Genomic DNA, 140,789 nt, shown 5'->3' on the forward strand with positions numbered 1-140,789 from the left:
AAAGGCACCTTTATAGCTACACTACCATTTTAAAGTGAGACGGTGTCAAATTTATGGTATAATAAGTCAGCGTGTACACTTGTTAGAGTTGCTATCTAGCTAAATAACCTAGCTAGCTTAGCTACGTATGCACGAGCTGAGGCTGAGTTAATAGCCCTGCTGGACGACAGCAGCTTCTAGGGGCTCAAGTCTGAACGGGAGACGTCGAGTGACTGACCGGTGTGTAAATGACGGGATCGCAGAAACTAGCCAGTTAGCTAACGCTAGCTAGCTACGGCCTGTGATGTGTGGGGCTGTTAGCTTGGTGGCCAGCAGGTTAACGGGCTCACACACCACAGAGCATGTTCGATGCTTCTCTCACAGGAGTTTAGAGGTTAAACACAGAAATCTGAGGCAGAGATGTCGAGTGGCTGGTACAGTTCAAGCATCAGTTTAATAAGGTCAACTGAGCTGCGATTTGGCAACTACCTGCAAAGTGATTTTACAGGCTAACAATCCTACATGACACTAAAGTTTGTGAAATCTTCCTAACTTGTCAGTCCACCTTGTAGATGAAAAGTTAGAGATGATAGCTCATCTGCTGCTGCACAGTTTGTGTTGGTCATCCTCTAGACCTGCATCAGTGGACTGTTTTCAGTCCAGCAGTGACACTGAGGTGACTAAAACATTGCTGTATGATCAGGTACAATTTGCAAAATTGAACTACAAATTCCATTTAATTCAACTCTATTGTCATTATAGAACACAGGGTAGTACAGTATAATGGAACACTATCCGGCTATTTTTCCAGTGCAGTAATAAGAGATAAATAGCAAACAGTGCAAGGACAAAAGACAGTAAAAGACCAGACAAAATGTGCAAAGTCAGTAAGTACAAGTATGGAACGTATGTGCATGGTGGATTGCAGTACAGTACAGTAAACGCAGAAGTATTAGTGGTGCAAAAAGATGTGAACAATGATCTGTATATAATATAAGTACACATACAAATATTAAATAGACCTGATTCAATAGGAAAGTGAGTAAATCCAAGGCAGCATTACCTAAAAAAGTGGCCAATAACTATATACATATAATCAAGCACAGTGATGTAATTCAATTTGTATTTTTTTGTGAACACTGTTGTAGCTGTTTCCTGCTGTTCCACTCAGTATGTCTGAATTCTGTATAAATTTTGCTTAGGCGGTTAATGTATCGTAATCGTTTCTAAATGATTTCTGGTGTCATCAATTCTTGTATGCTTACCTGTGAACCCTGGATGAGATTTAAGAATTGTTACCTTTTCAAGACATGGTACAGTGTGTAATGTCTTTATATATGATAATGCATGTATTACATTCTTAGAACAGTGGCAGATTACTGATTAATCAGCTGTGTTCACCTGTGTTGTACTTCTTCTCCTCTGCTTGAGACCAGTTGTACTTAGTTTGTGTTGACAGATATCAGTCAGTAAAACTAGTAATTTACAGAACTTGACCGAACAGATAAAGCTGAGAAAATTGGTATTAGATTTTTTCGTTGTACAAACTCATTTTTTTACAGTGTAGGTGCACAAGGTGGCTGCCGGGTTATTATGCTTCCTAAGGTGAACTATGTGGTGGCTGAGATGTATTAGGTGGTTTCTAAGGTGTTTGTTGGCAGTTGCTAGGGTGTTTTTAGGTTGTTGCTAAGACAAACTAGTTGGTTTCCAGTGACAGGTGGTTGTTAGGGTGTAGTTGTTTGTTGCTAAGAAATCTGACTGACTGGAGGCATCTGCGCGTTTAGGTTGCTAGTCGACAGAGGTGAAACAAATGCAAAAACAAAAATCTCAGCATTGAAATGTGACCTTTTTTAACCTTTCACTCCCAAACTCTCAATTGTAAAAGTGACCGGTAACACTGTATTCCAGAATTCTGATTCAGAAGGCCTCCGTGCTCAAGCACTGCATCAGTCTAACTTTTGCTTTGTTTCTGTTTTCTGGCTACAGAGAGGGTCGTGCCGGTCCCTAGTGAACACCTGATGGTCAACATGTGAGTTCTAATGCAAAACTGGTGTCCGTGCACACTTTAAGCTATAGTAATCATCCGACATCATGTCTGTGTGAGACTCTGTCCCATGATGAGTGCCATCTTCGGTGAAGTCTCGACTCTATGTTTACATGCAAAGATTTTACAGATTCAGACTGAGGTGTTTATACGCTCACTCTACTCAACGATCTGATGAAAATCTTCCTTTACATGCCCAGTACAAGATGACGCGCATGCGTGAAGTAGCACTTAGAGTAAACGTTACCATGACAGCGAACATCATGTTAGGTGAGATGAGTGAGATGAGATGAGTTTCCAGTTGGTGGGCTTGAGGTTTTAATTGCTTTAAACTGATGTCAGGCTCAGACAAACGTCCTTTACATGCACTTATAAAGGAAGACGTCGTGCTCTGAGACACATAAACTGGACGCCCGTCCCACCGCAGTCTTTTAAAGTTCAGAGTATAAACTTTGTCTCTTCTGCAGACCAGTTTCTGCTCCGCCACGTTGAACGGTATAAACCTTTCGCTATGACACGCCGTGCATGCGCAGAACGTTCTTACACGTTCCAATTGGAGTGTAATCGGATTCAGGCGTTTACACGGATATTATTCTTCTATTTATCTGATTATTCAGAGGTTTACCCACCTGGTTCAATCGGATAGAAATTGTATTCTGATTGGCCTGAATAGGATTAGTCTATTCTGATTGAGGTGTTTACATGGACTTATTCTATTCCGATTGAGCTATTAGTCTGATTATTAATGGATAATCAGGCTGCATGTAAACGTGGCTAGTGACTCATTACTCTTGATCAACCAGGGCAAATGGCCAATTCTTTTCATGATCTTTATTCATTCCACCCTGGATTATCCTTTATATATATGGATGCATGCTGTTTTTTTTCAGAATCTCAGCACTGCTTTGTTAATATCCTGGACATTTTATTGAATCATGCGAGAAAAGTTTCTTAAACTTAATCAAAATTGTCTGTACCTTGGATTGTAATGAGTGTTATTTGTTATTTCTTTTGTAATTCATCATTAGCAGTTTTGACTGTCAAATCTTTGCCAAGTGATTGTAATGCCTTTTGTGCTGTACTGTATTTTTTGCAATAAAATTCTGGCATCTACAGCTGCCGGTATTTTACTGAAAAGTTGAACTTTGCAATAATGTACTGTACTGTGTCATATGGTTCTCCTGTGTTTATCACTGATGGATTGTAATTGTGTTAACAGTATGTCTGTTCTTTATAAAATAATGTACTTATACAAATTTACAATATATGCTTTTTTTTTTAAACAGTAATTAACTGCAAACAACCAGTTTTCAACAGTGAAATTTATGGTTGCAAAAAAAGCATACTGAAATGTCTTATACCTTCCCACTGTATTTTTACTGTGCAGTTCTGGCAACCACAGCTGAAGTAAAGTGTATTAAATATAAACCAGTTTTCCGCAGATATTTAGAAAATATAAATACATTTAAGTATAAATTCATTTTATTCAGATGCTTGGTAAATATTATTAAAAGTTCCTTGTTAAATTCATTTGTATCTACTAAATATTTGTGGGCTACATTAACTCATAATGTGGCATACAATTACTAAGTATAGCACATTTTAAGTTTTTGCTCAAATTTAATTCATTTGTTTAATGCATTTTAATCAAAGTTTAGGTCATTAAATTACTCAATTTTATCATGTGTCACTTTGCCATAATTTTTTTGAGTAACAATTTTTTACATATTTTCTTTCTTGGTCACATTTTTTACAGTGTTGAGAGACATTTTACAGGAAACTATTCCAGTTTTTTTATTCCACTTTAGAAAGGTGAGCTCCCAATGAAAGCAGAGCAGAGTAAGACCACGATTTCATTTGTATTTTTAGCCTTTACAGCACATACTGACATATTTACAGCCAAGATGGTAAAATGGACAGATGTGGCTTTCAAGGTGGTTTCATCTTTGTGAAAAGACAAAATGGCTCTTAACATTTCCCAGATAACAAGCATATATTGGTCCACTGACTTTACAATGTCAGCACCTCACTCTTTGCCACCGCTGGTCCACCCTCGGACCACCTAGATCATTGTCCTGCAAGCTCTAACTAGTTTTTAATCTCCCCAAACAGATTTTAAATGCACATGTCATAATTGACACTGTGCTACATTGAAATGAACTAAGCCTACTTGCAAAGCATGACTAGTAAGGAGGAAAGAAATAAAAATAAGTGAATTAGACTGGAAGTGATGTTAAGTGATTAAATCTATTTGATAGAGTTTGATAAAGCACTCTTCTCGCTAATGGTACTCTAGTGGCCTACAGAGCCTAACAATAGCAGTTTGAGGAACACCAGCTTCATGTGAGTATAAACAGTAGCTGGTTAGCTGTATCAGTGATGTACCACAAAACACAATTCTTTTAGTTTTATTATTTACTATTTTTGATCCAGTACTTCAGATATCATCTACCTTTCACTGCTCACTTGAGAACATGACTTCTGGCTTGTATGTTAGTATCACGGTTATGCTGTGACATTTTCATTTCCATTTTCTGACATAGCTAGGTCAGTAGTTTGTGGTGATCTTAACCATCTTAACAGTAACCAAGCAGATGTAGGAGAAATTACATTGTTGACGCTTTCTTGCCTGTAACATTGGCTTTTTTATGACACAAAAATTGTAAATGTGATGCAGGAAGACGCTTAATGTTAGCAGAATAACAGTTTGGGATAACAGCCATTGTTAGCCATGGCTTCTAGCTAGCATAGCTACAGCTAAGTCTATACAAAGTCGATGCAGATTTTCTCAGCATAAACAATTGGTTTGAACTGACCCCAGAAATAAAAATCGATAATAAAATAAAAAACTAAAATAAAAGGATGTCCTGCCCCTTTTGGCTCTCCCTGTGCATACATTGTATATATAAATGTATATACATACACATAGTTATTGTTTTAGTTATTATTATATTGCTATAGTTATTACTATTATTACTATTATTATTTGTAACATTTGATTAACAAGAGAAACACTTTAACTGTAATAATAATTTTGAGGTAATTTTAATTTTCTGTCATGAACTTTCCGACTTTCCGTATTTCCAAACTAAAAATAAAGTCTGAGTTATTACGTTTTCCAAATAAATGCATTAAAATGTGCAGAAGTGTGTTCTCTGTTACAGGATTTTTTTTGTTTTTTTTATTGAGGGAATAAGTCAAGACATCAGGAAAACAAAGAAACAGGACAGATCCAATTAAGTAAAAGAATAGGCCTGAACAGTATTTGGTATTTGGTCACAGATATAAAAACACAAATAAATGAATGAATTAAAGGACCAATTTGATTATAATGTTATCATTTTTCCTAACTCTTCCCCTTCTTTTGCCTTTTTCTCTTCCCCCCTCCTACACACCCTTCCACTCCCTCTGTACCCTCCCTCCATTAAGTTTTCCCTTTCACCTTACCCTTACCCCTAGTGGCACCCACCTAATAACCCCAATCGCCAAAGTAAATTTTACATTACTAAACAAACAGCCCAATTAACCCAAAAAATGAATATGAGAGTACAGGATGTTTAAACTTATTTTCACCTAGAAAATTAACAAAATATGTCATTTGACCTTGATATTTGACGGTTATGTACTTAGGCAGGAATATTGTTGCCATTGTGACGTACGCGTTGGAAGGGCATTATGACGTCATCCACTTGACAGATTATAAAAGGTGAAGTCCGGCGGGAATTTCTTCATTTCTCGTTTTTCTGATCTGCGCGAAAGACGTGAAAATGGACTCGGAGCGCAAAACCCAAATGGTAAGTCAGAACTAACAGAACCCAAATCTTACAGGGAGGGACGGTGGAATCGACTCGTTCGAATTAGTGACGACAGTAACGAGCGTGACCTTTTCGAACGAATCGATTCATTTGTATCCTTGAACTCGAGCTTTCGAACGAGTTGTAAACGGACGTTATTGTATCACCACGTGTTGGATTCAGTTGTAAACTCATAGCTTTGATTATTTGTATTTGTACATGGATCCTATATTACACGTGGTCATATGAGAAGCCGGTGATTCGAATGTGATGATCGAAGCGATTCATTTAGTTTGTTAGAATGATTCGAAGGAGTCGGTATGAGCATCACTAGTTCGAACCACGAATCAATTGCTTTGATATGATGTTACGTCTCAAACCTCTGCTTTACACTATTGCTACTATTATAGACCTCGTGTCATACACTATTGCATATCATTGTTATGTTGTAAAAGAGCGGACATACTCTTTCCTTTACAGATTGTGATGACCATTTCATACATATGCGCTTCTTTATAGATGTTTAAAACTCATCTGTTCTACTAAGCTTATCATGTTCTTGCTGCTGTTTATCACAAGCAATATGTATATCATGGGGTTTGGGAATTTGATTAATTGCTACTACCATTGGAAAGGAATATATTTGGGGTGAATCCTCTAATATGCATGTGTTAACACTTTTGTGTTGGCTGTTTTCTGTCTAGGCTCTGGATTTGGCTGCTCAGGCTTCCAGCATTCTACCACCCATCAAAGGATGCTGGGAAGCACCAGCTCAGGCCATGAAAGGTGGCCTTCGTATTCTGGTCGCTCCTGTGCAGCAACATGTGGATGATCAGTGCGAACTGGAGAAGCTTTCTTTTGCCTCTGTCTCTGAGGCAGGTAGCACCCCTAGTCTGGATGAATTGCTGGACAACACCTTTCCAATTGGACAGTCCAAGTCATCAGCGGAGGTAGAGGATGGAAAAACATGTGAGGATTCCACTGACTCTCTGTTTCTTACTGTGCCTCCCATAGTCATCAAGGAGATGGCTGAGGGGGTGGCCAAAGAGCTGGAGTCTTCTTTTAATGTTGGAATCCCTGTGTATATCCTCTACAATCATCTAATTGATGATATGATTGAGGAGCTAGAGCTTTTGACTGGGATCAAAGTCACCTGCCAGGTACTTGGTGGGCGGCTTTTTCCTGATAAGAACAGTGTAGTTTCTCGCGTTGTTAGGGAAGCGTGTGAAAGCCTTTCAGGTGCTAGCTGGATGAACGGAACATCTAGTGTGGACTCGTGGACTATCTGGTGCATTGCCCACGCCATCTTGAGAGCTTTCGTTAACTGCGCTGAGGAACGTTTCCAGCCAAGAATTTCATCTCCAGACACTGACGCTGTGGAGAGAACATCACTGGGCTTGAGGCTGTCTGAGATTCAAGTGGACCTCTTAAGTATCTCTGAAGCAGACTCAGAAAGGCACTCCAGGACAGAAACAGAGATTGAGAACCCTGTTCCAAGAAACAGGAGTGCTCGGTCCTGCGACTTGGAGGATGCTGAAGTATTGGAGATTCCTGTCTGCCCAAATGGTGAGTCACTCTATTCCTGTTGAAATTTCCTGATGTTCTGTGTTTAATATTGTCCAGATTCTTCTAGTGCTGTGAACTGACTTCCTCCTCGTTCTCTTCGTGTAGGTACCACAACAGCTCAAAAGCCGAGGCTTCTTTCTCGCGTCTCGAAGTTCCTACGGAGAGTGCTCTGCTTTGGATGCATCCCAGTTCGGCGCGTGACACCACTCTGAGCTTCCAGAGTCTTTGGCGGACCCTTATTCATTTCATTCTAAAACAGCAATTCCATTAAAACCATGGGTCCTATTATTTTTTGCCTGTATCGTTTTTTTACCCTCAACATTGAAACTGATTTACTTTGCTCGCTTATTCGTCTCCATCTCATAATTTGTCCACTTATTTAGGCTGTAATTCTAACTAACTCTTACTTTGCAGCATTTGTCAAAGTTATTATGAGTCCTTGTTGTATTGCAAATGCTTGAAAGCAGGTTTCTTAGTCGCAGGACTGTGGATCACAAATAGGCTATGAAGCACCCTTTGGTGGCCCTTGGGCCGAAACGAAATGGGGGCTATTGGTACTTAATTCCTTAATTGCTGTTTGAAAAAACAAGTTTTCAATGAGTAAACAAAAAATTACAAGCCCTGCAACAATAGCGTGACGAAGGCAGCTTCGACAGTTATTTACAATCTAAAACTAAGTGCACTCCCCCCGACAGTTTCAGTCAGTCACTCACTGGTGTAAAAAAACTGTGTTTTAGAAACATTTGACTTCACTTGACTTATTGTTGATATTTTCATTGCATATTATGGGAGTAGACACTCCCATAAAAGCATAGTAGTGATTTTACAAAATTTCACAAAAACATTTTTATGTAAGTGGAACAGGTTGAGAACCCCTGCTTTAAGGCAATATTTAACCTTTTGATAGATAAGAAATGTATAGGTGCATATTATTCACGTTTTTCAGCAAGAACATCTTAATTCAATAATTGTACACAAAAAACGGAATAATATGTACAAAAAAATAACTAAACAAGCACATTTGAGGTGTTGACCATACTAAGGCCTTAGTACAAAATGGTCAGATATTTTATAGCAGAGTCTGCCTTTGGGATGTTTTTCCACCGTGTAATCACCAGTGACTTTACGTTTCAGGGGTTGCAGTCCTCCAACTTCAAAGGTAAGACCTTTTTAATTATTGCTAGTAAACAAACAGATTCTAAGTCGCTGTGGCAGTTGCCTATTCTTGTAAGTTACTGCAGCTACCAAACATCAAATTTAAGCTAGCACCTAGCGACTGCATTTTAGTGTGGATTAGCAGAGAAGCCTGGCCTGGACTTAAACTACAGAGTTTGCTGTTGAGATATGGACAGCAGCGAGGCTCCCTGATGTGTCGGCAGAAAACATAGGGCAAGATTACACCCGTATTGAGGAGAACAAATTACACCTATATTGAGAACAGATCACACCCGTATTGGGGAGAATAGATCACACCTGTATTGAGGTCTGAGGAGATAATTGCGCGCTTAGAACTGCTTCTGGAAAGTTCGAAGGGATTTACAACGCGTTTAGCGAATAAGTTACAGGTTTATTTGGCGTAGCAGCAGTTGTTTCAATCGGATATTTATTCAAACCTAATTCTGTAATTTGTGAATGCTGAACTCTTTATATGTCAAAACCAAAGTACGCATCACTTAAGTTAGCTTGCGAGGTTAACTAGCTCGCTAGCAAGTCACCTCTTTTAGTGACTGTTTCCTTTTACAAAATATGAGAAAGGCACCTTTATAGCTACACTACCATTTTAAAGTGAGACGGTGTCAAATTTATGGTATAATAAGTCAGCGTGTACACTTGTTAGAGTTGCTATCTAGCTAAATAACCTAGCTAGCTTAGCTACGTATGCACGAGCTGAGGCTGAGTTAATAGCCCTGCTGGACGACAGCAGCTTCTAGGGGCTCAAGTCTGAACGGGAGACGTCGAGTGACTGACCGGTGTGTAAATGACGGGATCGCAGAAACTAGCCAGTTAGCTAACGCTAGCTAGCTACGGCCTGTGATGTGTGGGGCTGTTAGCTTGGTGGCCAGCAGGTTAACGGGCTCACACACCACAGAGCATGTTCGATGCTTCTCTCACAGGAGTTTAGAGGTTAAACACAGAAATCTGAGGCAGAGATGTCGAGTGGCTGGTACAGTTCAAGCATCAGTTTAATAAGGTCAACTGAGCTGCGATTTGGCAACTACCTGCAAAGTGATTTTACAGGCTAACAATCCTACATGACACTAAAGTTTGTGAAATCTTCCTAACTTGTCAGTCCACCTTGTAGATGAAAAGTTAGAGATGATAGCTCATCTGCTGCTGCACAGTTTGTGTTGGTCATCCTCTAGACCTGCATCAGTGGACTGTTTTCAGTCCAGCAGTGACACTGAGGTGACTAAAACATTGCTGTATGATCAGGTACAATTTGCAAAATTGAACTACAAATTCCATTTAATTCAACTCTATTGTCATTATAGAACACAGGGTAGTACAGTATAATGGAACACTATCCGGCTATTTTTCCAGTGCAGTAATAAGAGATAAATAGCAAACAGTGCAAGGACAAAAGACAGTAAAAGACCAGACAAAATGTGCAAAGTCAGTAAGTACAAGTATGGAACGTATGTGCATGGTGGATTGCAGTACAGTACAGTAAACGCAGAAGTATTAGTGGTGCAAAAAGATGTGAACAATGATCTGTATATAATATAAGTACACATACAAATATTAAATAGACCTGATTCAATAGGAAAGTGAGTAAATCCAAGGCAGCATTACCTAAAAAAGTGGCCAATAACTATATACATATAATCAAGCACAGTGATGTAATTCAATTTGTATTTTTTTGTGAACACTGTTGTAGCTGTTTCCTGCTGTTCCACTCAGTATGTCTGAATTCTGTATAAATTTTGCTTAGGCGGTTAATGTATCGTAATCGTTTCTAAATGATTTCTGGTGTCATCAATTCTTGTATGCTTACCTGTGAACCCTGGATGAGATTTAAGAATTGTTACCTTTTCAAGACATGGTACAGTGTGTAATGTCTTTATATATGATAATGCATGTATTACATTCTTAGAACAGTGGCAGATTACTGATTAATCAGCTGTGTTCACCTGTGTTGTACTTCTTCTCCTCTGCTTGAGACCAGTTGTACTTAGTTTGTGTTGACAGATATCAGTCAGTAAAACTAGTAATTTACAGAACTTGACCGAACAGATAAAGCTGAGAAAATTGGTATTAGATTTTTTCCTTGTACAAACTCATTTTTTTACAGTGTAGGTGCACAAGGTGGCTGCCGGGTTATTATGCTTCCTAAGGTGAACTATGTGGTGGCTGAGATGTATTAGGTGGTTTCTAAGGTGTTTGTTGGCAGTTGCTAGGGTGTTTTTAGGTTGTTGCTAAGACAAACTAGTTGGTTTCCAGTGACAGGTGGTTGTTAGGGTGTAGTTGTTTGTTGCTAAGAAATCTGACTGACTGGAGGCATCTGCGCGTTTAGGTTGCTAGTCGACAGAGGTGAAACAAATGCAAAAACAAAAATCTCAGCATTGAAATGTGACCTTTTTTAACCTTTCACTCCCAAACTCTCAATTGTAAAAGTGACCGGTAACACTGTATTCCAGAATTCTGATTCAGAAGGCCTCCGTGCTCAAGCACTGCATCAGTCTAACATTTGCTTTGTTTCTGTTTTCTGGCTACAGAGAGGGTCGTGCCGGTCCGTAGTGAACACCTGATGGTCAGCATGTGAGTTCTAATGCAAAACTGGTGTCCGTGCACACTTTAAGCTATAGTAATCATCCGACATCATGTCTGTGTGAGACTCTGTCCCATGATGAGTGCCATCTTCGGTGAAGTCTCGACTCTATGTTTACATGCAAAGATTTTACAGATTCAGACTGAGGTGTTTATACGCTCACTCTACTCAACAATCTGATGAAAATCTTCCTTTACATGCCCAGTACAAGATGACGCGCATGCGTGAAGTAGCACTTAGAGTAAACGTTACCATGACAGCGAACATCATGTGAGGTCCAGTCGGTGTGAGATGAGTTTCCAGTTGGCGCTTGAGGTTTTAATTGCTTTAAACTGATGTCAGGCTCAGACAGACGTCCTTTACATGCACTTATAAAGGAAGACGTCGTGCTCTGAGACACATAAGCTGGACGCCCGTCCCACCGCAGTCTTTTAAAGTTCAGAGTATAAACTTTGTCTCTTCTGCAGACCAGTTTCTGCTCCGCCACGTTGAACGGTATAAACCTTTCGCTATGACACGCCGCGCATGCGCAGAACGTTCTTACACGTTCCGATTGGAGTGTAATCGGATTCAGGCGTTTACACGGATATTATTCTTCTATTTATCGGATTATACAGAGGTTTACCCACCTGGTTCAATCGGATAGAAATTGTATTCTGATTGGCCTCAATAGGATTAGTCTATTCTGATTGAGGTGTTTACATGGACTTATTCTATTCCGATTGAGCTATTAGTCTGATTATTAATGGATAAACAGGCTGCATGTAAACGTGGCTAGTGACTCATTACTCTTGATCAACCAGGGCAAATGGCCAATTCTTTTCATGATCTTTATTCATTCCACCCTGGATTATCCTTTATATATATGGATGCATGCTGTTTTTTTTTCAGAATCTCAGCACTGCTTTGTTAATATCCTGGACATTTTATTGAATCATGCGAGAAAAGTTTCTTAAACTTAATCAAAATTGTCTGTACCTTGGATTGTAATGAGTGTTATTTGTTATTTCTTTTGTAATTTATCATTAGCAGTTTTGACTGTCAAATCTTTGCCAAGTGATTGTAATGCCTTTTGTGCTGTACTGTATTTTTTGCAATAAAATTCTGGCATCTACAGCTGCCGGTATTTTACTGAAAAGTTGAACTTTGCAATAATGTACTGTACTGTGTCATATGGTTCTCCTGTGTTTATCACTGATGGATTGTAATTGTGTTAACAGTATGTCTGTTCTTTATAAAATAATGTACTTATACAAATTTACAATATATGCTTTTTTTTAAAACAATAATTAACTGCAAACAACCAGTTTTCAACAGTGAAATTTATGGTTGCAAAAAAAAGCATACTGAAATGTCTTATACCTTCCCACTGTATTTTTACAGTGCAGTTCTGGCAACCACAGCTGAAGTAAAGTGTATTAAATATAAACCAGTTTTCCGCAGATATTTAGAAAATGTAAATACATTTAAGTATAAATTCATTTTATTCAGATGCTTGGTAAATATTATTAAAAGTTCCTTGTTAAATTCATTTGTATCTACTAAATATTTGTGGGCTACATTAACTCATAATGTGGCATACAATTACTAAGTATAGCACATTTTAAGTTTTTGCTCAAATTTAATTCATTTGTTTAATGCATTTTAATCAAAGTTTAGGTCATTAAAATTACTCAATTTTATCATGTGTCACTTTGACATAATTTTTTTGAGTAACAATTTTTTACATATTTTCTTTCTTGGTCACATTTTTTACAGTGTTGAGAGACATTTTACAGGAAACTATTCCAGTTTTTTTATTCCACTTTAGAAAGGTGAGCTCCCAATGAAAGCAGAGCAGAGTAAGACCACGATTTCATTTGTATTTTTAGCCTTTACAGCACATACTGACATATTTACAGCCAAGATGGTAAAATGGACAGATGTGGCTTTCAAGGTGGTTTCATCTTTGTGAAAAGACAAAATGGCTCTTAACATTTCCCAGATAACAAGCATATATTGGTCCACTGACTTTACAATGTCAGCACCTCACTCTTTGCCACCGCTGGTCCACCCTCGGACCACCTAGATCATTGTCCTGCAAGCTCTAACTAGTTTTTAATCTCCCCAAACAGATTTTAAATGCACATGTCATAATTGACACTGTGCTACATTGAAATGAACTAAGCCTACTTGCAAAGCATGACTAGTAAGGAGGAAAGAAATAAAAATAAGTGAATTAGACTGGAAGTGATGTTAAGTGATTAAATCTATTTGATAGAGTTTGATTAAGCACTCTTCTCGCTAATGGTACTCTAGTGGCCTACAGAGCCTAACAATAGCAGTTTGAGGAACACCAGCTTCATGTGAGTATAAACAGTAGCTGGTTAGCTGTATCAGTGATGTACCACAAAACATAATTCTTTTAGTTTTATTATTTACTATTTTTGATCCAGTACTTCAGATATCATCTACCTTTCACTGCTCACTTGAGAACATGACTTCTGGCTTGTATGATAGTATCACGGTTATGCTGTGACATTTTCATTTCCATTTTCTGACATAGCTAGGTCAGTAGTTTGTGGTGATCTTAACCATCTTAACAGTAACCAAGCAGATGTAGGAGAAATTACATTGTTGACGCTTTCTTGCCTGTAACATTGGCTTTTTTATGACACAAAAATTGTAAATGTGATGCAGGAAGACGCTTAATGTTAGCAGAATAACAGTTTGGGATAACAGCCATTGTTAGCCATGGCTTCTAGCTAGCATAGCTACAGCTAAGTCTATACAAAGTCGATGCAGATTTTCTCAGCATAAACAACTGGTTTGAACTGACCCCAGAAATAAAAATCGATAATAAAATAAAAAACTAAAATAAAAGGATGTCCTGCCCCTTTTGGCTCTCCCTGTGCATACATTGTATATATAAATGTATATACATACACATAGTTATTGTTTTAGTTATTATTATATTGCTATAGTTATTACTATTATTACTATTATTATTTGTAACATTTGACTAACAAGAGAAACATTTTAACTGTAATAATAATTTTGAGGTAATTTTAATTTTCTGTCATGAATTTTCCGACTTTCCGTATTTCCAAACTAAAAATAAAGTCTGAGTTATTACGTTTTCCAAATAAATGCATTAAAATGTGCAGAAGTGTGTTCTCTGTTACAGGATGTTTTTTTGTTTTTTTTTTATTGAGGGAATAAGTCAAGACATCAGGAAAACAAAGTAACAGGACAAATCCAATGAAGGAAAAGAATAGGCCTGAACAGTATTTGGTATTTGGTCACAGATATAAAAACACAAATAAATGAATGAATTAAAGGACCAATTTGATTATAATGTTATCATTTTTCCTAACTCTTCCCCTTCTTTTGCCTTTTTCTCTTCCCCCCCTCCTACACACCCTTCCACTCCCTCTGTACCCTCCCTCCATTAAGTTTTCCCTTTCACCTTACCCTTACCCCTAGTGGCACCCACCTAATAACCCCAATCGCCAAAGTAAATTTTACATTACTAAACAAACAGCCCAATTAACCCAAAAAATGAATATGAGAGTACAGGATGTTTAAATTTATTTTCACCTAGAAAATTAACAAAATATGTCATTTGACCTGGATATTTGACGGTTATGTACTTAGTCAGGAATATTGTTGCCATTGTGACGTACGCGTTGGAAGGGCATTATGACGTCATCCACTTGACAGATTATAAAAGGTGAAGTCCGGCGGGAATTTCTTCATTTCTCGTTTTTCTGATCTGCGCGAAAGACGTGAAAATGGACTCGGAGCGCAAAACCCAAATGGTAAGTCAGAACTAACAGAACCCAAATCTTACAGGGAGGGACGGTGGAATCGACTCGTTCGAATTAGTGACGACAGTAACGAGCGTGACCTTTTCGAACGAATCGATTCATTTGTATCCTTGAACTCGAGCTTTCGAACGAGTTGTAAACGGACGTTATTGTATCACCACGTGTTGGATTCAGTTGTAAACTCATAGCTTTGATTATTTGTATTTGTACATGGATCCTATATTACACGTGGTCATATGAGAAGCCGGTGATTCGAATGTGATGATCGAAGCGATTCATTTAGTTTGTTAGAATGATTCGAAGGAGTCGGTATGAGCATCACTAGTTCGAACCACGAATCAATTGCTTTGATATGATGTTACGTCTCAAACCTCTGCTTTACACTATTGCTACTATTATAGACCTCGTGTCATACACTATTGCATATCATTGTTATGTTGTAAAAGAGCGGACATACTCTTTCCTTTACAGATTGTGATGACCATTTCATACATATGCGCTTCTTTATAGATGTTTAAAACTCATCTGTTCTACTAAGCTTATCATGTTCTTGCTGCTGTTTATCACAAGCAATATGTATATCATGGGGTTTGGGATTTTGATTAATTGCTACTACCATTGGAAAGGAATATATTTGGGGTGAATCCTCTAATATGCATGTGTTAACACTTTTGTGTTGGCTGTTTTCTGTCTAGGCTCTGGATTTGGCTGCTCAGGCTTCCAGCATTCTACCACCCATCAAAGGATGCTGGGAAGCACCAGCTCAGGCCATGAAAGGTGGCCTTCGTATTCTGGTCGCTCCTGTGCAGCAACATGTGGATGATCAGTGCGAACTGGAGAAGCTTTCTTTTGCCTCTGTCTCTGAGGCAGGTAGCACCCCTAGTCTGGATGAATTGCTGGACAACACCTTTCCAATTGGACAGTCCAAGTCATCAGCGGAGGTAGAGGATGGAAAAACATGTGAGGATTCCACTGACTCTCTGTTTCTTACTGTGCCTCCCATAGTCATCAAGGAGATGGCTGAGGGGGTGGCCAAAGAGCTGGAGTCTTCTTTTAATGTTGGAATCCCTGTGTATATCCTCTACAATCATCTAATTGATGATATGATTGAGGAGCTAGAGCTTTTGACTGGGATCAAAGTCACCTGCCAGGTACTTGGTGGGCGGCTTTTTCCTGAAAAGAACAGTGTAGTTTCTCGCGTTGTTAGGGAAGCGTGTGAAAGCCTTTCAGGTGCTAGCTGGATGAACGGAACATCTAGTGTGGACTCGTGGACTATCTGGTGCATTGCCCACGCCATCTTGAGAGCTTTCGTTAACTGCGCTGAGGAACGTTTCCAGCCAAGAATTTCATCTCCAGACACTGACGCTGTGGAGAGAACATCACTGGGCTTGAGGCTGTCTGAGATTCAAGTGGACCTCTTAAGTATCTCTGAAGCAGACTCAGAAAGGCACTCCAGGACAGAAACAGAGATTGAGAACCCTGTTCCAAGCAACAGGAGTGCTCGGTCCTGCGACTTGGAGGATGCTGAAGTATTGGAGATTCCTGTCTGCCCAAATGGTGAGTCACTCTATTCCTGTTGAGATTTCCTGATGTTCTGTGTTTAATATTGTCCAGATTCTTCTAGTGCTGTGAACTGACTTCCTCCTCGTTCTCTTCGTGTAGGTACCACAACAGCTCAAAAGCCGAGGCTTCTTTCTCGCGTCTCGAAGTTCCTACGGAGAGTGCTCTGCTTTGGATGCATCCCAGTTCGGCGCGTGACACCACTCTGAGCTTCCAGAGTCTTTGGCGGACCCTTATTCATTTCATTCTAAAACAGCAATTCCATTAAAACCATGGGTCCTATTATTTTTTGCCTGTATCGTTTTTTTACCCTCAACACTGAAACTGATTTACTTTGCTCGCTTATTCGTCTCCATCTCATAATTTGTCCACTTATTTAGGCTGTAATTCTAACTAACTCTTACTTTGCAGCATTTGTCAAAGTTATTATGAGTCCTTGTTGTATTGCAAATGCTTGAAAGCAGGTTTCTTAGTCGCAGGACTGTGGATCACAAATAGGCTATGAAGCACCCTTTGGTGGCCCTTGGGCCGAAACGAAATGGGGGCTATTGGTACTTAATTCCTTAATTGCTGTTTGAAAAAACAAGTTTTCAATGAGTAAACAAAAAATTACAAGCCCTGCAACAATAGCGTGACGAAGGCAGCTTCGACAGTTATTTACAATCTAAAACTAAGTGCACTCCCCCCGACAGTTTCAGTCAGTCACTCACTGGTGTAAAAAAACTGTGTTTTAGAAACATTTGACTTCACTTGACTTATTGTTGATATTTTCATTGCATATTATGGGAGTAGACACTCCCATAAAAGCATAGTAGTGATTTTACAAAATTTCACAAAAACATTTTTATGTAAGTGTAACAGGTTGAGAACCCCTGCTTTAAGGCAATATTTAACCTTTTGATAGATAAGAAATGTATAGGTGCATATTATTCACGTTTTTCAGCAAGAACATCTTAATTCAATAATTGTACACAAAAAACGGAATAATATGTACAAAAAAATAACTAAACAAGCACATTTGAGGTGTTGACCATACTAAGGCCTTAGTACAAAATGGTCAGATATTTTATAGCAGAGTCTGCCTTTGGGATGTTTTTCCACCGTGTAATCACCAGTGACTTTACGTTTCAGGGGTTGAAGTCCTCCAACTTCAAAGGTAAGACCTTTTTAATTATTGCTAGTAAACAAACAGATTCTAAGTCGCTGTGGCAGTTGCCTATTCTTGTAAGTTACTGCAGCTACCAAACATCAAATTTAAGCTAGCACCTAGCGACTGCATTTTAGTGTGGATTAGCAGAGAAGCCTGGCCTGGACTTAAACTACAGAGTTTGCTGTTGAGATATGGACAGCAGCGAGGCTCCCTGATGTGTCGGCAGAAAACATAGGGCAAGATTACACCCGTATTGAGGAGAACAAATTACACCTATATTGAGAACAGATCACACCCGTATTGGGGAGAATAGATCACACCTGTATTGAGGTCTGAGGAGATAATTGCGCGCTTAGAACTGCTTCTGGAAAGTTCGAAGGGATTTACAACGCGTTTAGCGAATAAGTTACAGGTTTATTTGGCGTAGCAGCAGTTGTTTCAATCGGATATTTATTCAAACCTAATTCTGTAATTTGTGAATGCTGAACTCTTTATATGTCAAAACCAAAGTACGCATCACTTAAGTTAGCTTGCGAGGTTAACTAGCTCGCTAGCAAGTCACCTCTTTTAGTGACTGTTTCCTTTTACAAAATATGAGAAAGGCACCTTTATAGCTACACTACCATTTTAAAGTGAGACGGTGTCAAATTTATGGTATAATAAGTCAGCGTGTACACTTGTTAGAGTTGCTATCTAGCTAAATAACCTAGCTAGCTTAGCTACGTATGCACGAGCTGAGGCTGAGTTAATAGCCCTGCTGGACGACAGCAGCTTCTAGGGGCTCAAGTCTGAACGGGAGACGTCGAGTGACTGACCGGTGTGTAAATGACGGGATCGCAGAAACTAGCCAGTTAGCTAACGCTAGCTAGCTACGGCCTGTGATGTGTGGGGCTGTTAGCTTGGTGGCCAGCAGGTTAACGGGCTCACACACCACAGAGCATGTTCGATGCTTCTCTCACAGGAGTTTAGAGGTTAAACACAGAAATCTGAGGCAGAGATGTCGAGTGGCTGGTACAGTTCAAGCATCAGTTTAATAAGGTCAACTGAGCTGCGATTTGGCAACTACCTGCAAAGTGATTTTACAGGCTAACAATCCTACATGACACTAAAGTTTGTGAAATCTTCCTAACTTGTCAGTCCACCTTGTAGATGAAAAGTTAGAGATGATAGCTCATCTGCTGCTGCACAGTTTGTGTTGGTCATCCTCTAGACCTGCATCAGTGGACTGTTTTCAGTCCAGCAGTGACACTGAGGTGACTAAAACATTGCTGTATGATCAGGTACAATTTGCAAAATTGAACTACAAATTCCATTTAATTCAACTCTATTGTCATTATAGAACACAGGGTAGTACAGTATAATGGAACACTATCCGGCTATTTTTCCAGTGCAGTAATAAGAGATAAATAGCAAACAGTGCAAGGACAAAAGACAGTAAAAGACCAGACAAAATGTGCAAAGTCAGTAAGTACAAGTATGGAACGTATGTGCATGGTGGATTGCAGTACAGTACAGTAAACGCAGAAGTATTAGTGGTGCAAAAAGATGTGAACAATGATCTGTATATAATATAAGTACACATACAAATATTAAATAGACCTGATTCAATAGGAAAGTGAGTAAATCCAAGGCAGCATTACCTAAAAAAGTGGCCAATAACTATATACATATAATCAAGCACAGTGATGTAATTCAATTTGTATTTTTTTGTGAACACCGTTGTAACTGTTTCCTGCTGTTCCACTCAGTATGTCTGAATTCTGTATAAATTTTGCTTAGGCGGTTAATGTATCGTAATCGTTTCTAAATGATTTCTGGTGTCATCAATTCTTGTATGCTTACCTGTGAACCCTGGATGAGATTTAAGAATTGTTACCTTTTCAAGACATGGTACAGTGTGTAATGTCTTTATATATGATAATGCATGTATTACATTCTTAGAACAGTGGCAGATTACTGATTAATCAGCTGTGTTCACCTGTGTTGTACTTCTTCTCCTCTGCTTGAGACCAGTTGTACTTAGTTTGTGTTGACAGATATCAGTCAGTAAAACTAGTAATTTACAGAACTTGACCGAACAGATAAAGCTGAGAAAATTGGTATTAGATTTTTTCCTTGTACAAACTCATTTTTTTACAGTGTAGGTGCACAAGGTGGCTGCCGGGTTATTATGCTTCCTAAGGTGAACTATGTGGTGGCTGAGATGTATTAGGTGGTTTCTAAGGTGTTTGTTGGCAGTTGCTAGGGTGTTTTTAGGTTGTTGCTAAGACAAACTAGTTGGTTTCCAGTGACAGGTGGTTGTTAGGGTGTAGTTGTTTGTTGCTAAGAAATCTGACTGACTGGAGGCATCTGCGCGTTTAGGTTGCTAGTCGACAGAGGTGAAACAAATGCAAAAACAAAAATCTCAGCATTGAAATGTGACCTTTTTTAACCTTTCACTCCCAAACTCTCAATTGTAAAAGTGACCGGTAACACTGTATTCCAGAATTCTGATTCAGAAGGCCTCCGTGCTCAAGCACTGCATCAGTCTAACTTTTGCTTTGTTTCTGTTTTCTGGCTACAGAGAGGGTCGTGCCGGTCCCTAGTGAACACCTGATGGTCAACATGTGAGTTCTAATGCAAAACTGGTGTCCGTGCACACTTTAAGCTATAGTAATCATCCGACATCATGTCTGTGTGAGACTCTGTCCCATGATGAGTGCCATCTTAGGTGAAGTCTCGACTCTATGTTTACATGCAAAGATTTTACAGATTCAGACTGAGGTGTTTATACGCTCACTCTACTCAACAATCTGATGAAAATCTTCCTTTACATGCCCAGTACAAGATGACGCGCATGCGTGAAGTAGCACTTAGAGTAAACGTTACCATGACAGCGAACATCATGTTAGGTGAGATGAGTGAGATGAGATGAGTTTCCAGTTGGCGCGCTTGAGGTTTTAATTGCTTTAAACTGATGTCAGGCTCAGACAAACGTCCTTTACATGCACTTATAAAGGAAGACGTCGTGCTCTGAGACACATAAACTGGACGCCCGTCCCACCGCAGTCTTTTAAAGTTCAGAGTATAAACTTTGTCTCTTCTGCAGACCAGTTTCTGCTCCGCCACGTTGAACGGTATAAACCTTTCGCTATGACACGCCGTGCATGCGCAGAACGTTCTTACACGTTCCAATTGGAGTGTAATCGGATTCAGGCGTTTACACGGATATTATTCTTCTATTTATCTGATTATTCAGAGGTTTACCCACCTGGTTCAATCGGATAGAAATTGTATTCTGATTGGCCTGAATAGGATTAGTCTATTCTGATTGAGGTGTTTACATGGACTTATTCTATTCCGATTGAGCTATTAGTCTGATTATTAATGGATAATCAGGCTGCATGTAAACGTGGCTAGTGACTCATTACTCTTGATCAACCAGGGCAAATGGCCAATTCTTTTCATGATCTTTATTCATTCCACCCTGGATTATCCTTTATATATATGGATGCATGCTGTTTTTTTTCAGAATCTCAGCACTGCTTTGTTAATATCCTGGACATTTTATTGAATCATGCGAGAAAAGTTTCTTAAACTTAATCAAAATTGTCTGTACCTTGGATTGTAATGAGTGTTATTTGTTATTTCTTTTGTAATTCATCATTAGCAGTTTTGACTGTCAAATCTTTGCCAAGTGATTGTAATGCCTTTTGTGCTGTACTGTATTTTTTGCAATAAAATTCTGGCATCTACAGCTGCCGGTATTTTACTGAAAAGTTGAACTTTGCAATAATGTACTGTACTGTGTCATATGGTTCTCCTGTGTTTATCACTGATGGATTGTAATTGTGTTAACAGTATGTCTGTTCTTTATAAAATAATGTACTTATACAAATTTACAATATATGCTTTTTTTTTAAACAGTAATTAACTGCAAACAACCAGTTTTCAACAGTGAAATTTATGGTTGCAAAAAAAGCATACTGAAATGTCTTATACCTTCCCACTGTATTTTTACAGTGCAGTTCTGGCAACCACAGCTGAAGTAAAGTGTATTAAATATAAACCAGTTTTCCGCAGATATTTAGAAAATATAAATACATTTAAGTATAAATTCATTTTATTCAGATGCTTGGTAAATATTATTAAAAGTTCCTTGTTAAATTCATTTGTATCTACTAAATATTTGTGGGCTACATTAACTCATAATGTGGCATACAATTACTAAGTATAGCACATTTTAAGTTTTTGCTCAAATTTAATTCATTTGTTTAATGCATTTTAATCAAAGTTTAGGTCATTAAATTACTCAATTTTATCATGTGTCACTTTGCCATAATTTTTTTGAGTAACAATTTTTTACATATTTTCTTTCTTGGTCACATTTTTTACAGTGTTGAGAGACATTTTACAGGAAACTATTCCAGTTTTTTTATTCCACTTTAGAAAGGTGAGCTCCCAATGAAAGCAGAGCAGAGTAAGACCACGATTTCATTTGTATTTTTAGCCTTTACAGCACATACTGACATATTTACAGCCAAGATGGTAAAATGGACAGAAAATGTGGCTTTTAAGGTGGTTTCATCTTTGTGAAAAGACAAAATGGCTCTTAACATTTCCCAGATAACAAGCATATATTGGTCCACTGACTTTACAATGTCAGCACCTCACTCTTTGCCACCGCTGGTCCACCCTCGGACACCTAGATCATTATCCTGCAAGCTCTAACTAGTTTTTAATCTCCCCAAACAGATTTTAAATGCACATGTCATAATTGACACTGTGATTACCGTCTGACTCCTGTAGACCTGGAGTTTCCCCGTTATCTGATTACCGTCTGACTCCTGTAGACCTGGAGTTTCCCCGTTATCTGATTACCGTCTGATACATTGAAATGAACTAAGCCTACTTGCAAAGCATGACTAGTAAGGAGGAAAGAAATAAAAATAAGTGAATTAGACTGGAAGTGATGTTAAGTGATTAAATCTATTTGATAGAGTTTGATTAAGCACTCTTCTCGCTAATGGTACTCTAGTGGCCTACAGAGCCTAACAATAGCAGTTTGAGGAACACCAGCTTCATGTGAGTATAAACAGTAGCTGGTTAGCTGTATCAGTGATGTACCACAAAACATAATTCTTTTAGTTTTATTATTTACTATTTTTGATCCAGTACTTCAGATATCATCTACCTTTCACTGCTCACTTGAGAACATGACTTCTGGCTTGTATGTTAGTATCACGGTTATGCTGTGACATTTTCATTTCCATTTTCTGACATAGCTAGGTCAGTAGTTTGTGGTGATCTTAACCATCTTAACAGTAACCAAGCAGATGTAGGAGAAATTACATTATTGACGCTTTCTTGCCTGTAACATTGGCTTTTTTATGACACAAAAATTGTAAATGTGATGCAGGAAGACGCTTAATGTTAGCAGAATAACAGTTTGGGATAACAGCCATTGTTAGCCATGGCTTCTAGCTAGCTTAGCTACAGCTAAGTCTATACAAAGTCGATGCAGATTTTCTCAGCATAAACAATTGGTTTGAACTGACCCCAGAAATAAAAATCGATAATAAAATAAAAAACTAAAATAAAAGGATGTCCTGCCCCTTTTGGCTCTCCCTGTGCATACATTGTTTATATAAATGTATATACATACACATAGTTATTGTTTTAGTTATTATTATATTGCTATAGTTATTACTATTATTACTATTATTATTTGTAACATTTGACTAACAAGAGAAACATTTTAACTGTAATAATAATTTTGAGGTAATTTTAATTTTCTGTCATGAACTTTCTGTATTTCCAAACTAAAAATAAAGTCTGAGTTATTACGTTTTCCAAATAAATGCATTAAAATGTGCAGAAGTGTGTTCTCTGTTACAGGATGTTTTTTTGTTTTTTTTTTATTGAGGGAATAAGTCAAGACATCAGGAAAACAAAGAAACAGGACAAATCCAATGAAGGAAAAGAATAGGCCTGAACAGTATTTGGTATTTGGTCACAGATATAAAAACACAAATAAATGAATGAATTAAAGGACCAATTTGATTATAATGTTATCATTTTTCCTAACTCTTCCCCTTCTTTTGCCTTTTCTCTTCCCCCCTCCTACACACCCTTCCACTCCCTCTGTACCCTCCCTCCATTAAGTTTTCCCTTTCACCTTACCCTTACCCCTAGTGGCACCCACCTAATAACCCCAATCGCCAAAGTAAATTTTACATTACTAAACAAACAGCCCAATTAACCCAAAAAATGAATATGAGAGTACAGGATGTTTAAATTTATTTTCACCTAGAAAATTAACAAAATATGTCATTTGACCTGGATATTTGACGGTTATGTACTTAGTCAGGAATATTGTTGCCATTGTGACGTACGCGTTCGAAGGGCATTATGACGTCATCCAATTGACAGATTATAAAAGGTGAAGTCCGGCGGGAATTTCTTCATTTCTCGTTTTTCTGATCTGCGCGAAAGACGTGAAAATGGACTCGGAGCGCAAAACCCAAATGGTAAGTCAGAACTAACAGAACCCAAATCTTACAGGGAGGGACGGTGGAATCGACTCGTTCGAATTAGTGACGACAGTAACGAGCGTGACCTTTTCGAACGAATCGATTCATTTGTATCCTTGAACTCGAGCTTTCGAACGAGTTGTAAACGGACGTTATTGTATCACCACGTGTTGGATTCAGTTGTAAACTCATAGCTTTGATTATTTGTATTTGTACATGGATCCTATATTACACGTGGTCATATGAGAAGCCGGTGATTCGAATGTGATGATCGAAGCGATTCATTTAGTTTGTTAGAATGATTCGAAGGAGTCGGTATGAGCATCACTAGTTCGAACCACGAATCAATTGCTTTGATATGATGTTACGTCTCAAACCTCTGCTTTACACTATTGCTACTATTATAGACCTCGTGTCATACACTATTGCATATCATTGTTATGTTGTAAAAGAGCGGACATACTCTTTCCTTTACAGATTGTGATGACCATTTCATACATATGCGCTTCTTTATAGATGTTTAAAACTCATCTGTTCTACTAAGCTTATCATGTTCTTGCTGCTGTTTATCACAAGCAATATGTATATCATGGGGTTTGGGATTTTGATTAATTGCTACTACCATTGGAAAGGAATATATTTGGGGTGAATCCTCTAATATGCATGTGTTAACACTTTTGTGTTGGCTGTTTTCTGTCTAGGCTCTGGATTTGGCTGCTCAGGCTTCCAGCATTCTACCACCCATCAAAGGATGCTGGGAAGCACCAGCTCAGGCCATGAAAGGTGGCCTTCGTATTCTGGTCGCTCCTGTGCAGCAACATGTGGATGATCAGTGCGAACTGGAGAAGCTTTCTTTTGCCTCTGTCTCTGAGGCAGGTAGCACCCCTAGTCTGGATGAATTGCTGGACAACACCTTTCCAATTGGACAGTCCAAGTCATCAGCGGAGGTAGAGGATGGAAAAACATGTGAGGATTCCACTGACTCTCTGTTTCTTACTGTGCCTCCCATAGTCATCAAGGAGATGGCTGAGGGGGTGGCCAAAGAGCTGGAGTCTTCTTTTAATGTTGGAATCCCTGTGTATATCCTCTACAATCATCTAATTGATGATATGATTGAGGAGCTAGAGCTTTTGACTGGGATCAAAGTCACCTGCCAGGTACTTGGTGGGCGGCTTTTTCCTGAAAAGAACAGTGTAGTTTCTCGCGTTGTTAGGGAAGCGTGTGAAAGCCTTTCAGGTGCTAGCTGGATGAACGGAACATCTAGTGTGGACTCGTGGACTATCTGGTGCATTGCCCACGCCATCTTGAGAGCTTTCGTTAACTGCGCTGAGGAACGTTTCCAGCCAAGAATTTCATCTCCAGACACTGACGCTGTGGAGAGAACATCACTGGGCTTGAGGCTGTCTGAGATTCAAGTGGACCTCTTAAGTATCTCTGAAGCAGACTCAGAAAGGCACTCCAGGACAGAAACAGAGATTGAGAACCCTGTTCCAAGCAACAGGAGTGCTCGGTCCTGCGACTTGGAGGATGCTGAAGTATTGGAGATTCCTGTCTGCCCAAATGGTGAGTCACTCTATTCCTGTTGAGATTTCCTGATGTTCTGTGTTTAATATTGTCCAGATTCTTCTAGTGCTGTGAACTGACTTCCTCCTCGTTCTCTTCGTGTAGGTACCACAACAGCTCAAAAGCCGAGGCTTCTTTCTCGCGTCTCGAAGTTCCTACGGAGAGTGCTCTGCTTTGGATGCATCCCAGTTCGGCGCGTGACACCACTCTGAGCTTCCAGAGTCTTTGGCGGACCCTTATTCATTTCATTCTAAAACAGCAATTCCATTAAAACCATGGGTCCTATTATTTTTTGCCTGTATCGTTTTTTTACCCTCAACACTGAAACTGATTTACTTTGCTCGCTTATTCGTCTCCATCTCATAATTTGTCCACTTATTTAGGCTGTAATTCTAACTAACTCTTACTTTGCAGCATTTGTCAAAGTTATTATGAGTCCTTGTTGTATTGCAAATGCTTGAAAGCAGGTTTCTTAGTCGCAGGACTGTGGATCACAAATAGGCTATGAAGCACCCTTTGGTGGCCCTTGGGCCGAAACGAAATGGGGGCTATTGGTACTTAATTCCTTAATTGCTGTTTGAAAAAACAAGTTTTCAATGAGTAAACAAAAAATTACAAGCCCTGCAACAATAGCGTGACGAAGGCAGCTTCGACAGTTATTTACAATCTAAAACTAAGTGCACTCCCCCCGACAGTTTCAGTCAGTCACTCACTGGTGTAAAAAAACTGTGTTTTAGAAACATTTGACTTCACTTGACTTATTGTTGATATTTTCATTGCATATTATGGGAGTAGACACTCCCATAAAAGCATAGTAGTGATTTTACAAAATTTCACAAAAACATTTTTATGTAAGTGTAACAGGTTGAGAACCCCTGCTTTAAGGCAATATTTAACCTTTTGATAGATAAGAAATGTATAGGTGCATATTATTCACGTTTTTCAGCAAGAACATCTTAATTCAATAATTGTACACAAAAAACGGAATAATATGTACAAAAAAATAACTAAACAAGCACATTTGAGGTGTTGACCATACTAAGGCCTTAGTACAAAATGGTCAGATATTTTATAGCAGAGTCTGCCTTTGGGATGTTTTTCCACCGTGTAATCACCAGTGACTTTACGTTTCAGGGGTTGAAGTCCTCCAACTTCAAAGGTAAGACCTTTTTAATTATTGCTAGTAAACAAACAGATTCTAAGTCGCTGTGGCAGTTGCCTATTCTTGTAAGTTACTGCAGCTACCAAACATCAAATTTAAGCTAGCACCTAGCGACTGCATTTTAGTGTGGATTAGCAGAGAAGCCTGGCCTGGACTTAAACTACAGAGTTTGCTGTTGAGATATGGACAGCAGCGAGGCTCCCTGATGTGTCGGCAGAAAACATAGGGCAAGATTACACCCGTATTGAGGAGAACAAATTACACCTATATTGAGAACAGATCACACCCGTATTGGGGAGAATAGATCACACCTGTATTGAGGTCTGAGGAGATAATTGCGCGCTTAGAACTGCTTCTGGAAAGTTCGAAGGGATTTACAACGCGTTTAGCGAATAAGTTACAGGTTTATTTGGCGTAGCAGCAGTTGTTTCAATCGGATATTTATTCAAACCTAATTCTGTAATTTGTGAATGCTGAACTCTTTATATGTCAAAACCAAAGTACGCATCACTTAAGTTAGCTTGCGAGGTTAACTAGCTCGCTAGCAAGTCACCTCTTTTAGTGACTGTTTCCTTTTACAAAATATGAGAAAGGCACCTTTATAGCTACACTACCATTTTAAAGTGAGACGGTGTCAAATTTATGGTATAATAAGTCAGCGTGTACACTTGTTAGAGTTGCTATCTAGCTAAATAACCTAGCTAGCTTAGCTACGTATGCACGAGCTGAGGCTGAGTTAATAGCCCTGCTGGACGACAGCAGCTTCTAGGGGCTCAAGTCTGAACGGGAGACGTCGAGTGACTGACCGTTGTGTAAATGACGGGATCGCAGAAACTAGCCAGTTAGCTAACGCTAGCTAGCTACGGCCTGTGATGTGTGGGGCTGTTAGCTTGGTGGCCAGCAGGTTAACGGGCTCACACACCACAGAGCATGTTCGATGCTTCTCTCACAGAAGTTTAGAGGTTAAACACAGAAATCTGAGGCAGAGATGTCGAGTGGCTGGTACAGTTCAAGCATCAGTTTAATAAGGTCAACTGAGCTGCGATTTGGCAACTACCTGCAAAGTGATTTTACAGGCTAACAATCCTACATGACACTAAAGTTTGTGAAATCTTCCTAACTTGTCAGTCCACCTTGTAGATGAAAAGTTAGAGATGATAGCTCATCTGCTGCTGCACAGTTTGTGTTGGTCATCCTCTAGACCTGCATCAGTGGACTGTTTTCAGTCCAGCAGTGACACTGAGGTGACTAAAACATTGCTGTATGATCAGGTACAATTTGCAAAATTGAACTACAAATTCCATTTAATTCAACTCTATTGTCATTATAGAACACAGGGTAGTACAGTATAATGGAACACTATCCGGCTATTTTTCCAGTGCAGTAATAAGAGATAAATAGCAAACAGTGCAAGGACAAAAGACAGTAAAAGACCAGACAAAATGTGCAAAGTCAGTAAGTACAAGTATGGAACGTATGTGCATGGTGGATTGCAGTACAGTACAGTAAACGCAGAAGTATTAGTGGTGCAAAAAGATGTGAACAATGATCTGTATATAATATAAGTACACATACAAATATTAAATAGACCTGATTCAATAGGAAAGTGAGTAAATCCAAGGCAGCATTACCTAAAAAAGTGGCCAATAACTATATACATATAATCAAGCACAGTGATGTAATTCAATTTGTATTTTTTTGTGAACACCGTTGTAACTGTTTCCTGCTGTTCCACTCAGTATGTCTGAATTCTGTATAAATTTTGCTTAGGCGGTTAATGTATCGTAATCGTTTCTAAATGATTTCTGGTGTCATCAATTCTTGTATGCTTACCTGTGAACCCTGGATGAGATTTAAGAATTGTTACCTTTTCAAGACATGGTACAGTGTGTAATGTCTTTATATATGATAATGCATGTATTACATTCTTAGAACAGTGGCAGATTACTGATTAATCAGCTGTGTTCACCTGTGTTGTACTTCTTCTCCTCTGCTTGAGACCAGTTGTACTTAGTTTGTGTTGACAGATATCAGTCAGTAAAACTAGTAATTTACAGAACTTGACCGAACAGATAAAGCTGAGAAAATTGGTATTAGATTTTTTCCTTGTACAAACTCATTTTTTTACAGTGTAGGTGCACAAGGTGGCTGCCGGGTTATTATGCTTCCTAAGGTGAACTATGTGGTGGCTGAGATGTATTAGGTGGTTTCTAAGGTGTTTGTTGGCAGTTGCTAGGGTGTTTTTAGGTTGTTGCTAAGACAAACTAGTTGGTTTCCAGTGACAGGTGGTTGTTAGGGTGTAGTTGTTTGTTGCTAAGAAATCTGACTGACTGGAGGCATCTGCGCGTTTAGGTTGCTAGTCGACAGAGGTGAAACAAATGCAAAAACAAAAATCTCAGCATTGAAATGTGACCTTTTTTAACCTTTCACTCCCAAACTCTCAATTGTAAAAGTGACCGGTAACACTGTATTCCAGAATTCTGATTCAGAAGGCCTCCGTGCTCAAGCACTGCATCAGTCTAACTTTTGCTTTGTTTCTGTTTTCTGGCTACAGAGAGGGTCGTGCCGGTCCCTAGTGAACACCTGATGGTCAACATGTGAGTTCTAATGCAAAACTGGTGTCCGTGCACACTTTAAGCTATAGTAATCATCCGACATCATGTCTGTGTGAGACTCTGTCCCATGATGAGTGCCATCTTCGGTGAAGTCTCGACTCTATGTTTACATGCAAAGATTTTACAGATTCAGACTGAGGTGTTTATACGCTCACTCTACTCAACGATCTGATGAAAATCTTCCTTTACATGCCCAGTACAAGATGACGCGCATGCGTGAAGTAGCACTTAGAGTAAACGTTACCATGACAGCGAACATCATGTTAGGTGAGATGAGTGAGATGAGATGAGTTTCCAGTTGGTGCGCTTGAGGTTTTAATTGCTTTAAACTGATGTCAGGCTCAGACAGACGTCCTTTACATGCACTTATAAAGGAAGACGTCGTGCTCTGAGACACATAAGCTGGACGCCCGTCCCACCGCAGTCTTTTAAAGTTCAGAGTATAAACTTTGTCTCTTCTGCAGACCAGTTTCTGCTCCGCCACGTTGAACGGTATAAACCTTTCGCTATGACACGCCGCGCATGCGCAGAACGTTCTTACACGTTCCGATTGGAGTGTAATCGGATTCAGGCGTTTACACGGATATTATTCTTCTATTTATCGGATTATACAGAGGTTTACCCACCTGGTTCAATCGGATAGAAATTGTATTCTGATTGGCCTCAATAGGATTAGTCTATTCTGATTGAGGTGTTTACATGGACTTATTCTATTCCGATTGAGCTATTAGTCTGATTATTAATGGATAATCAGGCTGCATGTAAACGTGGCTAGTGACTCATTACTCTTGATCAACCAGGGCAAATGGCCAATTCTTTTCATGATCTTTATTCATTCCACCCTGGATTATCCTTTATATATATGGATGCATGCTGTTTTTTTTCAGAATCTCAGCACTGCTTTGTTAATATCCTGGACATTTTATTGAATCATGCGAGAAAAGTTTCTTAAACTTAATCAAAATTGTCTGTACCTTGGATTGTAATGAGTGTTATTTGTTATTTCTTTTGTAATTCATCATTAGCAGTTTTGACTGTCAAATCTTTGCCAAGTGATTGTAATGCCTTTTGTGCTGTACTGTATTTTTTGCAATAAAATTCTGGCATCTACAGCTGCCGGTATTTTACTGAAAAGTTGAACTTTGCAATAATGTACTGTACTGTGTCATATGGTTCTCCTGTGTTTATCACTGATGGATTGTAATTGTGTTAACAGTATGTCTGTTCTTTATAAAATAATGTACTTATACAAATTTACAATATATGCTTTTTTTTTAAACAGTAATTAACTGCAAACAACCAGTTTTCAACAGTGAAATTTATGGTTGCAAAAAAAGCATACTGAAATGTCTTATACCTTCCCACTGTATTTTTACAGTGCAGTTCTGGCAACCACAGCTGAAGTAAAGTGTATTAAATATAAACCAGTTTTCCGCAGATATTTAGAAAATATAAATACATTTAAGTATAAATTCATTTTATTCAGATGCTTGGTAAATATTATTAAAAGTTCCTTGTTAAATTCATTTGTATCTACTAAATATTTGTGGGCTACATTAACTCATAATGTGGCATACAATTACTAAGTATAGCACATTTTAAGTTTTTGCTCAAATTTAATTCATTTGTTTAATGCATTTTAATCAAAGTTTAGGTCATTAAATTACTCAATTTTATCATGTGTCACTTTGCCATAATTTTTTTGAGTAACAATTTTTTACATATTTTCTTTCTTGGTCACATTTTTTACAGTGTTGAGAGACATTTTACAGGAAACTATTCCAGTTTTTTTATTCCACTTTAGAAAGGTGAGCTCCCAATGAAAGCAGAGCAGAGTAAGACCACGATTTCATTTGTATTTTTAGCCTTTACAGCACATACTGACATATTTACAGCCAAGATGGTAAAATGGACAGAAAATGTGGCTTTTAAGGTGGTTTCATCTTTGTGAAAAGACAAAATGGCTCTTAACATTTCCCAGATAACAAGCATATATTGGTCCACTGACTTTACAATGTCAGCACCTCACTCTTTGCCACCGCTGGTCCACCCTCGGACACCTAGATCATTATCCTGCAAGCTCTAACTAGTTTTTAATCTCCCCAAACAGATTTTAAATGCACATGTCATAATTGACACTGTGATTACCGTCTGACTCCTGTAGACCTGGAGTTTCCCCGTTATCTGATTACCGTCTGACTCCTGTAGACCTGGAGTTTCCCCGTTATCTGATTACCGTCTGATACATTGAAATGAACTAAGCCTACTTGCAAAGCATGACTAGTAAGGAGGAAAGAAATAAAAATAAGTGAATTAGACTGGAAGTGATGTTAAGTGATTAAATCTATTTGATAGAGTTTGATTAAGCACTCTTCTCGCTAATGGTACTCTAGTGGCCTACAGAGCCTAACAATAGCAGTTTGAGGAACACCAGCTTCATGTGAGTATAAACAGTAGCTGGTTAGCTGTATCAGTGATGTACCACAAAACATAATTCTTTTAGTTTTATTATTTACTATTTTTGATCCAGTACTTCAGATATCATCTACCTTTCACTGCTCACTTGAGAACATGACTTCTGGCTTGTATGTTAGTATCACGGTTATGCTGTGACATTTTCATTTCCATTTTCTGACATAGCTAGGTCAGTAGTTTGTGGTGATCTTAACCATCTTAACAGTAACCAAGCAGATGTAGGAGAAATTACATTGTTGACGCTTTCTTGCCTGTAACATTGGCTTTTTTATGACACAAAAATTGTAAATGTGATGCAGGAAGACGCTTAATGTTAGCAGAATAACAGTTTGGGATAACAGCCATTGTTAGCCATGGCTTCTAGCTAGCTTAGCTACAGCTAAGTCTATACAAAGTCGATGCAGATTTTCTCAGCATAAACAATTGGTTTGAACTGACCCCAGAAATAAAAATCGATAATAAAATAAAAAACTAAAATAAAAGGATGTCCTGCCCCTTTTGGCTCTCCCTGTGCATACATTGTTTATATAAATGTATATACATACACATAGTTATTGTTTTAGTTATTATTATATTGCTATAGTTATTACTATTATTACTATTATTATTTGTAACATTTGACTAACAAGAGAAACATTTTAACTGTAATAATAATTTTGAGGTAATTTTAATTTTCTGTCATGAACTTTCCGTATTTCCAAACTAAAAATAAAGTCTGAGTTATTACGTTTTCCAAATAAATGCATTAAAATGTGCAGAAGTGTGTTCTCTGTTACAGGATGTTTTTTTGTTTTTTTTTTATTGAGGGAATAAGTCAAGACATCAGGAAAACAAAGAAACAGGACAAATCCAATGAAGGAAAAGAATAGGCCTGAACAGTATTTGGTATTTGGTCACAGATATAAAAACACAAATAAATGAATGAATTAAAGGACCAATTTGATTATAATGTTATCATTTTTCCTAACTCTTCCCCTTCTTTTGCCTTTTCTCTTCCCCCCTCCTACACACCCTTCCACTCCCTCTGTACCCTCCCTCCATTAAGTTTTCCCTTTCACCTTACCCTTACCCCTAGTGGCACCCACCTAATAACCCCAATCGCCAAAGTAAATTTTACATTACTAAACAAACAGCCCAATTAACCCAAAAAATGAATATGAGAGTACAGGATGTTTAAATTTATTTTCACCTAGAAAATTAACAAAATATGTCATTTGACCTGGATATTTGACGGTTATGTACTTAGTCAGGAATATTGTTGCCATTGTGACGTACGCGTTCGAAGGGCATTATGACGTCATCCAATTGACAGCTTATAAAAGGTGAAGTCCGGCGGGAATTTCTTCATTTCTCGTTTTTCTGATCTGCGCGAAAGACGTGAAAATGGACTCGGAGCGCAAAACCCAAATGGTAAGTCAGAACTAACAGAACCCAAATCTTACAGGGAGGGACGGTGGAATCGACTCGTTCGAATTAGTGACGACAGTAACGAGCGTGACCTTTTCGAACGAATCGATTCATTTGTATCCTTGAACTCGAGCTTTCGAACGAGTTGTAAACGGACGTTATTGTATCACCACGTGTTGGATTCAGTTGTAAACTCATAGCTTTGATTATTTGTATTTGTACATGGATCCTATATTACACGTGGTCATATGAGAAGCCGGTGATTCGAATGTGATGATCGAAGCGATTCATTTAGTTTGTTAGAATGATTCGAAGGAGTCGGTATGAGCATCACTAGTTCGAACCACGAATCAATTGCTTTGATATGATGTTACGTCTCAAACCTCTGCTTTACACTATTGCTACTATTATAGACCTCGTGTCATACACTATTGCATATCATTGTTATGTTGTAAAAGAGCGGACATACTCTTTCCTTTACAGATTGTGATGACCATTTCATACATATGCGCTTCTTTATAGATGTTTAAAACTCATCTGTTCTACTAAGCTTATCATGTTCTTGCTGCTGTTTATCACAAGCAATATGTATATCATGGGGTTTGGGATTTTGATTAATTGCTACTACCATTGGAAAGGAATATATTTGGGGTGAATCCTCTAATATGCATGTGTTAACACTTTTGTGTTGGCTGTTTTCTGTCTAGGCTCTGGATTTGGCTGCTCAGGCTTCCAGCATTCTACCACCCATCAAAGGATGCTGGGAAGCACCAGCTCAGGCCATGAAAGGTGGCCTTCGTATTCTGGTCGCTCCTGTGCAGCAACATGTGGATGATCAGTGCGAACTGGAGAAGCTTTCTTTTGCCTCTGTCTCTGAGGCAGGTAGCACCCCTAGTCTGGATGAATTGCTGGACAACACCTTTCCAATTGGACAGTCCAAGTCATCAGCGGAGGTAGAGGATGGAAAAACATGTGAGGATTCCACTGACTCTCTGTTTCTTACTGTGCCTCCCATAGTCATCAAGGAGATGGCTGAGGGGGTGGCCAAAGAGCTGGAGTCTTCTTTTAATGTTGGAATCCCTGTGTATATCCTCTACAATCATCTAATTGATGATATGATTGAGGAGCTAGAGCTTTTGACTGGGATCAAAGTCACCTGCCAGGTACTTGGTGGGCGGCTTTTTCCTGAAAAGAACAGTGTAGTTTCTCGCGTTGTTAGGGAAGCGTGTGAAAGCCTTTCAGGTGCTAGCTGGATGAACGGAACATCTAGTGTGGACTCGTGGACTATCTGGTGCATTGCCCACGCCATCTTGAGAGCTTTCGTTAACTGCGCTGAGGAACGTTTCCAGCCAAGAATTTCATCTCCAGACACTGACGCTGTGGAGAGAACATCACTGGGCTTGAGGCTGTCTGAGATTCAAGTGGACCTCTTAAGTATCTCTGAAGCAGACTCAGAAAGGCACTCCAGGACAGAAACAGAGATTGAGAACCCTGTTCCAAGCAACAGGAGTGCTCGGTCCTGCGACTTGGAGGATGCTGAAGTATTGGAGATTCCTGTCTGCCCAAATGGTGAGTCACTCTATTCCTGTTGAGATTTCCTGATGTTCTGTGTTTAATATTGTCCAGATTCTTCTAGTGCTGTGAACTGACTTCCTCCTCGTTCTCTTCGTGTAGGTACCACAACAGCTCAAAAGCCGAGGCTTCTTTCTCGCGTCTCGAAGTTCCTACGGAGAGTGCTCTGCTTTGGATGCATCCCAGTTCGGCGCGTGACACCACTCTGAGCTTCCAGAGTCTTTGGCGGACCCTTATTCATTTCATTCTAAAACAGCAATTCCATTAAAACCATGGGTCCTATTATTTTTTGCCTGTATCGTTTTTTTACCCTCAACACTGAAACTGATTTACTTTGCTCGCTTATTCGTCTCCATCTCATAATTTGTCCACTTATTTAGGCTGTAATTCTAACTAACTCTTACTTTGCAGCATTTGTCAAAGTTATTATGAGTCCTTGTTGTATTGCAAATGCTTGAAAGCAGGTTTCTTAGTCGCAGGACTGTGGATCACAAATAGGCTATGAAGCACCCTTTGGTGGCCCTTGGGCCGAAACGAAATGGGGGCTATTGGTACTTAATTCCTTAATTGCTGTTTGAAAAAACAAGTTTTCAATGAGTAAACAAAAAATTACAAGCCCTGCAACAATAGCGTGACGAAGGCAGCTTCGACAGTTATTTACAATCTAAAACTAAGTGCACTCCCCCCGACAGTTTCAGTCAGTCACTCACTGGTGTAAAAAAACTGTGTTTTAGAAACATTTGACTTCACTTGACTTATTGTTGATATTTTCATTGCATATTATGGGAGTAGACACTCCCATAAAAGCATAGTAGTGATTTTACAAAATTTCACAAAAACATTTTTATGTAAGTGTAACAGGTTGAGAACCCCTGCTTTAAGGCAATATTTAACCTTTTGATAGATAAGAAATGTATAGGTGCATATTATTCACGTTTTTCAGCAAGAACATCTTAATTCAATAATTGTACACAAAAAACGGAATAATATGTACAAAAAAATAACTAAACAAGCACATTTGAGGTGTTGACCATACTAAGGCCTTAGTACAAAATGGTCAGATATTTTATAGCAGAGTCTGCCTTTGGGATGTTTTTCCACCGTGTAATCACCAGTGACTTTACGTTTCAGGGGTTGAAGTCCTCCAACTTCAAAGGTAAGACCTTTTTAATTATTGCTAGTAAACAAACAGATTCTAAGTCGCTGTGGCAGTTGCCTATTCTTGTAAGTTACTGCAGCTACCAAACATCAAATTTAAGCTAGCACCTAGCGACTGCATTTTAGTGTGGATTAGCAGAGAAGCCTGGCCTGGACTTAAACTACAGAGTTTGCTGTTGAGATATGGACAGCAGCGAGGCTCCCTGATGTGTCGGCAGAAAACATAGGGCAAGATTACACCCGTATTGAGGAGAACAAATTACACCTATATTGAGAACAGATCACACCCGTATTGGGGAGAATAGATCACACCTGTATTGAGGTCTGAGGAGATAATTGCGCGCTTAGAACTGCTTCTGGAAAGTTCGAAGGGATTTACAACGCGTTTAGCGAATAAGTTACAGGTTTATTTGGCGTAGCAGCAGTTGTTTCAATCGGATATTTATTCAAACCTAATTCTGTAATTTGTGAATGCTGAACTCTTTATATGTCAAAACCAAAGTACGCATCACTTAAGTTAGCTTGCGAGGTTAACTAGCTCGCTAGCAAGTCACCTCTTTTAGTGACTGTTTCCTTTTACAAAATATGAGAAAGGCACCTTTATAGCTACACTACCATTTTAAAGTGAGACGGTGTCAAATTTATGGTATAATAAGTCAGCGTGTACACTTGTTAGAGTTGCTATCTAGCTAAATAACCTAGCTAGCTTAGCTACGTATGCACGAGCTGAGGCTGAGTTAATAGCCCTGCTGGACGACAGCAGCTTCTAGGGGCTCAAGTCTGAACGGGAGACGTCGAGTGACTGACCGGTGTGTAAATGACGGGATCGCAGAAACTAGCCAGTTAGCTAACGCTAGCTAGCTACGGCCTGTGATGTGTGGGGCTGTTAGCTTGGTGGCCAGCAGGTTAACGGGCTCACACACCACAGAGCATGTTCGATGCTTCTCTCACAGGAGTTTAGAGGTTAAACACAGAAATCTGAGGCAGAGATGTCGAGTGGCTGGTACAGTTCAAGCATCAGTTTAATAAGGTCAACTGAGCTGCGATTTGGCAACTACCTGCAAAGTGATTTTACAGGCTAACAATCCTACATGACAATACAGTTTGTGAAATCTTCCTAACTTGTCAGTCCACCTTGTAGATGAAAAGTTAGAGATGATAGCTCATCTGCTGCTGCACAGTTTGTGTTGGTCATCCTCTAGACCTGCATCAGTGGACTGTTTTCAGTCCAGCAGTGACACTGAGGTGACTAAAACATTGCTGTATGATCAGGTACAATTTGCAAAATTGAACTACAAATTCCATTTAATTCAACTCTATTGTCATTATAGAACACAGGGTAGTACAGTATAATGGAACACTATCCGGCTATTTTTCCAGTGCAGTAATAAGAGATAAATAGCAAACAGTGCAAGGACAAAAGACAGTAAAAGACCAGACAAAATGTGCAAAGTCAGTAAGTACAAGTATGGAACGTATGTGCATGGTGGATTGCAGTACAGTACAGTAAACGCAGAAGTATTAGTGGTGCAAAAAGATGTGAACAATGATCTGTATATAATATAAGTACACATACAAATATTAAATAGACCTGATTCAATAGGAAAGTGAGTAAATCCAAGGCAGCATTACCTAAAAAAGTGGCCAATAACTATATACATATAATCAAGCACAGTGATGTAATTCAATTTGTATTTTTTTGTCAACACCGTTGTAGCTGTTACCTGCTGTTCCACTCAGTATGTCTGAATTCTGTATAAATTTTGCTTAGGCGGTTAATGTATCGTAATCGTTTCTAAATGATTTCTGGTGTCATCGATTCTTGTATGCTTACCTGTGAACCCTGGATGAGATTTAAGAATTGTTACCTTTTCAAGACATGGTACAGTGTGTAATGTCTTTATATATGATAATGCATGTATTACATTCTTAGAACAGTGGCAGATTACTGATTAATCAGCTGTGTTCACCTGTGTTGTACTTCTTCTCCTCTGCTTGAGACCAGTTGTACTTAGTTTGTGTTGACAGATATCAGTCAGTAAAACTAGTAATTTACAGAACTTGACCGAACAGATAAAGCTGAGAAAATTGGTATTAGATTTTTTCCTTGTACAAACTCATTTTTTTACAGTGTAGGTGCACAAGGTGGCTGCCGGGTTATTATGCTTCCTAAGGTGAACTATGTGGTGGCTGAGATGTATTAGGTGGTTTCTAAGGTGTTTGTTGGCAGTTGCTAGGGTGTTTTTAGGTTGTTGCTAAGACAAACTAGTTGGTTTCCAGTGACAGGTGGTTTTTAGGGTGTAGTTGTTTGTTGCTAAGAAATCTGACTGACTGGAGGCATCTGCGCGTTTAGGTTGCTAGTCGACAGAGGTGAAACAAATGCAAAAACAAAAATCTCAGCATTGAAATGTGATTTTTTAACCTTTCACTCCCAAACTCTCAATTGTAAAAGTGACCGGTAACACTGTATTCCAGAATTCTGATTCAGAAGGCCTCCGTGCTCAAGCACTGCATCAGTCTAACTTTTGCTTTGTTTCTGTTTTCTGGCTACAGAGAGGGTCGTGCCGGTCCCTAGTGAACACCTGATGGTCAACATGTGAGTTCTAATGCAAAACTGGTGTCCGTGCACACTTTAAGCTATAGTAATCATCCGACATCATGTCTGTGTGAGACTCTGTCCCATGATGAGTGCCATCTTCGGTGAAGTCTCGACTCTATGTTTACATGCAAAGATTTTACAGATTCAGACTGAGGTGTTTATACGCTCACTCTACTCAACAATCTGATGAAAATCTTCCTTTACATGCCCAGTACAAGATGACGCGCATGCGTGAAGTAGCACTTAGAGTAAACGTTACCATGACAGCGAACATCATGTGAGGTCCAGTCGGTGTGAGATGAGTTTCCAGGTGGCGCGCTTGAGGTTTTAATTGCTTTACACTGATGTCAGGCTCAGACAAACGTCCTTTACATGCACTTATAAAGGAAGACGTCGTGCTCTGAGACACATAAACTGGACGCCCGTCCCACCGCAGTCTTTTAAAGTTCAGAGTATAAACTTTGTCTCTTCTGCAGACCAGTTTCTGCTCCGCCACGTTGAACGGTATAAACCTTTCGCTATGACACACCGTGCATGCGCAGAACGTTCTTACACGTTCCAATTGGAGTGTAATCGGATTCAGGCGTTTACACGGATATTATTCTTCTATTTATCGGATTATTCAGAGGTTTACCCACCTGGTTCAATCGGATAGAAATTGTATTCTGATTGGCCTGAATAGGATTAGTCTATTCTGATTGAGGTGTTTACATGGACTTATTCTATTCCGATTGAGCTATTAGTCTGATTATTAATGGATAATCAGGCTGCATGTAAACGTGGATAATGACTCATTACTCTTGATCAACCAGGGCAAATGGCCAATTCTTTTCATGATCTTTATTCATTCCACCCTGGATTATCCTTTATATATATGGATGCATGCTGTTTTTTTTTCAGAATCTCAGCACTGCTTTGTTAATATCCTGGACATTTTATTGAATCATGCGAGAAAAGTTTCTTAAACTTAATCAAAATTGTCTGTACCTTGGATTGTAATGAGTGTTATTTGTTATTTCTTTTGTAATTTATCATTAGCAGTTTTGACTGTCAAATCTTTGCCAAGTGATTGTAATGCCTTTTGTGCTGTACTGTATTTTTTGCAATAAAATTCTGGCATCTACAGCTGCCGGTATTTTACTGAAAAGTTGAACTTTGCAATAATGTACTGTACTGTGTCATATGGTTCTCCTGTGTTTATCACTGATGGATTGTAATTGTGTTAACAGTATGTCTGTTCTTTATAAAATAATGTACTTATACAAATTTACAATATATGCTTTTTTTTTAAACAGTAATTAACTGCAAACAACCAGTTTTCAACAGTGAAATTTATGGTTGCATACAAAGCATACTGAAATGTCTTATACCTTCCCACTGTATTTTTACAGTGCAGTTCTGGCAACCACAGCTGAAGTAAAGTGTATTAAATATAAACCAGTTTTCCGCAGATATTTAGAAAATATAAATACATTTAAGTATAAATTCATTTTATTCAGATGCTTGGTAAATATTATTAAAAGTTCCTTGTTAAATTCATTTGTATCTACTAAATATTTGTGGGCTACATTAACTCATAATGTGGCATACAATTACTAAGTATAGCACATTTTAAGTTTTTGCTCAAATTTAATTCATTTGTTTAATGCATTTTAATCAAAGTTTAGGTAATTAAATTACTCAATTTTATCATGTGTCACTTTGCCATAATTTTTTTGAGTAACAATTTTTTACATATTTTCTTTCTTGGTCACATTTTTTACAGTGTTGAGAGACATTTTACAGGAAACTATTCCAGTTTTTTTATTCCACTTTAGAAAGGTGAGCTCCCAATGAAAGCAGAGCAGAGTAAGACCACGATTTCATTTGTATTTTTAGCCTTTACAGCACATACTGACATATTTACAGCCAAGATGGTAAAATGGACAGATGTGGCTTTCAAGGTGGTTTCATCTTTGTGAAAAGACAAAATGGCTCTTAACATTTCCCAGATAACAAGCATATATTGGTCCACTGACTTTACAATGTCAGCACCTGACTATTTGCCACCGCTGGTCCACCCTCAGACCACCTAGATCATTGTCCTGCAAGTTCTAACTAGTTTTTAATCTCTTATGTCATAATTGACACTGTGCTACATTGAAATGAACTAAGCCTACTTGCAAAGTATGACTAGAAAGAAGGAAAGAAGTAAAAAATAAGTGAATTAGACTGGAAGTGATGTTAAGTGATTAAATCTATTTGACTATTTGACAGAGTTTGATTAAGCACTCTTCTCGCTAATGGTACTCTAGTGGCCTACAGTTAGCAGTTTGAGGAGCACCAGCTTCATGTGAGTATGAAAACAGGAGCTGGTTAGCTCTATCAGTGATGTACCAAAAAACATAATTCTTTTAGTTTTATTATTTACTATTTTTGATCCAGTACTTCAGATATCATCTACCTTTCACTGCTCACTTGAGAACATGACTTCTGGCTTGTATGAATTTTTTTCTTTGCTGCCTTTTATTTCTCCACTTATTTAACCTTCTTGAAGAGACGTTACAAATTTAGTTAGTTTTAAAAACTTTTTTCTCCTTCACTATTACTTTGACGTGCCATGAATCAGTTTCTTACTTATTACAAAAGGTGACGCAGTGCAGACATGGTCAGAAATGTGAAACGCTGTGAAGCTTGCCTTCACTCTCTGAAATCCTGGTCTCACCATACTGCTCTGCTCTGCTGCCATCATGTGGGAGCTAATAGTGGTAAAGATCACTTTAGAGCAGAGCTGTCCAAAGTGTGGCCTGTGGGCTGAAATTGGCCAGAGATGCTGTTTGATTTTGGCTGCCAAAAAGTTACATGGGAAAAAAAAAGTTAAAATTCTATGAGCAATGCCATAAAAAACACTTTTGTTTCTCTAAATAACCATGCTTGAAAAGAGATTTGTAAGTGTGAAGAACCTTTTAAAGGCTTAAAGAACCAAAATAGAAAGGTTCTTTAAAAAGGTTCTTTAAAGGTTCTTTTAACTTTGAAAATGCACTCACAACATAGTGGCAGCTGGCATTCGGGCAGTGGCAGCTGCTAGTTTGTCAGTGGTAGCAGGCAGTAGGTAAGTAATAGCTGGCGATCAGTCAGTAGCAGCTGGCAGTCGGGCAGTGGAAGCTGCTAGTTTGTCAATGTAGCAGGCAGTAGGTAAGTAATATCTGGCGACCAGTCAGTAGCAGCTGGCAGATGATCAATGCAGCTGCTAGTTTGTCAGTGGTCGCAGGTAGTCGGTCAGTGGTAGCAAGCAGTCAGTCAGTGCAGCTGCTACTTGGTGATAGCTGACAGTCCATTAGTAGCAGCAGGCAGCAGTGACGGCTGTTAGTCACCAGTCTCTTTAATGCCTTTTCACCTGACGCATGCTTTGTCATAGGACATGAGTCAAGACTGGCATTCAAAATCTGTTGACAAATGCCATAAAACGACAGGACGTCTGTAATATGATAGCATTTTTACATCACCATGTTAACAGCTTTACATATTTACAATATGCCGAATGTCAATTCGCACATTAATTTAACCTGGGTTTTTTTGTTTTTTTTACTGTAGTTCATTATATACTAAGTAATACACTAAGTGCCTTGCAGTCAGTGTTTGGGACTCAGACACAGCCTCAGTCTTTAAGTCAAGGCTAAAACCCACTTGTTTAGTCAAGCCTTTGGTAATCAGTTTCCCCTGTAGGATAAAAGGTGCATATCTGGGGGTTCATGGACATTCAGGGACATGGAGTATTATGGGAGTGCTGGTGCTGTCGTCACTCTGCTCTAACGCAAACAGAGTAACATTATATGTAACTAAGGTTTGTAACGGTAAAGTCCCTTTGAAATGTTCTACAACGAAAAACAAGGTGTTAGCTAATGAATCTGGGCTGCTTTATGAAGTACAGGTGCTTTTTAAAGGGATTTGTGGAGTCGGTGCTGTCCTACCTCCTCCCCGTTGGGTGGCGATGAAAAACGACCCTCTGCAAAGCGATGGGAAGTTCAGTTCAGTTCATCGAACCGATTCTTTCCCTTTAAATCTTTGATCTCCTTCTTTCTTTACTGCTCAATTACAAAGTAAGCATACATACATAGACAGGCAGAGAAAATCATATGTGATATTAATGATAAATGCCAAAAGACTTCCATCGTCTCAGTGTTCGTCTGATTCATTTGCTCATTCCCATTCACTTAAAGAGTCGTTCAAAAAGAGCAGTTCGTCAAAGAGTCGCCCAGCGTTCTTGCGCAGTGCGCGCGAAAACTACAGCAGCGTTCTGAAATGGCACCGCGAGGCAAAGCAGGTGAGTTATTTACTTTCTGTTTGAGAGCTGTAAGGCTTTAAAATGCCGAGTTAAAGGTTGTGTGCTAAACGGAGCTGTACACTGGTCTTACACGCGCAGGGCTGTAGAAGTAACGTTAACCAGGCTAGAGTTAGCTTCCTGTTCACCAGATTCTTGCTCGAATTTTCCCGTTCCACCTTAAACGGTGCAGCAGTTATATTCTGGCGCCTCAGGCTGTGGGCCCCGAGGAGCAGGACTGGGGGTGCACCCAGCACTTTTTGTTATCCAATATACATTTCGTTCTCGAATGGGTCTTGAAGACCCATCTTTTTTGAGAGTGTACAATAGCACAACCTGCTTGTGTGCTATATAGAACCTATTCAACAAGGTTCTATATAGGACAAACTACAGGACATTTTCCATCAAGCTGGAAAACCATTTCATTTGTTCGTGTTCATAGTTCTGCATATAACACTTTTCTTTACTAAAGAACCCTTGAAGAACCATCATTTTAAAGAGTTTAACATATACTTTGTTCATATACTCATAATTCAAATTAAATTACTTTATTTAATGCCATGGTATGTAGGTCGTGGGGCAAAGCGCAAGGTGGACGCAGTTATGGAAGCAGAGCCAGAGGAAAAGAAGAATAAAAGGGAAGAGGCCAAACAGGACGAAGATGATCAAGGCCAAAGAGTGATCATCGAACACTGGTCGGAATGTGTTCTCTGTCTATATAGAACCTTTATACCTGTAGCATGATGATTCACTTGCCAGTGTAAAAGTGGGAAATGCATATAGTTAAAGAGTTAAAAAGCTGTCAAACAAGGTGTCTGTGTTCACAACATTGTGATGTGGTTTTTTGGCTTTTAGTAAAAGCTGACGTGTGTATGGTCGGAATGCCGACCTGGTCCGTGAGGCTCTTCTGGCTGCGCAGCCAGAGTTGCGTGTGGTGCTCAACCCCCAGAAGCCTCGCCGGAACAGCTTTGAGGTGACACTGGTGGAGGGAAGCAAAGGTAATGGCACAACTGAGCATGAAACCAAAGCTGTTTCTAAAATGATGTACTATCTATACTACGCTTTGACGTTTTCAGTGGAGTACTGAAGGCCTTGACTAACTGGACCAGATTCCAGAAGGAGGGTTAGCCAGCTGTGCATTGGAAAGACCCCAAATGTAGTTGACTGTCCAGGCACATTTGGTTTCCAAAATATGTTTTGTTCCCTTTGGAACTGAAGCTTACAAGGCTAATGTACATAACAAGTAACAGCCACTTCTTTAGCTTTGTGCAAACTGCCTGCCTAAATCATCACACACATCTTAGATAGACCTACAGCATCAAATCACATGAGTATGACATACTTTTTATTGTATAGATAACTGTGTTTTATAACTTACAGAGTGAGGAGCCACAGTTTTTGTCTTTTTGTTTTCTCCGTGGCAGAGGTGGTCCTGTGGACCGGCATCAAGAAGGGTCCTCCCCGTAAACTGAAGTTTCCAGATCCTGTGGAGGTCGTGACTGCCCTAGATGATGCCCTAAAGAGCAAGTAGAGATTTTTGAGAAGACTGGTATGTTTGAAATGTCAAATCTATATAGCCCGTTGTAGTGATGGAATTGGTACATAAATGGAAATGCAAAGTCAGTCATTTTTACCTTTTTATTTTTTATCTAAACACAATTAACATTCATTTTCAGTCAATCATCTTTGGTTTTCTGGATGCATAATGACGAGGATGGGCCAAATGGATAATTTCCAGTCTGTTCTCTGATGACTTGTTTGGCATCCTGACCTGGACTGTTGCAGCCTCCTTATGATCTCTGCTTACCTCTTGTGTTCACAAACTGTCTTTATTTCTAATCTTCTGATCTGTTCTGACTTTAACTGTGGTTTTACTGTTGTAGTTTAAAGTAAACTGTGGTTTACTGTGTAGACTTGTAAATCATTATTTCTTGGTGAATTCTTTGTTTATTTCACAAGCAAGATTTCTCTTAACTGGATAACTTGGGTCAAAATGATACGGCTGTCTACTGGGAACATCCATTAGCTCTCCTAATATTGGACAGTCTGTTTTTGGCTCAAGTTATCTGGCTAAATGAGACCCTGCTTTGTACTGCACACCACTCACGATCTGCATGATGTTGGGGTTACAAATGCATCTTACCGTCTAACAGGACTGTTATATGTTCTTGATGAGAATAAAGCTTCTATATTTGTACTTCAGATTTGTCTCCTTTTGTTATGTATATTATGACTTGATTTATCTTTTCATTAATAGTCAATAAAAAACAAAGTGAGTGAGGAGTGAAGTGATTGGAGCATGCGGCCTTTATTTCTGGGGTTGTGGGTTTTAGCCCAACCTGGGGCCCTCACTTAATTTGTCTGTATCAGAGTATGTTAGTGTGGATATACACCAATCAGGCATAACATTATGACCTCCTCCTTGTTTCTATGCTCATTGTCCATTTTATCAGCTCCACTTACTATATAGGTGCACTTTCTAGTTCTACAATTACAGACTGTAGTCCATCTGTTTCTCTGATACTTTGTTAGCCCCCTTTTACCCTGTTCTTCATTGGTCAGGACCCCATTAATGCTCACAGAGCAGGTACTCTTTGGGTGTTGGATCTTTTTCAGAACTGCAGTAGCACTGACGTGGTGGTGGTGTGTTAATGTGTGTTGTGCTGATACAAGTGGATCAGACAAAGCAGTGCTGCTGGAGGTTTTTTTTTCAACTAGAAAGTCACCAAAAATATGATTTGACTGGCAGTGCTTTTGCATAGAACTGTTTTTATTTTTAGTTCTTACTTTTTTTCTAAATGCTTTAATATTTGTTCTTTATTTATGCAGTGATTCAAAGTACTGAAAATATACATCACTAAAATTGGTGAATTAAAAAAACAGCAAAACAAAAACTACACCCATACAAGCTAAAATACTATGCCTATGCAAACATTTTAAAACAATAGGAATAGTCATAATCATCATATCATTGTCATAAGAGTAAAATATGGCAAAACCCCATTTGTTCAAGGAATGTACAGTGGTACTTGAAAGTTTGTGAACCCTTCAGAAATTTCTATATTTCTGCATAAATATGACTTAAAACATCATCAGATTTTCATGCAAGTCCTAAAAGTAGATAAAGTGCACCAAGTTAAACAAATGACACAAAACTACTATACTTGGTCATTTGTCTATTGAGGAAAATGATCCAATATTACATATTTGTGAGTGGAAAAAGTATGTGAACCTGTAGGATTAGCAGTTAATTTGAAGGTGAAATTAGAGTCAGGTGTTTTCAATCAATGGGATGACAATCAGGTGTGAGTGGGCAACCTGTTTCATTTAAAGAACAGGGATCTATCAAAGTCTGCTCTTCACAACACATGTTTATGGAAGTGTATCATGGCCTGAACAAAGAAGATTTCTGAGGACTTCAGAAAAAGAGTTGTTTGTGCTCATCAGGCTGGAAAAGGTTCCAAAACCATCTCTAAAGAGTTTGGTCTCCACCAATCCACAGTCAGACAGATTTTTTTACAAATGGAGGAGATTCAAGACCATTGTTTCCCTCCCCAGAAGTGGTCGACCAACAAAGATCACTCCAAGAGTAAGGTGTGTAATAGTCGGTGAGATCACAAAGGACCCCAGGGTAACTTCTAAGCAACTGAAGGCCTCTCTCACATTGGCTAATGTTAATGTTCATGAGTCCACCATCAGGAGAACACTGAACAACAATTGTGTGCATGGTAGAGTTGCAAGGAGAGAGCCACCGTTCTCCAAAGAGAACATAGCAAACTGCAGATGAGCAGCAAAAGATCATGTGGACAAGCCAGACGGTTATTGGAAGAATGTTTTGTGGACGGAAGAGACCAAAATTGAACTTTTTGGTTTAAATGAAAAGCATTATGTGTGGAGAAAGGAAAACCGTGCTTTCCTACATAAGAACCTTATCCCATCTGTGAAATGTGGTGGTGGTAGTATCACGGTTTGGGCCTGTTTTGCTGCATCTGGGCCAGGGCAGCTTGCCATCATTGATGAAACAATGAATTCTGAATTATCAGAGAATTAAAGTAAAATGTCAAGACATCTGTCCATGAACTGAATCTCAAGAGAAGGTGGGTCATGCAGCAAGACAACGACCCTAAGCAAACAAGTCGTTCTACCAAACAATGGTTAAAGAAGAAGTTAATGTTTTGGAATGGCCAAGTCAAGGTCCTGACCTTAATCCCATCAAAATGTTGTGAAAGGACCTGAAGCGAACAGTTAATGTGAGGAAGTTGAAGCTGTTCTGTATGGAGGAATGGGCTAAAATTCCTCCAAGCCGGTGTGCAGGACTGATCAACAGTTACTGGAAACGTTTAGTCACACCAGATACTGAAGTCAAAGGTTCACATACTTTTGCCACTCACAAATAGTGATAATTTTCCTCAATAAACAAATGACCAAGTATATTTTTGTGTCATTTGTTTAACTGGGTTCTCTTTATCTACTTCTAAGCCTTGTGTGAAAATCTGATGATGTTTTAGGTCGTATTTATGAAGAAATATAGAAATCTCTGAAGGGTTCACAAACTTTCAAGCACCACTGGATACTTCTGCTTGTTCATTGTCAGGGATGTAACCAAGTGCACGTCTGTCTGTGAATGGATATTTTTAACGAAATTTGGGAATGTATCTTATATAATACATACGTTATATAATTTGTGAAGAAGTTTTAAACTAATGTGTGGTCATTGAGGGAAAGTTCATTTCCATACGAATCCTCGGGCGCTGTACTCTGACGTCATCTGCGTGCGCCCGAGTGGCCTGGCGCTGGTGAAAACATCGGTCAACGCTTGGAGATTTTACTTTTCGGAAAAGTAAGACCTGAAAAAACGCAACACGCTGCTCTTTACCAACATTCAAACACGCGTATATGCTAAAGAAGCACTTCGTCTTAAACGAGGCTTCCACGGAGGAGCGAAAGCCCAGACAGTACAATAAATTAGGCAGCAGCGTTTCAGCTGAAACGTCTGTGAGAACTTTTCACCCACAGAGCCTAAAGCGATTTTGCTTATCTAGTGCTAAATCACCTGAGCACAGCCGCATACCTTTTCTCGTGCTTTTACATTTTGTCGAGCCTCCCGTTCGCCAGCTTTTTTGTTCTCGTTTTTCTTGCCCACCTTAAATAGTGCAGCAGTTCGACTCTGCGGCCTCACGCCACAATGTAACTGCTGCACCTCTTAAGGAGGAACGGAAGAAATAGGACGAGAAGCTGACCAGCTGTATTACATCTTACAATATAAGCAGGACTCATGGATTCATGCGACTATGATCAGGTGGAGGTGGAGCTCTTCAGACCGTGTGCCAGTTAGTGCGATGTCTGTGAAGACTGGCCTGTTCTTGAAAGAGAAATCTTGAATTTCTAGTAACATTTTGATGTGCTCAGGTGATTCCTCAACCGAATATGTGATAGATGGATCTTCATTTGTTGTACAAGTCTCTGGAAATGTGAAAAACAAGAAAGCTCTGATGTTAACTTTAATTGACCATTTCTTTGACAAAGTTCCTCATTAAGCTGTGTTTGCTTATCCACTTATTTACTTATTTTTCTCCCATTTTTGACAATTTACTATTCAATATATTATTAATATTAAATATATTAATATTAATTATAAATAAACACACATATTTTGTCTGTCTTTACAGCCATGAGCACAGAGGCTACCGAGAAACCAGGTGAGGAGGGAGGGAGCACTGTCGGAGGTGCTGGAACTGGAGGGACGCGTTTTGACCTGGATAAGGAGACTGAGCTCCGCTTTGAGGTGGAGGCTGGAGAGCGGGTCCAACTGGAGCTTCTGAATGGCATGGCTGAGGTTTTCGGCTCCGAACTGAATAGAAACAAGAAGTACACTTTTGGGCCAGGCTCTAAGATCGCTGTGTTTACCTGGCAGGGCTGCAGTTTGTCGCTCTCGGGAAAAACTGAGGTGAGGATAATGAGTCTATGTCCAAAAGAATCCAGATACCCTACTTGGTTGCTGATTCTACTTGGTGAAATCAGCAACTTTAAGGGTAACCCATTGCTGTGTTGTTCAGTTTCACACACAGCATTTATAATGGAAAGAAAAGCACTGCCAATAGAATTGGACGCTTTGGAGCAGCCACACTTGAGCCCAAGGTTGTCAGATAGAGGGGTATAAAGCCCAGCAGGTCTGGGTGCTGAAGCAGTGGACCTCAGTTCTCTGGAGTGATGAAACCCTACTAAATATGTTTGGGATGAACTGGAGGGCAGTTTGTGATCAAGACCTAATACTTGGACTTTGCTTATGCTCTTGTGGCTGAATGTAATCAAATTCCAACATCACTGGAAAGCCCTTATAAAAGAGTAAAGGCTGTTGCTGCAACAAAGGCAGGGCAAACTCCTTAATAATACACGTTATTTCAGAAGAAAAGTTGGATGATTTAGATATCTACAAACATTTGGACATATATTGAGTGAGGGCCATTTCTCAGGATTTGGGGTCTCAAAGTGTAGAAATGGGTACAGTAGTGTAGACCCATACTAAAATAAAGTATTGTTACTTCAGCAAAAATGTCTTTAGGAGAAGTACCATAACTTAACGCACCTTTTAAAAGAAATACAGAAGTACCAGGTCAAAAAATACATCACTGCTGAGTAACAGTATGACCATAAAAACTGACATTTGTTAGTCTTCTCTTTTTTTTTATACAGTTTTAGTTCAGTGCTGAACCTAAAAGTCAGAGATATGAATCACAAAGCAAGTGCTATCACCAATGTAACATTGAAATTACACACACAAAAAAGGAATTAACTGAATGTTAGTGACTAAAATATAACTGAGTAAAAAGCACATGGATCTGAGTAAGTGTACCTTATTACCCACCTCTGCCTAAACAGCATCCTACTTGTCATCTTATTGTATATTTATACTAGGAAACAAGTCTTCTTTCGTTTTGAACAAAAGACAAAAAACTACCAACACAATGAATTAATAATTAATTAATAATATATTATTATAACTGCTGGCTGTTCATATCTGTATCTTACTGTCTGTAGGTGGCATATGTCTCCAAAGACACACCTATGCTGTTGTATTTGAACACACATGCTGCTCTGGAGCAAATGAGACGACAAGCTGAGAGAGACAACGAGAGGGGACCACGGGTATGTAACTGTACCACACACACCACACCACTCCATTTTTCAGTGGAGACAGTGGTATAACACGGTTTGGTTATAAATCTCTGACTACGGGTTTTGTCGTCATTTCCATTACCAAGTGACTTGTACCATACTGAGTACCCGTGCTGAATTTGGTTACTCTTCTTAGCTGGGGTACCAAGCATATCAATCCAGGGTATATGAGTGGAGGTAGAAATAGTGCAAACCATTTATTGGTTAAATGCAGTTGTCACAGAATTGTAGTCTCAGCTTCAGATGCTCTGGCCATGTAGGTTACAGACTGTATTATCTGATGCATGCTAATCTGGCCACAACTATCAGGATTTTGTCACTTGCATTCTTACTGGTTATCTGTATGTCTCTGTGTACGCACTGCTGTGACCATTTTTAATCTTTCTGATAGAAAGCAGAGGAGAAACATAGTTTTGCAAACATTCACCTTCTCTGCATGCCATGACAACTCTTAAGAAGAAAGTTATAGTTGTTGAAGTACACAGTGCCACATTTCTCAATGTTAGATTTCTTTGACGTAGGATATTTTCAGTTGTTTCCCAACACATACCACTGTTTGCTGTAATCCTGTTTTAAAAATCACCTGCCTTGCACAAAAAGGTCTGTGGTTTGTTATTTTGCATGTCCAATCCTGCCAAGCTTAGGTGCGTTTTTGCCATGTTAAGCAACAAAGTGCTCCAAAAAACCTAACTGTAGCAGAATCACTGTCTGTGGACTATTTGCATAAAACTAAGTGTTGAATAAAAAGTAAACTGGAAGCTCCTCCATTGTTGCTGCTGTTTTCTTGTTTAGTGTTATCATTAACCACATCTCTACCACACAGTCTCCATATAACCTTGTCTACAAGTACTGTTATGAAATTGGTGCTCAACCTGGGTTTGGATAGTTCTGGGTTTGGATAGTTCTGGGTTTGGATAGTTCTGGGTTTGGATAGTTCTGGGTTTGAATTAATAACCGTGCCATACTGCAGTTTCCCGTGGAAAAGCATTATTACCTAGTGTCTTTGAAAGCCATGTCATGTGGCAGACATGTATGACTTGGATCTGTTTATCCATGACTTTCTGTTTCTGTACTCTGTGCAGGTCATGGTGGTCGGCCCAACAGATGTAGGGAAGTCCACGGTGTGTCGGCTGTTGTTAAACTACGCCGTGAGGCTGGGCAGGAGGCCCACTCTGGTGGAGTTGGATGTTGGCCAAAGCAGTGTAAGACAATATGATTTACAAACTCTCTCCAGTCATTTACAAGCAGTTATTGTGACAGTGATTGCAGTTGTATCTATGTTGTATCAATCAGCTGAAAAAAGTCACACTACATTTGTGTGCTTTTAATGATGATGTGTGGTGGAGAGCGTCGTGTGCTCCAGCATCAACGTGTGGCATGGAAGCTGCTCTGCTGCAGATAGGAAAGCTCTGCAGAGGGTGGTGAAGGCTGCACAGAGGATTGTTGGAGTCAGCCTCCCCAGCACCACAGACATTTACACCTCCAGATGCAGGAAAAGGGCTACCTGCATCGGGAAGGATCCCACCCACCCAGCACACGCACTTTTTGTCCCGCTCCCCTCAGGCAGGAGGCTGCGGAGCATCAAGTGCAAAACAACCAGACTCAGAAACAGCTTCATACCAGAAGCTGTAAGGCTCTTAAATTCCAACTAAACACACTGCACTGACACTTACAAGAACAATTACTGTTACAAACACTGTCACTTTAAACCGCACTGAGACACTTTATCTAGACACTTTATCTACTGCTCAATTCAATATCATGCTGCTATAGCAAACTATAGCACTCTGGACTTCATATTGCTGCTAACTGCCTACTCTCCTACTCTTCCTCGCTTGTGTTATTTACCTTATATTTATCTATTTTAATAACAGCTCTTGGGTGTAAACTGGACCATGAGATCTTAATTTCGTTCCACCTCATGTACCATGTGATGCGAATGACAATAAAATCTCCTTGAATCCTTGAATATGTTCAGGTGTCTGTTCCTGGGACTATGTCAGCACTGTGCATTGAGCGTCCAGCGGATGTAGAAGAAGGCTTTTCTGTGCAGGCCCCCCTTGTCTTCCACTTTGGCTCCACCACACCAGGGACCAACATCAAACTCTATAACAAGGTGAAAACAAAGCCACTCGGTGCTAAATTTCACACATCTAGGCTCACATAGTTTGTCATTTGTACAGAAGCTGTATATATGCATATATTATTTACATTGTTTTCCTGTGATGACAAGGTCATTTTATTTGTTTTCAAAGTTCTGAATTTGTTATTATTCCACCATAACAGGTTTTTTATTAAAGTAATGAGATCTTATGAAAAACAACAAGATTTAGTTTTTTTTTTCTTACTCAATGTAACAAAATAATTATTGTGGAGTGAATAAAATGTATGAATCCACACCTTTTCAGGGCTTCTTTACAGTTATAGTAGTTAACAAAACTGAAATCTTCAACATGAGCTGGAACAGGTGCATAAGACATTTTAAGACGTTACAAGATTCTGTACAGTCACAAACGAGAGTGAGCCGAGAAAAGAATCAGCTTGATGAGCTTAGGCCAGACATTTTGAATGACCATTCTGTTTCATTTCTAATACCTGTTTCACTTGTCTTGGTATGCACATGAAGCTGACTTCATGTCTGGCTGAGGTGTTCTCCCAACGCTGTGAGGTGAATCGCAGGGCAAGTGTAGGAGGCTGCATCATCAATACCTGTGGCTGGGTGAAGGGCTCTGGCTACCAGGCGTTGGTCCACTGTGCTTCGGCCTTCCAGGTGGACGTGGTTCTGGTCTTAGATCAGGAGCGCCTGTACAACGAGCTCAAACGTGATCTGCCACACTTTGTCCGTGTCGTCCTCCTCCCCAAATCCGGCGGTGTGGTAGAGCGTTCTAAGGACTGCAGGCGAGAGACACGCGACGAGAAGATCCGTGAATATTTCTATGGCTTCCGTGGGGTCTCCTTCTACCCACATGCGTTTGACGTGCGCTTTTCAGACGTACGTATTTACAAGATTGGGGCGCCCTCCATCCCGGACTCATGCCTGCCGCTGGGCATGTCCCAGGATGACACCCAGCTGAAGCTGGTGCCGGTGAGCCCTGGCCGGGACTTGACCCATCACGTGCTCAGCGTCAGCTGTGTGGAGGATGAGGTGGAGGGAGGCCCTGGTCGCAGTAGGGGTATTCTGGAGAGTCCAGTGTGTGGGTTCATCGTGGTTACAGCTGTGGACACTCAGGCGCAGGTGATGACTGTGCTTTCGCCCGCTCCAAGGCCACTGCCGCGGCACACTCTGCTCATCATGGACATTCGCTTCATTGACCTCAAATAGAACACTGATGAGAAGGGAGGGATTGCTTAGGAGAGGACGGTTTTGTTGGGTCCACAGGAGGTCAAATAATCTGTTCAGAGCTTTTTGGACTTCTGTTTTGTTCTCCAAAGGAGTTTTTTTATTGTAAGCTTATTTTGATAGAGAAACTTTTATTAAAACAATGTGATATTTATCAAAGCCTGTTTCTGACAATTCTCTAGCCATTTAGTAATAATGGAAAAGTTTGCCATAGTTTTGACTTGCTGTCTCATAAGCATCTCATAATTATGACTCATATCAGTGACTTCCTGTCATAATTATAACTTACAATCTCATGTATGTGTTATTGTCTCATGGCTTAGTGTCTCATGAGTTTAAATATCATTATTATGACTTAATATATCATAACTGACATCTCACTATAATGACATTATTATTATTATTATTATTATTATTATTATTATTGAGCATCTCAATTACGACTCCTAATTATGAGAAGCTTTCTCATTATTATGAGATGCAAGTTTTCCATAATTATGACTTAGCAAGTCATAATAATTAGATGCTATCTCATAAAAATGACGTTCTGTGTCATAATTATGGAAAACTTTGTCATTATTATGACTTACTAAATGGTATTCTATTTTTCATGGGATTTCATAGATTTTTGCAATTTTTTGTGTAAAAATAAACACATGGATTTATAATAAGTTGAACTCTGCCAGTGTAGTGTTTTTAGTGTTCATTTTTCAGTAAATATTCATTTGATTTCGTGCGCTAATACAACATTTCATGAAGGCAGCAGTCTCGATTTCCTCGGTCTCCTCAGATCACACCTGAATCAAAGTCAAGTTAGAGTTGTTGGTTAGTGTTGGTTTGTAGGGGGAGCCCATCAGAGCATCTCAGTACAGTCGGACACACAGGAATCCGGCTCCACTAATATCAGGTAACCACGGCATTTAACACATGCCTATTTTACATTTTAAAATAACAGCAAAGTGCAGGAATAGTAACGTTACGAATAAAGATTACAGAGTGCTGCGTTAATGCTCGCCTGCCTACAAGGAATGTGAACTGTGGGCACCGCAGCATTAGGAAGATAACCGTTAAGCTAAACCACATTAACGAACATACTCAGTTGGCACACGACGTGCTAGATAAACAAGAAAGTAAGTCGGTTGCTCCTACGTACCACACGGCTAACCTATTTTTAGCTTGCGGGAAGGAGCATAAACAAGAGGATTTTAATCGCCCGTCCCTCTGTCTCTCTCTCTCGTAGTGGCTAGCTGAGCTAAACCGAGAGAACCAGCAGGGCGGCCTAGCTGAGATAACTCTAGCTAGCGTTAGCATCCAGCTCTCCGATTAGGACAGCTCTGTAAGTCATTTTCTAAAGCTTATTGCAGCATTTATGTCTCTTTGTTCATTTCCAGAAAAAGTTTATGGCAGTCAAAGTCTACCTACCAAGCAGAAACTAGAAATTTGAGTCAACTTTGAGTTGCTTAGCCTAGCCAACGTTAAGTTAGCCGAACTGTTTGTGGGCCGTTTCTGTTTCTGTTTTGACGTGTGCCGTCAAACTTTTCCGAGTCTTTCTCTGTCAACATCGATATTTGACAAGGTCTAAACCAGTCATTTTGGCTTTTGTAGTATGAAGTATGAAGGAGCTCCATCACGTGAAATTACTTTATTCGAGGTTCTCTTTGCGACTGGGTCAATAGCTTGTGTTAGTTAACTAACTAGCCAACAGTCATTAAGCAGCCTGAAGTTGGCTGATTATTCGCCAGCTAACAGCTACTTGTTCCAATTTTTCTGTTCCACCTTAAATGGTGTAGCAGTTACATTCTGGGCACCATTTAAGGTGGAACGGAAAAATTCGAACAAGAAGTTGGCGAATAGGAAGCCAACTTCAGCCGCGTAATCATTAACGACCAGAGCAAATTTAATGGTAAGATGCTTAATCTGAGTAGCTCCTGTAAGACTGCGTTTGTGTACGTTTTACATTCACTCTATGTATCTCAGGATCTGATAGGCTTTTGTAAAGCTTTGAACTACATAGGTTAAGTTAGCTAGCTGGATTTGCCCTTGCACCACTCTTTATAGATGGTCAGTTAACCAGGCAAGACGAAGAGAAGAGAGATTTTATGCCCATCACAGTTTCTCATAGAGTTAACCTACATATCATTAAGGTTTGTTGTCATAATTACAGCTGATTGTGGTGTGAGTCAGGCGAAATGTTATCGAAATTGGCGATAATACCAGAAGCAGTTGGTATCGAAGTGTATTATAGTTTCACTTTGATTCAGATCTCAGGTATTGATGAATGACCGAGTGTGTACAGATGGGTGATATGGCAAAAATGTAATATCAGAATAGTGTAAGGTTTCACGATGCACAGTTTGTTAAATGGTTTTCTATATTTTTTTCTAACAACTAATAAATTACAACAGACAAAGTAGGGCTACATTTAAAATAGTCTGTCAAAAACTAATGAAATACATTCAGCATTTATACTGGGCTGCACTAAATGCAGTTGAACAGGACTAATAATGCTTTCTTTGTAATCAGACATGCAGTTGGGATAGACTGACAACATTCATGATATGATCACAAAAGCACAATTTATCACAATAATAATTCATAGTATTGTGTTGCCCAGCCTTTTTCTGTACTAGATGTATAACATTATGTGAGATATTTTGTGTGCATTTCATACTAAAGGGCTTCTCTTTTTTTGTGATCACAGTGCCAACACATTATACGAACAAAAGAACAAATTAAACTGAACTATGAGGTTAGCAGTGGCATCCAAAGAGATAAGAGCACGGAGAAAGCGTAAGATAGGCACACCCTTTTCCTGGTGACTCAGATGTGACACCAGGAAGAATGAGAATGATCAAGTTTCAACATGTTTTGTACACACACTGCACAGCAGAGCAGTGTGCTCCCACACTCTCATATTAGATATGGAATGTTTCTATTGGAGTAAGACACAAAGTTATTGTGGATTGTACATTTGCAGTTGAAGTCAGTGAGGTGTGAGTTTAAGATCAAACTCTTTTACATCAAATCAGTTGATGACACCTTGAAGTCTTCCACAGCTAGGTAAAGTATGGACCCTCTCAGTACAACTGTATTAATGCTTTTCAGTTTTAGGTATATATTTTGTAGATCATGAGTGTCATATGTAGGAGTGGGCAATATGACAGTATTTACTATTGTGAAAAAGTATGACGTTACTTTTCTGAGCATATCATGCATGTCATGAGTACCTAAACAACACTGACCAACTGCATGCTTCATCACAAAAAGAGAATAATTAGGCCTGTTTAAGTGGGTTTAGTGCAGTGCTGTATTTGAAACATTAAATATTGTACTCATAGTTCTTGAAAATGTATTATTGGCACACTTGTATGTTCTAGCTTATCAAACCTCAGAAGAACCAAATACCTTTCTATATCCCATAGATGTGAGTACAGTTTTCATAAGCTGCAATTTTAACTATAGCCAGTGTTGTCGAAAATGTTGTTTGAACAAATTTTAAGTGGAAAAATTTAACCTAATAACACTGAATTTGCAAGTTACTTGTATATTAATTAGAGCAATTAGAAACAATCAAACACCAGTATGTAGTGAACATGACAGCACAACTGACTGGTAGTGTGACACTCTACATTCCGCTTTCAAGCTTAATTTTTTTTCGTTTATTCATCATTTGTAAACTCCACTTACCCTTTGCAATGTTTTAAATTTTTTTGATAAATGTACTTGAAAAATTGCATTTGGGTGGGATTCTAACATTGACCACCATTATAAGTTAAGAGGTTTTTCTTTTATGCTATCAATTTACCATTTTGTAAAAACAGAATTCTTTGTTGTTCTGCCAGCAATGATATTCTAGTCTTTATGCCCCCAAAAAATAGTTCTGGATCTCAGTTTATAGAAAATTCTTGTAATTATAAAAATGTCTTGAAGTATCATTACATTATGTTTTTGCCCAGGCCTAATTATATGCATGATATTATTGTTTTTGTGCACTTTACTCATACTACTTATGGTACTACAGTGTAAAAGTGGGAAAAAATGTCCTTTGTGAAAGGGTGCTTTCCATCTGGTTAATACAGTGTAAGAATCCATTTGGTTTGATTTTAAGACAGCAAAACAAAACCATCCAAGCAAAGCAAGCTATGTCATGCGTCTTTCTTAGCATAGACTACCACCCCTCAGAAAGCATGGGTCTCATCAGATTGTGTGATGTATTTGGGTAATACTGTGATATTGAATGTTGCATCACTCAGCACTGCTATCTTCTGATGCGCAGTTTTCTCTTCTTCCTCAAGATGCAACTTCCAGCCTGCTAGTGGGATATAAGAAGAAAGCACAACAATTCCAGATACACTGCATTGTTCTTCAAACAAAGAGAGGTGTGATGGATTATAATGCAGGGCTAAAATGCTTCTGGACGCTGATGTGTCACCTGGGCGCCACAACATGCACACTTGCCACAGCAGGTGCATATACAGGCGAGGGAGCTTTGTGTGTGCCTGTGGGCCTCTGAAGGACACCTCTAAACATACCTGTATGAATACTGTTATAAAGTATTCACGACATTGTGACCAGAGAGTGAATTTATTTTTTGCCTGGGACGTGTTTTTGCTCTAAGTGCTGACTGCTCAGATCACTATTGGACTGAAATATGAGCTTTTATTTGGGCCAGAAGACTGCAAGAGCACCATTTTGTTCTTCATTTTCATAATTAAGGTCTTTTATTAGACGAACTGTCCCACTGGGTATTGGGACTCTGGACACTGTGGCAGCGTTTTATTTCTTAGATTTTTTTTTCCAGTTTTACTTTCTGTTGGGCTCATTGTTTCCGGGTAGCCTTCCATTGTCCCCTCACTTGTTTTCTGTTTAGACTCCCTCATGTTGAATCATGCATTGATGTTCACTCATCACTCGAATGCATTGAAACACATGCCTTGTGACTAAGAAAAAGTATAACTGTAATAAGTCAGTTAACTGGGCTTTCTGCATCAGTGACTGGGCTTTTGCTGCTGTTTATCTTTCTTTTTTTTAATGAAACATGGGGCTTCTTAGAGATTTGCACTGAAAGAGCTTTGCTATCACTTGATTTTTCCTTTCTCTACCAAAATCTTGTCACATCCAAGCCATATAAATTTATTTTTGATGGAACTATAAATATTTTTTATATCACAGTTTAGTCATATCATATATTGTATATGTATTTTTTTAAATATAAGGGCATAGCACAGACATACAAATCAAAGGCACCTGCACTGTGTTGGGTCGCATTCTGTTTTTTTGCAAAATTTAGAAACTCACTAGATTTCTAAGCTTGTCATATTTCAACGTCGTTTGCTTCCATTTCCTTTTTTTTTCACACCATTAATTGACAAAGCTGCTTTCAAACGGTTACTTTTATCATGACAAAATATTCCTCCTGTAGCTGGGCAGACGGACAGAGGTCCCTGCCTCTTTGACCCTGTTTTAACATTCGGACCTCTCCCCAATGCCTGCGGGTCTCAGTGTGGGCGGGGCTCTGGGAGACCCCTCCCCTTCCCACCCATTCCGCCCCAGCCGCTATGTGCCTGTCTCTGCGGCAACAGCCTTCCTGGTTGGGGCCACGACACTCTTCCTATGCTTCACGTAAGTCACAGACATTTGCGTTCATGCAATGCATTTATCTCTTTAATCTGCTAGTGAAGCATGACATGCCTGTCTTTCTGTCTGTAGTTGTCCTTGGCTAGCTGAGCGTTTTTCCTCTTCTATTCCGCTCTACAACACTGTGGTCTTCCTCTTCACGCTGGCCAACTTTTGCATGGCCACGTTTATGGACCCAGGCATCTTCCCCAGAGGTACACACTTATGTGTCTGTCTGTTAAATTATTTAGATGAGGGCTGTGCAACTTTGGTCATGAAGACCCTCTTAACTACACAGTGTTGTGATGGTGCAAGTGAACCTGAGCTCCATAAAGTTTTTATTAATTAACTGATGAAATGAGCCAGATGTGTTGGAAAATCACTTAACTGTACAGTACTGCGAATACCAGTGATCACAGAACGAAAGTTAAATTATGAATTTTAGGTACAGTTCTATGCAGACGTTTGGGTGCTCATAGTGAAATGACAGAGAACACTGCACATTTAAATGCACAAGTACTGTTTATTTGCTGAATCTAACATATTACAAAAAAAACAACACAATATTTGTACAATATTTTGAGCTCATCAAATAACTTTTGGACAGAATTTGCAGACAAACGCCATATTATCTGTCAACTTATTTTCACTTAGAAAATCAACAAGGCATGTAAACTGACTGGGGTGTTTATATTTTTGCATATAACTGTGCATCACTAGTATCATCAGTATGCCTAGAACACTGAACAGCTGCAAGTGTCGTAAAAAGAGACCAGATTTGTCAAGCGTTACACCATTTTATTTTCTTAGTTATTGCTACTATTTTGTCAATTTGCCAAAGACTGCCATTATAAATTGTATTTGAACAGTTTGAAATTGGTTGATTAATTAGGTTGTAAACGTTCATTAATAAGCAGTTATAACACATAAATTAAAAGGACAACAGTGATGTGTTTTATCTGATGAATCTGAATATCACATGAAGCTGACAAGTTTAATGTTGACTGATGGAGAGTACAACATAAGACCAGTAACCAGCAAGGTCTAAGCTTTTACAGTATAGATGAATGTGGGCTCCCTTTTTCGCTGTTTCTCTTTTTATTTATATGTTAAAACTAAAGTTATGATTAAGGTGTTAAATAAGTGTCATTACAACTAAACCATTTATAAATCATTTATAAGGGCGTCATATTGTAAGTTTTCTCCTGTTCCTTCTTGCATAGTTTACTTTGATAACTGAATTAAAATGAATTAAAAATATGCCTTCAAGTTCCATAACATAATATTTCCCACTATTAAAGTTGCAGTAGATTAACAGCATAAACTCTTTGCTTATAACTCGATTATTAATCATAAGACATATTATGCAATTATAACTCGATTGTTAATCATAAGACATATTATGCAATTATAATTTGATTGTTAATCACAAGACATATTATGCAATAACTACTTTAAATTAATCAAATGCTGTTAGAATAATACTATACAGTCTGTAGTTTAAGTATTTAATAAATGATTGCAATTACACTCACCAGCCACTTTATTAGGTATACCTGTTCACAAAACACAAAAAGCTAATCAGCCAATCACATGGCCACAACTCAGTGTATTTAGGCATGTAGAGGTGGTCAAGACAACTTGCTGAAGTGCAGACTGAGCATCAGAACGGGGAAGAAAGGTGATTTAAGTGACTTTGAATGTGGCATGGTTGTTGGTGCCAGACTGGCTGGTCTGAGTATTTCAGAATCTGCTGATCTACTGGGATTTTCACACACAACCATCTCTAGGGTTTACAGAGAAAGGTCGGAAAAAGAGAAAATATCCAGTGAGCGGCAGTTGTGTGGACACAAATGCCTTGTTCATGTGAGAGGTCAGAGGAGAATGGGCAGACTGGTTCGAGAAAGGCAACTGTAACTCAAATAACCAACCAAAATCTCTGAGGAATGTTTCCAACACCTTGTTGAAAGTATGACACAAAGAATTAAGGCAGTTCTGAAGGCAAAAGGGGGCCCAACGTTTTACTAGCAAGGTGTACCTAATAAAGTGGCCGGTGAGTGTATGTTTGTGTTTGCTTTTTGCAGCTGAGGAAGATGAAGACAAGGAGGATGATTTCCGGGCTCCGCTGTACAAGACAGTGGAGGTGAGGGGAATTCAGGTGCGCATGAAGTGGTGTTCCACTTGCCGCTTCTACAGACCACCCCGATGCTCACACTGCTCTGTGTGTGACAACTGTGTAGAGGTATGCATCCACACATCAATTCAAGTCTTAACTGCTCATGTTTATTTATTTATAAATTCATATTACTTTAGCCTGTATTTATATTTCTGCATTGATGTGGCTGCTGGTAGGAGTTTGACCATCACTGTCCGTGGGTGAATAACTGCATTGGGCGACGAAACTACCGTTATTTCTTCCTGTTTCTACTCTCTCTCACTACTCACATTATGGGAGTGTTTGGATTCAGCCTACTTTACATCCTCAACCACACTAAACAGCTGGATGAAGTTCACTCTGGAGTCACGTATCCTTTTAACTTGTGTCAGAGAAAAGGTCTTTAAGAACTCACATCTGTAGCGTCTTGTAAGAGGTGTTAACCATAATGCTGAAATACAAGAACTACTTATTTGTATTCATAATAAGCATTAAAGGGGAATTCCACCAATTGTACACATAATTCAGTCACTAAGATGTAAACAAATTCATTCATAGTGTTTTGACGTGAAATTCTCCATTCTAGAGAAACTTAGATTTACTTCCTTTTTTTAACCTAATCAGAATACAACACTAGCAATTTAATTTTAACATCAGAAAGGGTTTCTGCCCACATTAGCCAGGCTGTTATTGGCTAGCTAAATTAACCCCTTAAAAAACCCCTAGGATTATTACATACAAAGGCTTATTATTCAGTAACTACAGGGACTTCAGTGCTGACTGGCTGAGCTATTCTTGGGTCACAAAAATGTGTAATAAAACTGTGGGCTGATAGGCTCCAGCCATTTAAGGGGTTAACCTACATTTAAATTGGACCAAAGAGAGGAATACCACCAGTACAAGTAAAGTATTTTGGGGTCTTCCAATTTAGTACAAAGCCAGCAATACTACCAGTACTCAATGGCAGATATTTTGCTTGCAAATTTTATTTGAAACTTTGAAATGTTGTGCCTTTCCCTACTAACTTTGAACGTTCTGCTGCCCACACCTTCATGCATCTGTCTATTTAGAGTGTAAATAACCACATATAAAACAAACTATATACATGTCGTGTTTACAGTGTAGACATTTACAGTTTATACTGCAATCTAGCAGCACTTTTTGCTTTATTGATTAAATCCTTTAGTTTAGACTTGATGTAGGAAACATTAATATAATTATTATACTATCCTTAACACTATCCTCAGTATGGCAGTGATGTGTATAGCTGGCCTGTTCTTTGTCCCCGTAGCAGGACTTACTGGGTTCCACATTGTACTGGTGGCCAGAGGAAGAACTACCAATGAACAGGTTTGTGTATATGTGTCTTTGTAGGTAAAAATGAAGGCAAGCGATTGTACTGTACTACTGCCAAAGAAATAAGTATGCCAACAGTGAAACTGAAGGAGTTTTAGAGTTCTTTTGTTGTCCAGACATGTACAGTTGTGTGCAAAATTTTAATGACCAGTTACAGGTTTTGTTGATTTTATAAATGAAAATAAGTTAATACATCCTCTACAGGGAACTACGGAGATGATATTTGAATGCATTTAGCTGTGAAAATGGCTAAAAACTTTTTTTCTTCTCTATTTCTGAAGGTTACAGGAAAGTTCAGAGGTGGAGTCAACCCTTTCACACATGGATGTTGCAAAAACGTTTCTCATGTGCTCTGTAGCTCCCAAGCCCCAAGGTTTACGCTGCTACTTGTACAAGTGTAGTACAGTATACAAGTATAGTATACAAGTAAAGTTCTGACCTTGATGCTTTTGTGTGTAGGTATGTGGGCCGGTTGCGGGGAAGTAAGTCACTTCAGGTCCAACCTCCATTTCTGCGGCCTCAGCTGTCTGAAGCGCAACTTGCTGCTAAAGTTCTGGACAATGGCATCCAGCAGGTAGACACATGCTAATACAAACATACACAGATCTTTTTTTCAGTATCTTAATGCTGGCAGTTAGCAAACGACCTTGCAAAGCAGAGCTTTAATAATATTTATTTACAAAACTGTTAGGCTAAGCTCAGGCTGGGGATTGGTGTAAATGTCTTTGGCCTGAGGTCAACATATTTTGAATTGCATCTTTTTTTGAGCCTGAACTGGCCTGCTAATCTTCACATCCTCCATGCTGATTCCTGTATTGTTATGTATTTCATTATTACTTAAACCTCTTCTGTATTGCATGCAATTCTTTTGGCTTTGAAAATTAAATGTTTGCAGTATTGTAAAAGTAAATGAGTTCAAGTGAGTGTATAAAAAGTTACAGTTAATAACATAAACTACTGAAGTGATGAATGTATTTACTGGCAACTAAAAGCCCACACTTTTATTGCTAACTACATATAGTTTCTTGTACATTAGTTTTGTAGTAGTCACAGTATAATACAAAGGTGTTATTGAATAATACATCTTAAAACTGTCAAGATGTTAATATTAAAGGAGACATTCACGGATTTTTCAAAATTTCTGTAGCGCTCAAGTCAGTCAGAGTGGTTTGATGTGAAATGTAATGCAAATTACCAACTAAGATTTCTTTACAGTGCTGGTGATGGGAACCATGGTGTCTACAGGACAATATAGCCATTTTATTTAATAACTTAAATGACTAGGGAACCCACATGCATCAGTTTTTGTATGTAATGTTTAATGTTTTAGGCCAAAAACCGTCTCTCAATACATCTCAAGCATCAGGCAACAAATGTATAACCATTGTGTAATGTAGTTTGTGTGAGGTAGATTTTAGAGTTATTTGACAGACATTTGGTTCCAGTCACCCGCTGTGAAAAAGTCTCTAGAACAAAGCATTTTGAATCAAATGACTTTCTTCACAATTTATACAGCTGTTTTGAAAATTGTTGGAATTCCCCAGTAAGTTAAGAAACACACATTTTCCTCTGAAATATGTATCTAAATCTGAGCTTTACTAGAGTTTGGACTTCCATATGCATGCTGTTTTGTGTGTGTTTCAGTCTAAGAGCAGTCTAGAGGCCATGGAAAGTCAGTCTACAGATGCTGATCCTCCTCCACCTCCTAAACCGGAGCACAGATACCAAGGGCTGCCTCACACACACAATGAAGGTGACCATTCACTCACCCACATCAACACACGTACACAAATCTTCAACTACAAAGAGAACTCCTCTTGTTACAGCGTGCATTAATTTGCATTTGCTGTGCAGTATTACCCGAAACATTTTCAATAGTAACATTTATAGACACTACTGACCTGGAATTATGATCTCATACTTCCATGTCAGGTGACCATGACTGCAATACTGTGTATTCAGTGATTTAAATCTCTTTTAATGTTTATACAGTTTATTTCCTGTTGTCATTTCCTCTCCCCCAAACACAGAAGAGCAGTGGCTCACTGTCATTATTTGGGCAGCCCACAGATGCAGTATTTATTTTTTATAGTCCAATCAGAACTGAGATAAGTTACTGAAAGGAGATCCATGTTTTGTCAGCAGGAAGTTGGTTACATTTTCATATTTGGCATTTCTTCTTTAGTAGTTTTCAATGGATGAGAAAGGTTAACATGTAAAGGATTATTGTTAGCAACCATTTAGCTTCCATTTAGCTTCCGTTTAGTTTGCATATGAAATTGATGTACACCACATTTGTCAGCAGGAAGTTGGTTACATTTTCATATTTGGCATTTCTTCTTTAGTAGTTTTCAATGGATGAGAAAGGTTAACATGTGAAGGATTATTGTTAGCAACCATTTAGCTTCCATTTAGCTTCCGTTTAGTTTGCAAATGAAATTGATGTACACCACATTTTTTTCTATGGACTGTAACAGCGATGAGAGCTAATCAACCATCTACAAATTACATCGCAAGTGGCGATTATTGGCGACCAGGCATTACATGCCTTGTGGAACTTTTATAACGGGCAGAGTTTTTAGAATAGCCTTGAGTTAGATGTGACTGCTCAAATGTACACAATGACATTTTCACACACACATATATATATATATATATATATATATATATATATATATAGTAGTATTTAGTAATATATATGTAGGAAGCAACATATTTTTAACAAGTAAATCAAAATACCTAGAAAACAAGCATGACCTGTATTTACATAGTTGTTTTAGTCTCTGTTTTAGTCTCAGGAGAAGTTTTTACTTAAAAGTACCTAAACATTCTCTTAGGAGCGATCCATGCCTGGCGCTACTACAGGAGATTAGTTTCAGAGCTTGTCACCTTTCTTCTTTTCTTATGAGTTTTCATGTCTGTAGTTACAAACGTGGACTTTCCCTCATGATGGTTTTAATATCCCCCAATCAGAGAGCAGCTTGCTGACTGAAGCACCACCCACACCTTCATTATATAAATACCGGCCAGCCTATAGCAGTCCGGGAAAAAACCATACAGCCTTAACACATTCCAGCAAGGTAAGAAAGTATCCTGATGTAAACACAGTGTGCCAGATTGTTCCAGATGGTCAGTAGTTCTTGTATTGCATTTAGTGTTATTTGTATGTGTGCACTTTCTGGATTTATACCTTTGTTAGTTATGTTTATATTTTTTGTTTAATTTCTTGATGAATCAGTGGCAAACAGCCAACGAGTAAGTTTTAGCTTTGTGTGTGTGAGTGGTTGTGGTTGTTCTTCATGTCTTCTTTGTAAGTTTTGCTATGTGGTGTATTTGCCTCATGCTATGCTCATTCCTATCAACATGTTCCTCATGGTCTGCAATGTCGTATAGAGGCCAGCTCCTGTATTCCTTACCTGCCCCTTTGATTAACATGATGTGAAACAAACCATTTTGTTCAGTCATTTGGACATAAGAGCTCACTGAAGATTAGTTTGGTGAAAAAAATTTTTAATTTAGCCAATTTTCCCCTTATCCCAGATGTAGTGAGTCAGTCAAGACAAGTTTGTCTGAAGTTTGTTTTTTTAGTTTTGCACTGGAGCTATGAAACTAATGTAGCTCAAAAGTGATATATGGTGCCTGTTAGCATTGTGGATTTCATCACACAATTGTCTCAGACCACTTGTGTCAAGTTCTCATGTAATCTCAAATATACCGCCTGCTCAGAACGCTGGGCAGCTTTTATAGAGCATGGCATACTGTTATCTATATGAATAATCAGAAGTACATTGCATAGCTTTAAATGCAATGTAGTGGCAGCCATTGTGAATTTTTGTATGTATACTTGTCCATTTTGATAGATAACAGTATGTCTTGCAGTGTCAAATAGTACATTTGGGGAAAGGGAAATATTGTGTAATTCATTCATTTGATGGCTCAAGAGTTGGTTTTCACATCATCTTAAATCCTCCTGGTGTAGCTGCTATTTGGAACGTTTGGTATACTCTCTCTCTCTCTCTCTCTCTCTCTCTCTCTCTCTCTCACACTCTGTCTCTCTCAGATGACTCGGGGGGACAGTATGACGGAGTCCCCCTCGATCCCACTCTCTACTGGCCATCCCAGCTACCGCTCTGACCCCAGTCTGTCAGGCCGGGGCGGCGCAGGGTGGCGATCGGGAGGGGGAGGGGAGGGGGGCAGAGCAGGCTCGGGAGGGCTGGGCGGAGCCTCCGTTCTGGGTGGGCGGTCTTACCCCTCCTTCACCGACACTCTCCTGCAGTCAGCAGCGGCCTCTTGCTCATCCAGCATCCGCTCGGCACACACGGCCCACAATGCATTGGGGCCGCTGCTCTCGGAGGGCACAACCTCAACCAGTTACAAGAGCTTGGCCAATCAGACGCGGAATGGCAGCCTGTCCTACGACAGTCTGCTGACACCCTCAGAGAGTCCGGAGTTTGAATCGGCTGCTCATGAGCTGTCTCCACCCAGACCACAAGCCCCGTCCTCACTTGGCACCGCCCCCTTAATGGGTTACTCCTCCCCTTTCCTGTCCGCTCAGCAGAGGGAGGGCTCTCTCCAGGCCTGCCCTGCCCCTCTAAGACCCTCCTCCAACAGAGCTTTCCTGCGCCCCACAAGCCCGCCCCCTTCCCGAGCTCCTCCTCCTCTGTCTCCTCGTGCTCGCTCACTGGGCTCCCCTCCTCCTGGCCCCGCCCCCGGCAACACTCCTCTGGGCAAATCATTGTCCTACACAGGCGGAGCCGCCTTGCAGCAGCGGCCAACTAACACTGGGGGTGGGACTTCCATGCCAAAGTGAGTAACGCCTGCAGACCTCTGCCGTCTTTCCGCTAGGGATGGGCATTTTAATAAATTTAGCTAATATCCGTTTTTAAAATAACTAATATTCATTTATTTAAGAAAATTGTTTTTCACTGCAATTAAATTAAAAAAGGAAAACACAGAAGGATTTACGTTCACATGCTGTTAGCATACAAGCTCGTCTGTATTTTATTGCTTGGATCATTCAGTGATTTGTCTTTGTTTTGTGGGTTTTTTTTTTAGGAGTTTTTGAATTAGTAGACTACCAGTCGACCTACAGAAAAATATAACCGTCTTTGTTCGATTTCTTAGATCCTGCCATTTTGCGCAGTATAAGACGCATTACCAGCTGCTTCTGTTCTGATATCGTCTGCAGCTGCATCACTAGCTCAGTCAAAAACGGATTTAAAAACATTTATGAAAATAAGCGATGATTTAATTTCCAAACTGCACATACCTTATTCAGTTAAACTGCAAAAATCTAATTTACACAGTTTTCCGTTTACCCCAGATGCTATTGATCAGCAAAGACATGGTTATTTTACAACTGGAGCTGCAATGTTTATTTAGCTAACGATCACTAGAACTCAGTAGTCACCTAAATAGCCCAAATCTTTTCCGTAAAAATATCCAGACTTGTCTCAACCCACTCAGATCACATCCAGGTCTTAACTATAGTTGCACAGGCTTGTATATGTGGTTTAGAAAAATTAACAAAACTTTGCTGTGTAGCTAAACACTGCGTGCCACCACTGTAGACAACAATGTCTATATTCACAAACCATTTCAGGAATATGAGTGCTTCAGGAGTTGGTGCTGTCTGAAACAATAAACTTTTGTTCATTTTTATTGTTCACAGTAGGAGTGATGAACATCACAGTGATGTTCATTCAACATTTCACAGTCTACTGCACTAGGACCAAATATATAGGACTATTTATACTGTCTTTTTAAGGAAGCCTGTGGTTGGTCACTAATTTTTATGTTGTAGCAGTATCCTCAAAATGCATTTCAAAGCATGTTAGGTATCATGATGATAAAATGTATAACAACTATGATAAAATATTATCATATTGCCCACCTCTAGTTTAGTTTTTGTTAGCAACGTTAGCCTCACAGCTCCAGTTCTAAATCGCTGAAGGCAAATCTGGACTCAAAGCATGTCTTGGCTGATCAGCTGCACCTGGGATAAGTGGAAAATTATGTGAATTAGATTTTATGCCAAACTGTTCTTTTAAGTAAACATATACTGAAATGAGTTCAGTTGTCTGTACATTAAAAGAACCACGCCCATCCCTACTCCCCCCCACATTCTTTCCTGAATGATGGTAAAGTTTGACATCGCCTCTGAGGTTTGGTGTAGCATGTTTTGTTCCTCTCCTCATGTTCAGTAACGTGATATCTTTCTCAGTCTAACTACTAGTCATTTATATTCACCTCCTGCCACTTCCTTTGCCCATATCTCTCGTCCCTATGTCTGCCATCTTCATGTGCCCCATTATGTCTTTTTCCTCCTGTATTCTTATGTTCACTTGTATCCGCCTGCTTTTTCTTCCTCACCTCTCCTGCCTTGTGGCCGTTAAGGATGACTCTGTCTCTGTGCTAAGGTTTGTCTCTCTTTGTATGTCCAGTTCGTTGCGTCTCACTCAGTGTGTGCTGATATGTTTGGAGAGTGTCTGGAGTGTGCGTGATTGTGTGCAATGTTTTATCACGACTGCATGGCATCAGTATCTCACTCTCTTTGTAGCTCACCGTAGGGGTGGGTGATAAAGCGTTAAATTAATGAGACTATATTGGCATTGTCACAGTAAAATTATGCTAGTTGTCACTATAAAGATGATGATGTGAAGGAAGTATATATGACAATAATAAAGACCTATTTGGACAGGATTAGTTTTCCATGGAGAGGTGGGGTAATGCCAGTTTACTATAGGACATCTGTAATGTTTATACGCATCTTGGTATAAAAGTCTTTGTCATTAGAGCATAATGACCAACAGTCATAACCAACAGTCAACATCACAGCATAAAATCAAAACCTTTTCTGTAGTTTTCACATGTTCCGTGTTGCACATGTGAGGTAGGACAGTAACATTACATATTGACTTGATTTAGCCACAAGTAAACACTTCTTCAAGTGCCTTAATACTTAAGAAACTCCTTTTCCACTGAATACAATAGCATTTTTACTGACTATGTTGACTTGAACACAATTAATATAATCTGGGGTTATTTCCATGACTTCTTGTACACAGCGTAAAAGGCACCAGAATCTTTACTGACGTGGGAGCATGCAGACAGTAAAAATGACTAACATGGTACTTTCACAGGAGATTATAATGACTGAGAAACGGCAGACATAAATGACATTGCCTCATCTCCTCTTATAAAACTAATCCCACCCAAATAGAGCTTAAGACTCAGATATTTGTGTTTAGCGGGATGTTCTTTGAAATGTTTCTCTTTCAGCAGTTGTTCTCTGACAAGACCAGGCTAAGTCTGAAAGTTATAAGGAAAGACGTAATGACCGAACAAGAGAGTTTAACCCTTGGAAGTCGCAAAAGCATGTTGTTATTATATGTTATTTAATTCTGACTCTGAGCTCACTGAAACTAGCAGATATGTTTTGTTGAAAATGCAGCTTCAGAATTTTTCATCACTACTCATTTTATGTAAGTACAAAAGGACATGCGCTATATGTTCAAAAGACACTTCTGATTAGTGAATTTTGGTATTATAAAGTGCATCCATTGCTGATGCAGGCATTCAGTTGTGCACACACAGCATGTATAATCTCCATGGAAGAGCATCGCCAAATGAATGGGAAGCTCTGAAGCAGCTGCACATGCCCAAGAGTCAGCAAAAGGAGTATAAAGTCCCCAGTACTGGCCTGTGGAGCAGTTCAACTATGTTCTCTGGAGTGGTGTTGCTCCATCCAAAACTTTTGTGTTGAGTCGGAGTGAACTGATTATCCAACAATCACTAATGATCCTCACAGTAGTGTTCCAGCATCTAGTGTAAAACCTTCCTGTAAGAGTACAGGCTGTTACTGCAGCAATGGGGGAGATCAAACTCCCTATTAATATCTTTGATTTCTAAAGGAATGTTGGATGAGTAGGCGTCTACAAACCTGTAATTGTAATTCATTATGTAATTAAGCATGTAATTGCATTTACATAACTAAATAATTATAAGTGCCAAGTCCCAATTATAAGTCTGGTCTTGCAAAAGTTAAGCTACACTATTTGTCCAGAAGTTTGCAGACACTCGCTCATCCAGTGTTTATTCTGAAATCAAGGTTGTAAATAGGGAGTTCCCCTCCTTTGCTGCAGTAACAGCCTCTTCTCTTCTAAGAAGGCTATACACTACATTTTATTGCATTCAGCCACAACAGCATTAGTGAGGACAGTTACTGATGGATGTTCTGGATCAACAATACTACTTCACTTCAACTTGGTGGTATTAGATGACGCTTCATTATTCCAGAGAATGCAGTCCCATTGCTCCACAGCCCAGTACTGGGGGGCTTTATATGCCTCCAGCTGATGATTGGCATTGGTCATGGTGACCTCAGACTTTGCAGCATCCCATTCTATTGGTCAGTGCCTTTCTATGAAGATTATACAGGCTGTGTGTGAGTGACACCTGTGTCAGCGGTGGGGGCACATTAAAGTAGCTTCAAAACATCTGGACGTTTTTAACAAAGTGTATGATGCAATTTCTTGATAAACAAACTGTCTCCCCATAGGTCATGTCATATCTCTGTATCAATATTTGTTCAGCGTATCGCCCAGCCCTTGCTCACTGTGTGCTTTAAGGATTCTCATGCCATACAAACACATGTTGGGTGTTTGAATTTACTTATGTCTCTCTCTCTCCATTCTTCCTTCCAACCAATCAGCTCTACCAGTAGGCAAAGCCTGGCCAATCACAGCACCCATGCACACAAACCTGGGGGTGGGGTGAAGAAAGTGAGCGGTGTCGGTGGAACGACCTATGAGATTTCAGTATGAATGGTCAGCACCCGATTCCCAGGATTCACATCGCAGGGCTTAACAGCTCTGCCTTGAGGATGGATCGAGAGCAGTTCAACCAGATAAGCCAAAAAAAAAAGTACTAAAGCAAATTTCACAAAAGACTTGAACAGGTAGTTTCATCAGTCAACCAGACCCTGGTGGAAGAATGCTAAGAATCTGGACCAGTGAAGATCCCTACATGCTGTGGTTTCTTAACTTCCATATGGTACATGAATCTTCCCAAATTCTGTTACATATTTAAAGAATTACTTGTATTACCAGTTTTATACTGTGCAACTGTGAGATCTCTGAAGGCTGGTGCCATACAAGTCTGGAGTTGCTGACAATGTTGGACAAAATCATGTGCGGTTCCAGCTAGTCGGAGGCCAGTGATCGATTGCTCATTGACTCCTGTGGAAATTGCAGAAGTCTCAGAAATCAAACAATTAGGTGTTTGAAACACTGAGGCAAGAGTACTTGATCGCCCTACAGCCTCCACCTCTGGACATTCACTTTTATTTCTTATTTCTTTTTTTTCTTATTTCTTTATTTCCAAATATATTATTTTATACAGGTACAGATACATTATATTGTAATAATTATTGAATATGTTTGATAGGAAGCCAGCCAATAATAGTAGCAGGTAGGCACATGAGGTTTGAGCGTTTTAGGGGTGGAGCTATTTGATATAGTTGATGGCTGCATCAGCCAATCAACACCCAAGCTGGAATTATCAGCCAAAGAGATCTGGTCAAGGACCTTGTTTTGACAGACAGCACACTTGGCCTCTAGGAGTGAATGTAACATCTTCAGAGCACAAAACATCTGTACAGTGAAGATATTTTGTGCACAGTGAACGGCTGTATCTTTTGATTTGGTCTGGCAGTCCCAGGAAGGTTAAATTATTGGCCAAAGGGGGCATCTTGGCCCAATGTTAGCAGATAATGAATGTGCAGTACACCACTGAGATGGGGGATAGTGATAATGTATTCTTTTATTTTATGTTCATTGATTTTGTTGTTTATTTTTATGGGCAGCAGTTACTGTTAAGAGCTGGAGTACAAGCATTACTGCCCTTGAAGTTTGAAAGCTGTGCGTGAGTGAGAGAATGAAAGAAAAAACTTGTTTATTGGCAGGATCATTGATGTCTCAAAATCTTGTACAGGAGCACATTCCAACTTTTACCCTGTTGAGAGAGTCTGCTAAGGTGTGTGTGTTGTGGAAGGATAAGGGAAGTGGTTTTGAACGTTTAGCTTTGAGGTCTGAGGACCAGTGACTGGTCAAAGATATAGAGCTTATGCAGTGACCCACAAAAGTATTTTTATTGATACTCTATTGTCATTTCCACCATGGCCTTATGAAGCCTTTTTAACTGTAACTTAGGGTCTGAAGATGTCTACCTGCACATCCGCTGAGAGGAAAGACATGGAAAAATGGGATGGAGTGGAAGAGTGAAAGATGTATTGAGTTCTAGGAGTGAAGTGCAGGCTTTTTCTACCCTTCTGTATTCCTTTAATGCTGGTGACACTGGGTCACGTGAGCCAACACATTTCCAACAGAACAATAAATAATACTGCAACAGTGAAAGTATAAGTGTATTCTTATTTACAGTAATGAGTGTGAACTGAACCATGTAACTAAATCACTGTGGCCACTAATATCTGTCTCCTTTAAAAAGACTAACACATTCCATAGACATTATTTGGCTTAAAGACAGATGATCAGCAACAGTAACATAAGGCATCTCTGGCAAAAGCTGGACAGTGTCTGTGGTATCTGTTTTTGGTTGAAACAGTCAATAGTGCGGTCACCTGAATGCGTGTAGGACATCTTCATTCACCTGATCCTTCTTAAAGCAATAGTTCAGAGAAAAACTACTAAAGCATATTGCTATCTATAAAATAAGTAAAATTAAGATTTCTTGACAGTTTAAGACAAGTGTAATGACTTATGTTCCATTATTTATCTGATACATTTTAGCACCATAGCTCCTGCGCAAAACTACAGTAAACTGAACTTGATACCAAACAACTACTACATTTTGGGGTAAAGGGAAACTGAATTTTTTTCTTTGCCAAATTATAGCTTTCAGTGCTAGCCACAGGCTGCATGTACAAAAATGTGTACCACCAACAGGCGCTGGATAAATTAGACCAGACATGTAAACACAAATGTTATCCAGTCTTCTATTAATGTAAACTGTGGGCTCTTTTATTTGTCTTTCTTGCTCTCTGTCTCCTCCTCCAATGTTCTGATTGGTTGTTGTTCATCATGGTTTTCCTGTGGAAGGGACCCCAACTCTTCTATCTTCTCACTCCGGCCCTTGAGCTTTTTAAACTTCTCGAAAGTTTCATTCAGGTTAAACTCGCGAATTATGTTTTCCTGCAGACACAAACAAAGGAGTGTTTTAACACCAAGTGCTTGCTTCACACTGTGGAAACAGGCCAAGCATGTTCAACTGAATCAAGGCATTGCTTGAGAATATAATTTGTCCAAAACCTGACCCACAGCTCTTGGTTTAGAATACGAATAGAACTAGAGCCTGACATAATTTGTCCAAATCCAACTGCAGTCAGACAAAAGTCAATTCAGACCCTAATGTAAATGGAAACTTAGCCTGAACCTTACTGTAAGCTGACAAGCCTAACCTTATAAAATTCTGTCCAAATCTGACTGCAGCAGTGCCAAATGTTGTCCAAAATGTTCTGTTCAAGTCTGACTGTAGCTAAACGAATTTCTGGCTGAATCTGACTGTATTCGGACAAAGTTCTTTCCAAATATGAATGTAGCCCAACAAAAATATGTGTTCTGTCTGAATCCGACTAGTTTTACATTCTATGTCCAGCTGTGGCCTGACAACATTCTGTTTGAACCCAGCTGTAGCCCACAAAAATTCTGTCCAGATTAGACTGTGGCCTGACAGCGTTTTGCCTGAATCCATCTGTAGCCCAACAAAATTTTGTCCCAATCTGACCACTCAACAAATAAAACTGTCATGAGATCATTGATAACTTTAAATGTCAGATTGAGTAAAATAAATGAATAGCCTAATAACCATTAATTATGTTATATAAAAATTTAACCCAACTCACATCCACTAAGTATTTAAAAAATACTGTAGGTTTGGACGAATATTCTAAACCATATTCTCAGCTCTTTACCTCTGTGAAGCTCCAACTCACAGCCCTCCCCTTCTTGTCCACTTGAGGGCGACGCATGATCTCCCGTCCACCTTGAAGCAGCAGCAGAGAGGGCAGTTGCTTGGAGAGTGGAGAGGGGCTTACTTTATACCTTAGCACATGAGATGAAACCATCAGTGGGGTCAGGCAAGTGAGTCATATGTTTTACTTTTTAGAGAAAAAGAACAGCTCACCTCTCTGCAACACTTGCATATCGTCCAATATCTATTTTTCCAAATTTGAGACCAGAGCAGTTGTACCTGCAGAGAAGTAACCACAAAACTGTACACGTATCTGTACACTGTACACTATTACATATACATTTATCAATAATGTGATTTGTTTGTAATGATGTGTAAAAATAATTCTAATTTGATAATCCTGTGTTATGTAGGTTTTAAATGATGGACTGAGAGCTGTAAGAAATTTTCAGTGTGTTCAGAATGATGATGTAATGTGATATAAAAAGCTCTAACATCAGTAATGAAGTTGTGATACATTTAATACAGAAAGTTAATATAGAGTAATGATCTGATCAAAAGTAATGCCTATAAATATACAATTACACTATATTTTTTATCATTGCGTAACTATTTAAACACAATTCACAGAGCACAACCCTGCTGAGAAGAACAATACAAACTAGCATGCATTCCATGCTGGTCTAAGCTAGTCATGCTGGTTTATGTTAGTCTGGTGCTAGTTTACCAGCATATGTTGTGTTTTTGATGCTGGTGCCATGCTGGATTACCAGCACACCAGCATCCAAAACACAACATATGCTGCTGTCCTGGTGATCAGCCTAATAACTTCCACTGCTGCTGACCAACATGTCAGCAACCAAAAGACAACACATACAATATGCAGCTTTTGCTGGTAAGCAGCCACGTTTGTTTCTAGCAGGAAAGTTATTGTTGAATAAAATATTTATATGACAAGTGTCCAAATGTTAGTTCTGATTTCTCAGCATTTTGTGTGGGTGTGCTTGTCTTACTTCAGTGAGAGGTCAGCAAATACGGGGGCGAAACACTGACACTCGGGAGACCAGTTGGCATAAAACTCGACAAGCCACATTATTCGACTGTCCCTTTCCAGTTCCTCCTAACATCACAACACACTTCTTCACATAATAATCCCAAACCACAAAAAAAGGAAAAAACAACCATGTATAGTCAAATGGTTCTCTGTGCGGTACTCACATCTATGGTTTTGTCGCTGAAGTATTTGATGTACTCTGGGCCCATGTAGATGGGAGGTTTACATGTAATCAGGAACACTGCAGTTCAAGGAAATCATTCAGATAAATCAATTTTGTGCTTCATATCGAAAAGCTTAGTACATCTATTCATACAAATTACTGTGTCCAAAGGTATTTAGAATGGCCTTCTAATTAGTTGCTCACACAACTGCACACACAGCTTGTATAATCTCTGAGGAAAAGCATTGGCAATAGTACAGGAGCAACTGCACATGCCCAATGCCAAACATCAGCTAAAAGGTTTTACAGTGTTTAGTAGCAGTTTTGAGACATTACTATCATCATTTGTTTATAGAATTATTTAGTTATTTGATGTATTATGGAAACTGTGCTTTACCATATTCGAAAGTACATCATTCGACATATAAATTTATCACTCAATACTTTGGTTCTATCTTAACGAAAGCAAACTAGAAAGCTTTTACCTACACTATAACCCCAAATGAGTTCCCATAAGTTATAAAAATCCAGGTAACCTGTTGCTCCAAAAATAAGCTTTGGTGAGCAAACCAGCAATTATAAGTGCAATACGTATTAATATTTACTAACTGTTCTTAAGAAGAAATGTCTTCTTTAAACCCACTTATGCAATTTTTATGAAAATTATGATATTATGATATGATATTCACCAGTGTTTTCTTATTTGGGATTTGTTTTTAGGTAAGAACAGAATCTACACACACTCAAGAGCACAAAGGTGTCAACAATTCTGTTTTAAGAACACATCATGAATCTGAAGTAGACTTATTCTCAGGACCTTTCTCAAGAACAAGAGGAAAAATAACCTAGGAAGACCCAGTGTGTTTAAGATACTAAGAAGGTAGGTTAGAATAACTTAGATTTTTTTTTGTGTTACATAAACTTAGATGCATGTTTCTGCAACTTATATATTCTTAATATTTTCATTTAATTTTTTCAAGTCAAAGTCAAACAAAGTCAAAGTCATTATTTTAATAGCCATTTAAATGACTATTTCTGATTAACTAATTTTGACCATGTTGCCAAACACTGATGAGTTAACCTGATGAGTGGGCACTGCAGTATCCTCCCAGCACAGGCCCACATTTAGCAGGAAGAACTTTAACTTGCCCTACTAGCCAAAGGCACAAACCCAGGCAGCTAAATGAAACACAAATACAAAGCAGATACCTAAGGGAGGGTAGTAGGGTGGAATGATGATAAGTATAACAAAGGGAAGGAAACACCTGGTATACAAATAAATGAAGTTAGGAGCCGATGGGGAAAAAGTAGATTGTGTTAAGCAAACAAACATCACTGTATTTAATTTAATGACGCATCTTAATTAGTTTTGCTCAGCTTTACACATTTGTTGAAGAATACTAGAAACACTTAAAATCAACAGCAAGTGTAGCTCCACTCTTTGAATATAGGGGTTTCAAAGCTGCCAGTGTAACAGACATTAAATTAAATTGCAAGTTCCAACTAAAAAATGCCATTTAAATGCACAAAATCATCAAAACCTTCCTTGAATCTAAAATAAGTGAGTAATATGTGGGATATATTCAGTTTTATGTACAACACACTTCATTTCATTGGGTTAAAACTAAATGTGGGATAACAGTGTCACTTAAAAAAAATCCCAAAGGGGTGGAAAGATAAAGGACATGTTTAAACCCTGCTACACTCTGGCCTTCCAAAAATGAACATCCAACAAACCTTCCTCAATATCAGGGCTTTTATCCAAAAGAATGAATATACAACAAAACTCTGGCCTAAATATAACACAAAATCTAACCTACAAAAAAGAAAAAGACACTAATGTTGGCCTCACTAATGTTTGAGTACTTTGATTCGCCTCACTTAACTTTTCAATTAATTATCAGAATCATTTTGAGTTTCTGTTAGTAAACCTGTCCAGTATTGCTGGTTATGTCTTTTCTGATGGATATGAATGAATTAAAAGGTGAAAAGTAATAAATAAATTAGACGTAAAAATTGCATTGAGAGCGTGTGCCAGGACTACTTTTGAGCACCAGCGTTGGGCTGTGGAGCAGTAGATCTGTGTACTCTGGAGGGATAGAGCTCCATCCAATACTTCTTTGAGCTAGAGTGATCCAGAACTGATTATCCAACATCAGTACCTGGCCTCACTAATCCTCTTGAGACTGAATACAATCAAATCCTCACAGCAATGTTCCAACACCTAGTGCAGAAGTCTTTGGATTTTTGAATGACTGTCTATAATGTAAAGCCTTCCCAGAAGAGTTACTGATGCCTGGATTTTTGAAGAAATGGTGGATGAGCATGTGTCTACAAGCGTTTGTACATACAGTGTATCACCATTGACAGCTGTGTGCCTGAGTGTTTATGCATTGTTTATTTACCAACACATAATGTGATATAGAGGAGGCCGAATCTCAGGTCCACTCTGAAGAACAACACCACGTTGGCCACCTTACTGAAGAGGAAAATGTTCCCTATATGCTGCTCCAGAGTTACTGATGACAGAGAGAGAGAGAGAGATAATAATTTTAATAATAATACAATTATTCATCATCAAAGGTAAATATTAGTGACACAGCAATAAAAGTCACTACAATTTATAAGAATTATTTAATTATTTATTAATTAATCTATGAAATTTGTTCAAAGTCAGAGCTGAAAACTCATTTCTGACTTTTAACTGACGTGGACTTTCAGCTATAACCTTTGTTGCTTCGAGTCACCCTAATCCTTAATTCTGTTTATTGAACATTCCCATTTGTCACTTCCCATGCAATGCTAATGCCCCTGAAACCAAATGTTTCTGTAGTGACAATTATGGCTAATTTTGATCATAACTCATAAACACTAGCCAGTACATGACTAGTGAACAGCCGTACACATAAAATCATAATTTTAAAATAATTGCAGAAAACATGTTTTAATATGTTGTGGTAGTGACAATTTTTTATGATTTTCAGACTTTTTAACACATTTACTTCAAAAACAGTTGGATCTAACTGCTAACCATGCGGCCATGAGGGACAGGGATGCAGCCTCACTTTCTGCTCTAAAATTCAGGGGTGTGGCTAAAATAAGACTCCGCCTATAGACTGAAACAGACACAATAGACACTCTTTGTGTTTCTGTAGTGACATGAAAACAGGCCAGCATTTTGTAATTGAGTTTTTTAATCAAACATTTAACTTATGATTAATCTAAATATTTCAGTTTCACTTTAAATCAAAAAGACCTTATTTTTTAACAAACACTGAAATAACAAAAAAGCATTATTTTTCACAAGTAAAATTTTGGTGTCAGGATTTGAGGCAGACACTGTCCAGTAGAAATTACCCTATAAATGATCATTTTGTATATACTTAGCTTATTACTATCACAATTAATGTCTAGGGTTTAATTAGGTAAGAAAACTAAATAGCTAAGGTCTGAACGCTTATTAAATTATAACTCACTAAATTATTATTTTTTAAATAGTTTTTTTAATAACTTTTTACTATCTCAGTTAATGCCATGTAATCTGTGTGAATATCTAAGGTCTGAATCATGAAAATACATAACAGCTAATGAGTTTATACAGTACAGTAGACTTACATGTGTGTTATGAGTGGGAATTGCTGCAGGCCAAAAGATACAATATTATCACAATACTTGAGCCATAATCATAATAATAATCATTCAATCATTCAATTCAATCATTCAATTGTGATTTAAAGATTTGTGATGTGCTAATTATTGCGATATGACACAGTACCATAGATTAAGATTTATTACTATGCACCGCAAATTATTCCTCCAAGAGAAAACTTTTTTTTATCTAGTGAAGTTTACACTCACCAGATATTTTAATTGAAGCAAAAGAGAAGTGTAACACAGGCAAATCAACATTCAAAAAGAGTTTATCATTACCTTTAAAAGTTGGTAGATGGCCTTATTTGTAAAGCAGACAAACATCATGTAAAACAGGCTTTATTTTTACATCTCTAACAGGTGCTTCTGATCCAAATGTAATTTTAGGATTCTGCCCAAATTACACTTATTGGTATATTAATGATCTCTTACAGAGAAAGAAACCGCTCTGTCTTGTGGATTTAGACAGAAATGCATTTTGGTAATCTATTAGTCTAACAGTGGTTATAATACATGGTAAAATTTGGTTGGTGTAGTGTAGTGGTTAACACCTCTGCCTTCTATACTGTAGACTAGGATTCAATCCCCCACCTGGGTAAGCACCCTACACTATGCCAATAAGAGTCATTGGGCAAGATTCCTAACACTACCTTCGCCTACTTGTGTAAAATGATCAAATTGTATGTCGCTTTGGATAAGAGCGTCAGCCAAATGCCATAAATGTAACATTTCTAATAATTAAATGACAAATTATTGATTGCTGGACCTCCATGTGTTCATGCAGCTTTTAAATTAAAAGTATATTATACTGTTTCAGTTTTTTTCCTCCTGCCCCTAGTGTGTGTTTGTGTGTGTGTGTGTGTGAGTGTGACTCACTTGCTCTGCGGTTCTTCATCATGACTATAGCACTGAGAAACATGAGGATCTCCACCTCCCTCTATAACACATAACATTATAAAATAAGACTCATATCACTACTTATCACTATATCTTATATACTAAAGAATATAGATGAATGATATTATACTGTTATAACTTTTTCTTTTTGCCATAACTATGAAATATTAAGCTGTATATATAAATATATATATACACTGCATATATATCATAAAGTGCATAAGGACAGGGTAGAAAGTAGCCCACATGTTAAAAAGGTGGTTCTTCAGGTGTCTTTAATGAAGACAATGTTTCTATTTAGGACCATGAGTTCTGTATAGAACCATTTTATGCTTAAATGTTCTCTGCAGGGTGAAGTGGTTCTTCAGATTGATGGAGAATGTGTTGTATATGGTTCTATGTAACATCAAAAACAATTCTGCTATTGTTAGAATATCAAGCTTGTAACCATAGAAGAACCGACTTTGTTTTCAAAAATGTTCTATATAGAACCACAGGATTTTCTTTCATGAAAAGAACATTTAAGCATGAGTTGGTTCTTTATAGAACTAATAGTTCTAAATAGAACCAATGCTTTTACTAAAAAAACCTTGAAGAACTGTCTCTTTTAAGTGTGTACTTAAAAACCTACCGACTTTAGATAATTTAGTGTACTACGCAGATAGTTAAAACAGTGGCTAGTATTGGGCGAAATTGATAAAATTCATTATCGTGAAATTTCACACTTTATTTAAATTAGCTCTAATAAAGTTAATGAACCCACACCTTATAAATGCTGTTACTCATAGAATGTTTTATGAACCTTATAAGTATGACAAACCTGACATTCTACTAAACTAACACAGAAAATACTATTGTGCACATTAACCAGATAGAAACGTGACTTACGTAGAGGAAGCTTACTATTTATGTATTTTAAACTCGTCTTTCAAAACAATCTGAAGCAAACAGCCAATTGCATACACTGCAATTTAATGGTGGGGGACTGGTTACCATGAGTACAGTGTCAAAATATAATAAAAAAAATAAAAACGAACTGCATGGCAAAACACTAAGACTGCTATCAAATCTATTACACATATAGAGGATAATATTGCTAAAAGAGGAAAGCCAATATCAGTGCATAACAGTATATCAGCATAAAAGATATTTCACCCAGTCCCACCGCTGGCCTAGAGCAAATAATCACAAAAACCAGGACTTTCAGTAATCAGTATGAAGCTGAATGGTGAGAGAGGGACAGACTAACCCAGTCAAAGTCACACGAGTTGCCATCTTCTCTTTGAGACGGTAAGTGCTCACACAGTCCTGGGCATTTCCTAACAGCAAGAAAAGCAATAGACAGCAAAAAAGATAATAAATAATATGGTCGCAAGAGCCACTTATAAATCGTCGGGAGGTTGTAGAAGAATGAATAAAGCCCAGTGATTAGACCCATGGTCAGAGAAATATCAGCAGTGTGGCAAACTACGTGGAAGAGAGAAGGAAAGGGAGAGTGGGGGGGACAGAAATAGGCCTGCGACAGCTGCTTGGTTACTCTGAGCCAAGCTGGTTGGCTGAATCCTTTGACCTGTTGACGGGTGAGGACTGCATTTGGAGCAGCCCCTTAGTTAAAGGAATAGCCCAATATTTGCCTTAAAAACATCTTTTCTTTAGTTTTCAGATTATTAAAATGATCTTTGTTTTTTGGGGACATATATCCTTCTACATCCCCTTAACTTGTATATTGTTGCTCTCCAAAGAAAAACATGTATCTCCATTTTTTTTCTGCATCATTTCATGACAGCTGTCCTTTACATTGTGTAAACTTCATTATTTTCTTAAAATACATGACTGGTCAACCATTTTGACACTGCTAAAATAATAATACAACTACTGAAACTTTACCAAATATTTCAGAAGTGACTGTTTCAGTAGTAACAGTTTTGACTAGTTTGAGAATGACTCAAAAATATTAGCCAGTTACAAGGAAGCGTTAACACAGCTTTGAACAGGTAACACAGATAATTCATATCATATTATTTACACTAAAAGTCAAAATGTTTACTTAAATGCAGATTAAGTGTTTCAGTAGTGACAACTTTTACTGTAACACACTGATTTTCAGACTTTGGGACCATAAAAGAAAGGAACTAACTGGTCACCATGCGGCAATGAGGGTCAGAGACGCAGTCTCACGTCCTGCTCTAAAATGCAGGGGTGTGGCTAAAATAGTATTTTTTTAAAAATACACATACATACAGAATATATGTATGTATATATATTTTTCATTAAACTCACTGAAGAAAGAGGCCACAGTTATACTAAATTAGAAGTCAGAATTTCTTAAAGAGGAACTCCAATAATATTTCAAAATTTCTACATAATTTAATGCTTGAGACGTGAACAAAGTCAATGTGAAAAAGGTTTACCCAAAACGTCTCGCTAATCTATTAGTTTTAATTCGTTCATGGCGGAGGGGTACATGTAGGTTCCTAAAGATAATGTATTTTTCAGATTTTTCATTATTTTTATTATCATCAGCCTTATATATACAATCTCAGAAGACACGTGTAGATTCGTAGACATGGCGACTCCTGGTTCCTAACTTTCTCTACAATGAATTGTTTTACATCAAGTCACTCTGCATGACTGCTGTATCATATACATCTTAACCACTAAACTGCAGAAATTTGTAAGATTCGGTGGAGTTCCCCTTTAAGCGCTTAGTAACGCCCTGAGAAACGCGATTCAAAAGGACGGCGTAAACCAGTAGGGGTGCCGTAGTTGACGGTTCTCTTGGCGGCTAAATGCGAATGTAAACATTGAGCGGAGAAACATGGAGGAGGAGAAGCGGAGCTCCGCGACAGAGCCCAGTTTATCTGACTCTGGTCGGGCTAGTGAGGGTGCTAATGTCTCGGCACAAGCAGCTGTCCGCGAAAACGACTCGGTTAAATCCGGTGAAGCCGAACCGCGGCGGAGCAGACTCAAAGTCTTCAACAAAGTGATGGAGAAAAGCCTCCAGCGGCTGGTGGCGGATTCGAGGTTAGTTCACTAAAAATCTCCACTGTCTGCTCGTGTACAGCCCCCTCAGCAGCCTGGCTAGACATTGCTGTCTCTTCAGTTAAAATCAGGAGACCCTAAGATTACATGTTGATTATTTTTAATAAGGCGTGGCCACGAATTACTGTATTGATGTCACGGGTAATGAGAAGCTCGTCTTCAGGGTAGTAACTGCGCAGCGGCCGCGCCTTATTAAAAATAGTCTAACCACCGTGTTACCCTGGGGCTCCATAGAAATGACCTCACGTCATGGCACTTTTTATGAAACTATTCAGTCAGACGTTGGATAATTATCTAGATCGCCACTCGTGCACCATAATTGTGAGGACTGATACTGTTGTTCCTTCTGCGTAATAGGTGTGTTAGATGTTTATTGTCTAATGTTATTAATTCGTTTCTCTAAAATCGAGCCCCTGTCTCATTAGCCTTGGTCCCTTTAGAGAGAGCTCTTTTATTGGAGAACATGGCTTTGATTTCTGTGTTTGCTCACAGAGTGAGAAATGGGACAGCAAGCACTTCACAAGATATACGTTGATAGATCATGTGATGCTGTGCACCACAAATCCTAGAAAATACTGAGTTGGGGAAATAATGTAGTTCTGCTACATTGTGTGAGTTGATCGGTGTCATTATGCCCACTGACTGCATTGCTCTGCCTCCTTTCCCTCCTCTGTGTTGTCAGTTTCAGCAGGTTTGCACACTCTTTCCGTCCTCTGTGCAAGCAGAACCCCCAGATGGCTGAGGTCATCCACAAACAGTTCATCAGTGACCTACAGAAAGCCATACAGGTTACATTTACCTACTTTCTTTCCAATATTCAGGGACATTTTCAGCATTTACCACTATAAAAGCATGTATGTGTATTAATTATTGCACTGTATATGAATAATTGTGTCATACAGATGTGCATATATGGCATTTCTAAAGTAGAAAGTTTACTATCAGTGTATGTGTTTGTATTATTTGTGTGTACTGTATTTGGTGGGACTGGCAACCTGCCCAGGAGGATAAGCAGCCTAGATAATGTGTGTATATTTGGTGGCGATGGGAATCTCTAGGCATTCGATTCTGTTTCAGTAACAATATTCACAGTTTCATTTTATTTTAATAGCTTATATTAAAGTTTTTCCCTGTATTTGTCCAACTTTAAAAGTAGTTTTAGTTTAGTTAAGTTGAATTTTAATGGGTTGTATGTAGATACAACACATTGGTTAAGTCTATAGGCCTACCTGTTCACCATACAATAGCTTGAAACTTAAAAAAAAAAGGGAGGCTAATCTACATTTTTATTTTATTTATTTGTTCTTTGTCATTGTATACATTTACTTAGTGTTTATTTTTAATCAAAATTATCAATGTCAATAATGTTAGATCCCGCTAGCAACCCTGTGGGTTTTACAATGGTGGTTTGATGCCAGGCTAAAAGTATTGTACATTCAGTTGTCCATGCTGGGTTTAATGTTCTTTATGGTATTTCTAGTCCAAAAAACACAAAAGTAACATATCTCTTATTTTGTATGTTGCCTTACTCTGGATATGCACTAGGACATAATTGCTGAACTAGTAAAACATCATTCTTACATAGATTATGTTTAGAATGCTATGTTTTTGGACTGTTAAATTTATGCACAGGAGTTATGATGGCAGTCTCATATGTATTTAAAAGATCCTGTAATTTCTCCTCCTTTTTCCGTTTAAATTGGGCATCATAGGATTTTTTTATGGTCAGGGAAACAGTGAGCCTATGTAAAAGTTCAGCTGTGATGTGCATCGATTCACAGTTGTTTTAGTAAGAATCGCGATGCATCTAAGAATCGATTCTTTTGGAGACCAACTCGGACACCTCAGCACAGGCAGTTATGGTAGTGAGATGGGCAGTGTTCAGAAGAACTAAAAATATATTCAGTTGTGTAGATGTAAACAGTCATTTGTTGACCAAAATATAGGCTAACTATATCAGTATAATTATTGTTGTCTTTATAATGATGATGTATATAAATCATTACAGTGATTTTGGGAAACTAGGAAACTAGGCTGATGTATAACTTACCTGGATCTTGTGTGTGTGCAGGAAGACATAAGCAATGTGATAGATGAGGGGAACCTGGAGATGAAGTTGGAGGAATTGGACAAACTGGAGGAGCTGGCTAAAGACACAACTGCGCTGGCCTGGTATGAACAGAAATCAGTCTAGACCCTCTTTTAGGCCTAGCAGCACCTTATAAATAATTAAATATAGTAATTTATTTGTACTAGGCAATATATCGTCTTTACCAGTGTATCTGTAGTGATGTTACCCAGTGATACTGATTTTTCACTTTTGTTTCTTGAGGTAGCTTTCAAAATGCAGTTCAAAATATGTGAAAACTAAATAAATGGTATTAATGTGGGTGTGTATAATAAAATGCAAGGTTAACTTTGTGTCATTTTAGGAAATTAGCCAGTAAAAACAAGTCATGTCAAGTCAAAATGCTCCAATTAATTAAATACTACTGACTGTTAAAACCCCATGTCATTCAATAACAAGTTTCCGTACTGAAGTAGTCAGTTTTAGAATTAGTGAGCCTATAATGTGTGTTCTTAAATCTAGGCTTGTGATTGGCTCTCCAAATTACTCTCTGCTTCCTGATCAGTCTGTAATCTGTTGTGTCTGTATATACACCCATTTCCAGCACCTCACACTATTTTTTTGGTTTGTACCTCAAAGAAGGTATAGAAAACGCTATCATTCATGAATCAGTATCATACTCAGGGTACTGCAGTCATAGTGAAAACAGTAAATTAAAACCTGGCTGATTTATCATTATCTTGTGTGTTTGAAACCTGCATAACATACATACACTATCTGTCTAGGTTAAGGTGACTCTAACCCTAACAGTGTCTCTAAGTTTTAACCTCTACATGTGTTTTACAGGCGGCCCAGTGGCGTTCCTGAAAAGGATGTGTGTAGTGTGTTGATACCGTATCATCAGGGGCAGGAAGAGTACATGAACAGAGAGCTGAAAAAACTGCAGAAAGAGAACGCAGCCCTGGCTGAAAAAGTGCTGGCCGGCCGAGAGGCTATTGCACACACAGAGCAGCGCATCACGGCAGCAGTGGACGAGTGGAAGGTTAGAGAGAGAGATCACACTGTTAATGTATTGTTAAAGGGGCATTCCGGCCTAAAACCAGAATAGCTTGCCTGCATTTATCTGGACTAAAGCTCCTCCCACCTTCAAGACACTTCATCAGAGGAGAGTTTTTCCAGACTTTAAACCAGAAACTATCTAAAGAATATTGCAGCATCACTGCAGAATGCAAACAAGCATGTTTACAACAGTGTTTACAATAATATTTCATGTAGCTGAATCAAAATCAAAGGAAATGACAAAAAGTGCATTGAGGTGTTTGTGTATATGTGGAGTTGGGGAATGGGAATTAGTATGTATGGTTAGACAAAGGTTATATCTTTTGTATTTTTTTTCTCTGCAGGCATCTGTTGCTGATTTGGAATCGTTCGTCCTGTCACTGTGTCCGTCTGAAAATTTTGAGTCTCTTTGATCTCCTGTGGACTAAAGCAACTTTTAAATAGTTAAACCTTCTATTTTATTTTTTTTATATAATTTTCTTTCTGTTTTATACTGTTAGCTGTTATGTTTTCAATTAAATATTCCCTTGCTGTTTGTCACTGTACTTTGTCTCCTTTTTTGTTCTCTTAAAACAACTTTAAAACAACTTTAAAATTGTTGATCATAGGGCTGGGCAGTATGACAATATATATTGTTATCATGATAAATTATGTCAATACAATACAATATGTTTTTATGAACATAGCGTGGGTAATGTCAGTACTTGTAGAACATTGACCAACTTCATTATAAAGAAAGCAAAATTAGTCCAGTTTAACCAGATTTACTGTAACTGTAAAAAATAAAAATCGTGTTCACAGTTTTTGACAGTATATTTTGAAATGTAGCACTACTGACTGATCAGATGTCTGAACAAATATGATTTTTATAAGGATTGTTAATTATTTTTGCCATATTGCCCACATAGTTGATTATTTCTAGAACACTGCAAATTTTATTTCAGTTCTATTTCAAAATAGGGGATTTCAAACAGCCTGGATTTTTTGGAGAGTGACAAAAAACGTTTATGTAGTTGTGGAGTCAGAGCACAAACAGTGGACGGTTTCTATACAAATGAATGGATTCTAAGTGCGCCTCTATTAGCTTTATTACGTCACCGCCTTGTGTTGATACTGTGCACTAACCAAGCGAGCGGCTGATACAACCAGTACTGAAGGAGCTCGCACGTTTATATTTATTGTTCGGATAAGTATTTTGTACCCTTTTTATTTTAGTCATGACGGAAATATTTTCTACTCTCTTCGGTCAAAGTGAGGCTCAGGGCCCTCCAGGCCCGGCCGCTTTGGGCTTCGGGCCGGGAAAACCACCGCCTCCACATCCGCAGACTCAAGCTCCAGTGCCGCCTCAAATCCTACCACAGCCCGGGGATGAAGGGCCTGCAGCTCGAAAGCCGGGAGTCATGAACGAGCCTTTTTATTTATTGCGAGAACTGCCTGGTAAATAATACATACGTCTTGTGACAGTAAATCTGGGAAACTCACAGATACTCATTACTTAAACTGCCTTCTTTTTAGCCAGCTTCTTGTTCGAATTTTCCCGTTCCACCTTAAATTGTGCAGGCGTAACGTTATGGCGCCCGGGACGCCAGGACGTAACTTATGTTCCATTTAAGGTGGAACGGAAAAATCTGAACAAGAAGCTGACTCAAACTTCGTCAGTATGTTTTTAATAAACATCTTTCGTATTTAACGCTGATAAGTAGCCAAGGTAACAGTGCAAGCCATGGCTGGACTGTGTGTCTATTAACTTTCATTACTTCTGTTTGCGTTTGTTTCTCAGCTGGAAACGATTTAACAGGAAACACAAACTTGATAACGCACTACAATCTGGAACATGCTTACAATAAATTCTGCGGCAAGAAGGTGAAGGAGAAGCTGAGCAACTTCCTACCAGAATTACCAGGTAACTCTAAAAATGGTGAAGTGGGTAACTGGGACGTGAAGCTGGTGTTAAAGGGATGCCTGGTTATTAATAAAGCCCACATTTACACCGGTCAGCCATAACATTAAAACCACGTCCTTGTATCTACACTCCGTGTTCATTTCGTCAATTTCACTTACAATGTAGTGACGGTGGTGTGTTAGTGTGTGTTGTGCTGGTACGAGTGGATCAGACACAGCGGTGCTGCTGGAGTTTTTTTAAACACTGTGTCCACTCTGCTACCTTGTAAATTTAAAGTTATGGACAGTAACTCATCTGTTGTGTTGGTCATCCTCTAGTCCTTCATCGTTGGTCACAGGACGCTGCCCACATGATGTCTTTGGCTGGATATTTTTGGTTGGTGGACTATTCTCAGTCCAGCAGTGACACTGAGGTTTAAAAACTACAGCAGCACTGCTGAATCTGATCCACTCATACCAGCACAACACACTAACACACCACCACAATGTCACTGCATGATTCAAGTGAACTGGGTAGCAAAGTATGCAGAGAAACAGATGGACTACAGCCTGCAGAGCTATAAAGTGCACCTGCATTGTAAGTGGACTGTAGTAACAAGGAAGTGGTTTTAATGTTATTTGTATATTCTTTGCAAGCTCTAAACACATGTAAAGAGTTCTGATCTCCTGGCTTGGATGTGTGAGGAGCTACCTGATGTATCCAGAAGTTTGTGAATACCTGCTTACCTTAATAGTGACTAGTCTTATGTCTAATCTAAAGTTAGAACATTGTTCTGAGGATTTGATTGTTACTGATGTTGGTTGATTAGTTCTGGATCACAAAGACCACAGCTCAGCCCAATCTTGATGGAAAATCAACAGCTAAGGTGCTGGTTTAACTGGTCACCCAGCATAGTAATGGATAACCAGTGTACCAGCATCTGAAACACAAAATATTCTGGTTTGTGTTGCTGTTTCTAGCAGGGAAGGTCTGGATAGACCTCCATTGCTCAATACTGGGCTTTACACCCTCCAGCCAACACCTGTCAGCATAGAGGGATTCTAAAGGTAGCTGTATTTATAAATTAGAAGGGAGGTTTGAACACATTTGGAAGTGTAGAACAAAACAAATATATGGACTGGATGATACTGGAAAGCCTCATGATGAATACGTTATAGTGCTATTATAACACAAACATTAGTCAATATTAATTGTTTAACTTCTGATTTTCTTTGTTCAGGTATGATAGATTGCCCAGGTGTTCAGGATGGTAGTTCTCTTCGCTCTCTAATAGAGAAGCCTCCAGTCTGTGGAAACTCCTTTAGCCCCCTGACTGGAGCGCTACTGACTGGCTTCAGACTACACACTGGACCGGTATGCATACACCTTCATCCATGCTGCCACACAAATGGCTTCAAATTGTTTTATGCCTCACTTCTGAAGCCTCTTGCTTTTAAATGCTCAAAAATATACTGGTACAAGTGAGAGCAGGGCACAAACTTATGTAATATTTATTTATTTGTTTTGTAGCTAAACAGGTTCCAGTACAGTGTGCTTTTTTATATCCCTGTAGCAACCTCACCTGTGGATTTAACAGCAATTAGACATATTTTTCAGATTTACCCCAAAGACCTTTTGTGTGCCATAAAACTAACTTTTGCATCAATAGTGTTTTTAAACTATTGTTCTGTATGTGTACGTCACAGAATTCACATCTGTATTGTTTTGATCATCCTCTCAGTGGCTGTAATATAGCACCATTTCAAAGCATTTAAACAGTTTACAAAGAAAGCTGGCTAGGCCAAATTACAGCCTCCAAAACAGTAGTTTTAACAAGTAAGCTGAACACAGTAAACAAAGAGAAATGTGGTGGTTTGTGTCCTGCTTTTCTCTAGTATCTCTGATGAGTGAATTTCAAATGGCAATAGAGAAACTAGCATTGAATATCCCTGTGTGTCTTCTAGCTTCCAGAGCAGTACAGACTCATGCACATTCAGCCTCCAAAGAAGAAGAGCAAACATAAACACAGACATCATCGACCTCAGGATCCCATACCTCCAGGTAACGCGCAAATAATTACATGCTCAGCCATTATACAGTCATGTAATGAGTTTAACAAGCATACACTCAGACTAATATTCATGATATTCTATGAGCAGAGACACCATCAGACATTGACCCCAAGAAGAAGAAGAAAAAGAGGGACGATGACCCTGAGCGCAAGAAGAAAAAGAAAGACAAGAAGAAGAAAAAGGTGAGGGAAGTGACTCAGTTAAACTTACAGGCGGTTTGAGGTGGAACTGTTGTGTCTGTGAAAAATAAAAGGGCTTTAAACAAATATATTTATACTACAATTATATAAACACATATATCTGCACTGATTGAACACAACCTAATATTGCCAAACTGGTAACTTTGTAAAGGAAAATATTTTCATAACTTTCAATGTAGTGTAATGCAATGAGGATTCATTCCTCATGAAGCATTTCTCATTCTCAGCACTACATTAACACTGACAAGAGTGATGGTGGTGTGTTAGTGTGTGTGGCACTGGTCTGAGTGGATCAGACACAGCAGAGCTGCTGGACTTTTTAAACACCTCACTGTCAGTGCTGGACTGAGAATAGTCCACCAACCAAAAATATCCAGCCAACAGCGTCCTGTGACTGATGAAGGACTATATGATGACCAACACAAACTGTGTAGCAGCAGATGAGCTGTTGTCTCTCACGTTACATCTACTAGGTGGACCAACATGGTAGGAGTGTCTAATAGAGTGGACAGTGAGTGGACACAGTGTTTAAAAACCAGCACAACACATTAACACACCACCACCACGTCAGTGTAACTGCAGTGAATGATCCACCACCTGCTCTGTGGGGGTCCTGACCACTGAAGAACAGGGTAAAAGGGGGCTAGCAAAGTATGCAGAGAAACAGATGGACTACAGTCCATAAATGTAGAACTACAAAATCCACCTGTATGGTAAGTGGAGCTGATTTAACTTTTAATAATGATTGTTAGTTTTGAAGCCTCAGGAAGTATTGTAATTTCAGCCTAGGCCATATTGCTTAGCACAACCTCACTGACATCCAAAAAAAAAAATCACATTGGATAATAATATTAAATGATGAGATGGATATCAGGTGGTGTCTGTTTATTAAAATATGCCTGTGCGCTGTTTTGCATTAGGCAAAGAGATCTTAATGGTGAAATATTAATTATAGCTATACAACAGTTAGACAGTTAACAGTTTTCAGTGAGTAACTATGACAGAACAACTAAATAAACTGGAATTAGCCAGAAATGAACAGAATCATTCAGTTCAGTCAAACAAGATGGGCTGTGAAATGCTTTCTAGACTGAAACAAAACCACTTTCAGGTTAATCTGGCAAAAAATGAAAAGCTGAGCTAAACCGGATGCTGTGACTCTATCTGTAACACAAAGGCTGCTTTTTTTTTTTGGTACAAAATGCCACTATTACAGCACTATTATTGTGAAATAACATAATGGCTGTGATCATCATGACTTCGAGTGTTCTGTTGTTTTTATACAACAGTTAAATAAATGAAGTAAGAAATTAATAAACTGGCTGTGAACGCAGCGTTTAATGTTTTAATGTTCAGTTCCTTCCGCCAAATTATAATTCCTTAACGAGCAGCTTGTTGCTACGTCAGAGTAATGAGCCCTTCCCACTCGCTGCACAGCTGGCAGATCGTTCTCCAGCTCCTTACTCTAAATTCCCAAACTGCCATCACCACTGAGCAACTTTTCTGTTTTTTATTGCATCAGTTTTATGGTTCAGTCTGATTTGGTCAGACTCTGAAGATCAGACACGTTTGGCGAATGGTATTGGGTTAATTTCTGGCTGATTCCAGGTTGTTTAGCTGCTCTTCTGTCACAGCTGCTGACTGAAAAGCTGCTCAGTGGTGATGATAGTTTGGGAATTTAGTATTGTCTCATCTTCAGAGTCGGACCAAATCTGCTATCCGTCAAATGTGATCTGAAAAGTATCGTTTTTCTGTTTGTGCTCAAAGTAAGAACTAAAAATGTTCAAATGGCTTGAGCATCTCCTAACATAGTTGTCTTAGCTGTGAGAAACCTGTCATGTTATGGCAAAATATCAGCACGGTTAGAACAACTCTCAACCAGTCAGCTTGCATGGCCAGAACTAACTGTTGTATTAGATATAACTACTGTGTGACATGCTGCTGCTGTGATACGGGACTGGGGTCCCAATACAAATATACTTTTTTCTTTTCCTCTAACTCTGTTTCTCTCTCTCTCTCTCACAGAATCGACACAGCCCTGATCATCCTGGTATTACTGGTTCTCAACCCAACAGCAACAGCCTGAGATAGAGAGAGACAGTATTGTGTGTGTGTGTGTGTGTGTGTGTATGTGTGTGTGTGGGCGCGCATGTGCTTTGTGGCTGATATTGATTGAATCTGGTTGTTACAGATCAGTTCATTTCCACCTCTATTTTCTCTTCATCATTCAGAATGACTCAAATAAATTTTGTTATTTGTTATTAAAGCTCAGCCTGTCTGTGCTTGGAGAGAAACCAAAGGCCAACAGTGAATGCAACAATAAAGAGCAAACACTAGAGGGCAGTGTTGGACAGTCAGAGAATTATTGCAGATAATGACGAGACTGTTTTAGACTATGTTGAGGTTGAGGGAGGCCTTCTGTTTTAAATAAGCCCACCAATTTGCTTGCATCTCTTTTATCCCCAAAAAAGACGTAAATAAATGAATCAAATGAAGTGGTTCAAACAGAAAGATGGTTCGGAGCTGGACTAGAGCTGGTCATAAACATGATAGAATATTAGACTGACACAATTTTAGTCCTACAGATTATACATAACTGTAATGAAAAAGTGTGAAACCTTTCATTCAACTTTTTCATGTTTTTAAAAACCTTTCCCTAAAAATCTTCATTTCCAAGACAGCAGTAAATGATAGAAAAACAAGGTTTTTATTTATCAGGTAACTCAGAATGTGTGGAGGGACCTACTTAATACGTACAAATTGCCCAGTTACTGAAATCCTTTAGTTTTATTATCATTTTTTATTGTTACACATTAATAAAGGTATTTTTTGAGGACAGTTTTTTTATGCAAGTTATTAGAATTATTACTTATTATTCATTGTACATCTTTCCATGTTTTTAGTCTGACAACATGCTACTACTGTTATGTATATTTTCCTTTTTAATATGCTTCTTTATGCACATTACAGTATATAAACACATATTTGACTAAAATTGTATTTGCATAAAATTAACCGCACAGAATATGTAAACAAAATGTTTCTGTACAAAGGTTGAATCTTCCTTTATTTAAAGGCCTTCATTTTATGTATACTTGACTATGCCACCATGGGAACTTGTCTGTTTGAACTGCAAAAAGCTTAAAATTTCATAATCTTAAAACCTACAGAACCGTGCTTTTCACCACAAATGTCAAATATTTACAAGAAATATCTAAAACAATATTATAAATTCAACATTCCTATGTTCCTATTCTGAAACAGATCTTCAGGTCATGATCAGCACACTGAAATTTTGTACTTTGTGCATGTTTTTATTTGGAAATGTATAATACATCCTCAAACATTTCTTACATTTGTCACCTGCCCACAGCAAGGTGAAGTTAACTTTGGTTGCTTCCCATACACTCTCACGTACATTCAGTGATATAAAAGCACACATTCAAGCAAGGAACTGTTTCCACGCAAGCACACGGAAAAGTAATAGAAAGCAGACTGAAGTTTGGCAGTAACAACATAGTGCTCTGAATGGTCTGTGTGTCTTTGTACGGTATGACAAGTCTTCTCAACCCCTGACCCTAACATCACGTAAGCATTACAAGCAAGTTAAGCAAATAGAATGGGTAAATACAGCCAATGCGTTTTACAGAGCAGTAAAAGTTTCAGGCTCAAATATGTTAGAGTAACAAAGTAATACAATAGCAAATTTCAAAATTTCCCTTTCAATGGCTAAGCGCATAAAAAGCACAAGAGAAAATACAGCACACAAAGGTTCATGACTATTGTTCACTGGTAGAGTCTTAATAAGGGTGCTTTGGGTATTTGCATATAAATTTTAAAATACATATATATATATATATATATATATATATATATATATGTGTGTGTGTATATATATATCATTCATCAGTGTCTTTGGTATTACTGAAATGATTGCATTGATGGTCTCTTAATTTTTCAAGATAAAATGGACAAAAAGACCAAAACAAATTGTGATGCATCGACACACATTCTTGAGTGAATGAAAACAAACACAGGTCACAAACTGCCCAAATGACCACTGGGTCAGTGTGACTGAGACAATGGCTGAGGTAGCTTGTCTGTAGTCAAGTGAAGTTACCTTGAGCTTGTGTGTGTGTTAGGACATACAGTTGTATGCAAATGTTTGGACACACCCAGTCAAATGACAAAGCTTGGTTAGTTCACATATTATCGACAGGGACCAGACTTAAATATGACACTTTTCTTAGCCTAGTTTAACAGATTGGGAAAAAATAAAACATTAAATATGTAAACTGTGCCAGAACATTTGCACCGGCCATATTTTATGTTTATTTTTTTCCTAACATGTTCAATTTAGCAAATAAATGGTGACTGTGCACTGAATAAGCAGGACTGTGTTCACTGTAAAGGAGAACTTGTTTTCACTTAGAAAATCAAAATCCAATTTCATCAGGCGTGCCCAAACTTTTGCATATATCATGTTTCCATCCTGCACTGCACAGTTTTATGTTTTTCACTTTCATTTTTACTTTTTTTGTTTCAACACACTGGATTCAGCTCCAGAAGTGATGGTTACTACTGTGATTATTATTTATTACTAACTACAGACATAAAACTGTGCAGCCCTGGAGGTGAAAAACACTGCAATACGGAAAGGAGAATATATCAGGTTCAGCCAATACTTAAAAAACACTAAAGTATAAATATAAGATTTTAAAAAATAAGTTGTCGTAGCATTACACAACAACTACAACTCCTAATGAAACCTCGCGAAAAAGTAAAAGGGACAATGTTCAAGTCCTTGCATAACAAGTGTAATGTCCAGGTATGAAATTTCATGGCTTCAATGAAATTCAGCACCAACATGGGAAGCTACTAACAAGGCGCATAAGGTCCTGACTAACAGCTGAGTTGCCACATATGGAGCCGTTTAGAAGTTTCTGTGGAAAATGAATAAAAATTGAATGGTTCCCCCTCAAAGACCTATAAGCTTTCTTCTTTGGGTCTAAGCCTCCTGGGGGATGTGACCATTACTGTGGTGATTTATGCCCTTAGTGTCAGTTTGGTTGAGAACTTGACTCTCTGCAGCAGTCTGTCCAGTCGCCTTGTCTTGTGCGGCCCTCTCTTGTATCAGGTGTTTGCGATAATAGAGCAGGTATCCGGGCAACAGGAAGCCAGCCAACGAGAAGATGAGGAGCCCTACATTGATCTGATTGATGGAGAACGTCAATGTATTATTATTCGTCTGTTAAACTGTTTTGAATGTGAAAAATCTCAACAAAAATGTTTTGTTTTATGTAATAATAACAACAACCACAGCAGCAGCAAATATGCTGTGAAATATCCTACCAGTTAACAGTTTGTACAGATATAAATTTCTGACTCAGAACTTAATATCTTTTCCAGGAGAGGACTTAAAAACTTATAAAAATCCAGTTCTTGTAAAACAACATGAGCATTTAGAGGCAAGCTTTGGCCTAAATATGTATACACAAGAAAATGTTCAGTAGGCATGAAGACTGTGAGCTAGAGGACGCAAACAAGACCTGTTGGTTATATATTTTGGCAATATTGTGATCATCAGAATCCTACCAAGCATTTCAATATTATAATAACTTTCTAATATTTGTATAATGCCCAGTCCCACAGCTAGCATCCAAACTGTACAGAGCAATGTACTCGTGTGTGTGCCTTACCCAGTAGGGATCTCCTTCCCAATGTCCCACCATTGCGATGAACAGAGGCTGCTGCAGCAGAGCAAACACAGCACTGATCATAGACTGCAGACCCGTCAGAGTACCAAAGTGGTTAGAGGGGTAGCTGGAGAGGGAGAAAGGCAGCAAGAGACAGATTATTATAGTTCATAGTTTTCATTTCAGATTCTTTTTTTGCTTCACTGTTGTTTCCACTGCAGCTTCAGCACTGTTCTAGTGGCTGAACAGTCTTAGGACGATAACATGAACATTCTGAACTATCGCAACAGGAAATATCTGAAGGGATACTTTACATAAAATGGTATAAGATGTTGAGTTTAAGTTGTAGACACAGGATGGAGAAAAAAAATTATAGTATTATTAAACTATAATAATATGTCGGTGTGTGTGTGTATACTTACACGGCAGCATACAGTCCTCCACAGCAGGAGTGGATGAATCCTCTGACCATAGTGTGTAAGATAAACGTCAAAATCTAGACAAAGAGATAAGATGTTGTTGAGCTGTGAGCGAGCAACGACGACAGAAAGATGGCGGGGAGGGGGGGGGGGGGGTAAAAAGAATTCACACAGCCATGCTGAGCTAAAATGAACAGCATAAGTGCAGTTTTCTTCATGTCAAATCATTTTGTATGACTGCTTAAAAATAGCATTTCAACACAAAGACAATGTTGGCCATCTTACTCACCAGTTTTGTAAATCACACATTTTCATTAAAATAGCAATTTCACATTTTATGGCTACTGTGAAAGTAACTTTGATATAAAAGACTGAAATACTGTTAATCTAAGACCTGCCAAAGTTCACTCCAAAAAGTAGCTCACTTCAAAAGTCATTTTATAATATATTACTAAACATCCTTACATATCCATAAATGCCCTTACATATCCAAAGCAGGTAGCACTACATTCCTCAAGAACCCACAAACCACAAAATGAATGTAATGTATATAATTGATGGTAACCCTCAATCTTTCACTTGCTTAAATGAGTATTTCACATAGTAAATTAAGCTCTAACTGAAATTAAGCGGAGAGAGCAAAAACATCTTCCCTTTCACTTTTAAAGTGCCCTTTTTCCATTCAGTTATACCTTCCAGCTGTACTACAACCAATATTAAAGTAGTTTCTGTGCTATTCTAACATAACACAGCCATTACTGTTTCTTCTTCAATTTACACATACTCTATATCAGGTATCTTCTTTAACTGAACTGTTCAAGTGGCTCATCCTGCTAAAAAAAGAATAAATAACCAGAGAATAGTTGTTACAGAGAGCGCACTATTAGGTAAGTGTTCACTAAATCCAGAGAACTGATGCTTTTACCAGATTTAAGGTTTTACTCACATTTGGTACCAACTTGACTTCCATACATGTACTGTGTCATAGAATACAAGAATACAGGTCAGATAAAGTCTGATATCGAGTTTCTGCTCAGTTAAACCCTTGGGGACATTTCCATTTTTTTTATTGTTTGGCTCAGCAATAGCGGCCCCAGTCTTAATTCAAACGTCTTGCCTGTAAATCACACGGTGGTAGAATCTGCTGAAAGGGAAGCACATTTCAAATATAACGCAATTCATTTTCTTGAAACAAAATAACTGCAGAGTTACAAAACGCAACACAGCTAGGAGATTCTTTCAGCAACAGCTCTTACAAAAGGGCAAATAAGATATAAGACTCACAGATCTTATGAAAATATGTTAGACTATTTTCTATTTTTCAGAATAAGGTCAAAAACTAATCTGCAAATTTAGCGCACCAGTGGTCTTCAGTTTCATTCTCCATGAACAGACAATTCGCCTGCGATACATTCAGAGACTTTGGAGATATATCAAAATGATATATCAGCCTGTAGAAGCTGGGCTTTCTGTGTGGTACCGTGTTTTATATCAGTGTATATAGAGAATGTAGTAGATAAAATGGTAGAAACAGACATTTTTGTGCCAAACTTTACAGGTTAATAGACCCATATTTCTGCCATATTAAACAATCTCATCAAATCTGTGAAAATTAATTTTTTTTAAAAGTGAAAAAATTTTAAATATTTTTTGTGCTGTAACCCACACTGGCCACTGTTAATTCAAAATATGCAAAAACATCAACAATAAAATAGACACTTCTGGTACACCCCGATATATTACATAGACACCCGAAATATTCAAAATTGAAATGTCCCCAGATGATCTTTTAAACCTACCTATTTGCTTGAACTAGACACCTGTCACAATTGGTCCCTCCCAGTCCTGTCCATGTGCTCCTGTCCTGTTTACTTCCCAGTCCTGTCCATGTACTTCTTGGTTCTTTGGTTTTTAGTCCGGCCCCTCGTTTTGTGACTTCGCCCTTGATTGTTTCCACCTGTGTCTTGTGAACCCTCGTTAGTCCTTGTGTATTTAAGCCCTGTGTTTGCCTCTTGTGTTGGCTGGTCTTTGTTTGGCATGCTGGATGTGCTGATTGTGTTTTATGTTTCATGTCCTCATTGAAGTGTTTGGTGTTTGTTTTGCCTGTGTTCTTTTGTTATGTCTGATGCCCATTCTCTCCATGTTGGCTATTTAAACCTGGACTGTCTTGACCCTGACTTTGGATTTGCCCATAATAAATCTCGCTTGTCTCCGCACGTGTCCGCCTCAACATTGCTCCCCATCATAACAACACCTGGTTTCTTTTCCATGCTGCAAGTTCATGAACACTTGGGCTCGATTTCTGAGATGCTGCAGATGAAATGCATTTAGGTGATATAACTAGTGTGGAATTGTGTAGACTCTCTTTACCTGTAGAGGTAGGTTGTCGATGAGTGAGGTGATGCCAAACAGGACAAGCAACAAGTTGGTGAAAGTGAAGGCTCTCATGGCGTTTGTCAGTTTTTGGATCTTTCTGTCTCGATTTGGTTTGCAGGCAGAACTACACCTGTTCAAGACAGTGAAATCTTTGAGTACATTTTCATATATCTGAATTTTATCCTTTTAAGAGGTGCTTGTTTGATGTTTATCTCCAACCCTTCATATTAACCTCAGCACTTACTATGGTGTTACATAGACAAGTAAAGTTCATATACAAGCATTTATCAGAAGATTTTTTATATAACGAAACCATGCAGACATGTCAGGACTATGCCACATCAACCAGTGTTCAACAGTGTTTACTATCATACATTAAGCTACAAGCAATATACTGTGTGGTCTGTTTAATCTTAAAACACCTGCATTGCACCTACACCCATTGGCCATTTTATCAGAATTACTGACCATATAGGTGCACTTTGTAGGTTTACAATTTCTGATTATATCTGTTTCAGAACAATTCACTGACCCTCATCCATCAATGAAAAGAACCATCTTAGGAACACCACTAACTTGACTTGATATTATTTGATGTGGTGAACCACTTACAACACAGCCATGATAATGAAATGGCAGTGGTAAGGTAGTGTGTGATGCTGGTATGACTGTATCAGGCATAGCAACATTCCATCCATCCATCCATTTTCTAAGCCGCTTCTCCGTCAGGGTCGCGGGGGGATGCTGGAGCCTATCCCAGCAGTCTTTGGGCAGAAGGCAGGATACACCCTGGACAGGTCGCCAGTCCATCGCAGGGCAGACAGACAGACAGTCACTCACACACAGGGGTAATTTAGCATGTCCAATTGGCCTGACTGCATGTCTTTGGACTGTGGGAGGAAACCGGAGAACCCGGAGGAAACCCACGCAGACACAGGGAGAACATGCAAACTCCACACAGAGAGGACCCTGGCCGCCCAGCCGGGGAATCGAGCCCAGGCCCCCCTCGCTGTGAGGCGACAGCACTACCACCACGCCACCGTGCCGCCCCATAGCAACATTGTATTTGTTTAAATAAGTAATGCAAATCACTGTTACACTTAGGAGAAAAGTCTACAAGATCTGCAAGACCATCCTGCGGTGGTCTCTTTCCACTGATGGACAAGATAGAATGTGAAAGGGTGAAAGATTGTGCAGCAATAAATGGGCTGCAGTTAGTAATTGTAAACCTTCAAAATACAATAAGTACACCTGTAAGGTAAGTGTTTGTGATAAAATGGTGATAAAATTTTGTCTATACCCAAGTCTTCAACTTCATAGTAAATAATATAATGTCTCACTGTTGGTCCCTCTTTGCAGGAGCCGTCTCCTCCTCACACTCTTTCATTTTCCAGTCCATGATGTAACCAATCAGGGGGCAGGTGACCAGACACAGGAGCTGCAGTGTGCCAAAGATGGACGAGTAGAAGCTCACTGGAGAAAGAACACATACATATCAGTACACATACACGTTTACACACACACACACACACACACACACACACACACACACTAAGCCGCTTCTCCTTCAGGGTCGTGGGGGGGAGCTTTAGCCTATCCCAGCGGTCATCAGACACGAAGGCAGGATAAACCCTGGACAGGTCACCAGTCAATCAGAGGGCAGACAAACAGATATACACACTCACTCACACACTTAGACCTAGGGGTCCTTCACATACACTGATGCCTTAAAATGGTGTGAATATAGTCATATTCGAAAGTCTGGGTCTAATTCCATTTTTAGTTGGTTTTCTAAGTGAAAATAAGTTAATATATTCTCTACAGAGAACACACCTCTGCACAGTTTAAAGCACAATTACTGTTTGTTCAGTTGAACATACTGAATAATAAAATAAAATATGAAATGTGGCTTGTGCAAAAGTTCTGGCACATTATATATATTTTGATTTTTTACAACATGTTAAATTCAACAAATAAATGGAAATCGCACACTAAAATCTGCAGAAAAATGCCATATTTAACGGTGGACCCTGTAGAGGATGTGTTAAAATTTTCACCAAAACATCAAAACCCCATATGACTGTATGTGCTGCATCTACATGATGTAGTCAAAAAGTATCAATGTCTAAGTTGAGATCACTTAACTTGAACTAAAATACATGCAGAAATCTCTCATACTGATGAAAATTCTAATTATTCTCTTTTCCCACAAAGGTAATGCCAACTTGGCACATCCCTCACCTTTTTCTTTAGCGTCAGTCACCAGTTCACCAGAGGCTGCAAAAGTGGACAAAAACAGTTAAACTCAAATCAATGCAGTATTTTTATACAGACGCATTTATGTAGACACAAATGGATAGGTCTGTGGGCATATGGGCAGTTGTTGAGGCTGATGTGTGTGAGTTTGTGCGTGTACACTCACGATGAGATTTGCCATGTGTGACCAGGAACTCCAACATTTTGTTCATGGCTCCCATGAAAAAGATGATGCGCAGCTGAGACATTCCCATGGTAACCAGACTCCACAGGAAAATCGGGGAAAACACAGATTGTCGAAATGGAATGGTATCTGAAAGAGAGAGTGGGAAAGAGCGAGTTGTGTGATGTTCTGTTTTTTAGAAGGACTGAACATGCTGTCACTGAACAGAAAGATCCAATTCAGAGAGATATTATATTATGCCTATATCAAACCTTAGTGACAGCATTAGCTTCTGACGCTGCCACAAGCAAGAACTAGAACAAGCACTAGACTCATCCTGGACTGGTCCTGGAGGGCTGGTGCCCAGTACAGTTTGGGGGTTGCCCAACTTAAAAACACCAACTAAATCTGGCAAGTAACAGGCAAGTGTAATCAAGTGAGTTTGAGCAGGTAAATCACCAAATGGTGCTGGACACTGGCCCAAATTTTATAATTATTTAGGGCTATAAAGTGTGACGTTTGTGACTACTTATATTATACCACCATTATATTATGCTACACACATGGCTTAACAGCAAAAAGGCTTTTCTTCGTTCTCAGTGTAACTTTGACAAGCTAACTTGCTGGGACACTAACTTAATATCTGTTAATAAACTCGTATGGATACAGAAACATCAGAATTACTCAGAATGCACAAAAGCTCAGGAAAAGGTTTGGCAAGCTAATGTCCAGCCCCCACCGAGAATGTCATTTTAGAAAATCATATCAATTTTCAGCTGCTGCTGTGTCCATGGGGATTTTGCATTTATTTGACTTTTTACATGAATGCTGTTGGCCGTTATATGTAACCCTGAAGGAGCAAGCCGAAAATGAAAAGTTCCCAATAACGTTTGGAATTCATTATTAAGCCTGGTTTAAGCACCAGGTCTGGCTTTTTTGTCCCCCCAAGAAATACCAAATAAAACGGAGAGATGAGGCTGACTTTAAACAGTTTTGTCATTGTCTCAGTCGCTGAAGAGACTTCTTTTGATTAGATGAACTCAATGGCCCTCCAACCCACATGGTACTGCTCCCTGCTGCATACTGTGAGCTACAGACCTAATTTAAACTTTATCAACCTACAGCCTCACCACATCTGTGATTATCAGTAAGGGATACATGTACATCACTCCTTTTCTCACATTCTTAATATCTGAACATTTTTACACCAGTTAATGTTGTTTCACAAAGAGACAGGATGCCATTGCGGAACTGAAAAAAAAAACATTAAGGCAAAATATTCCCACTCAGACCTGAGAGAAAAGTCTGTTTGAGTTCAAACGTTTCTGTTTTTCAGGCCAGGCCATAGTGGTATGCTGCTGAGGGTAACTCACTTGTTGTGTTCTGGGTAGCTTCAGTCAGTTTGTCAGTTGAGTGGTTCATCTGCTCTTGAGCGTCGTCACCTGAACGCATCTTCTGCCTGTGGGAGAGAGTGGCCAAAAGAGCACCTTTGAAATATATATATATATATATACAGTTTTTGAAAAGAATAATATTTCTGTAGTAAAGAATTGTTTCTGTAATAAAGGTGGTATTAATCACTTTATGAACTATACAGCTGCATATACTATAATATAAAGTATGCTCTTTGTTATTGAGTTCAGGTGTTTTACCCACATGGGTGTATACAACCGAGCACACAGCCATGCAATCTCCATAGACAAACATTGGCAGTAGAATGGATTGCAGTGAAGAGCTCAGTGGCTTTAAACATGGCACAGTCATAGGATGCTTCTAGCACAGTGTGTGAAAGTTCTGCCCTGCTAGATCTGGCCCAGTCAACTGTAAGTGCTTTCACTGTGAAATGGAAGCATCTAGGAGCAACAGCAATTCAGCCATGAACAGAGAGCAGAGCCACCAAGCACACAGCAAAACACAGCGTTGCATTACTCACTACAAACTGCTTCCAACTGCGTCTGGAAGCAATGTCTGCACAAGAACCGTGTATTGGGAGCTTCATCCATCAAATTGGCTTTCAAGGCCAAGTAGCTGCTGTCAAGCCTAAGATCATGTGCAATGCAAAGCGTTGACTAGAGTGAAGTAAAGCATGCGCAGGGGAACCTTGACGTGAACACCTTTGGAATGATATGAAATGTTGATTTTGAGTCAGGCCTTATTACTGCCTGACCTCACAAATACTCTTAATTGGGCACAAATGCCCACAGCCTTCTCAGAAGAGTGGAGACTGGTTTTGGAATGGTATATCCAACAAGCTCAAATGGGTTGCAGTGGTTAGGTATCCACATACTTAAAATGAACATAAAAAATGCAGGATTTATATTTCTTGTCAACAATGTAATTTATAATTTAATATTAGGTAGTTTAGGTTGTTTAAACGCTTTTTAGTTTAATCTTTTTCAATATTTTAAATAATGCATATTTAAAAAGTTTAAAAGATGTGCGATTGGAAGTTTTGCCAATTATGTTGAAAATACCACTTGTTTTACTCTGTCACCTGAGTGGCAGTAGGGTAACTGTGTTTGTACAACAACATAGAAATCAAGACAATAAAAGGGTTTACACTGACATCTCCTCCAACTCTTGTGGTGTGGGGAAGGACTCCACTGGCCAGTTCAGAAAGCAGTTAAGCAAGACCAGTGTAGCAAGGCCAGCCCAAACCCACATGATCACAGTGAACGACACACCAGCATCATATATCACCTACAGAAAGAAAGAAAGAAAACGTTATAATGTTGATTTAAGGTTTATCTGGTTTGCCATGGGCAGTCACTCGTGTTTACCTCAGCATAAACTACATTTGATCTTAAGTCGTGCAACAGGCAATAAAAGTGTTCTAATTGTATATGAATCATTTCTCACTGAACTCACTGAAACAAGTCAGGAAGCTCATTTGCATTTGTAAGTAAAAGTGGAGATTCATCATAATCTGAATTTGAGAAAAGATCTTGTGCGTCTTGTTATGCAGAAAGAAAACCTTTAAATTATATATTTTTAAATAAAATTTATAAATAAAATTTATAAAGAAAAGCTTTATATTTTTCCATGTATGTCATTTTTTAACATTAAAAGATGAAAAAATGTCAGAAGTGCAGACTTGTTTGCTACAGAATGTAAACTAAACATAAATGTAATTTTTTATGTGAAACTTTTACTTTAGATTTAAATTTTATAGTAAAATATGTGTAATAACTCTACACTTCTATGGATTAAATTTGGAGTCTAAAAACAGATCCAAAATGCTGCCTGAAATGAACCATGTTAATCATCTTCATTTCTGATGCAATAGCTGCAAGGCTTTGCACTAGTGGATGCTAAGCGTGTTTCCCAACACTTGTCAGAGCACATTCCTCTTTTCTATGCATCATTTTTCCTCAATGGGCATATCTGGGTTTGGTTTCTGGCAGCATGACAATGCATTTACATACATAACATACATAGTAACACATCAAGTTTCTCACTCAAATGCTCCCCTTTTGGACATAGAATAAACTTGTGCTACTTAATGGTTTAATGAGAAGTTACAGATATAAACCAGATTCAAAGATGGTGGTAAAATTACTAGGGAGCTTTAAGGACGAGATGGTCTTTAGATCCTTATAAATGTCTATGATGATGTGTACTAATGTCCTCATAATATCCTCATACCTTAACTCCAGGGAAAGTGACTGCAGATGACGCATACGATCCAATCATCAGCGACATCACTGTAGAACTGAGACTTCCAAACATATTGGGCAGCTACAGCAGAGTAGATGGCAAAAAGCACAAATATTAAAACTCTTGTCCACATTTAGTACACTTAACAAATGTTATATGCATCAGAAATGGTCTTAATTTGTTTTTACATGACCATTTTCTAACCTCGCCTTGTCCCTTAAAATGAAACAAGCTGTTTTTATTATTGTACCTCTAAGACTCATAAATGTAAATGAGCTCTGTTCTGATTGGGTGCCCAGTATTGTGCTCCACTGCAGGTCAAGCTGGAACACTCCTTATAACTTCAGAGTAAATGGGCAGGCTAAACTGCTGTAGGCTGTTTAGGTCGATATGTAAATATGTTGGTTCCTTCCATGACATTACAGAAATAATCCATTCATAACAAGCTGTTTTTCCAGCATAGTTTCCATGTATGCACTGTATGGAGTGGGGAGTGAAACTTTTAAGAATGTTTACATATTACTTCAAACTCGTTTAAAAAAAGCAATGGAAATTCTGTTTTCTATGATAATGGACCTTTAAAAGTAACTACACCCCAGAGATGATACTGACGATAACTGACCATCATACTGCAAAGAGAAATTTAAGCATTCATGTCAAGGTTCCATATATAACCATTTCCAGTAAGAAACTATGTATAAATACATAGCTTTGACGTGCAAAATATAGGATCAATTGACTGTTTTGCACAAAGTATAAGGTGTTAGCTTTCCTCGAGTTTTCCAAGTGAATTTAACTGAGCAGTGTTAACTTTATGGCACCGTTTTCTTCTGCAGAAATCACACAAGTGTGGAAAGGCTTCAGACGCCTGTGTCAAATAACAACAAGGTTACAAACCAGTAGCATGAGGATGTGAACTCTTCCTGCTCTCGGGGGAAAATGTCACTCACATACCAATGCAGAGTTCTTGGAAAAGGAACATTCTGACATCCTCCAGTCACTCAAGCAAACATATGGATGTGGAACATCCATAGGTTCAAGAATGTGACATAACTCATGTGGCAATACTACTCCAAGTGTACTCACATTCAAATTCATTATGTGTAATTATGTGATAAACAGCCTATCTAGATTTACATGGTTAGGCAGTGCTTTTATTTACTTTAACTAACAGCTGTGCTTAGTGTTTAAAATCATTCAAAGCAATTGTTAAAAAACAACATAAAGCAGTGGTCACCAACCATCCTCTAGGAGATCTATCTTCTTGCGGAGTTTAGTTCCAACATGCACTCAACCAGCACTAATGCACAAGATCTAGTCAATCAATGACTTCTGAAGAACCACTGGAGAACCACTTGTTTAAAGGCTTACTAAAAAGAATAGTCTTTATTTCTTTACAAGCTTAAATTATCAGAACTAAAATGATAAATATAATAAAGACTAATCACACACCAAAAGAAGTCAAATACCATTTATCAGTTAATTAGTATGAACTAACTTCGCTTCATTTAAGAGCTAGACGAGCACAGAAGGGCTAGCTAACTGGCTAATGTGTTTCAGTGATGGGCATTGCAGTCAAACCTGATATACAAATTTATACAGCATTATAAAATATTTTGAAAATGCCCACCCCCCAGAGTTAGCTCTTTAAAACATTTAGTTTTTTAAGATTAATGTTTTAGCTTAAAAACATAAGTTTATAAAGAGTTAAACAGCTAATACGAAACATGGTAAAATAACATGATACCTTTAACGTGATACCTGATAATCTACATGTTAGCTGGATGTAAACTGAGCCGGATGTTCATTGGCACTTTTCTGTGCTTTTGATGGTGCACCGCAAGCCGCATGCAGCATTTAGCCAGCGGCAGTAGTCTTTCTATGCTTCCTTTTTTGGACTAGAACATCGACGCCGACTCTACACTGTCCTCCAGTGTCGTATAGTTCAGACATCTCACAGTTCTCAAATGTGAGAAAGTATTTTACAAGAAAACTTCATTAAACATGTGAAGCATGAAGTTGAGGGTGTGTTGAAGACCAAACTGATCGATGGGTCCCTGCAATGACCACCTCAAACATGGTGGCATAAATTTAAAAATCCTGGTCATGTTATTTAAGTCTTGTTTTAAGGCCGTACATGTTACCCTACAAAAAACAAATATGTTAATTCTAGTTACTGCATTTACTGTAATGCCCTGCTGTCTGGATGTCCCAGCAAAAGCCTTAACAAGCTTCAGCCAGTCCAGAACACTACAGCCAGAGTCTCACAAGAACCAGAATGCTTGACCATATCAGCTCAGTTTTATCAACCCTACACTGGTTACTAGTTAAATTTAGCATTTATTAAAATTATATTACTGACATATAAAGCTCTAAACGGGCTCACCCCTCAGTATCTGAGTGAACTTCTCTCCTACTATGAACCATCACGCCTACTTAGATCACAAGGTGCTGCTTTACTACTGGTACCTAGAATTAATAAAGTTACATCAGGGGGGAAAGTCTTCTCATACAAAGCCCCCCACCTTTGGAATAATCTTCTTGTTAATGTTCGGGACTCAGACACAGCCTCAGTCTTTAAGTCTAGGTTTAAAACTTACTTGTATAGTCAAGCCTTTGGTAATTAGTTTTCTCTGTCAGATCTAGACTTGCTGGAGTCTCTGCTGCTCTGTTAACACTGTAATCAGTCACTCATTTCAGAACTAACTCTGTGTTTTTTTTCCTCTCTTTGCCAAGTTGAACAGCTGCCCATCCTGTGACTGATGCTGTCGCCTTTTCTGGCTTGATCGGGTGCCCACGGCTCGCCAGCCTTCTGGACCAGCTTGACCACCACTGAGCTTCTTACTGTACAACGATGTGCAATCCTCACCCTCAGATGCTTCTGCTACTGCATAATCATAAAAAATTAACCAATCACCTGTTTTTCCCACTTTGTGCTATAATACTTTATATTAACAATGTTTGCTATCTGGTGTCGACCAGAGGAAGATGGGTTCCCCTTCTGAGTCTTGGTTCCTCTAAAGGTTTCTTCCTTTTATATATATATATATATATATATATATATATATATATATATATATATATATATAAACTTTGCTAGTTCCTGACTGGAACAGGATCTGACATTTTCCACTCACAGACAATCATTAAGTATTGATAGAGTCTCCTCCATACACACTCAAACAGACACAACAGAGGTCACTGTTGACAGCATTTCCTGGTCTCAGTCCAACAACTAAGCAAGTCCTCATCAATCCATCATATATGTCTATGCTCAAGGTTAAGTAGGGCATTAGGCACAAGCCAAAAAAAAGATGTCTATGCTTTTAATGTAACAGGAACCATGAGTGTGATAAAGAATGAGGGAGAACCATGTAAGATAAGCACATTATTAATTCCCAAAGACAAATTAGACTGTTTTTTCATCATGGAGAGAATTGCACCATGTGTTGTGTTGTTAAAGAGCATGACCTTACCCACACCATCTCTCACACGTAAGTCATACCCTTCAACAACACAATAACATAATGCAGTTCTCTCCATGCTGGTATAACCCACATGTTGAGAGAGAGAGAGAGAGAGAGAGAGAGAGAGCCGAGAGAGAGAGAGAGAGAGAGAGAGAGACGAGAGAGAGAGAGAGAGAGAGAGAGAGAGAGAGAGAGAGACCGAGAGAGAGAGTGGGAGAGAGAGAGAGAGAGAGAGAGAGAGAGAGAGAGAGATGTTATGTGCTACATTGTACTTCAGGTACTTCATACCATCACTGGACAAAAAGGGTCAGGGTCATGTTCAGTACACTGTGCGAACCGCTGAATAAATTGTACTTAATGTTTGTTTTAACTGCCTTCCGCCCGATGACCACTGGAATAGGCTCCAGCACCCCTCAGTGACCCTGAGGGAGAAGCGGCTTAGAAGAAGTGTGTGTGTGTGTTTGTTTTAACTGGAAGTTAAATGAAGGACAGTCTCTCACTTTCAAACAGCACTGTGTAAACAAAAAAGATGTATGACATGCATACTATGTTAAGTGTGTGTGAAAAGATTATAGCACTATGTGTGTGTCCTTTTGTGCCTTAGGCAAAGGAGCGTGTGTGTGAGGGGCTGGTAGAAGGCGTGCAGAAATGTGCACCTGTGATTGGTAGAAACAGTTTCCACTGCACGCCATCCATGCCTATCCTAATACACAAACTTTCTCCTTACAGGGACACACTGACGCACACACACACCCCCTCAAACCTGTCATGACTAAGCACACGTGTTAGCCTGCAAATAACAACGGCACAACAAAACAAATCTATTACCCCATGTGACCCTCCTTCCTTTCATGTTTCTTACCGTGAGAGAAGTGAAGGTCAAACAGATCCCGCCAAAACCGTTGAGCGACAGAGCAAGAAAGATGAGGGCAGAGAGAACTGGAAAGAAGGAGAAAGACAAAAAGAGTGATTAGATACCTTGTAATACCAAAGATTCTTGTATGTAATGTAAGAATCAGAAGCCACTCAATGACATGAGCCAAAAACACTGTAAGTTCATGCATTCATGTGCATTCTCTTTGACTCACCTTCAGGATTATATGCAGACACAGACATCATCGCACAGGAGAGTGCAAAACATGCACTAAGAGAAAGAGAGGGGGAAGACGAGATAAATTTTTTCTCCACAATTAATTAAAAGGATACATAGTATGTCTTTGTGAGTGCCACATTCAGTTTCCATTCAAAAACAGAACAACTCTTTAAAAGTGGCCGCTATAGATAACAAAGAACATAATGCCAGATAGGCCTCATAAATTTTGCTAGACAGTCTACAATACTGTAGATATGTATTGCGAACTGTTCAATTCGATAAATAAATCACAAATATTTCTCAAAATAACAGAAATTGAGTCATGTTCGTATACAGGGCTTGGCAATATTTATTGACATTGTAATAATCAGCCTTTTTTATTTGGATTTCCTGCAGCACGTGAAACTTTAAAAAAAATCAGCTGTACTTGTTTCTTTGAGTATTTTTTAATGTAGCGCTGCTTGTTCTTTTTTGCTCCAACATATCAGATGTTGGAAAAACAAATATTACGATTTATCATTAAAATTTCTATATTGTGATATTTCTGTATTGTGATATATTTTTGCCATCTTACCACCTCATTAATATACACAAAACTTTGTAGCCAATTAAAAAAGGTACAGATGGTAACTGGTACAAGAAAAACAATAGTTGAAGACTGTAGCAGCGCACCAATTGGCAAAGAACCATATCAAACACCCACAGCCACACCCTCCCATATACACACATGCTCAGTCCCAGTCATTCTAGGAAAACATAGATATATTGCTCTGCAAAACATCTAACAAGAACTTGCAACACCAAGCACAGTTAAAGCCTGGAGCAAGGCTTCTAAAAAACCCTTGACGGCTGTCTGGGACATCCGTCCCATCCCCCCACAAACAGCTAAACCGGTTTTAGTCCCTCTCTCTCCCCCAGCTTTGACTGAAGTTCAGGTGGTGGTTTCTATAGGGCTCCCCTTCCTCCTCTCTTTCTTTGATCTGAACTTATTTTCATTCCAGTCCCACACTACCTCTTCACTCTCTTCCATGTCTCACCCTTTCCTGTTGTCAAAACTGAAGTAGTTTACAAGCTTTTCCACAATCAGAACATCAGGAACACAGCTGGACCTTGCGGCCTTTTATTTCTGGCACCTTGAAACACATATTGCATAGTTCATCAAAGTCCCAAATTCACAAGCCATATTTGCAACTGTGGAAACCTCTGAACATTTGGTATGTGTTCCAAACCCCCTCATGGACCCTTTACAATTTGCCTACAAGACAAATGGCTAGGTTCAAGGTGCCTTCACTGTGGTTCTACACATCTAGGCTTCAGTGATACCTACTGCCAAGATTCTGTTTGTGGACTTCAGCTCTGCTGATTTTAACACAATCATTTAACACAATGATGTATATTACATTGTAATAGCTTGTCAACCTCCCTCCAAACCTGTCAATGGATTCCTTGAAAGGAAATCAGGAGGGATAGAAATTCTACTTATGACTGGAAAGACAAATTGTGGAGTTGCCAGCGTGCACATGATGGAACCCAAAAAATAAGTTACTTGGCATGTGCATATTTCAAATAATTCTGATATTCAGGCATCTGAGTTCATGAATGCATATCCACTTTATCACAGTGCGAAAAAAACAAACAAACAGAAAACTTCGGACAATATGAATTTAATACGGTAAACTTGACTTTTTCAAGTATATAGCTTTAAAATATACCAACACACAGAAGAACACACTGGAAAAAGTCATGGGAAAGAACTGAGGGATATTGTTAGGTTTTCTTGTTGGTTCAGTAACAGAGGCTCCCTCTTCAGAGAAGCTACTAAGCAAACAAGACTCACGGTGGATACTGAGGAAGACTGCCTTCTACACAACGTGGTCAAGGTGCCAGTATAGTATTTGTCAGAGAAATGTATTTCACTATTTCTGGACCTAACTAAGTTAGATTTGTTATATTAGTAAGTGTTACAGCAGTGCTATCTCTGCCCTCTCAGTCACGTCCTTAACAGAGTATCACTGGCACTGCACTCGCTCTCAGCTACTTGTGTTTTAGAGTAGCAAAGTTTAGCAAAATACATTTCCTGCAGCGAAATATTATTACCTAAAACGTAATCTCAGTATTTGAATACTAGCAACTTGAACGGTTACCCAGTATTTGAATACTGGCATCCTATTACTTACTGCACTTTATTATCTACTCAGTGATGTACTACAGCAAAGTCATGCAAATGGCATTTGTTGTGCTGAAGGGTGTGGTTTTGTTACAATGTCAGTTAATATACATAGGGAAATGAGCTCTACACAAAGCAACTGTACTGTAAACTAGTGTAAACGCGAACTTCTCTGATTTGCTGGAGTATTTGTGGAGTGGTAGTGGTGTTCCCTTTACTGGGTTCAAATGAATGTGAATGGCCAGCACTAGTCTCTCAACAAGCATCAGCCCAAACAACTACATTAATAGAAGGGCACCCTATCCAAGTAAAGGAGGGGAGGGCCAATGCTTGTTGTTTGGGGCTTATTTTGTTAGAGGGCTACAGTTTTTTCTTGAGTCTTTTTTTAGAAAAGCAGGCAGTATATGCCTGGGCACCTACAGGAAAGTTTATTGGCACAGTTGCCACTGAAGGCTGTGTAATGTACCATCCCCCTCGCCATTCATAGAGTATACTAAAGACTGCTGTTCCAATGACTCATCGGTCAAACCGCTGAAGTCTGCAGATGACACAACCACAGTGGTCCTCTTCTATAATAATAATGAATCTACAAGACAAAGGTGACCCATCTTGCATAATGGCCATTAAAGCTCCTGTGGACTAACTCCCGTGGGACAGTAATATTTGCAACACTGTCAGGAAATCTCAGCAGATGCCTTGTGTCAGCTAAAGCTCAACGCTTGTCAGTCAACCCTCACCCATTTCAACACTACTATTACTGTCATGTCCTCATTACTTCCATCCTTACTTCATTACTTAATGTCACTCATTACAAATGTATCTTGGGCTGTATATCTTTGTTTGCAATACTGGAAAAATTGGGTACCCTGCAGCTCACTTCTGAATATGTCTTTTATTCATGCCAATATTAGCCATGACCTTGTATTTTATTGCATGCAGGCTGCCAGGCACTTATCAAAGAACATTCCTGACATGCATGTTACCTCTGGCATTAATGAGTTTCTAATTCTGATTTGGAAGGGCAGATTTCCTTGTTTCAGTCCACACGCTAGCTGCCTGCTGTGTGTATGTGCATGTGCGTACCTCCCAGTGAGACGCAGGGGCCTGGGGCCATATCGGTCCATAAGGATGCCGAGTGGCAGTGTGGCAGCACTGAGCAGGAATGAACCGATTGTGAAGCCCAGGTTAAGCACCTCTTCCTGCTCCACACAGCTCAGCCCTTCCTGTGATGTATTGGTGTGGCTAACATCAGGCACTCCTGTCTCATTTTCTATAAGAAAGAAAGAAATTTAGAAAGAAAGAGTGAGCGAGCAAGAGAGAGACAGAGAGAGAGAAAGTATGGGTAAAAAAAGGCAGCAGAGCCAAACAAGAGAACTGATCAGTTTATAGTTTATTAATGACTTTGGATACCTCAGGTTTCTCACAGTCCCTGGCTCTTGTTACATGGTTTTTCCAGCTGAGATTGACTGTGTCTGTTTCCATGCCTCCATTTAGCTGCTAAATAAGTAGCTCTGTCTGTTCAAAGGTATATTTGAAAAACTTTCTGAGATTGTCTTATTTTAATTTGCTGGATGTCTAACACTACTGCTATGATAACCCATTACCATGGTTTCAGGCCTGTAGGGCAACATACTTGTGCAGAGGTGCGAGTAGAAGCGCTCCTTCTTCAGCATGATGAGCAGAGATCCCCAACCAAGCAACACAGCTGAAAAACACAGATTCTCCAGCACTGCTGTGCAGGCCATCCACCATCTCCTCCTATAGGCCTGGGTAAGTGAAGGAGCCATCCCTCTAACAGAGCGAGAGAGAAAAGGAGAAAAAAGTCAGTAAGTGTGCCATTCGTAGGATTAGGAAAGAGAACAAATAACAAGTGCCTTTGTCTGGTTGTCTCTCCCTCAGGACACCGATTTAAACTCACTATGCATGTAAACACGCATCCAAATAACTGTATAATTGCTTGAAACGCGATGTCAGCAGCATTACTGAATGGTGGGTATTTTAATCTGCCCTGTAATTTTCCTCAGTCTTTACAAAGCATGTTAAATGAACAGTTACAGCTGCCTACACCAAAGTCAAGACAGCACTGCTTCAAACTTCAAAAGTAAAAATTCCCACGAGCACTATATGGCACATTTTTCCACATCAGACACTATTGCTCAACAAAACAGAGACACAAATTCAGTTTTCTCTATTTGTTGCCACTAAACTTCAGTTCACAAGGCTAATAAGTAAATCTGAACACAGCTGTAATCTCTCAGCTCTGCGTAATTTTTTCCCCATGTCCATTTATGGTGCACATAATGATCAATATTCAGTTCCAATCTTTTTGATGCTTGTTCCAAATGGCTTGCCGTCCAGTTCGACTCACTGCAAACTGGATAAAATGTCATATGAAACAGCAGGCCCAGATACTGTGTATCCGAATAGCTGTGTGCACCAATGATACTGACACTGTTGTGACCTTTTCCCACAGGTCAAATACTGGGCCTGCATGGCAGGATAAGAGTGTTACCCTGATATTACAGATCAAAATAATAAATAAATAAAAATACACATACACACAGAGGTCTGTTTTTATACAATGTCAGAATGTGGAGTCATACATGTCCCATAAGTACAGGAAAAAATCTCATTACAGTAATCTGAATTAAAAGTTTGGACAAAAACACTTAGCATTAAACTGATGTGAGATTCTTTGTGTAGAGAAAGCCTGAAAAAGAACTCCAACCAGACTGCACTAAAGGACTGTAAAGAGTACTGAGTTGAATGCGGTTGATTGAGTTGAAAGGGCTGTTTCTCTACAATGGTGTTGGTGAGCTTGGGTTCACTGTTTTTACTGTGATTATAAACTCAGAAATGTGCAACAATATTTTGGAGGAAACCTGGAGAAGTCTGCAAATGACTACATTCTAAAACAGGGTTTCTCAATCTGTGGGACACAGACCACCAGTGGACCGTAAAAAAATCCCTCTACTCAGAGGAAGGCAGTAGTTCATAGTGAGCCAGTAACATCCCTGTTAGTCATGAAAGATTAACTTAATACTGAAAATCTAAGAATTAAACATTTTGCAAACGTTTTAACCAATATATTAAATTAAATATTAATAGAGACCTGCAAATAAAAATGTCGCAGTAGTGAGTCAATTAAACATTATCAGTTTCAGACAACGCAGCCACGGGCTCATGACACAGACAGCTGGCCAGAGACGGAGAGGTTTCTTAGGGTGTTTAGTATGAACATATCGCACCTTTCGCTCCGTTTTAACACTTGATCAAGGCCAATCTGATCTTTTCAGGCTCTAATTTTCAGGTTTTCAGTGTCAGCATTCAAGAAAAAAGAAATACAATAATTGTTTTATGTTGATTTTAGTTTTTCCTGTGGGTCACTATGCTTTGTATTTATACACAGGTGGGTCTTGAGGTGGAAAAAGAGAACCCCTGATCTAAAATACATCAGCTGCCTTTTGAAAGAGTTCTTTGGCAAAAAAAAAACACAGCATGGGAATAGTTTTGTTTAAATACAATGTCACTTTGTTTGACATTTTGTTTCAAAAACAATGAACTTAATGTGCCCAAATACTTTTCTCGTTTCTTTTGTCTTTCTTTTTCAGTAAAGATGCTATTTACATTGTGCAAAACTGTAATGATGAATGAGCCAATAAAAAGAACACAGAAAATTACCCAGGAAAAAGTTTGCTACATTAACTTACACTAAGTGTTAAAAGTTCTGATGCCTTCACTCTGTAAAGGTACCATTTTGGGGTGTTGTTTTGATAGCAACCTTCATCCCGAAATAAATCCGGACGGTATATTACAGAAAATGATTGGCGACAGAGAGAGAAAAGGTGTCTTTTGCTAGAGTTAAAGTTGGGTCAAGAGAAGGGGGGGGGTCAATTCTTCAGGGCGTGTGCACCATTGTGTTTAATGTGATTAGACGCACCCCACTAGACTGCTTTGTCCTCAACAGCCCAGCTTAAGAGGGGATTTTTATTGTAACTCACTCTGCTTATTAGCATATGCTGTGCCGCACACACAAAGTCCCTTGTCCCTGTACTGCACAGCCCATTTCATTTCCTCTCAATTTCAGATTCTGTGTAAAAAAAGAAGTAGAACATTCCACATTTAAGTGGATCATAAAACTTCCACTTATGTGCCTCTGGACTCAGCTATGGCCGATAGCAATTACAGGTCTGTGGCTGCACACAGTGTTTGAACCATATGTCTGTAGCAGGATTTACATTCTAACATTTTTGAAAGTTATAAGAAAATTTCCAAAAAGTTGGTAAGCGCAAAGGCCAATCAATCAGGGTTTCCATCAAATAATAATTTGATCTCGCTCACCATGTGTGGCATTTACAAAGGAGGCATTCAATCCTTTATTAGCTTTCGTTACAGCAGTTTTGCCAGTCTTCTGTTAAGCGCACCTGACCTTAGCCCTAATAGTTTAGAGACACCAGGCAAATTGGACTGAAGTCACTGCTTCACTTCACGGCCACCCACTGAATCAGTAAAGCCAAGTACATGACTTTTGTTCCCAATATATCACTTCTTATTTTAAAAATCTGTTTCTATCACCGTTTTCTGTATTTCTCCTTTATCCTTTATTTCTCCTTAAACCAACTTTGACATAAAAGACATAGATAGTAAACCCATGTAAAGCCTGTCACTATTATTACATAAACACATGTTCACATTTGAGCTGATTGTACTTGATTTCCACAGTTGTTAAATTTCACTATCATATGTTAAAGAGAATTTAGATATTTTTCAAAATTCAAACAGTGAGACATCATTAGACGTGAAAGGCCCAATTCCTGAGAAACTTAGTCATCTTATCTTTACAATGGCCATGACAAGAACTAGAAACGCATCCATTTTTTCAGTTTTTTCTTCATTTTTTTAGTATGAGTACAAGTACATGTTTTTTTAGCACTTGCCGATACCAAGTCCAATAGCATACTGAGTAACCTACTTGAAATTAAGTAGTTAGTATAAATGAGAGCAATGTACCTTAAATACAGCTAAGTCATTAAAATGAAAAGCTGATTTTAAATGAAGTGCACTAACTAGCTAACGTCTGGCATGAATATACCAATGCAAAATGTTTACAGTGACTGATGACTCTGTGTCCAGTCAGTAACAACTCGCTGTGTGAGCAGAGCCTTTCTCATGGTGTTTGTTCATTAGTACGCTCAACTTATGTCACATGGTTCCAGGTAGTATGAGAATGGTGGCAAATTTTTATGAGTAGAAATAAATGAAAATCTATACAAAATGACAAGATGTGTCTACTGAGCTTTAATGTTTAACATAATGCTGGTGAACCCAAGAACTGAGTTTTGTCTTCATCTACTAATACACATCTTCTGTTGTACAGCAACAAAAAAAGGTCTAATTTCTGATTTGGTGAGAAAAGTTTCTTTATTTGAGCCAATTGAATTGTTAATTACTAATATTTTTATGGCAGTAAATCATCAGCTAAAATTTTATGAATGTGACAGGGCTACCTGTCAAAACAAAAGGCGTGTTTCGCACATGCATGTGAGGTTTGGTAGCAGTGACCTTTTTTATTGAGTGTGTTGATACTTAAGCATTACAGAGCTGAGCATGACACCAACACATGTAAGCAGGTATGACTACTCTAAGACGAGTAAATGAGTCAGGGTGTGGATTCCCTTGTGAAAGTGGAGTGATTCACAACTCTTTTCTGATGACCTAGCACCACTCTGCCAACTGTTTGAGTGTAGTCACAACCCATCTAAATGTTTGCAGACACCTGTTCCTCCAACATTTCTCCCTAAACCAAGGGCATTAGGAACAAGTTTGTCCACCTTTGGCAGCACTAATGACCTCTACTCTTCTCGGCAGGCTTTGTACCTTGCACTTTGGGTCAGCAACCCATTTTGTCAATTCAAGAACAATCAAACCATCCTGGGAGCCACAACATTCTATGTCCATTTTACCATCCTGGCTGCACGTTTTTGTGCTAATGCGCTAAAATACGCTAAAATGTAATATAAACGAAAACGTATACTTACTTTGTTTTGCTTTAAGTGTTAGCTCACCTATAGCAGCTTTTCTTGCATCTCTGGCAGGAAAATTTTCCACAAAAGTTAGATAGTTTCTTGTAAAATGTTTCTCATCACCTGTTTTTTTCTGAGGCTGTAGTCAGCATTCACCAGCTCCTTGTTAAGATTTTCCCATTCCACCTTGAATGATGCCTAAATCACCAGAATGTAACTGCTGCACGATTTAAGGTGGAACGGGAGAATTCAAATAAGAAGGTGGCAAAAGAGCCACATGTGGCTACGAAGCCATGTGTTGACGACCCCTGCACTAAATGTTTTAACACTTGTGAGGATCTGAGTGATTGCCACAAGAGCATTAATGAGGTCAGGAACTGATGCTGGATTATTAGTTCTGGACCATAAACTCCATTTCATTTCACCCCCAAAGTACTAAATGGAGCTCCATCACTGCACAACCCACTGCTGGGGGGGCTTTGTACTGCTCTAGCCAACAACTGACATTGGGTATGGTGACTTTAGGCTCATGTGTGGCTGCTCCAGTGTCCTATTCCATAAGCAGTGCTTTTCTACAGAGGTTACACAAGCAACAGGTAGCTCAATTCTCTAATCTGAAGGGAGATCCAGTAACTTACAGTGTATGAAAGCGTGTGCACACAGCGGGTCAGTGAAAAGCTGCTAACAATAACTTCTGATCTACCCCCTTCTGATTCTGTACTCTCCCACCCCTTTGTGCTCGACCTCTAATCACCCGTTCTAGCTCAGAGCGCCTAGTGGGGGTGGTCAGTCTCCAACTGTGAAGGGTCAGAATAGTTGAGACATGAGTGGGGGTCAAGAGCATCCAGCTGCTTCAATCTCAATAGCTCTGACCTTGCATTCAGCTCCAGTACTGGCTGATATATCACCCTACTGCAGTCTAACATTAGTGTCAATTTTCATTTAATATGCAAAGACACATTTTGTGCAATCTTTAGTCAATGCAAGCTATTTAAGATGGACAATCTGACAGTGTTTATAATTAACGCAATAAATTACATCACAGTGTGCTTTGGGGAGCATATGATGGATATCGTCAGTACTGGAAAACCCACTATGTTTGACTAAAAAGAGAGTATACTTAGTCCTGTTTAACTGGATTTAGTGCAACAGTGTGTGAAATGCTGAATACAAGCAATTGGACTTAGTTTTTGATGGTATTTTTAAGACACTGCACTACTTTGCTCTAACTTACGAGATCAGAAAAAATATCGTGTATAGTACCGTGATATTACACTTTGCCATATCGCCCACCTCTACGAGCTGTAGAAGGTTTGTAAGACATGCTATGCTATTTTAATGCAAACACAAAAGGTATCGTGATACCGTATATATGATACCATACATTTTGGAAAATATCGTGATGTTTAATTTTATCGGTACCGCCCATCACTGAGACAAAGAAGTGTGAATTCTGAGTGTCTGCGATTAAAAGTATTGATAGTAGACTATTCACTCGCACACACACACGGGGTAATTCACTCCCTCCAACAGAGACACCATGAGCGTTTTTCGGAAAAGAAGACGGCCTTTGTTTCACAAACTGGCAAGCAAGGCTGTTAAACCCAGCCCAGCAAGACGAGGCTCAAGTTGCTATTCGCCAGCTTTCTAGTTCCACATTCTCCCGTTCCACCTTAAATGGTGCAGCAGTTACATTCTGGCGCCAAAACAAACTGCTGCACTATTTAAGGTGGACCGGTAAACATGAAAAAGAAGCTGGCGAACAACAAACGCCTCAGGAAGTTTGGTTCCAAGTCCATTTACATACTTCAAAATGTCCACAGGTCACATACAGTCTTTAAAAACGTGGTTTAACCGTGAAATAACATTATATTACATTAATGAGAAGGAACGACGCAAAGCTAACGAAACGCGTATAATGTGGAAACTAAACCAACGACTTAGTTACGTGTGGAAATTTGTGCCACGTGTGTATTAAGTACAGGAAGATAACCGGGCTACTTTATAAACGCTTATAAACATACTGCTCGTATTACTGTTCTGTCCATCCTCTTTCTATGTTCATGGTATCGGCTTACATCTTACATCTTTTGTACTTGTTGTGAATAAATAATACAGTAACTTACTTCATTTGATGTCTTTTCAGTTGTCAAACACCACGTGTCGCGTCTTCTTTCAATTCCTGCTGGGGTTTTTTTTTCCCGATTCGGCGGTAAAAACAACAGCAAAAAATGAGCAGCTGCTTCTCTATCTAGTGACCCGACTTCGATAATTTAACTTGAGTAGATTATTTAGACCAGACGACCTTCGATGTTGTCCCCTAACTTTAAATACATCTCAAACTGTGGTGGACGACCGCTTTTAACTCTTTCTTTGCGAGTTTACTCCCTCTCCCTCCCTGACTGTAACTCACCGGGTCTTGGTCTGCTCTCAGAAAATGACCAATTTAACGCTTTACACTCTCTAATCCTGTCTAACCGGCCCTGGACTCCTCAGGAAACGACTAATTTAACTCTTCCTAGACTCTTTAACCCTCCCTAATACTGGCTGGCTGCCCCTAAGCTCAACTTAAAAGGACAGAACTAGGCAAGAGCTGGTAGTGGTGCCTGAATCTTTTAGGAGTCGAATGTCAATGAAATCAACTCTTTGACTCGGCTCACACTCTTAAAAAATGATTCTTTAAGAGTTCATCAGTAAATTCCATTCATAACCATGAGTTCCAAATTGATGGACATTGTGTATGGTTCTACATAGCACAAAACAAGAGTTCTGCTATCTGTTCAAGCTTGTTACAATAAAAAGAAACATTTGTGGTGCTATAAAGAACCGTTGTGATAAAGGTTACCCATTTTCAAAAAAGTTATAAGATATATAAAACCATTTGCAAACATTCTCCAACAATCTGAAGAACCATATGGTTCTATGTACAACTCATGTTTCTAAATAGAACCAAAGAATCCTTGGAGAACCAACTTTTTTAAGACTACAGAACAACAGCAGAGCTGGTGATAAAGGGATACACATGAGAATAAAGCATCCTCAACATAGTTTATCCGTTTTTTTGAGCAGCTACAGATTACGTGATAAAATTTTTAGATATCAACACGGTTCGGCAAAATACTGAAAAAGTAGTGTGGGCTGAATACTGAATACACTGCTCATATGTATTCAGTTTTGTATTCCTGGCTTGTCATCACATTAATTTATCAGTCTTCTCAGGCTTCGTCAGTCCTCTTTAGAGTCTGTATGTTTGCTACATGTTGTGCACTGATTTTAATATAGTGATTTTAATAATAAACAGGCGCTGGCAGTCTTTGTTTTAAAGATAGTATGTACTTTTTCATTCAGTGGATAAGTACTCTAAAAGTATTGTCCTAAAAATGCTGAATGTAAGTGTACTCTGAATATTGTCTTTACAAAATGTAACTTGGACTGAATACAGATATTAATTTCTGTATTCTGAATATGTATCCCCAATATTTGCATTCTGTTTACATCCAAATCCGGTATTTCAAGCAATATCACATGTCTTATCATTTACTTATCTTGTCATCTCTAATCATTACTGTATACACAATTCACTGAAAATGGGCCATTTTCAAATTCTTTTTCAATTCTTGAAATTTTGACCAAGTTTTCATTCTGGAGCAGCTGGATGTTCTACACGCACCTCTGTCAAAACCAACTATGATGAAAAAACATGGAGCCGACAGAGTCGACGAGTCGACAGCCAGCATTTCGACTCTTAGTGTCATTGGCCAAGAGTCAACCCTCATTCTCAGGCATGTTGGAGTTGAAGAATTGACTTCCTATCACTACTCCTCTTTCTTAATTCCTCTATCTTCTGATCAGATGTGCAGTGGCTATGAGGAATAACAGAATAAATGAGAATTGACAGAAGCTAAACTGTAAAGGTTACACAAGCGCCACAAACAATAATGTAAATTAGGCTGATGCTTCTGCCTACAGTCGACTCTTTACTTTACTTGTAAAGATGCACTACGCATTCTGATGTTGTTAAAAAATAAAGGAGCAGCCTTACTTAGACATTCAAAATACATACCACATGCTTTGAAACCAGTGTAATTCTAACTAGAAGCGAGATAACTCTTTAAAAGTTAAAGGCTCTGTGCTATGCAATCCCAAGTGGTTGCTATGGTGTTACTAGGCTATGGTTGCTTGGGTGTCCCAGGTGGTTGCTAGGCCATTGAGAGGTCCTTTTAAGGGATTGCTAAAGTGCTGCTAGGCAGTTGCTCTGGTATCCCAAGTAATGGCTGAAGTATTGCCGGGCTGTTGCTGTGGTTTCATAGGTGGTTGCTAAGGTGTTGCTAAGCAGTTACTATGCCAATCCAGGTGGTTGCTAAGATGTCACTAGGTAAATGCTATGCTATTCCAGGTAGTTGCTAGGTTGCTGCTAGACTGTTGCTATGGTATCCAAGGTGGTTGCTAAGGTGTTGATAGACCACTGCTGAGGTTGTTAGGTGTGAGTGATATTTGCTTAGAATTTTAATCTTAAATGTGTTGTCCATTATTGTATTTTGTTGTTGGGTATAACTGTTTAATGTGGATGTATATGTATATAACATGTGTGTATATGTATATAACATGTACTAATCGAGTAACTACACTATAAAAAAGGAGCTTTTAAACTTAGTAAGTAAGTACCCAGGTTAACTGATGCCATGAGAAGCTGATATGATTTTATCACGGGGAAGGGTGTTGGGCACAATACGGAGCAGAATATTTAACTTCTTATTCTCCAGCTTCTTGCTAGAACTTTTCCGTTCCATCTTAAATTCTGACTGAGGGGCTGAAGGTAAATGAGGCTGGTGGAACTTGAAAATACTAAAGAGAAGCGACTTCTCCTTCACAGCTTTTTAACGTTTGACAGTCTCTCATTGCATGGATAGCTCAACCAGTTTGTAAAGGAGTCCCTGTGGTTATCGAATAATCAGCTTTAGTATGTAATAAGCCTTGGATGTTAAGGGATTAAAAACTACTAAGCTTTAACTTTAGCCATTTTTAATGAGCTCAATTCACTTCAAGAGGCTTTATTGTCATTTTAGCTATATACAAGCACACAGTGTAATGACACAACATTCCTTCAGGACCAACACAGGAACACAAGTGCAAGACAATACAATATACACAGACAATGAGAGACAATACTCTACATTTAATACGAATTACTTACAATAAATACAAAACAGGGCACAGACAATACATGGTGCTCAGAATATGTTGAGTTGTGCAAAGCAGGATGTAACATTCTATGACATAATAGCAGATAGCTTAGCATATATGTGCATAGCAGTCACTGAGGTAGCAACCACAACAGCAATGGAATACAGTATTTGGTTGACGAGATATATAAATATATATATTAAGTATTTCAAGGGCAGCATGGTGGTGCAGTGGGTAGCGCTGCTGGGTTTAATTCCCAGCTGGGCGACTGGGGTCCTTTCTGTGTGGAGTTTGCATTTTCTCCCTGTGTCTGTCTGGGTTTCCTCTGGGTGCTCAAGATTTTCACCCACAGTCCAAAGACATGCAGTCAGGCCAGTTGGCCATATTGAATTGCCCCTGGAAGTGTGTATGTGAATGAATGTGTCTGTCTGTCTGCCCTGCGATGGACCGGTGACCCGCTCAAACCTGCTGCCTTCCGATCAATGACTGCTGGGATAGGCTCCAGTTCCCCCGCAACCCAGAAGGATAAGCAGCTTAGGAAATGCAATAATTATAATGAATTACAGCATCTTAGACATAGTTTGGAATGGCAGGAAATGGGGTGTGAAATGTTGTTGTTTGTATATGTGTCTTTGTGTCCATCAGTTCAGTCCATGGGAGTTGAGGAATCTGATGGCTTGTGGAAAGAAACTGTTGCACAGTCTGGCTATGAGGGTCCGAATGCTGCAGTACCTTCTTCCAGATAACAGAAGTGAGAACAGTTTGTGTGAGGGGTGTGTGTTGTTGTTTTCAACGCCTGTGGCTTTTCAGATGCAGCGTATGGTGTCAATATCCATGATGGAAGGAGAAGAATGATGATTCTTATAGCTGCCCTTACTCTTTGCTGAAGGGTGGGAGATGAGCTTTCCTTAACTTCCACAGGAAATAGAGATGCTGCTGGGCTTTCTTGGCTGGTGTTTAGGGTCCAGGTGAGGTTTTCCACTAGGTGAACACCATGAAGCTTGGTGCGCCACAAGAAGAACTTCACAGGAAGGTTTATGTAATGCATTCGGCTCCTTCTATGGACACAAACTCCATCTCCCAGAATCCACTGGGAGATCATATGACTTTGGACTCTAGCTTGTGCTCCTTTCAGCTCTCACAATCTCCTGAGTTCTAAGTGTTTACACCTGTGTGTTTAATCAGAGGACAGGTACACTATATATGAGGTAGCGGTAGAGTATATAAGTCCGGGCTTTAGTCAGTCTCATTGTGAGGTATTGTTTCCCAGAAACTACTGAGCGTTCTCATTGTCTATTCTGATTTTTTGACTGTGTTTTTGACCCTTTTGCTTCATTGTTTTTGATTCATTGTTTTTGATTTTGTTTTGATTGATTTTGACTTTTTGCCTGGACTCTGACTTTGTGTTTTGTCCCTTTTTTACTTCGGTTGCTTGATTTTCATTAAACCATCATCTCTTTCATCCGCAAGCGTCTGGTTTTCTGTCAGCATGTTACAGTTTAGGATAATGTAAGAAAAATAGCTTGTACTCTACACATGTATTTACAATTCTTTAATCAAAACTGTTTATTTAGACTGGAATAAATCTTTCTTGCTTGTTAGCGGGCTTTTATTTATTTATTTATTTTTTACTGTGTACTAATTATGTAGCTGTTACCCACTTAAGAACTAGATAGGAACCCAAAATTGACAGATGCTCATATTCCTAAAACTGGACTTTTAAACAAGATGGTTCTTCAATGGTTCTTTAGTAAATGGTTCTGTTTAGTATCATGAGTTCTGCATAGAATCATTTGCATGCCTACATGATGGAATGGCTCTTCAAACTGATGGAGAATGTGTTGTATGTGATTTTATATAGAACCTTTTTGAAAAGAATTCTCTATAGCACTTTCTGTTGTGAAAAGCTTGACATCATAATAATAGTATGACGCTTTTTGGTGCTATGTGGAACCATATACAACAAATTCTATCTTCGTTAAGAGTGCAAAACTCAACCATTAATGTTTCTGGCTTTAAGCAGTATAAAAAGTCACCCCAAGCAAAAAGAGTGGGCACTGATTGAGAGAAATGTGGTGCTTAAAGCTTCTTTTCTTGTGGGCAATAAACTTTCACTATATAATCCTTTACCCAGCAGCTTCAACGCTAAAACAAACTTGGAAAACAAAGGCACAACATTCCCCCCCTCCTTTCGCTTTAACATAAAAATGAGCAAAAAATGGGATATGCACAGAGAAACAGAGTTAGGAGAAATCACTGTATTGTCACCATATATTGATTTCATTATGGAAAAAAAATCTTGTGTTTTTCCTTTTCCTTCTGTATAATTATGGATTTTCTGAATGAGGAACTGTGCTTAATATGATCAAGGGCATGAACTAAAAGTCCTTTTTTTATTTGAGGATAACCAAGTGCATCTGATGTCAGTAGCCTGGTAAAATGACATGGTAGGGTTGGTGTGACATCTGCTGGCTGAACAGCGTACTGCAGTTAAAAGTATAAGCACAGACATGGGCATTCAACAACTTCTGAGGGCATGATGCGTTACATTTCTCTAATTTATCATTTACAACTCTCACTCACTCACTCACTCACTCACTCACTCACTCACTCACTCACTCACTCACTCACTCACTCACTCACTCACTATCTCTCTCTTTCGCTTGCAGTGATGATGCCAGGGTGAACACACATAGATCATCTTCTACACATTGTATGCACACATAGACCCTATTTAGCATAGTGTAAATATGAATGAATAGAATAACAACTATACACATAAATAGTACAAAATAAAAAAAAATCCTAGGTCAACTTTTTTCTCATAAAGCTGTCTTTATAACTACAACTTCTCAGAAATGATTATTTCTATGAGCCATAGAGGAATTACAAAAATATGCATTAGTAATGTGATGTCAGTTAATACTGCTGAAAGAAGGATCTATTATAGCCTTAACAAAATTTTAGGTTTGCTATGAGTTCTGTACAGCTTTCTTTACTTGACTCACCTCATTCTTTAGGTTTAAATTGCTTAAAACTATTTGCAAAATATTTACACTTACAGAGAAATAGTAATGAATACTTGAAGTCAAGCTGTACCACTAATTATTTATCAAAGTATTTTAAATAGTTATTTGTCCTGCTCCCTTTTTCCACATTTCAAAGTCTCATAATTTGATGCATCACATTAAATATGATCTATGACCAGCATTGGGATGTGACGGAATACATGTATTCAAAATACATATATACGCATATATGTAGAAATTACGCACCTGTGTTTAGTCCAGGTTACATTTTGTAAGGGCAGTATTTAAAATACAGTTACGTTTTACATGTTTAGGAGGATAATTTTTGAAAAACTACCAACTTCATTTTAAAACGTATGCTATCTTTAAAAGAAAAACCATCAGTACTTGTTTAGCAACTCTTATATAAGCCTAAGCAGACTGATAAATCAGTGTGATGATCAGTTATTAATCTCAGTGTTACTGAGCTCTGATAAAGCCTGAGTAGACTGATAAATCAATGTGATCAATTATTAATCTCAGTGTTACTGAGCTCTGCTAAAGCCTGAGTAGACTGATAAATCAATGTGAGGATCAGTTATTAAGCTCAGTGTTACTGAGCTCTGCTAAAGCCCGAGTAGACTGACAAATCAGTGTGATGATCAGTTATTAATATCATTAAATTATTTTAGTTCATGAGATTGCAGTGGGATTATCAAAGCAGGAGGGGACTGAAGGAGGTGATGACAGACAAAATAATGTTGAAAATTTTGGAACTTCATTTAAATGACAAGTGATTTTTTTCAAGAAGCATATTGACAGAAGAATTAAATGAAGAAAATTGACAATCAGTTACAGCGAGGAACTGCATGAAATAAACAATGTACTGGAATATGTTACTGAGTACATTCAGGACAGTATTCAATATTCAGCCATCACTACATTTTCAAAGTATTCTGACCAACACTGTCTGTGTAACATTCTGTCTCATCCTGCTTTGCCTTTCCTTGTTTCTTTCTGTATCTGTTCTCACCTGTGTGTAGTTTGTAGCCCAGCCTTCTCATTAGCTGCAGCTGTTTTTCATGTGTTCTTTGCCTATTTATTCCCAATGATTTGGTCTGTTCCTTGATTGGTATTATTTGTAGAGTGTTTCTGATTCTTTACATGAGTTATATATATTTTCTTATATTCCTATATTTTGTTATATTCGCATTTGTGGCCTTGCGTTAAAATAAAAAAACAAGATAATTTCCCCCCATCATTCTGCACTCAATACCTCATAATGAGAAACTTTAGAAAATTAGAAAATTTTACAAATTTATTGAAAAAGAAAACAAAAATTGTGCATGAGTCAAAAGTCACAGGACACCATTTTATTTTATTTTATTTTTTATTTTATTATCGACTTTTATCTCTGGGGTCACCTCAAACAAATTGTGTATGCTGAGAAAATCCGCAACAACACCACCTTGAGCATTGCATTGTGGAGGTTGTAAAAAATAAAATTAAATAAAACGGTGTCCTGTGGCTTTTTACTCACCTTGTATTCAGACCCTTTGCTATGACACTTGAAATTTAGCTCTGGGGCATTCCATTTCTCTTGATCATCTTTGAGATGTTTCTACACCTTAATTAGGTGTCCACATGTTTTGAATTCAGTTGATTGGACATGATTTGGAAAAACACATGCCTGTGTATATGGTCTCACAACTCACAATGCATATCAGAGCAAAAACCAAGCCATGAGGAGGAAAGAACTGCCTGTAGAGCTCAGACACAGGATTGTGTGGAGGCACAGATCTGGAGAAGCCTGCAAAAAATTTCTGCTGCATTGAAAGTTCCAAAGAATACAATGGCCTCCATAATTCCTAAATGAATGAAGTTAGGAAGGACCAGGACTCTTCCTAAAGCTGGCCACCCACCAACCTAAGTAATCAGGGGAGAAGGGCCTTGGTAAGAGAGGTGAGTTACCCAATGGTCACTCTGGCTGAGCTCCAGAGAACCTGTGTGTAGATGGGAGAAACTTACAGCCATTACTGCAGCACTCCACTCCATCTAGGTTTTATGGCAGAGTGGCCAGAAAGAAGCCTTTCCTCAGTAAAAAATACACGAAAGTCTACCTGGAATTTAAAAAAAAGCATATGAAGCACTTGCAGACTGTGAGAAACAAGATTCTGTGGGCTGATGAAACCAAGATTGAACTCTTTGGCTTCAGTTCTTAGCATATAGTTTGGAGGAAACCAAGCACTGCTCATCACCTGCCCAGTACCATCTCTAAAGTGAAGCATGGTGGTGGCACATCATGCTGTGTGGTTGTTTCTCAGCAGCTGAGATAGTGAGACTGGTCAGAGTTGATGGAAAGCTGAATGGAGCAAAGTACAGATACATTCTTAATGTGAACCTGATCCAGAGGACTCAGAACCCCAGACTGGGCCGAATGTTCACCTTCCAACAAGACAATGACTCTAAGCACGGAGCCAACTAAACAAAGATGTGTCTTAGGGACAACTCTGCGAATGTCCTTTGGTGGCCCAGCAAGAACCTTGACTTGAAACCAGTTGAACATCTCTGGAGGGACCTGAAAATGGCTGTCCACCGATGGTCCCCATCGAACCTGACAGAATGGCTGAAGACCAATAAGGCTGGAGGTTGTGATTGCTGCCAAAAGGTGCTTCAACAAAGTACTTTACAGTACTTTGTAAAGTACTGTATAGAGTAAAGGGTCTGAATAATTATGTCAATGCAATATTTTACTTTTTCTTTTTCAATAAATTTGCAAAAATTCCTAAAATTCTGTTTTTCTTATTATGGGGTATTGCAGAATGATGAGGAAAAACTAAAAAACATTACTAAATGTGAAAAAAAGTGAAAGAGTCTGAAGACTTTAAGAACACATAGTATTTTGTTCTCTGTTCTTTCCTTTCTTCATTTTGCTTTACTTTAGTTTCTGTTTTTTTCTTTGCTACCTTCTTCATGGACAACAAAAAACCCTGCTGGCACACTTATATCCTGCCTTCTCATCTATTTCGGCTTGCAGGACAGTACAGTCTGTGATTCATGACGCATTTTTCTTGAGGAATTGATAAGAAAGAATGTGTTAAGCAATAATGTATAAGATTGTTTTCAGTATTTTCTCAATCCCAGTCTTAGTCTTCTTCCTGGTCATTCTAGAAAGGCAAAATGGGAAAACACACCTTCAGCTACCTTTATTGCAATCCTGGAATGAGCTGGTTTCTTTGTAAGTCTGTGATGCAAGCATAGTATTATTATCAGGAACACTATCACTTTTTGTCAGCATCCATAGAAGTGAGTCACCATATTCACCCTCTGATGAGCTTCAGAACAAATAAAATATCAAATTTACCTTTTAAAATGATAACAACAAAGCTAACTTCCCATTTAAGTGGGAATCTGTGTGGTTATGCTAAAAAAAGTAATGGTCTTTATCGTCTTCACCAAGTTTCCATGAGTTAGAAGTTGCTTCAAAGCCCTCAGAAGCTTGTCAGGCTGCCTTTGCTCATATCAGTGTCAGGTTTCAACTTGTCATAGCATGAATTTTAGACAGTTTTAGCATTGCCAGTATGACAATGTGTGACATATTGAATGTTCAATGCTTTTCAAGACCAGAACGAGGCAAACAATTCACTGGTGGTTTAACATGGCACTAAAACCACTGCACTTACCTAGGGACTCCCAGCAACAATGAATATGTTTATATGCACTGAATAATCTGATAATAACCGGACTTCTGCAGTTATGCGATTATTCAAATGGTCATGTAAACAGCATACTCTGATTAAGATATCCAATAAAGAGGCTGGATTTTAGCTCAGTAATCAGATTTCTCAGTGCTGTAAACTCTTACGCTGATTTCTGTCGGATGTCTCGGTCTGCATATGTGTGGAACAGACTGCTGTACTAGAAATAAACAAACAACGTTGCCACGGGATGCAGTAAAACACTTTTGGAGTGATGCTAAAACCAACTACATTCTTGATGATCCTAAATAAAGGATTCAAGTAATCTTCATCTCCTAGATAATGTATGCTCACATTTTCAGATAAAGTGATGAGATTATTTAAAAAAAAAACAAACAAAACGTGGCATGAAGTTTGAGTTTTACGTTGCGTTTTCATCACGTCTTCTTCTTTTTGGCTGGCTGTTAAGCAGAAATCTCATTACTGTCTGACTCACGTAAACTATTTTGCATTATAGCACCTTGCATGTTCCTTTTCATAATAAAATAAAAATATACTTTAGGGTAAAACTTTATCAAACCTATGGTAAAACAATGTTTTAAGCCTCAGGCAATGTATTTATGACCTGAGCTTTCATAGAATTAAACTCATCAGATGTGTGGTTCCTATCGACCCTGCTATAAATAATTCTGACTCTGTAAATTTATTTTTGCATGCACATTCAATCTTTTCACATGAAATTATGCATATTTTGTGCTAATTTAAAACAATGTATGCTGATGTTAAAATTTCTGGGATTTCAGGAATATGTGTGCTTTTTTAAAGGAATTTTATGTAAGTAAAATAGGACTCAACTAATAATTCTGACTAATGTATTCATGTAAATGTACTTAATGTTTTTTTATGGTTGGTATGTTTTTTTGTTATCAAAGTAAGGAATCTGGTATGGTTTAAGATAAGCATAATTGCTGGTGATTGGTCATATGAGATTTCATAGTTATATCTGAATTTATTTGAATTGAAGTGAGGCAATTAATTTCCCTAGAATAGATTTACAGTATTCAAAGTTACATCTGCAGCTCATGTCTGTATTTGCCCCATTGATGATAAGCAGCACTCATGACTGCTGAGGCTGACCTGCTGCGAGACACATTGCTTAGGAATTCTGCCAGTGCTTTAGGCTAGGGTGTACCTTTATGATGTAGCACAGCCAGCCAGCAAGTTACACATGCAGAATCGATTAGAAAATTGGCAAAACACTGTATTATGACCACATTGATTGACAGCAGATTGATAGCTTAGGTTTACATACCTTTAACTGAATTAGTCAGATATTTTTTTTGGTGCGCTGTCCCCTTTTCTCAGTGAGGGTTCTTAACAGCTACACATTCTTTCAGACCCATAGCGCTGAGTTGTACACATTACCTCAGTTTTGAGGCTCATTGTGTCTCACATTTCATTTCATAGCTCTCAGTTTTATGTGTTACTTGATTTGAATCTTTTTTGTTTCACTAAAGGACAATTCCAGCATTTTTCTCAAACCAACAGAATTGAAATGGCTGTTTTTTTTCTATTTTACAATCAGACTCAGTAACAAATAAAATGAGTGTAGTTTTATACTGATAATGACTAATTATATGTTTCTGTACATCATTGTTTTCCATTTTTATCTCTCAGACTGATAAACACAGGTGAGTGAAACTCATATGGCCAGAATACTAGCTTTCTAACTATAACAAACAAATAATTTTAAGCTTAAAGGTTTTGAATATGAATATGTTAAAATACTCACATAAATCATACATTTATGAGACATTTTGGGTTTGTAAGATATTTCTTTGTTATATTCAGTTTTAGGTTGTTACTGTCAGATTTGTAAATCATTTTTTTGCATTGTTTGATCAGACAGATCTGGTGCTGGCACCAACAAGCAGAGGTGCACCAGCACATGTTCGAATGATTGCTCATCTTTAATGTGTTGCTTCTATTTCCGTCCCCCTCTCCCACTCACCCAGGCACAGAGAAAAAAGGTATGTCTGTAGTAGAAATTCCAAAAAACTGTGACGTGAGACAGACTGATTCCTAGCTAGGCTATATAATAGAATTTAGCTTCAGCTTCCTAGACAGACAGAAAACCTGACAACAGAAGAGTAAGAACTCTTTATTTCTTCCTAGCATGTCATTTATTTAATATTCTCTGTCTTTCTCTCTCTATGCGTTCTTTTAAAATATTTTTATCTGACAGTAAAACTCTGTATCTCTCTTTTCCATTTCTTATCCATCTCATAGTGAATGTGGCTCTTTGGTGGGTGCAGGTCTTCCCTGTGTCACTGTGGTTGTGGGGAATGCACAGCCACCCTCTTCTGCCTATAACTACCTCTCATGCATTAGAAGACATAAACCTTCTGCTGGAGAAAACTATCATTGAACTCACAGATTTGGAAAAAGACGTGGGGAGTGATTACAGAAATTCAGCAGAGGTAAGAGTTAAATTAGGAGAATTATTTTTTTTTTCTCTAATTGGATCCAAAGCTCAGCGCACATTCATCTGTACATTGAAGACCATGAATGGTGTAGAATAGAAGAAACTGTACAATTAAAAGACATTTTAAAGACATGGGCTGGTCTTCCAGACATGGATTAAGGGCAACAATCTCAATTGGAATTTTTATTAGTCTAGGATCAGGTTTAATCTGGGTCTGGGTTTATCCTTTGCTGCAGTGACATCCTCTACTTAAACTAGATGTCGGAACATTGCTGTGAGAATTTGATTGCACTCAGCCACAAGAGCATTAGTTGGGTGATTAGGTCAGGTGCTGACATTGGATGATCAGTTCTGGATCACTCCAACTTGTCACAGAGTTGCAAGATGGACCAGTTCCACTGCTCCACAGCCCACTGATGATGGGGCAGGGTGGATGGATGGTGGTGGTGGGGGTTACCCTGATGCTCTGCTGGTGTAACACAGCTGTGTTCCGTTCCCACTTGTTTTTAGGGCTTTTCTCTTTCACTGTTTTCTTTAGTAGGTTTTTAGTATTACTTTTTAGTAAGTAAACAATTCTGAAAACAAGTTACCATATCCTCTACATTGAACAATCTTAGATATGGCATTTTTTCCTGCATATTTTAATGCATAATTTCTATTTATTAGCTGACTTTTAGATATTGGAAAAAAATTAATTTAATTTTAGGGCATGACTTTCACATAGGTAACATTTTAAGTTTGTTTATTTAAAATAAAATATGTTAAAATCAGCTAATAAATAGTAATGTCTATTTAAATGTGCTTTTTGTAGAGGATATGCTTATTATTATTATTATTATTATTATTATTATTATTATTATATCTTTTCACTTCAAAAATTGAGCAAAATGTCATTCAATGAGCAGCACACAACTTTCACACACAGCTGTGGGTTCAGTGAACTGAAGCTAAAGTACTTTTAGTGAGGCGATATTCTGTTTTTTCTAGGGTGCTGAACTGATCATGAAGTTTTATTACCATTTCCGATTTATGTACATTTGAATCGGCTGATGGCTTTTTTGGCCAATTTGAACAATTATAAATAGAAAAAATGCTGCCTATTTAAATAATATGAATCAAATAACATGACAAGCATATGAGGCAACTTGCCGTATGCATAATTATGCTACAGTGTTTTGGCACATGCCCTGCGATGGACTGGCAACCTGTCCAGGGTGTATCCTGCCTTCCGCCCAATGACCACTGGGATAGGCTCCAGCACCCAACCCCCCAGGGGTTGTAGATCAATACAGCCAGAACAATTTATGTAAAAATAGCAGATGTTTAAAATATCAGGAGTGTCCAATGCAGGGTACTCCTTTAGCAGCTGTAGCCAGTCAGCAGCCTGTCCATGTTGTCCACCCTCACACACACAGACACACACACACACACACACACACACACACACATACGTGTGCACACACCGACACACACACACACACGCATACACACACAGACACATACACTAACAGCAGGCCCTGTACGTGGAGAACAGAGTGAAGGACACAGCACCTCCACACTATTACTCCCTGTAATTTTAGGACACCACATGTGAAATATAAATGTGTGGAGTGTGAACAGTGTGAAGACACTGAAAATGTGCTATTTTATATTTTCTTCATAGAAAATGAGACCAAGAATTCTGAGGTTGAAATAATAATAAATCACATACCTTTCTCTTTTGGTAAACGCTGAAAATGGGCCCACAGACCCCAACACCACACAATGGTTAAAATAATACCTTTTGTTCATGTTTGATTTCAGACTGTGTTACAAGGTGAAATTACTGATGAAGTGGAACTGGTAGGTGACCACACCATCATCTGTTTGATTATGTGTCTGATTTTATGACTCCAATAAAATGCAAAAAATACAGTCCTAGAGATTATGCTTCTCTGATTATATTTTATTTTTTCCATTTTTGTAGACCTTTTCTATTTTGCACCAGATCAAATGCTATAGCCATCACTCCAGTGTGTCTCAAGAATTTCTCAGAGAAGCAGGTTCAGTCCAGGAAGCCCTGAGGATGCTGGTGAGTCCAGGAATGACCATTCCTCCCATTCTTTTCTCATACATGTTCTCTGTGATTTGCACTGAAATGATAGAAAACATCCTAACAAAAATCCTGACTAGATCATGTTACTACTGCATGCTCTTAAAATGAAGCATTCTTGGAAACTTTTAATGGGTTCTACATTTGTAATTAAGTCATATGAGTGTGAAGAACAAAAATGTAAGTATAAAGATTCTATACCAGTTTAAGGTGCCCCATTGTGTTGTGAGGGTGTGTGTATATTGAGGCAGCTGTTTTAGAGTAGAGCAGTTAGTAGAGGTGGGTAATCCAGGTTCAGACAGTAAAAATCCTGCCCAGGATTTTGTTCCGACTGCCTGGCTTCTCTTGTTTGCTCAAACCAGCCACAAAGGTGTTCAGGCAGTTGAAACAAAATCTGGATCATCCATCTCTGGCAGTAGGTATCATGGTGCATTAATCCACAGAAATATTAAAATCCAGACCTTTAATCCAGTTTCAGGTCCTGGATTTCGTTATCACTGGTAAGTATGACAGTACGAAGCCAATCAGCTCCATCACTGATTACAAAACACACAACAGGAAAATGAATTCAAGGCCTGGACTTGAAGACCTTTGGTTTACACCTTTAGATGTATTCCATTGTGTTTTGATTGCTTTAAGTAGCTAAATTTAACCAATAACTATCCACAGACTGGCCACTATATTAAGTACACCTCCTTGTATCCTCCATTTGTCCGTTTTATCAGCTCTGCTTACCATATAGGTGCACTGCAGACTGTAGTCCATTTGTTTCTCTGATACTTTGTTAGCCCCCTTTTACCCCGTCCTTCAGTGGTCAGCACCCTTACAGGACCATCACAGAGCAGGTTTTATTCGGGTGGTGGTTCATTCTCAGCACTGCAGTAACACTGATGTGATGCTAGTGTGGTAGTGTGTGATGCGCTGGTCTGAGTGGATCAGACAAAGTAGTGCTGCTGGAGTTCTTAAACACCTCAGTGTCACTTCTGGACTGAGAAAAGTCCACCAACCAAAAATATCCAGCCAACAGCGTCCTGTGGGCAGCATCCGGTGACCACTGATGAAGAAGAGGATGACCAACACAAACTGTGCAGCAGCAGATCAGCTGTCGTCTCTGACTTTACATCTACAAGGTGAGAGTGTCTAATAGAGTGGACAGTGAGTGTACACAGTGTTTAAAAACCCCAGCAGCACTGCTGTGTCTGATCCACTCGTGCCAGTGCTACGCACACTAACATGCCACCACCACGTCAGTGTTACTGCAGTGCTGAAAATGATCCACCACCCAAATAGTACCTGCTCTGTGGTGGTCTGACAAATAGGTTCGTCTAAGTAGGGTTCCTAGGTGTCCAGAGAGTAAAACAAAAACATTTCTACACACTGTCCAAACTCACCCACTGATGAACCCATAGAACTTTAATTTATTAAACTGTCGCTGAGCCAAGATCTTTCACAATGCAGACCATGAAACATATCCTTGAGCTCTGATGCTGGGATAAGGGCGTGTTAATGTAACTCCCACAGCATTTTCTCCAAGCAGCCGCCTGCTCTGAAACTTGCTTGTTCTTGCCTTTTCTGCGTGGCAGCTGCGTAATAATTTGCTCTACTGCCAAGTCCTCTTGTTCTCTGGGATTTTCTTCACTGTGGGCCTAATGTTGCACCAGCACTCAGCAATGTTGTGCTTGTCCCTGACAGCTTGGATTACGCTGTGCCAAACTTGATAATATCTGCAGCCCACTTTTGAAAAGACATTTGAGTCATTGACCTGTTTTAGCTTCACTTTTGTTATAATCTAATATGACATGTTCCATATTACTTTTTAAAACTGAGCATATTTGCCAGTCCCATCCATCAAAAGAAAATAGATATTTCATTATATATAAATTCCAGTTCATTAAATCATTAAATATTGTTCATCTATATGTTATTGTATCTCTCTCTCTCTCTCTCTCTTTATATATATATATATATATACATATATACACACACACACACACACACATGTTTTATATATATATATATCCATCCATCCATTTTCTAAGCCGCTTCTCCGTCAGGGTCGCGGGGGGGAGCTGGAGCCTATCCCAGCAGTCTTCGGGCGAAAGGCAGGATACACCCTGGACAGGTCGCCAGTCCATCGCAGGGCAGACAGACAGACACAGACAGTCACTCACACACTCACACCTAGGGGCAATTTAGCATGTCCAATTGGCCTGACTGCATGTCTTTGGACTGTGGGAGGAAACCGGAGAACCCGGAGGAAACCCACGCAGACACGGGGATATATATATATATATATATATATATATATATATATATAAATATTGTGTGTGTGTGTGTGTGTGTGTGTGTGTTTAACCATCAACATTAGTACACAGTTGATTTAACACATTCTCTACAGAGAACACACTTCTCACGTTGTAGTGCAAAAATGTAACATATTGGGCATAAAAATAAAACACAAATGTGGCCTGTTCTAACACATTTTACATTGATATCAGGAAGAAAAATGTAGGTGTGTTTACTGATTTTCACCAAAATCAACAAAATATGCAATTTGATAGGACTCTATTCCAGTTAAAGTCCAGTTTGTTTTTAGTTATTTCATTTTATTGAACACACGTTATACTGACAGTTGCTGTCAGCACGAGACATTTGCTAGGTGCTTCAGATTGTTTTGAAAGAACAATTTAGATAAGAATTCCAGTAATTTTTCAAAATGTCTGCAGAAATACACTATAAAGATGTGAACAAAGTCATTCAGAGTGGTTTGATGTGAAATGCACAGTTCTAGAGACACTTACCGAGTCAGACTGTTTGACAGTGGTTTTGATAGGAACCAGATGTCTAAATGAGTTTAATGTTTCTAAAAGCTGCAGCGAGTTATTACATGAAATGGTTTTGAATGTTTTCTGATGCCTGAGACAAGAGTTTTGAGAAGGTTTTGGGCTAAAACATTTTTTCTAGCACATTCATAGTGAAGTATATGCAGGGCACTGTAATTTTGGGTCATTACTTTTGGTTAATTAATTTTCAAAACACAATGTAAAGGACAATAAGCACTTTAAAATTATGACATAAACAAAAAAAATATACAAGATATGGGGTTTTGTTCTGACAGCAGCGACATATATATATATATATATATATATATATATATATATATATATATATATATATATGCACACACACAGATCTGGTAGGGAAAAACAGTATGGTCACTTTCTAAGACATTAGAAAGTACAGAATAGCAGCCCTAAGGGCCCTAATGGGTTGATTAACTGTATTAATGAAATCTAATCATTAATTATTTTAATGAATAGAGTTTTGCCACTATTGCCCAGCACTACCTTTGCCACTGTGTTTCTGATAAATGAAACCTCAAAGCTCACACTATTATTTTATACAGTACTATTTGTGTTTGTCTTTTTAGGGTCATGAGCCATCAACCTTGGCCCCCTGTCTGTCTCTGGAAGGCATGGCATTGTGGGAAAAACAGACAAAGAAGTTCTACTTGCTTCATGAATTAAAGACTGTACTGGAAAAACTGAAGTTTGACCTCATTACATAATTTAATTAATTGGATTTTATTTAATGACTCTGTGTGTGTGTGTGTGTGTCTGAGTGAGTGATGGTGGCAATGCAGGTTTTATTTTATTTTATCTTGTTGATTTTATATTTATCTTATTCTCTGCATGTGACTGTCTGTTTGATACTGTGCACTGCAAGCTCCTGTAAACAAAACCAAATTCCTTGTATGCTTAGCATACCTGGCCAAAAAAGCTTGATTCTGATTCTGATTCTGATTAAGAAAGTTCTAAATTAAAGGTTTATTTCAAATATATTTAAATGTTTTATTGTTAAAATAATATTGTATTTAACTTATTTTATTATATATAATTTCCTCTTTTTGCTGTGTAGTAGATCTGTATGTTTTATTTTTTACAAATCTAAATAAAATATTTTTTGTATTTCAAGTGAAAGTTTTAGATTTCTTTTTCTTCAGAGACATCCAATGGTCAGTTGACCTTTTAAGAACATACAACCCCAACTCCAATGAAGTTAGGATGTTGTGTAAAACATAAATAAAAACAGAATATTATGATTTGCAAATCCTTTTCAACCTATATTCAATTGAATACACTAGAGACAAGATATTTAATGTTCAAATGGATAAACTTCATTGTTTTTGGCAAATATTCACTCATTTTGAATTTGATGCCTGCAACACGTTCCAAAGAAGTTGGGACAGGGGCAAAATACTGGAAAAGTTGAGGAATGCTCAAAAAACAGCTTTTTGGAACATTCCACGGGTGAACAGATAAATTGGAAACAGGTGAGTGTCATGATTGGGTATAAAGGGAGCATCCCTGAAAGGCTCAGTCATTCACAAGCGAGGATGTGAACAACTGCGTGAGCAAATAGTCCAACAGTTTAAGAAAAACGTTTCTCAACATGCAATTGCAAGGAATTTAGGGATTTCATCATCTACAGTCCATAATATCATCAAAAGATTCAGAGAATCTGAAGAAATCTCTGCAAGTAAGCGGCGAGGCAGAAAACCAACACTGATTGCCCGTGACATTTGATCCCTCAGGTAGCACAGCATTAAAAACCGACATCATTCTGTAATGGATATTACCACAGGGGCTCAGGAACACTTCAGAAAACCATTGTCAGTGAACACAGTTTGTCGCTCCATCTACAAGTGCAAGTTAAAACTCTGCCATGCAAAGCAAAAGCCACATATCAACAACACCCAGAAACGCCGCCGGCTTCTCTGGGCCCGAGCTCATCTGAGATGGACTGATGCAAAGTGGAAAAGTGTCCTGTGGTCTAACGAGTCCACATTTCAAATTGTTTTTGGAAATCATGGATGTTGTGTCCTCCGGGCCAAATAGGAAAAGGACAATCTGGATTGTTATTAGCGCAAAGTTCAAAAGCCAGCATCTCTGATGGTATGGGGGTGTGTTACTGCCCATGGCATGGGTAACTTGCACATCTGTGAAGGTACCATTAATGCTGAAAGGTACATACAGGTTTTGGAGCAACATATGCTGCCATCCAAGCAACGTCTTTTTCAGGGACGTCCTGCTCATTTCAGCAAGACAATGCCAAGCCACATTCTGCATGTGTTACAACAGCATGGCTTCGTAGTATGAGTGCGGGTACTAGCCTGCCTGCAGTCCAGACCTGTCGCCCATTGAAAATGTGTGGCGCATTATGAAGCGCAAAATATGACAACGGAGACCCCAGACTGTTGAGTAACTGAAGTTGTACATCAAACAAGAATGGGAAAGAATTCCACCTTCAAAGCTTCAACAATCAGTGTCCTCAGTTCCCAAACGCTTATTGAGTGTTGTTAAAAGGAAAGGTGATGTAACACAGTGGTAAACATGCCCCTGTTCCAACTTCTTTGGAATGTGTTGCAGGCATCAAATTCAAAATGAGTGAATATTTGTCAAAAACTATAAAGTTTATCTGTTTGAACATTAAATATCTTGTCGTTGTAGTGTATTCAATTGAATATAGGTTGAAAAGGATTTGCAAATCATCGTATTCTGTTTTTATTTATGTTTTACACAACGTCCAAACTTCATTGGAATTGGGGTTGCAATAGACTACTTTATAGTTAACATAAATGGGGAGCAGTTGTGAGCTGGAGGTTAGGGAACCACTTTTTTAACTAGAAGGTTACCGGTTTGATCCCCTGGGCCGACAGTATGTGATTGAAGTGCCCTTAAGCAAGGCACCTAATCCAAAAACTGCCGTGGATAGGGCTTTTTATTTTATTTTATAATCAAATTAATGCCCAATTTAATAGTGAAAACATACTTTTCTTTGTAGTCCTAGCACAGAAACCAGATGTCTGAAGAGTTTCAACATTAGAATCCATTATAATTGATTACATAGTAGAACTTATTTATTTGTGAGATTAGATATATAATAATCCACCTGCATATGGGAAAGACGAAGGAAAAACAGAGGTTTCCAAAACTGGAGTTAAAAAATAGAGGGACTCCTAACAATTATACAAGACCTGGTCAACCACCAGTAGGTTGACCAGAATTCACTTTCATCTTTGAGAGATGTGAAAATCAAACTCTGCTCCACTTCAGATCTGAAAACATCCACAGGTGTTTCTGTCCATCCTCACTGTGAGAAGACAACTCAGCGCTATGGGTCTGAAAGGTATGTGTAGCTTCCAAGAAGAACCTTACTGAGAAAAGGAGATGAGATGAAACCAGGGATGAA

General features: G+C 38.7%; 7 protein-coding genes across 10 annotated transcripts; 5 read left to right on the forward strand and 2 right to left on the reverse strand.

The window, feature by feature from the left end:
* The first annotated feature begins 42,794 nt into the window (after window positions 1–42,794).
* selenoh (selenoprotein H) lies at window positions 42,795–45,236 on the forward strand. The gene is made up of 6 exons (XM_017691970.2): window positions 42,795–42,813; window positions 42,934–43,037; window positions 43,606–43,729; window positions 43,890–44,032; window positions 44,459–44,583; window positions 44,711–45,236. The coding sequence occupies exons 2-5, from the start codon at window positions 43,016–43,018 to the stop codon at window positions 44,563–44,565; spliced, it is 396 nt and encodes a 131-aa protein (XP_017547459.1). The 5' UTR covers window positions 42,795–42,813; window positions 42,934–43,015; the 3' UTR covers window positions 44,566–44,583; window positions 44,711–45,236.
* A 2,536-nt stretch (window positions 45,237–47,772) lies between these two features.
* Window positions 47,773–53,704, forward strand: clp1 (cleavage factor polyribonucleotide kinase subunit 1). Its single transcript, XM_017692075.1, has 6 exons — window positions 47,773–47,874; window positions 48,704–48,981; window positions 50,073–50,180; window positions 51,293–51,412; window positions 52,189–52,326; window positions 52,837–53,704. The coding sequence occupies exons 2-6, from the start codon at window positions 48,706–48,708 to the stop codon at window positions 53,530–53,532; spliced, it is 1,338 nt and encodes a 445-aa protein (XP_017547564.1). The 5' UTR covers window positions 47,773–47,874; window positions 48,704–48,705; the 3' UTR covers window positions 53,533–53,704.
* A 667-nt stretch (window positions 53,705–54,371) lies between these two features.
* zdhhc5b (zinc finger DHHC-type palmitoyltransferase 5b) lies at window positions 54,372–73,088 on the forward strand. Of its 4 annotated transcripts, XM_017692080.2 has the most exons (13): window positions 54,372–54,457; window positions 57,846–59,172; window positions 59,260–59,381; window positions 61,251–61,408; window positions 61,519–61,691; window positions 62,569–62,671; window positions 62,959–63,050; window positions 63,137–63,251; window positions 64,322–64,430; window positions 65,651–65,757; window positions 66,738–67,483; window positions 69,074–69,096; window positions 71,391–73,088. In XM_017692080.2, exons 2-12 carry the CDS (start codon window positions 59,036–59,038, stop codon window positions 69,093–69,095), a joined length of 1,884 nt encoding a protein of 627 aa, XP_017547569.1. In that variant the 5' UTR covers window positions 54,372–54,457; window positions 57,846–59,035; the 3' UTR covers window position 69,096; window positions 71,391–73,088. The 4 variants fall into 4 exon arrangements, with proteins under 4 accessions (XP_017547569.1, XP_017547566.1, XP_017547567.1 ...); XM_017692077.2 differs by lacking the exon at window positions 69,074–69,096; XM_017692078.2 differs by lacking the exons at window positions 54,372–54,457; window positions 69,074–69,096 and adding an exon at window positions 54,785–54,886.
* Window positions 73,089–73,682: 594 nt separating this feature from the next.
* Window positions 73,683–81,918, reverse strand: tmx2a (thioredoxin-related transmembrane protein 2a). Its single transcript, XM_017692081.2, has 8 exons — window positions 81,680–81,918; window positions 80,410–80,470; window positions 78,288–78,401; window positions 75,884–75,960; window positions 75,679–75,785; window positions 74,879–74,944; window positions 74,667–74,796; window positions 73,683–73,887 (listed from the first exon to the last, which is right to left on the reverse strand). The coding sequence occupies exons 1-8, from the start codon at window positions 81,866–81,868 to the stop codon at window positions 73,717–73,719; spliced, it is 915 nt and encodes a 304-aa protein (XP_017547570.1). The 5' UTR covers window positions 81,869–81,918; the 3' UTR covers window positions 73,683–73,716.
* A 1,288-nt stretch (window positions 81,919–83,206) lies between these two features.
* si:dkey-6i22.5 (polyamine-modulated factor 1) lies at window positions 83,207–87,144 on the forward strand. Its single transcript, XM_017691971.2, has 5 exons — window positions 83,207–83,454; window positions 84,155–84,260; window positions 85,544–85,644; window positions 86,387–86,582; window positions 86,944–87,144. Exons 1-5 carry the CDS (start codon window positions 83,249–83,251, stop codon window positions 87,010–87,012), a joined length of 678 nt encoding a protein of 225 aa, XP_017547460.1. The 5' UTR covers window positions 83,207–83,248; the 3' UTR covers window positions 87,013–87,144.
* Window positions 87,145–87,692: 548 nt separating this feature from the next.
* Window positions 87,693–93,019, forward strand: med19a (mediator complex subunit 19a). Its single transcript, XM_017691972.2, has 6 exons — window positions 87,693–88,036; window positions 88,380–88,502; window positions 89,722–89,855; window positions 90,446–90,542; window positions 90,641–90,735; window positions 92,779–93,019. Exons 1-6 carry the CDS (start codon window positions 87,817–87,819, stop codon window positions 92,842–92,844), a joined length of 735 nt encoding a protein of 244 aa, XP_017547461.1. The 5' UTR covers window positions 87,693–87,816; the 3' UTR covers window positions 92,845–93,019.
* A 1,022-nt stretch (window positions 93,020–94,041) lies between these two features.
* slc43a1a (solute carrier family 43 member 1a) lies at window positions 94,042–120,683 on the reverse strand. The gene is made up of 15 exons (XM_017692082.2): window positions 120,197–120,683; window positions 113,681–113,838; window positions 113,131–113,317; window positions 109,876–109,931; window positions 109,650–109,726; window positions 105,309–105,401; window positions 104,230–104,363; window positions 103,037–103,122; window positions 101,667–101,813; window positions 101,486–101,521; window positions 100,585–100,717; window positions 99,239–99,374; window positions 96,872–96,945; window positions 96,453–96,576; window positions 94,042–95,965 (listed from the first exon to the last, which is right to left on the reverse strand). Exons 1-15 carry the CDS (start codon window positions 120,199–120,201, stop codon window positions 95,762–95,764), a joined length of 1,650 nt encoding a protein of 549 aa, XP_017547571.1. The 5' UTR covers window positions 120,202–120,683; the 3' UTR covers window positions 94,042–95,761.
* Window positions 120,684–140,789: the final 20,106 nt, after the last annotated feature.

This window comes from Pygocentrus nattereri, chromosome 8, assembly GCF_015220715.1.
Source record: "Pygocentrus nattereri isolate fPygNat1 chromosome 8, fPygNat1.pri, whole genome shotgun sequence".
In the NCBI taxonomy this organism is placed as follows: domain Eukaryota; kingdom Metazoa; phylum Chordata; class Actinopteri; order Characiformes; family Serrasalmidae; genus Pygocentrus; species Pygocentrus nattereri.

Coding starts and splice junctions, on each gene's coding strand:
- clp1 (XM_017692075.1), top strand. CDS start 48,706: ATGAGCACAGAGGCTACCGAGAAACCAGGTGAGGAGGGAGGGAGCACT. Junction 48,982..50,072: donor CGCTCTCGGGAAAAACTGAG/GTGAGGATAATG, acceptor TACTGTCTGTAG/GTGGCATATGTCTCCAAAGA. Junction 50,181..51,292: donor ACAACGAGAGGGGACCACGG/GTATGTAACTGT, acceptor TACTCTGTGCAG/GTCATGGTGGTCGGCCCAAC.
- zdhhc5b (XM_017692077.2), top strand. CDS start 59,036: ATGCCTGCGGGTCTCAGTGTGGGCGGGGCTCTGGGAGACCCCTCCCCT. Junction 59,382..61,250: donor CCCAGGCATCTTCCCCAGAG/GTACACACTTAT, acceptor TGCTTTTTGCAG/CTGAGGAAGATGAAGACAAG. Junction 67,484..71,390: donor GGTGGGACTTCCATGCCAAA/GTGAGTAACGCC, acceptor CCAACCAATCAG/CTCTACCAGTAGGCAAAGCC.
- tmx2a (XM_017692081.2), bottom strand. CDS start 81,868: ATGGGTCTAATCACTGGGCTTTATTCATTCTTCTACAACCTCCCGACG. Junction 75,786..75,883: donor TCAGCGACAAAACCATAGAT/GTGAGTACCGCA, acceptor TTGTGATGTTAG/GAGGAACTGGAAAGGGACAG. Junction 74,797..74,878: donor TATGCAAGTGTTGCAGAGAG/GTGAGCTGTTCT, acceptor TCATGTGCTAAG/GTATAAAGTAAGCCCCTCTC.
- si:dkey-6i22.5 (XM_017691971.2), top strand. CDS start 83,249: ATGGAGGAGGAGAAGCGGAGCTCCGCGACAGAGCCCAGTTTATCTGAC. Junction 84,261..85,543: donor ACCTACAGAAAGCCATACAG/GTTACATTTACC, acceptor GTGTGTGTGCAG/GAAGACATAAGCAATGTGAT. Junction 85,645..86,386: donor GACACAACTGCGCTGGCCTG/GTATGAACAGAA, acceptor TGTGTTTTACAG/GCGGCCCAGTGGCGTTCCTG.
- med19a (XM_017691972.2), top strand. CDS start 87,817: ATGACGGAAATATTTTCTACTCTCTTCGGTCAAAGTGAGGCTCAGGGC. Junction 88,037..88,379: donor TTTATTGCGAGAACTGCCTG/GTAAATAATACA, acceptor TTTGTTTCTCAG/CTGGAAACGATTTAACAGGA. Junction 90,736..92,778: donor AAGACAAGAAGAAGAAAAAG/GTGAGGGAAGTG, acceptor TCTCTCTCACAG/AATCGACACAGCCCTGATCA.
- slc43a1a (XM_017692082.2), bottom strand. Junction 113,318..113,680: donor CTACTCGCACCTCTGCACAA/GTATGTTGCCCT, acceptor TCTTTCTTATAG/AAAATGAGACAGGAGTGCCT. Junction 96,946..99,238: donor TCGACAACCTACCTCTACAG/GTAAAGAGAGTC, acceptor CTCTTTGTCTAG/ATTTTGACGTTTATCTTACA.